This window comes from Hibiscus syriacus, unplaced genomic scaffold, assembly GCF_006381635.1.
Source record: "Hibiscus syriacus cultivar Baekdansim isolate YM2019G1 unplaced genomic scaffold, ASM638163v2 tig00113725_pilon, whole genome shotgun sequence".
NCBI classification, from domain to species: Eukaryota; Viridiplantae; Streptophyta; class Magnoliopsida; order Malvales; family Malvaceae; genus Hibiscus; species Hibiscus syriacus.
The window spans coordinates 19830534-19956552 of NW_024063471.1; the positions used below are offsets into that span (position 1 = coordinate 19830534).

The 126019-nt window shown below is 34.9% G+C and overlaps 4 protein-coding genes across 5 annotated transcripts; 3 read left to right on the plus strand and 1 right to left on the minus strand.

The window, feature by feature from the left end:
- Positions 1-8740: 8740 nt before the first annotated feature.
- LOC120187736 lies at positions 8741-10565 on the plus strand. The gene is made up of 3 exons (XM_039191377.1): positions 8741-8874; positions 8956-9109; positions 10239-10565. Exons 1-3 carry the CDS (start codon positions 8741-8743, stop codon positions 10563-10565), a joined length of 615 nt encoding a protein of 204 aa, XP_039047308.1.
- A 48415-nt stretch (positions 10566-58980) lies between these two features.
- Positions 58981-69767, plus strand: LOC120187756 (golgin candidate 6-like). The gene is given in 21 exon segments (XM_039191386.1): positions 58981-58996; positions 59085-59108; positions 59555-59607; positions 59685-59812; positions 59919-59971; positions 60209-60355; positions 60453-60526; positions 60618-60687; positions 60900-60953; positions 66104-66199; positions 66412-66462; positions 66544-66630; positions 66754-66867; positions 66953-67024; positions 67098-67283; positions 67401-67504; positions 67680-67728; positions 67883-67948; positions 68052-68539; positions 68541-68808; positions 69037-69767. Coding segments are annotated over 20 exon segments (2727 nt in total). The 5' UTR covers positions 58981-58996; the 3' UTR covers positions 69580-69767.
- A 3286-nt stretch (positions 69768-73053) lies between these two features.
- Positions 73054-76490, plus strand: LOC120187738 (tRNA pseudouridine synthase B-like). The gene is made up of 9 exons (XM_039191378.1): positions 73054-73468; positions 73982-74037; positions 74131-74213; positions 74388-74466; positions 74676-74786; positions 75148-75257; positions 75349-75432; positions 75597-75634; positions 76197-76490. The coding sequence occupies exons 1-9, from the start codon at positions 73054-73056 to the stop codon at positions 76265-76267; spliced, it is 1047 nt and encodes a 348-aa protein (XP_039047309.1). The 3' UTR covers positions 76268-76490.
- Positions 76491-76967: 477 nt separating this feature from the next.
- LOC120187336 lies at positions 76968-95777 on the minus strand. 2 transcript variants are annotated; one of them, XM_039191078.1, is made up of 16 exons: positions 95550-95777; positions 94563-94621; positions 94327-94438; positions 94037-94192; positions 93104-93208; positions 92805-92888; positions 92600-92715; positions 92394-92495; positions 92198-92314; positions 92001-92057; positions 91840-91906; positions 91704-91757; positions 91540-91614; positions 91423-91458; positions 91144-91318; positions 76968-76977 (listed from the first exon to the last, which is right to left on the minus strand). In XM_039191078.1, the coding sequence occupies exons 2-15, from the start codon at positions 94589-94591 to the stop codon at positions 91205-91207; spliced, it is 1224 nt and encodes a 407-aa protein (XP_039047009.1). In that variant the 5' UTR covers positions 94592-94621; positions 95550-95777; the 3' UTR covers positions 76968-76977; positions 91144-91204. The 2 variants fall into 2 exon arrangements, with proteins under 2 accessions (XP_039047009.1, XP_039047008.1); XM_039191077.1 differs by having other exon boundaries at positions 94563-94664.
- Between the last annotated feature and the right edge of the window lie 30242 nt (positions 95778-126019).

A 126019-nucleotide genomic window follows, 5' to 3' on the forward strand; every position in this document is an offset into this window, starting at 1 on the left:
AGTATTGATACTAAGCCCAAAGTATCGATACTCCTTGGATAGTATCGATACCACATGAATGGGTATCGATAGTCCCAACTCAAAAAAAAACCCTTTGTTTTAAGCTATATAGAGAACAATATCAGTATTGTTCATCTAGTATAGGTACTCAAGCCCAGAAAAACCCTATTTTCCATAAAAATACAACCTCAACCCAACCATTTATCCCTCTAAGGTTACTAAACATTATGTAAAGCTTATTGGAGTTGTATGGGATTATAATGTGTTATTTAACATGCTTTTTTTACCATAAAAACATCTAAGACTAATCACACGAAATTTGCATAACATGCTCATTGAACTCATACAAGCAAACGACACATAAAATGTCCTATAAATGGTATGAGAGATTCATAGGTGTGTTACCTTACTCCTAAACTACAATTTAAGATCTTGAGCTCATCTAAGAACAAGATTCTCCTTGCCCTTGCCCTTGGAGCTTTTTTCCACTTTTTAAACTAATAAAAAATAATAGATGAGCTACCCACTTATTTAGGAATTTGATAAAAACTTAAATAAACTTCATAGGGCCTAAATCTTCCCCAGTATAAACCGATTTCACAAGGGTTTTCTAAAACCTCCCTAAACCCCCATTATGGTTTTCCTTGGTCAAAACTTGAAGAATAACACTTGGATGGAAGCTTATAGGATGAAGATTTCAATTCTTACCTTAGGTTTTCTAAATGATTGATGATAATCACAAAGCTCTCACCTTTTTTCAAGTTACGAAGAGGAAGAAGAAATAGAGTTTGAGTAAAGAGAGGAAGAAGACAAAGTTTAGTGAAAAGAGATATAAGGGAGCCTCTATCGATGACCTAATTCCCTTTAAAGAGAAATTAACCTTTGAAACATTTTAGGGGTTATTTGCACTCCTAGTCCTCCTCATTTTTGGATCAAAACAAAAATACCCTTTTTAAGCCTTAGTAGGCTCAAGCCCAAACCAAAACAAGTCTAGCTTAGCCCAAAGGCTCTAATTGCTCTCTTAGGTTTTATCAAGCTCACCTTGGATTTTCTTGAAACTACTAATCTGAAAGCCAGGGTGTTACAACTCTCCTCTTCTAAAATAAATTTTACCCTTAAAATTTACCTTAGTAGAAGAGAAGAAGATACTTAAGTTATATAGCCTCATCGGTTTCCCAAGTTGCATCTTTAACGCATGATTTCTCTATAGCACTTTCACTAAAGGGATTTTCTTGTATATTAATTCCTTAACTTCATGAGCCAAAATTCTTAAGGGTTCTTCTATGTAAGACAAGTCTTGTCTTACCTCAATTTGTTTTAACATAATAAATTGAAAGGGGTCAGAACGGTACCTCCTAAGCATTGATACATGAAACAAATTGTGGATGCGCTCTATCTCACGTGGTAAGGCTAGTCGGTAAGCCATGGGGCCAACCTTCTCAAGTAATTTATAAGGTCCAATAAACAACGGGGTCAACTTCCTATTATGTCCAAAACAAAGCTCCTTCCTCATACGAGACACCTTCAGGAAAAAATTCTCATAAAGCAAACTCGGTTTCCTTGCGCTTCATGTCTACATAAGAACTTTTCCTATCAGAGGCTTTCTTGAGTCTACTCTGAATCAACTTGACATTTTCCTCTACCTCTTGGATTAAGTCTAAATTGACTATCTTTTTCTCACTAAGCTCAATCTAACATAAGGGGGTCATACACTTTCGACCATATAAAGCTTCGTAGGGACCCATTTGGATACTAGACTAATATATGATATTTTAGACAAACTCTACTAACGAAAGATGATCTTCCAAACCACCCTATAGGTCTAGCACACAACACCTAAGCATGCCCTCTAAAATTTGTATTACACACTCAGACTAACCGTTGGTTTGTTGGTTAAAAACGGTGTTAAAATGTAGTCGGGTGCCTAAGGCTTCATGAAGCACCTTCTAGAATCTCGAAGTGAAGCAAGGCTTCTATCTAAATTGACTGAAACTAGCACCCCATGCAATCTAACTATTTCTAAAACATAAAATTGAACTAATGTTTCCTAGGTGAAGTTCATTTTAATTGAAAGGAAGTGGGCCGCCTTAGTTAATATATCTACTACCATCCACATAACATCATGCTTCCAACGCGTTAACAAAAAACCTGTCACAAAATCCACAATCACCCTTTCTTATTTTAACTATAGAATTGAATAGGTTGGAGCAGATTTGAGGGAACTTGATGTTCCGTTTTCACTTATTGGCAAGCCAAACACTTAGAGATGAACTCAGACACCTCTCTTTTCTTACATGGCCACCAATATAATTGTTAAAGCTCTTGGTACATCTTGTTACTTCTAGGATGAACGAAAACAAACTATAATGTGCCTCGTACAAAATCTTACTACACAACTATTCCTCTGAAGGGACACACAACCCTTGAAGTATAACACGTTCTCATCCATTAGTTCAAAACAAGGTAGTAACATTGGTAGGCTTACTCTATCCAAACCTTCAACTTGTCATCCTCACTCTACACCCTCTTTACTATGCCTACTAATTCAGGTTCAACTCTCAAATTCACTAGTAAAGCCCCATCTTTAGCTAAGCTCAAATGTGCTAGCAAGGACCGTAACTCAATCATCGATTTCTGACTTAGAGTATCAACGACCACATTCACTTTTCTGGGATGATAATCAATAACACAATCGTAGTCCTTCAAAAGCTCTACCCATATATGCTATCTCAAATTCAACTCATTTTGTGTGAGCAAGTACTTGAGAATATTGTGGTCGGTTGTAACACCCTAATCCAGTTAGACTCGAAGATCATACGGTTAAAGTGTTACACGAATCATTGAATGGTTAACTAAAAATTTTCCTTTCAAAACATATGCAAAACATCAATGAAACATCCACTATATTATGAAATGAAACAACATAAATCAAGGTTTACAAAATACAAAAAGCTCCTAGTACGTACAAAATAAAACCAATGAGTTTTAATTCAAAATAGGGTTATGCTTTGGATTAATACAAGGTCCATATAAATACATTTCCTCTAATAGACTCAAGACATACTCTGGAAAATGGCTGATCTGGAATGTATCTACGTGATAGGCTCCTCGTCAATCCTCTATCGACCTGTGCACGAAAATAAATTCTGAAAGTTGGGCTCACAGTCTTAGTGCCACGATAATTACTATGCAACACTACATTCATTCATTACATGAAAATGCTAGTGCATAAAGTCATGGGTATACAAAATTATAACAATAAACATGAGACATGTCTAGTGGTGTGGTCAGAGAAATTTTCTACATATCGGGACAACACACTAGTACACCTTGAATACTCGAGTGTTTCGAGGTAAGAAATAGAATTTCAAAAGCGTTAGAAGCTTAAATCACTATCCTACATATAGGCTCTCGATCATTAAGCATGGTCTAAAATTTTACTTGCATCAGACATTGGGGCCTGACCAACTCACTCCGTTAAGTCTTTGAGGTGTATACGCCTAGCTAACCATTAAAGTGCCCAGTATACTTGTAGAACTATATCCAGGCATTGCACTGTAAAAGAATCATCATATTACTAAAGAGACTCGAGTGTCTTGACTATTTTTCAAGCATCATACAAGGTTAGTATTATGTCATCCTAACGTGTTTGATTTCTAGTTATAATTATAGTTACTTGATTGTTCTCTCTTCTATTTGTATACACAAGGCTTTTATAGCCTTCTAATTCCCTTACCCAAACACTTGAATCAATTGGGTTATTTGCCCAATGATAACTCTGTAAAAAGTTTGTATTTATGGCTTTATCACTTAAGTTATTGATTATCTAAAAGCCCATATAGGATCATACATATGCATTTAGGAGCATATAGTTTCATGTGGTGGATATATTTTGTCGTGGCATTTTATTTTGGAAAACGAAGTTGCGTTATGGGAAAAATGTGTTGTTTAATTATGTGCAAGATATAGGAGCAATGATGTGCAAGAAGAATTGTCTCGACAAATTGGAAATGATGAGTAGAATATGAATATCGTGGTAACTTGAACGGTATTTCTGGGCAGAAAAGACAAAAGAAGATATTTTTATTAAAGCCAACTGTACTTGTCAATACGTGTTATCTGCTACAGCCATCTAGGAAGGGACAACTGCCACCTTAGTACCACCCCACACGTGAAGGGAATGAACCTTAGGGTACCATGGGAATTTTGACACAAATCCCTAGGTTTATTCCCCACTATAAATAGGATATGAGGTCACCATATTTAAAGGGACTTGATTTTGAAACATTTGAGCTGAAACTTTAGAGAGAAAATGTGACTGGAAGAAAAAGTTTCCCCTTTTTCTTTCCCTTCATCTTTTCCATGCTTTTCCTCCATTAAAAAGCTCAAGGGAGTGGCAAGCTAGGCGTTCGACAGGAGCTAGCAAGCTAATGTAGTTTGTGGTGGCCGATGGGAGCTCCGATAGTGCAATCAAAGGTTTTTCCTCCATCTCTTTGTTGTTTTTTCTCTCTTATCACATTCAGGTTATAAGGACTGAATATATTTTATGATTTATTTCATGGATTATTCGAATCCCACCATGAACTAGCTTTATTTGGTGGGAGTTCACTATAGATGTTTAATTTTTTTCTTTAATAGATGGTTTTTTTTTGTGTTTTTATTTGTTTTGTTTATGGTGCTTAATGACTTAAGGTTGTAGGAGCTATGAGTGTAGCCATTCTTTAGGAAAATACTTAGTGTTTGAGAGAAACTAAGTAGCTCATCTTTAGTGTTCGAGAGAAACTAAGGAGGATAAACATAAACAAAGGATTCTAGTTAGTAACTAGACCTAATCCATCTTTAGACATAAGGCTAGGATTTCAATCGACCAAAAGGAGTAGTGCTCGGTCGAGAGGTTAGATCTTAGTGCTGACGCTGAGTGGTATTACCGTGACATATTCTGTTGATCTGAACCAATAGGATCTCTGCACCTACTAACGCCGAGAGGTATTGCCATGGCATTTTCAACCTGTCGAGTCCCTTGACTTGAAATAGCATAGGGCATTTTCGTAAACTCTGTTAGGAAAGTAAGACATAGATGCAAGAGCATCCTGAGAGGATAGACTTAAGTTTCCTAAGTTACTCCTATTATTCATTCCCGTAGTAGTTTGTTGTCTGAGGATTGTCAAGTTATTCTATTCAAATTCAGTGTTTAAATTTTGTTTTACCTTTACATTCTCATTTGATTACTTTACACACAATCTATTTTTCCACGACATCTCCATTTACTTACACATCACACTATCATTCTATCCCCACCAACATACATTTCATTTTTCCTCAACACTCTCATTAGTATATACCATCACACTAACTATATTTGGATTAAGTAGTTAATTGCTTTGATTAAACTTATAAATTTCCCCTTGTCCATATGGATACGACACTCACTCATCACTGTATTACTTGTTCGGTTGTGTATACTTGCACATACTTCACATCCATATTTAATACTCACAAAACATGAACAAATTTTTGGTGCCATTGCCGGGGATTGGCGACTAGAAGTTAATTAGTTTTGTCAAAGCATTTTTATTTAACTTCTTCATTTTTTATATAGTTTTACTTGTTATTTTCATTGTCTTTTTTAGTATTTTGTTGGTGTATGACCAGAAGAAATTTTGATGAGCCATTAGAACTAATTGAACCTAAGATAGAGAGGCTTTTAGTCAAAGGAGACATTCTCAACGTGCTCAAGCAAACATGTATCAAATTGGTAATCAATGTATTCATCAAGAGGAAGATCAGAATGTTAAGGCAATTCCGAATGTTGGGAATGCAGCTAGGGCCCGTCCTGTTTGAGATCATTTAAATCCTATATTGGATGACTTAAATCATGAAATTATGGCACCCAAGATTCAGGCAGCTAATTTTGAGCTCAAACAAGTCATGTTTAATATGATGAATTTGATAGGGCAGTTTGGGGGCATGCCACATGAAGATGCCAGACATCATATTCGTAACTTCTTGGAGGTGTGCGATTCTTTTCGACAACAAGGAGTGCAAGATGATGTACTAAATTTAAAGTTATTTCCATATTCTCTTCGTGATCAAGTAAGGGCTTGGTTGAGTGGTGTTCCAACTGGCTCGATGGAGTCTTGGTGTGATCTGTGCAAAAGTTTTTTTCTACGATATAATTTGCAGAACATGAACACCCAACTAAGGAATAGCATTGTTTTTTTCATCAAACTGATGACGAATCAATGTATGAATACCAGGATTGGTATAAAGGACTTCTTTGTAAATGTTTTAATCATGGTTTTCAAGATTGGACTCAAGTAGTAATGTTCTATAATGGAGTCAATGCACCCACGAGGATGATGTTGGATGCCTCGGCAAATGGATCGTTGCTTGATAAATCACATGTAGAGTCATTTGACATCCTTGATAGGATTTCCAATAATGATTATATATTCTCATCTACAAGGCTTGGAGTCGGGCGAAAAGTACCAGGGACATTCGAGTTGGATACTAAGGATTTCGTGTCAGCCCAATTGTTTGCCATCACTAATATGCTAAAGAATCTACAACAATCATGTGAGATGAAAGAAGTGCAAGTCAACTTTGCATGTCTACTATGCCATGGCAATCACCAAGAGAGAGAGTGTCCTACCAATCAGGCATCCATCGACTATATAGGAAACTATAATCAAGGCAATATCAACCCCTATTCTAACACCTACAATCCTGGATGGTGTCAGCATCCAAACTTCTCATGAGGAAATCAAGGAACCAGAATGTAAGTCAACCCCCTAGGTAGTAGAAATTTAGCGACTCCCAAGGTTTTCAAATTAATATGCGATGTCATAATTCTAACAAGGAAGTACCATCTTCATCTAACACAAGTTCTTTGGAGGCCACGATTTAAGCTTTTAAACCAATCACGAAGACTATGCTACATCCATAAAAAACCAATGAGCCTTATTACAAAGTCAATGAGCTTTACTTCAAAGCCACAACTCATCTTTGAGGGCTTTAGAGGGTCAAGTTGGTCAAATTACCACGGCATTACAAGAATGTCAACCGTGTCGTCTTCTAAGTGACAATGAAGTCACTAAAGCTCATGGTAAGAAGCAATTTAGTGCAATCACTCTATGGAGGGGCAGCCAAATCAATGTACAAGACAAGTTTGAGGGAATAAAGAAGGATGATTCAACCCCCGTAACCGTGCAAACTGAGCATGAAATACCAGAAGAGACACAATGGAAGGATGATAAGGATGAGGGTTCACCCAGTGAAACTATTGAGGGAGCAAACAAAAATGCCAAGATAAAAGTTATTCCCACCCAGTCATCAAAAGAGGTCAGACCCCCACCACCCTTCCCAAAAAGACTGAAAAAACATAAGGATGACATTCAATTCAAGAAATTTTTCGACATTCTAGACTAACTGTACATTAATGTTCCTTTTCGTGAAGCTGTAAAGAAAATGCCCATATATGCCAAATTTATCAAAGAAATTATTACCAAGAAAAGAAAAATTGAGAAGTACGTGACCATTGCCATGAAAAAAACCTATTTCTCTGCCTTGAGCAAGTTGTCGTCAAAGCAACAAGATCCAGGCAGCTTTATTATTCCATGCTCAATAGGAGAAAACTATGTTGGGAAGGCACTATGTCACTTGGGCTCAAGTTTGAATTTAATGCCAAAGTTGATCTTCTTAAAGCTTGGAATGGGAAATGCAAGACCCCCCTTCGTTATTTTACAACTAGTCAGCCGCTCCCATATTCATGCTGAGAGACGAGTCGAGGATGTCATTCTGAGGGTGGATAAAATTGTGTTCCCAGTAGACTTCCTTGTACTTGATTATGAGGCAAATTCCACGGTGCCCATAATATTGAGAGACTCACAATTTCTTCTGCTATCATTGAATCTACTTCCAAAATGCTCTGACATTCTTCAGACTCATCCATATACTTAAGAGTACGGAAGACATTCATGGTCACACATTTCATTCAGTTGGGCATGACTTCCATATACTTGACCATGAATGTCTCCCGTACTCTTAAGTATATGGATGAGTCTGAAGAATGTCAGAGCATTTTGGAAGAAGATTTAATGATAGCGGAAGAAGCTGATCAATTTTTCCATAATAATTTCATTCAGTTGGAAAATCACGGGAGGCTTATTGAAGAGGAAAACGTCGAGGAGCCCGAGGACTTTTCTTGGGAGGTGCAGTAGGCTAGCTTCCTCAAAGCTAGCCTAGGTAAACACTTTAAACCTCTTGATTTTGATGAGTTTATTCGTAAGCCCTCATTACAGCATACACCTACCCTAGATCTAAAGAATTTTCCACAACATCTTAAATATGCTTACTTGGGTAGTGGTAAAACTTTACCTGTTATTATCTCTTTTGCCCTTACTCCTAACCAATAACGTAGCTTGCTAAGTGTTTTATCACAGCATAAAAATGCGTTAGGATGGACTATGATAGACCTGAAGAGGATAAGTCCAATTATTTGCATGCACAAGATTCTATTGGAAGAATGTCATGGCAAATCCATAGAGCCATAAAGAAGACTAAACCCCATCATAAAGAAGGTTATAATGAAAGAAATCCACAAACGACTTGATGTTAGAGTGATTCACCCCATATCTAATAGTTCATGGATAAGTCATGTCCAATGTGTGCCCAAGAAAGGAGGCATGACTGTGGTGACCAATGAAGAAAATGAGTTATTACCAACACGCACAATCACTGGATGGAGGATATGTATGGATTACACAAGTTAAACAAGGCTACCAAGAAGTACCATTTCCCTTTGCCCTTCATTGATCAAATGCTGGATCGATTAACAGACAAGGCATTTTACTACTTCTTGGACGGATATTCTAGGTACAATCAAACTGCCATTGCACAATAGGACCAAGAGAATACTACGTTCACGTGTCCCTATGGCACTTACACTTTTTGAAGGATGTCTTTTGGACTCTATAATTCCCTGGAAACTTTTCAATGTTGTATGCAAGCTATCTTCTCTGACATAGTTGAGGTTTTTCTAGAAATCTTTATGGAAGACTTCTCCATTTTTGGAGATAACTTTGAAAAATGCCTAGGCAATCTGGCAAAGGTACTCAAGTGATGTGAGGAGGCTGACCTCGTGTTAAATTGGGAAAAGTGTCACTTCATGTTTATCGAAGGCATTTTGCTTGCCCATAAGATCTCTCATAAGGGCATTGAAGTAGACAAAGACAAAATCGAGGTGACTGAGAAACTACCCCCACCAACATCTGTCAAGGGCATTAGGAGTTCCTTGGACATGTTGGGTTCTATAAAATATTCATCAAGGACTTCTCTATGATATCTAAACCCTTATGCACCATACTTCAACAAAATCAACCCTTCTTATTTAATAAAAATTGCCATGACACATTAACTGAGGTGAAATAAAGCCTTACCTCTACACCCATTGTGGTATCCCCTGATTGGATGTCATCACTTGAGCTAATGTGTGATGCGAGGGATTATGCCATGGGAGTTGTGTTGGGGTAACGAAGAGGTAAAATTTTCTAAGTTATGTATTATGTTAGTCGTACCTTAAATGAAGCACAATTGAATTATAATACCACTGAGAATAAATTACTTTTCGTTGTATTTGCATTTGACAAGTTTAGTTCATACTTGATAGGCACCAAAGTTATTATTCACACTGATCACTCATCCATAAAATACTTAGTGAACAAGAAAGACGCCAAGCCTAGACTCATTAGATGGATATTACTATTGCAAAAATTTGACTTAGAGGTGACAGATAGAAAAGATACTGAGAACCATGTTACAGACCATCTATCTAGGCTAGAGAACATTTCAAAATGTTATGACCGTTTAGATATTCAATAAGAATTCCCTAATAAGAAAATTTTATATGCCATAGCAATTCTGAGGTATGTTGACATAGTCAATTTTTTTGTTAGTGGTATTTTGCCTTACGAATTGAACAACCAAGGCAGGAGGAAGTTTCAGCACAATGTCAAGTTCTATTTCTGGGACGAACCATATTTATTCAAAAAATGATCAGACCAAATGATTCAATGTTGTTTCCCTTAGGAGGAGCAAAGGGACATTCTACACCATTGTCACACAACCCCCTATGGAGTCTATTTTGGAGTTACGAGGACCGCTGCCAAGGTTCTTCAATCCAGATTTTATTGGCCTTCACTGTTCAAATATGCTCATGAGTTTTGCAAAACGTGTGATAGATGCCAACACACTGTAAACATTTTCAGATGACAATAAATTCCATTGCAAAAGATTCTAGAGATCGAGCTTTTGATGTGTGGCGCATTGATTTCATGGGACCATTCTTATATTCTTTTGGAGACTTATATATCTTGCTTGTGGTGGACTACGTGTCCAAGTGGGTTGAGGCGATTGCAACACCAAGGAATGACTCTAAAATTGTGCTCAAGTTCCTTCATAATCACATCTTTATGCGATTTGGAGCACCTAGAGCCATCATTAGTGACGAAGGCACTCATTTTGATAACAAGTTAATTGCCAAGGCATTGCAGCGATATGGAGTGTGACACAAAATTTCCACGGCATATCACCCACAAACCACTGGACGAGCTGAAGTATCTAACTATGAGATTAAGCAAATTCTGGAGAAGGTGGTGAATCAGAGGAGGAAAAATTGGTCCCCAAAGTTTGATGAAGCACTTTGGTCTTATCGAACTACATTCAAAACACCTTTGAGAATGTCACCTTTCAATGCAACTTACCTATAGAGTTAGAGCATAAGTCATATTGGGCTATCAAGAAGCTAAATTTTGATGCGTAACTAGTTAGGGAGGAAAGATTACTCGACCTGAATGAAATAGAAGAGTTTAGACCATAAGCATATAAAAATGCCAAGCTTTACAAGGAAAAGACCAAGAAGTGGCATGATCGAATGCTTTTGCTAAGGCAATTTCATGTAGGTCAGCATGTGTTCCTCTACAACTTGAGGCTGAATCTTTTTCCCGAAAAACTTAAGTCATGATGGTTCGGACCCTTTGAAGTACACCATATATACCCTTATGGTGTCTTTTATATAAGGAACATAGATGTTGTGACCATTTTCAAAGGTAATGGCCAGCGTCTGAAAGTATACTAAAGAGACTCGCCCTTGCGTGACAAATCGACACTCTTCTTGCAAGATGTCTGAGTCTGCCCGTACAATATTTTGAAATTTCCAAGACATTTTAAATTTACTCTTGCGCATAAATAATATGTGCAATTTATTTTATTTTATTATTTGTTTAGTTATTTTTCAGTTATATGAATAGTTTTTAATTTTTTTAGGGACCCATACTAATGGCATGTGAGAATAGCACGGTTAAGGACAGAGGAGTAGGCAGCAACAAGACAAACAGAGGAGGGAACTCTTTACTTTTTACTTTTTTAAATTTCTTTCTTTTTGGCTTTTACTTTTGCATTTAATATTTTTTTCCTTTTCTTTAAATCACCCCCTATCCACCCGTTAAATATTCGTTTTCCTCTTTTTATTTTTATCTTTTTGTTCTCTCACTTCAACTTAATCTTCTTTTCTTCTTCATCCATGCTTCAAACAGCATGCCATAACTTCAAGCTTCAAGCTTTTTCATATTTTCTTTCTTTTCTAAACCAAATGATGGTGCGCTCACTTCCTTCAAGCATGAATCATTCGTCTCCACCGCGTTTCATCGATGAAACGATGTAAGAACAGTTTTAAGAGCTCAAGAACCATCGAGTTTTCTTTGAGCTAGGCTTTTTTATCCAACGATGAAGATGTCGACCTTAGAGGAGATGTAGATATTGTCAGCCAAGATAAGTGGCATATATTTGCTCGACATCTGGGAATGTGAATGCCTATCTTATGAAGGAATTTTATGCCACTCTAACCGACCCTAATCAACATGTCATGGTAGTTCATAGTATTTCTATTCGTTTTACCCCTTCAGCTATTAATCATTACTTTCAATTGTAGGAAATTGTTGATAGCCACACCACGTTCGCAAAGGAGGTAAACAACAATACTTACCATGTCATTTTGGAGGACTTTTGTTTTTCAACCACTTTATGAAGCATAAGCTCTTCCCCACTGCCCATCACACCACTGTCTCACTACAGAGGATTGTTCTACTGCACTCAATATTTGTTGGGCGCTTCATTGATGTGGGAAAGATCATAGTGGAGCAAGTTCATACTTGTTTGAAGTGACCCGTAAGTTCCTTGGTATTTCTAAACCTCATCATGACACTCTGTCGTAAAACAAAGGTGGTTGAGTACCAGTTTAATGAAATATTAGTTGGGTTGTTATGTATTACAAATGCCAAGTTGCCTATGATGCTAGGGTTTAAAGAGAAAAAGGGAAATAAAAAAGAGGAAATCACCTCCTGAGCTGATGCAAACCAAGATGCCATGGAAAAATTAGAATCTCTCGCAGAGGTAGCCAAGAGGACCCAGGATCAAGTGGCGAGTCTGACCAGCAACCCGATGACCTTCTTTGCCTATATAAAGTGAAGGGACGAGATTGCCTTCATGGAGATCCTTCCATATGTAGATATTGACTTCCCGATCTTCTCTAATACACTCATGCGAACATCTGAGGAAGCCATGATATCAACAGATGCTCCCCAGCTAGCTAATAAAGAGGAGTCGAAAGATGTTGATCCAATCCACAAAGTGCTCAGAGCTAAGCGACAACAGACTGAGCCCCAGCTACCAATCACGACAGCACCACCGCAGCACATGAAGCCACATGATACAACACAACCAAAAATACTGCAGTAATTCCCTCTGTAAAAAAGTCAACACCGTTTGAAGAAGATGTCTGAACGTGAGGTTCCTCTATTCACCCTGATCCCTGAAGGCCTTAAGACCCATACTATACTGCCAACAGACTCTGAACACTCTATCCCTACACCATTATGCAAGCCCCCGCATCGCACAGCTGTTGCACCACCACCACCATAAATAGTCAAGGTACCTTACATTGTATTGAATTACATAACATGTAGTTTGTCTTAACTTAGTGTTTAACAAGCATTGAGGAAAATGATTCTCTCATGTTTTAGGGAGGTAGGGTTCTTATTAGATCATTAAATGACAATATTAGTATAATTAATATGCCATGATATTAAGTCAGGGTACCCTAAGGTTCATTCCCTATACCTGATCTCTGCTGCAGCCACCTAGGAGTGGACCACTGCCATATTTGTAACACCCTACACGTGAAGTGAATGAACCTTAGGGTACTATGGGAATTTTAACACAGATCCCTAGGTTTATTCCCTGCTATAAATAGGATATGAGGTCACCATATTTAAGGGGACTTGATTTTAAAATATTTAAGCTGAAACTTTAGATAGAATAGGTAGCTGGAAGAGAAAAGGTTCCCTTTTTCCCCTTCATCTTTTTATGGTGTTCCTCCATTAACAAGCTCAAGGGAGTGGCAAGTTAGGCATTCAAGAGGAGCTAGCAAGCTAAGGTGGTTCATGGTGGTCGAGCAGAGGTCTGACAATACACATCGAAGGCTTTTCCTCTATTCCTTTATTATTCTTTCTCACATATCACATTCGGGTTGTAAGGAACGAATGGATTTTATGATTTATTTCATGGATTAGTCAAACCCTACCATGAACTAACTTTATTTGGTGGGATTTCACTATTAACGGATGGTTTTTTTTTTGTGTTTTTATTTGTTTTGTTTATGGTGCTTAATGACTTAAGGTTGTATGAGCTATGAGAGTAGTCATTCCTTAGGAAAATAGTTAGTGTTCGAGAGAAACTAAGTAGCTCATTTTTAGTGTTCGAGAGAAACTAAGGAGGATCAACACAAATAAAGGATTCTAGATGGTAACTAGACCTAATCCACCCTTAGACATAAGGCTAGGATTTCAATCGACTAAAAGGAGTGGTGCTCGATTGAGAGGTTAGAAGTTAGTATTGACACTGAGTTGTATTGTCGTGCATATTATGTTAATCTGAACCAATAGGATCCTTACACCTGCTAACGCCTAGAGGTATTTCCATGGCATTCTCAACCTGTCGAGTCCCTTGACTTGAGATAGTATAGGGAATTTTCGTAAACTTTGTCGGTCTAGTAAGACCATCCTGAGAAGATAGACTTAAGTTTCCTAAGTGACTCCTATCATTCATTCCTATAGTTGCTTGTTGTGTTAGGATTTTCAAGTCATTCTATTCAAATCCAGTGTTTATATTTTTTTTGTCTTTACATTCTCATTTGATTACTCTATACACAATCTATTTTGCCATTACATCTCCATTTGCTTCCACATTACACTATCATTCTATCCACACCAATATACATTTCATTTTGCCTCAACACTCTCATTAGTAGATACCATCACACTAACTATACTTAGATTAAGTAGTTAATTATTTTGATTGAACTTATAAATTTCCTCCAATCCTTGTGGATACGACAGTCACTCATCACTGTATTACTTGTTCGATTGTGTATACTTGCACATACTTTGTGTCCATATTTAGTACTCATAACACACTAACACCCAACTCATGATGATGGTACAAATAATGTTCCTCACAGTATCGTTACTGATCCTTAAGTATCGATACCCCCTGGGTATTGATACTGAAAATAACTTCAATGGTTTAGGAAAACACTTGGTATCGATACTCTTGTTTGGAGTATCGATAATTCCATGGGAGGGTATTAATACTACCCCGAGTAACGATACCAAAAATGGCTTCGATGTTAAGAAAAAATAGCTCGGTATCGATACCCCTACTGAGAGTATCGATACCCCTACTGAGAGTATCGATAATCTACCCTTAGTACCGATACTCTTGAACGATTATCAATATTAACCTTCCCAAAAGTCCTTTGATTTATGCTTGCGGAAGAATGGTATCGATATTGTTCTTCCAGTACTGATACTCATGCCCATAAATGCCCTATTTTAGGCACAAAAATGTGGTCTAACTCTACTCGTTCCTCCTACCAAGGCTAATAAACATTAGTTAAGTCTTATTTGAGGTTTTAGGGGTTAAAATGTTTTATATTTAATGTTAAAAGACATTAAACATGTGATTCACCATGAACTACTCAAGCATGATTCATAAACTTAACTAACTATTTATGCACATCTAATGATCTATATGTAGTATGGATAAGTTATAAATATGTTTCCTTGATGCTAGGCTACTGAAAAACATCCTCAAATCACCCAAGGACTAATTTCCCTTTATACATTACCTTGGAGCTTTCAACTTGCTCTTTCACTAATCATGACAAAGAGAACGAGTTGTTAACTCAACTTTGAACTTAGGATAATACTAGAAACAATTTCTACAGCTTAATCATCTAAAAAACGGACTGTAAATCTTAAAGTTCCATAAACCCATTTTTGACTAACACCACCAAAACTTGCAAAGAAGGGCTTGATTTGAAGCTTGGGTGGGAGTAGATTAAGGTTCTTACCTTGAAAGTTTCAAAAGGGTGCTTGAATTTCTTAAAGTTTAAAACTTGCTTTGTGGTTGGAGGAAGAAGGAAGATGAAGAGATGGAGAGAATGACATAAAGGTGGAATGAAAAAGAGAAGAAAGCTTCAGACTTAATACCATCCCAATAAATGTGATTTCATCTTTGATTTGAAAAATGGGTTATTTACTCAATTAGTCACTACTCTTTTGGTCTATGTTTAAAAATACCTATTTACATCACCTTTTTTGGACTCATACCAAGTCCAAAGCATAAACCAATTGGGCCAAGCCTCCTACAAGCTAAGGAAATCTCAGTCTAAGGACCGATAGAAAGCCCAAAACTCCTAGCCTAGAATTTAGGCTCTACCTGGGCTCTACTTGCAACTTGGCCAAAAGTCCACCATAACTAGATAAGCTCAAACGTGCTAACAATGCCCTCAACTTTATCATTGATTTCCTGTTCAAAGCATCAATGACAACGTTAGCTTTCCCTGGGTGGTAATCTATCACACAATCATAGTCCTTTAATAACTCAACCATCTATGTTGCCTCATATTTAATTCTTTATTTGTAAGTAAATACTTAAGGCTTTTATGATCGATAAAGATGTGACACTTCTCGCCAAAAAGGTAGTGTCTCCAAATTTTAAGCGTGAAGACTACTACTGTAAGCTCCAAGTCGTGAGTGGGGTAATTTTGCTCGCGAGGCTTGAGCTGACATGATGTATACGCTACCACTTTACACTCTTGCATTAGAACACACCCAAGTATATTCAATGAAGCATCGCTAAACACGGTGAAGTCTTCTCCTGACTCGATTTGGGTTAGAACCAAGGCTTGGGTCAAGATGGTTTTCAACTGTTTGAAGTTTTGTTGTCGCTTCACGTCCTATATAAATGGAACCCGTTTTTGAAATAGCTTAGTCATCAAAGCAATTATCATCAAGAAACCTTTTACAAATGAAAGATAGTACCTAGTAAGGCCTAAAAAGCTTCACACATCTATCATATTCTTCAGTGGTTCCCACTCTAATAGGACCTGAATCTTTTAGGGATCAACTTAAATGCCATATACTACGACCAGGTGATCCAAAAATGAAACCTCAGACAACCAGAACTCACCCATTTCAAACTTGGTGAATAATTGATGATCTTAGAGGGTTTGGAGGACTATTCGAAGGTGTTTGTCATGTAATTCCTCCGATCGTGACTATACATGCAACATCCCAAAAATCTGACTAGTGACTATAACATAAGTTTTGAAATTTGGTGATCAATTTCAGAAAATTAAAAAAGTTCTGGGACTTAATTGGCGTATTTTGGTGATGGGTTTAATAGCAAAGTTTGGAATAGAAAGGGTATAATGGTCATTTGATGGGAAATAAATTTAAAATTCATAAGTGTGGTATTATATATACACGTGGGAAGTAGGGAGGAAAAGAGAAAGAAAAATCTTGAGATTTTTGGGGTTTAACTATCTTCTTCTTCTTCTCTTCTCGTGACTCCATGGGTAAGGTAAGTAGGTCTCAAGTTGATTATTCCTTTCATTTTAAAGTTTATTTTGATTCTTGGAATGATAAGAAAGCTTAAGGAAGCCAAAAGAGAAGTAGGAACTAAAAGATTTGCAAGTTATGGAAGATTGAATATAATAAGTTTTTAAGTGAATTATTGAGAAAGAGTTAGAAAGTGAAGATTGAGGTTAAATTTGACTTGTCATGAGCTGAAATAAGAAATCTAAAGTGTTGCAAAGATATTTAGAACATATTGAATAAGTGGTATGATTTTTTGTTATTAGTGTTCAATTGGAATATTAGATGTTAAAGTGTATTGAAGTGTTGTAAGTTAGTTTTAATAAGTATACTATAGTTTAAAGGTTTAAAAAGAGGTTAAAGAGGAAGATTTAAGTAAGTTTAGTTAATTTTCGGGTTAGAATATGAAAGTTCTGGGCAAGGGGTACCGATATTGTTCATCTTGCAACTCATCTCTTCACCGGGGCCGCCGCCCACTCTAGCAAAAACTATACGCATTACCATAAGCCAAAAGTTGATAAAATATTCAAGAGGTATCAATACCAAAGGAGTAGTATCGATACTGGAGGTATATATACCATTAAAAAAGTTTCAGTACCATTTTGAAGAGGAATTCCATAATTGAAATTAGGTATCGATACTGAAGTATAGTATAGATACTGAAGTATAGTATCGATACCATAAGGTATGGAAATTGTGAATTAAGTACTTTGAATAGCATATGTTATATACGATTGATTAATAATGATTCGAATTAAGACATTCATATCGATTATACGTATCGTGTAGATATCGAATGAAATCAAGTACCGGGTGAGTCAACGAGATAAGATCGATCAAGAAAGAGATAAGTGTATGGCTTGGACTAGTGAGGCTAAGGTGAGTGCATCTTATTATGGTATAGGATTATATGGAAATTAGACTTGCGATGAGTCTATTTCCCATATTATAGTTCATGAAGTCATGAATACAAGCATGTGTTTGACATGATTTTTATGTGTGCAAAAGTATATGTGTTGATATGTTCTTATATGTGCTACATGATCTATATAAATACATGATTATGTAATAATCTATGTTAACGGTATAAGTGGTTTATATGATTAAATGAAAAATTGAGATAAGATAAATAGTATTGATATATGTAATAATATGAGAATATGATATAAGTTATGTGATTACATGATCATAAGATATAATCCATGTGACAAGATATATGTGATTACATGGAAATATAATATAAGTTGTGTGAAAGTGATCTATGTGACTCTATGTCTATGTGATACAAGTTATGTGGAATATATAAATGGTAAAGTCCATGTTATGTGATATGAGAGCTGAGGGTATAATTGGGATGCCAAGAGTCGAGGGTTCTACGCGATCCTTCGAGACATATATGTGATCTTTCGGGATAATTCTATGAGGTCCTTCGGGACATATATGTGGTCCTTCGAGAAAATTTTATATAGCACTTAATGCAAATTATACGAGCTATGGTGACAATATTTGTGCACAACCTCAACGTACCTACATACCTTAAGTTCTCAGAAGTGTACCATGGGCAACTAAAAGAGATAATATAAATAAACTTTATGTAATGTTATGTGAATTGCTTAATGAAATGTATTATGATTGTTGTATTATATGATAATTTGTTGAGGTTAATGACAAGATTATATGTTTAAATATGTTATGGTTTTGTAAGATGTTATTGTAGGAATTGTTCATGCATTGTTAAGTTGTTAAATTTTCTATTATATGTTTATATACCTCACTAATTCAACAACTTAGCGTGTGAATGTTTCACACGTAGGTTCCGAGAAGATAAAGGAGCAAATATAGGCAAGACAGGTCAGCTTCTCCTTTCCAAAGATGAGATTAGAAAAGAATTTGAATCATATGTATTTTGTTATAATGAATGTAGTTGGCATGTAATAAGAGATTTGAGTCGATTATGCTCTGATTAGTTTTGTAAAACAATATGATTATATTGAATGCAAACTATTCAGTTTATTTGAATATAAATTTGATTTTTTTATTATTTTATAAAAACAAATGATTTGAAAAGATAATGTGATACCTCAGACTCGTATTAGGGTCAAATACAGGTTGGAGTGTTACATTTAATGGTATCAGAGCTAAGGTTTAGCCGATTCTAGGCTTAAACGAAGTCAAATAAGTTTTAAAATGTGTATTGCCAACACAAAATGAAACATTTTTGATCTGATGATGTAAGGAGTGTGTTGTCTTGTTAATAGAGTAGGATTGTTATGTTATATTAGAAGTATGATCATAAGAGTTTTCGAAGTGAAACGAGGGGTAATTCTATAGACTTGATGGTGGTAGCAATTCACCTGTTATGGCTAGACAGGATGAAGAGCGGACACCTCAGGGAGTGCCTTTATAAAATAAGGATTTTTTCAGGAGATTGAAAACACATCCGAATAGTGTTAGAGGATCTCCATTGTTCTGAAGTGGAGTAGTTTCTTTGCTACGTGGGCAAGCTAGAGTATAGTGGATAAATGTCATCATGAGAATTTTAAAAGATCAAGTGGTTCGATTATTGTTTTTAGAAGAGTTCAATAATGAGTACATTAGTGATCAGTTTATAAGAGAAATGAAGTTATTATTTTTAGTTGAACCAGGGGAATTGCAATGTGTATGAGTAAGAGCATGGGTTTGATAAGTTGAGTAAATTACCGATGAGTTAATTCCAACTGAAAATGATGTATATGATTGGTTTGGTGAGGGTTTGCGCCCTAGATTGAAAGAATTGGTGCTGACAAACAAGGTTATGTGATTACAAGTGTATAGAGTTAAAAGATTTGAAGAAATATCAGGTCGAGCTAATTAAGTATGGAGTGGATTTGTGTATAGTTATGTATCCATGCCATGTAGATGTGATGTAGTCAATGAGATAAGGATTCGTATATCTGAAGGAAGCTAAGGAGGTAGTAGAAAAGTTAAGATGATGAAAATGATATGTGTATTGTAATTCGAATAAGGATTTTATAAGAATAAAGTTTTGTGCAAGTAGTGTTGACTATCAAAGTTATGAAGATATGATGAAGATTGGTAATCAGAGATAAGTATAAGTGATATGAAAAGAGTATAGGAGCATGAAAGAAAAAGATATGACCTATGTTACAAGGAGATCTTGATTTTTGGAAGAATAAATAGATAAAGAAATTAAAAGATGAAGTTTAAAGGATCAAGTATGACAAGGGTTATATTGAGGCGTAGATTATAAGTTTGATATATAAGTAAGAAAAGTACGTAAGGTTATATGAAAAGATTGTTTGATTTCGTAAGGTTTATTTCTTAATCATATCTGATGAAGGTTTAAGGTTATGTTTCTTGGTCCAGTAGACGTAGTTAGAGAGATAAGGATTTATTTATATGTATTAAGGAAGTTTAAGATACAGTAGAATGATTATACTCTCTTTGATCAAGTTGTTAAGGACAAACATGTTACTTTTGAGATGATACTAGAATAAAGGTTTGGTGTATGTTATAAAGTAATTAAAGAATGAGTAAATATTAAAGTAGAGGAGACAACATGAGAACATTAAAAGATATGTGTCGACAGTATTCTCATTTATTTGTGCAGGGAAAATTCGAGGGTGAATTTTCTTAAGGGGGACAATTGTAACATCCCAAAAACTGAACTAGTGACTAAATCGTAAGTTTTGAAATTGGTAATCAATTTTAGAAAATTGAAAAAGTTCAAGGACTTAATTGGAGTATTTTGGTGATGGATTTAATAGTAAAGTTTGGAAATGGAAAGGGTATAATGCTCATTTGCTGGGAAATGAATTTAAAATTCATAAGTGTAGTATTATATATACATTTGGGAAGTATGGAGGAAAAGAGAAAGAAAAATCTAGAGATGTTTGGGGTTCAACTATCTTCTTCTTCTTCTCTTCTCATGACTTCATGAGTAAGGTAAGTTGGTCTCAAGTTGATTATTCCTTTCATTTTAAAGTTGATTTTGATTCTTGGAATGATAAGAAATCTTAAGGAAGCTAAACGAGAAGTAGGAACTAAAAGATTTGCAAGTTATTGGAGATTGAATATAAGAAGTTTTTAAGTGAATTATTGAGAAAGAGTTAGTAAGTGAAGATTGAGGTTAAATTTGACTTGTCATGCTGAAATAAAAAATCTAAAGTGTTGGAAAGAGATTTAGAACATGTTGAATAAGTGATATGATTTTTGGTTATAAGTGTTCAATGGGAATATTGGATGTTAAAGTGTATTAAAGTGTTGTAAGTTAGTTTTAATAAGTATAATACAGTATAAAGGTTTAAAAAGAGGTTAAAGAGGAAGATTCAAGTAAGTTTAGTTAATTTTCGGGTTAGAATAAGAAAGTTCTGGGCAAGGGATATCGGTATTGTTCATCTAGTATCGATACTTCAAAGAGAAATATGGATGATTTTGGGTAGGGGTATCGATACTGAATGAAAAGTATCGATACCATAAGCCAAAAGTTGATAAAATATTCAAGAGGTATCGATACCGAAGGAGTAGTATCGATACTGGAGGTATGGATACCATTAAGCAAGCATCAATACCATTCTGAAGAGGAATTCCAGAATCAAAATTGGGTATCGATGCTTAAGTATAGTATCGATACCATAAAGTAGAAGTATCGGTATTGTACCTTAGGTACCGATACTACTCATATGGAAATTATGAATTAAGTAATTTGAATATCTTATGTTCTATGCGATTGATTAATAGTGATTCGAATTAAGACATTCATATCGATTATATGTATCGTGTAGATATCGAATGAAAGTAAGTACCAGGTGAGTCAACAAGATAAGATCGATCAAGAAAGAGATAAGTGTATGGCTTGGACTAGTAAGGCTAAGGTGAGTGCAACTTACTATGGTATAGGATTATATGGAAATTGTAATGCGATGAGTCTATTTCCCATATTATAGTGCACGAAGTCATAAATGCAAGCAGGTGCTTGAAATGATTTTTATGTATGTATGTATAAGTATATGTGTTGATATGTTCTTATGTGTGCTACATTATCTATGTAAATACATGATTATGTGATAATCTATTTTAGTTGTATAAGTGGTATATATGATTAAATAAAAATTTGAGATAAGCTAAATATCATTGATCTATGTAATAATATGAGAATATGATATAAGTTATGTGATTACATGATCATAAGATATAAGCCATATGATAAGATATACGCGATTACATGAAAATATGATATAAGTTATGTGAAAGTGATCTATGTGACTATATGTCTATGTGATACAATTTATGTGGAATATATAAATGGTAAAGCCCATGTTATGTGATATGAGAGATGAGGGTATAATTGGCATGCCAAGAGTCGAGGGTTCTACGCGGTCCTTCGAGATATATATGTGATCCTTCGGGACAAATCTACGAGGTCCTTCGGGACATATATGTGGTCCTTTGGGATAATTTTATATGGCACTCAATGCAATTATACGAGTTGTGGTGACAGCATTTGTGCACAACCTTAATGCACTCACATATCTTAAGTTCTTAGAAGTGTACCATGGGTAACTAAAAGAGATAATATAAATAAACTTTATGTAATGTATTATGATTGTTGTATTATATGATGTTTTGTAAAGGTTAATGACAAGATTATATGTTTAAATGGATTAAAGATAATGATGTTGATGATGATAATAGGGTATATGTATTGGTATGCATTTTGTTATATAAAATATGCTATGGTTTTGTAAGATGTTATTGTAGGAAATGTTCATACATTGTTAAGTAGTTAAAGTTTATATTAAATGTTTATATGCCTCACTAAGTCAACGACTTAGCGTGTGAATATTTCACACGTAGGTTTTGAAAAGATAAAAGAGCAAAGATGGGAAAGATAGGTCAGCTTCTCATTTCCAAAGATCATATCAGAAAAGAATTTGAATCATATGTATTTTGTTATAATGAATGTAGTTGCCATGTAATAAGAGATTTGAGTCAATTATGCTCTGATTGGTTTTGTAAAACAATATGATTATATTTAATGCAAACTATTCAGTTTATTTGAATATGAATTTGAATTTTTAATTATTTTGTAAAAATAAACGATTTGAAAAGACAATGTGACACTTCAGACTCGTATTCGGGTCGGATATGGGTTGTGGGTCGTATTCGGCGCACCCCATGGTGCAACGGAAACAAAACTTGACGGTCTCACCATCGATCCATGTACGATAAAACTGAAAACATGAGGAAAGGGATACAATTACTTACATTGGGTTCCTTGAAAAATAGTAAGATTGCAGAAATGGTAATAGTGATCACGAACGATTTGAATCAGAAGCCTCCAGAAAAATGTCTCGGCCTCTACATGGTTCACCTGATTGAGAGCAAATATTTTTTTTTACTTTTTCTCAAAAATATTTTGACAAAATCGGCTAAAAGATCGAGAAGAATGGTTCCTAGACCCTTACTTAAATTTATATATACGAGTTACCCTAACCTTTATGGTTTTAAAATTATGAATTAATTAAAATCTTATTTTAATTATTCCAAAATTTAATCTTCTTTAATTATTCCGAATTAAAAAATCATTAAAAGAGTTATAATTAGAATTACATTCTTTTAATGTCCATTTATTTTATTCGGGATAATTAAATTATATGTATATCAAATATACATATATTAACTATAATTGCATTGTACAATTTAATATTTGCTCATTTCAACCTTAGGGTATGACCCTGTAGGTTCTTGTAACATTAGTAGTAATTATTAGAACCATTCTAATTATTACAAACAATGAGTGACATCTAACAATATATCATTGTTACCTAAGTTACAAGAAATCATGATTCAACATATTATCTTCGTGACTGACTCTTTTATGTATTACATCATTTTGTCATTTATATCTAGAATAGGCACAAGTCTTAGAATAGTCACACTTGTATAACCCATCTATTATTTCTTGATAACTAGAGTAGACTATAATTAACGAATAATTTGTGATCTCTCATATCAACTTATTAGAGCATGGTCATGCATTTCTAGTCTCACTCAATTAAGTGGCTTATGATATATTTCCTATTATGTGGGAAGGACAAATCATATCTTAATCATTCACATCCCACTATATATATCAAGATATGTTCAATATCAGTCATTATAGTGTAACCAGTTACGGAGCTTGTTTAACTGTATCAAAACATACAAAAATATATGTTAAAATAGTAATGATCTCAAGTTTAAGGATCATAGTACAGTCATCACCATGAGCAATGTTGTAACCATCACATAATAGTCCAAGACATATGTTTATAGTGGGTCAATCCAATATGTCGTTCTCTAACAACATATTCATGCATCGATTCTAACATCTCTATGTCAATGACAATTCATTGTCATCAATCAATAACATGTTAGTCTTAAACATATTATTATCGTTCATACCCATAATAATATTTGACTAAAGATATTTAATAATAATCATATTATCATATGGACTTTACTATCTTTCAGTTTATATTAGATACATATATATAACTGAAAATAATAGTGGCAATGCCTTAATTTAATAAAATCAGTAAATAAAATGTTTCCATACAATCATCTTATGATTTGTCTTTGGGCATACTCTAACAATCTCCCACTAGCACTAAAACCAATCACTCACATTGTAACATCCCAAACTAAGGGCCAACGACTAAAATGGAAGTTTTGAAAATTTAAAGTCTAATTTTGAAAGATTGGAAAGTTTAGGGACTTAATTAGGAATATTTTTAGGATTTGTTAGTAAATAATTAATGGAGCAATGGGTAAAATGGTCATTTTACAAGAAAGATTTTTATTTCCCCTTATAAGAGAAGTAACCACGTGGAAAAGGAATGAAAAAGGAAAGAAAACTCTGGAGTTATCTTTTTCCTCCCGTGGGTGCTTGGCTATAGGTGAGTTGGTCTTAAGCTGGTTAATTCTTTTGTTTTAAAGTTGGTTTTGATTTATGGAGTGATAAGAAAGCTTAAGAAAAACTTAAAGTAGCTTAAAACTCAAGAATGAACGAGATATAAGAGATTTGGTAAAATGAGTTTTTGAGAAAATTGTTGAAATAGAAGGAGTAAATAGATTTTGAAGTGAAATTTGACTTGTCATCAATCAAAACAAGAAATTCAAAGTGTTAGAAACGAATTTAGATCATGTTGATAAATTTTTAAGATTCTTGGTTTCCAAATTTAAGATACAATATTGGATATTAAGATGAGTTAAAGTGGAATTAGTTGGTTAAAATAAGTGTAGTTAAGTTTAAAGGGCTACAAGGAGGTTATATAAGAGAAATTAAGTAAGTTTGGGTGAATTTTTAGGTAAGAAAAGTGATTTCTGGGCTATGGGTATCGGTACTGCTTCATAAGGTACCGATACCTCAAGAGTTAAACTAAGGAAAGCATTCATGAGGAATCGATACCTGAAGAACAGTATCAATACCAAGGGGTACTGATACCTTAAGGACGGTATCGATACCATATTTGAAACAAGAATTACATAATACAATAATGGTATCGATACCTAAGCATGGTACTGATACCTTACCTAGGGAAGTATCCATACCCTATAGGGGGTAACGATACTACTTTAAGAAGAAAAGGAAATTTAGTCTTTCTTCTAGTCAAAGAAATTAAGGATTTAATTATGATACTTGGAATGTTGATATGTATATTAATTGTATGATTATATAGATATCAATTGAGAGCAAGTCCAAACCAGTCGACAAATATTAGGCATCGAGGAAAAGATAAGAGAATGGTATTGACTAGTGAGGCCAGGTGAGTGCATACTAGTTAGTATATGATTTTAGAGGAAATGAGACTTGTGACGAGTCTATTTCCTACATTAGAATGCATAAATTCAAAAGTATAAGCATGTGTTTATATGAGTATATGTAATATGTGATATATGTTATTGTATATGTTATATGATTTATATGTATTCATGTTATGTGATAATAAACCATGTGAATATGTGTGAAATGGAGTAAAACATGTAATTATATGAATATCAAATATAAGTTATGTGATATGCTATATGTGATAAGTAATATGAAATGACTTGAAAAGTTAATATAATCTATGTGAAAGTGGTCTATATGTCTATATGTGATATGTGATTTATGTGACAATGAGTTATACGAAAATAAATGCAGTGATTACATTATCACAAGAGATAAGTCATAAGATGTGATGATATGATAAGAAGTTGTGAGCCTATGTGATATGAACAAGTGACTATGTGATAAGTATAAAGATAATGCCCATGTTATATGTCATGAGAGCTAGAGGTATAGTTGGCATGTCAAGAGTCGAGGGCTCTATGTGGTTCTTTGGGACATAGTGGTTCTTCGGGATATTTTTACACGGTTCTTCAGGACAAATTCATATGCCCCTAGTGGGACCTTATACGGGCTGTGGTGATAGCATATGTGCACAACCTCTATGTACTCACACATCTATAGTTCTCACATGTGTACAAGGACTAACAAAGATATAACAATAAACATATTACATGTGATGTATATGCTTTTATGATATGAATTGTATTATATGATTTATATGATGATGTGTGTATTGTTTGGTTAAATGAGTCATGTGTTGATTAAAAGGGTTAGGTACAAGAGGATATGATTAAAATATAAATGATAATAATATTGATAGTGGAATAAGGTTAGTGATGGAAATAATGTGTGATGTGTATATGTGTACATTACACTATATATAATGTTATATTGTTTTCTGTGACATCATGAGATGATATGTTTATACATTTTTAAGTAGTTAGAGTTTCTTTTATAAGTTTAATGCCTTACTAAGTCTTCGACTTAGCGTATGAACGTTTCACACGTATGTTTCGAGAAGATTAAGGAGCAACGATGAGTAAGACAGGTTAGCTCTCCTTTACAAAGTTCATATCAGAAAAGTATTTTAAATTTTATGTATTTCTTTATTTGAAAGTAGTTGGCATGTAATTAATATTTTGAATTATATACGCTCTAATTAGTTTTGAAGATATTTTATTTATAATAATAAGAATTATGGAATTTTATTGAATAAAAGTGGAATTTTTCATGTTGGTATACAAGTATAAGTTTTGAAAAGTCAACGTGACACCTCATACTCTGATCCGGGTCGGATACGGGTTGAGGTGTTACATTTAATGGTGTTAGAGATAAGGTTTAGCGTATTCTAGGCTTAAATTTTAGTTAAATAAGTTTTGAAATATGTATATGCCAACACAAAGTGAAAAAAATTCTGATCTGATAGTGTAAGGAGTATGCTGTCTTGCTAATAGAATAAGGTTAGTATGATATAGTAGAAATTTGATTATAAGAATTGTCAAAGTGCATCGATAGGTGAAAAAACTGAAGGTAGTAGCAATTCACCTGCCCTGGCCAAGCATGATGAAGAGCGGACACCTCATGAAGTGTTTTGGAAAAACAAAGGTTGTTTTCAGAAGTTGAAAATATGTTAGAATATTGTTATAGGGTCTCCACTATTCCAAAGTGGAGAAATTAAATGAAGTAGTTTAGTTGCTATGCGGTCGAGCTAAAGTATAATGAATAGATATTATCATGAGAATAATAGAAGATTCAATGATATGGATATTATTTCGGAAGAGTTAAGAATAAGTATATAGGCGATCAGGTTATAAGACAAAGAAAGTTAGAACGTTTGAGTTTGAAATAGGGGAATGGTACGGTGTATGAGTAAGAGGATGGGTTTGAAAAGTTGAGTCAGATTCAGCTAAGAAAAATTTCAAAGTAAAAAGGATATATATGATCGACCTGATAAGGGTTTATACCCTAGATTAAAAGTTAATATTGACTAACATGGTTATGTATTGGTAAGTGTATTAGAGTTAAAGGATTTGACGATGATGTTAAGTTAAGTTAACCAATTATGGCTTGGATTTGGATATAGTTACGTATTATGATCATGTAGATATGATGTAGTCGAAGATATAAGGATTTATCTATTTGAAGGGAGCTTTAAGGAAATAGAACAAGTGTTTTAATGGATTAAGTGATTATTTGGATTTGGTATATGATGAATTAAGTGAAGGAAATACAAGTATAAAAGACAATAAATAATGAGGTTCTATATAAGTAAAGTTAACTATCAAAATTATGAAGATGCGATAAAAATCGATAATAAGTTATGAGTATAAGTGATAGGAAATGAGTATTGAAAAAAGAAGAAAATATATGATTTATGTTTTAAGAGGATTTTGAAAAAAGAAGGAGATAAGGATTTGTATGAGATAAGGAAATGAAAAGGATGGAGAATAAAGGATCAAATATGATAAAGGTTATGTTGAAGTATATATTATAAGGTTGACTAGAAGTCAGAAAAGTATGTTGGGTGATATGAAAGATTGTTTGATTATGCAAAGTATATGTCTTAATCATTTGTGATGAAGAATTGAGGTTATGTTTGTTGGTCAAGTAGACGTAGTGAGAGAGATAAGAATGATTTATATGTATTACGGAAGTTTAGAGGCAGTTAATTGATGAGGGAATAAAAGTTTGGTTATTATTGCAAGGAAATTAGAGTTTGATGAGGAAATTGATTGATTTATGATTTTGACTAATAAGAACTGATGTTATTATCTACATTATAAGTAACATGATACAGATGTATAAGGGGAAAAGGTAGTTGAAGAATTGAAGTAAGGAAAGTCAAGTTATTAAAGATAACATGAAAGATTAAATTGAGGGGCAACATGAGAATATGAATAGGATGTGTAGATAGTATCTTTATCTATTAGTAAAATAAAAATTCGATGATGAATTTTCTTAAAGGATGAGAGATTTGTAACATTCCAAAATAAGGGATAATGACTAAAATATAAGTTTTAAAAATTTGAAGTCTGATTTCGAAAAATTTAAAAGTTTAAGTACTTAATTAGGAATATTTTTAGGATTGCTTAGTAAATAATTGATGGAGTAAGGGGTATAATGGTCATTTTGCAATCCCCTTATAAGAGAAGTAACCACGTGGAAAAGGAAGGAAAAAGGAAAGAAAACTCTGGAGTTATCTTCTTCCTCTCGTGGGTGCTTGGCTAAAGGTGAGTTGGTCTTAAGCTGGTTAATTCTTTTGTTTTAAAGTTGGATTTGATTTATGGAGTGATAAAAAAGCTTAAGCAACACTTAAGGTAACTTAAAACTCAAGAATGAACAAGATATAAGAGATTTGGTAAAATGAGTTTTTGAGTGAATTATTGAAATAGAATGATTAAATGGATTTTAAAGTGAAATTTGACTTGTCATCAGTCAAATTAATAAATTCAAAGTGTTAGAAACGAATTTAGAACATGTTGATAAATTGGTAAGATTCTTGGTTTCCAAATTTAAGATACAATATTGGATATTAAGATGAGTTAAAGAGGTATAAGTTGGTTAAAATAAGTGTAGTTAAGTTTAAAGGGCTAAAAGGAGGTTATATAAGAGGAATTAAGTAAGTTTGGGTGAATTTTCAGGTAATAAAAGTGATTTCTGGGCTATGGGTATCGATACTACTTCATAAGTTACTGATACCGCAAGAGTAAAAATAAGGAAGGCATTCATGAGGTATCGATACATGAAGAACAGTATCGATACCAAGGGGTACCGATACCTTAAGGAAGGTATCGATACAATTTTTGAAATGAGAATTACATAATGCAATATGGGTATCGATACCTAAGCATGGTACCGATACCTCAACTAGGGAAGTATCGATACCCTACAGGGGGGTACCGATACTTTAAGAAGAAAATGAAATTTAGTCTTTCTTCTAGTCAAAGAAATTAAGGATTTAATTATGATACTTGGAATGTTGATATGTATATTAACTGTATGATTATGTAGATATCAATCGAGAGCAAGTTTGAACCAGTCGACAAGTATTAGGCATCAAGGAAATGATAAGAGAATGGTATTGACTAGTTAGGCCAGATGAGTGTATATTAGTTAGTATATGATGTTTAGAGGAAATAAGACTTGTGAAGAGTCTATTTCCTACATTAGAATGCATGAATTCAAAAGTATAAGCATGTGTTTATATGAGTATATGTAATATATGATATTATGTTAATGTATATGTTATATGATTTATATGTATTCATGTTACGTGATAATAAATCATGTGACTATGTGTGAAATGGAGTAAAACATGTAATTATATGAATATCAAAGATAAGTTATGTGATATGATATATGTGATAAGTAATATGAAATGACTTAGAAAGTTAATATAAGCTATGTGAAAGTGATCTATGTGTTTATACGTGATATGTGATTTATGTTACAATGAGTTATATGAAAATAAATGCAGTGATTGCATGACCACAAGAGATAAGTCATAAGATGTCAATGATATGATAAGAAGTTGTGAGCCTATGTGATATGAACAAGTGACTATGTGATAAGTATAAAGATAATGCTCATGTTATGTGTCATGAGAGCTAGAGGTACAGTTGACATGCCAAGAGTCAAGGGTTCTATGTGGTCCTTCGGGACATAGTGGTCCTTCAGGATATTTCTACGCGGTCCTTCGGGACAAATTCATATGCCCCTAGTGGGACCTTATACGAGCTGTGGTGACAGCATATGTGAACAACCTCTATGTACTCACATATCTATAGTTCTCACATGTGTATATGGGCTAACAAAGAGATAACAATAAACATATTACATGTGATGTGTATGCTTTTGTGATATGAATTATATTATATGATTTATATGATGATGTGTGTATTGTTTGGTTAATTGAGACATATGTTGATTAAAAGGGTTAGGTACAAGAGGATATGATTAAAAGATATAAATGATAATAATATTGATAGTGGAATAAGGTTAGTGATGGAAATAATGTGTGATGTGTATATGTGTACATTACATTATATATAATGTTATATTGTTTTGTGTGACATCATGAGATGATATGTTTATACATGTTTAAGTAGTTAGAGTTTCCTTTATAAGTTTAATGCCTCACTAAGTCTTCGACTTAGCATGTGAATGTTTCACTTGTAGGTTTCGAGAAGATTAAGGAGCAACGAGGAGTAAGACAGGTCAGCTCTCCAGTACGAAGTTCAGATCAGAAAAGTATTTTGAATTTTATGTATTTCTTTATTTGAAATTAGTTGGCATGTAATTAATGTTTTGAATTATATACGCATTGATCAGTTTTGAAGATATTTTATTTATAATAATAGGAATTATGGAATTTTATTGAATAAAAGTGGAAAATTTTCATGTTGGTATACAATAATAAGTTTTGAAAAGTCAATGTGACACCTTTGACTCGGATCCGGGTCGGATACGGGTTGGGGGTGTTACACACATATCTAATATTGAGTGATTCAGTGTGACTATCATGCTTCTATTTTACCAAAGGCTTCGTCAGGGGATTAGCAATGTTTTCATTCGTGCGTACTCTGCTTATCTGCACACCTCCTCGATCTATGATCTCTCAAATAAGTTAGAAGCACCTAAGAATATGTTTGGATCGTTGATGAGAAATGGGTTCCTTTTCTTGTGCAAAGGCTCCATTTTTTTTAGAACATAGTTCTATAGCATCCAATATGTTAAGAACAACCCCTAGTTCATATATGAACTTTTTAACCCAAACAACCTCTTTTGTTACTTCACCGGTTGCAATGTATTCAATCTCTATCGTAGAACAGCTATTGTGTCTTGCTTTGAACTCTTCCATCTCACATCACCTCCATTAAGACAAAATACAAAAATTGACTACGATCGTGAGTGATCTTTGTTAGTTTGGAAGCTAGCATCAGTATAACCTTTTACACTAAGTTCTTATTCGTCTTTATAGACAAGAAATGTATCCTTATTTCTTTTTAATTACTTAAGGATATTTTTAATTACAACTCAGTGATCTTCATCAGGATTTACCTGAAACTGACTCATCATGCTTAACGTATACAATATGTCTGGTCGAGTACATATCATGGCATACATGATAGAACCAATAGTCACAACATATGGAATCTTATTCATTCGTTCTCTTTCTTGTGGAGTTGAAGGACACATTTTCTTTGAAAGATAAATACCATGTCTTATAGGAAAAAAATCATTTCTTGGATTCTTCCATACAAAACCTTTTTAGCAGTTTGTCTATATATGTACTTTGACTGAGACCTATTAGTCATCTTGGTCTATATCTACAGATATTAACTCCTAAGATATACAGTACCTCACCCAAATCTTTCATAGAAAAACAACTACCTAACCAAGTCTTAACAGACTGTAAAGTAGGTATATCATTTTCTATGATGAGTATGTCGTCTACATACAAGATTAGGAAAGAAATAACGCTCCCACTAGTCTTTTTGTAAACACAAGGCTTATCTTCATTTCTGACAAAATCAAACTCTTTGATTACATCATTAAAATAAAGATTCCAACATCAAGAAGCTTACTTTAGTCCATAAATAGAGCTCCGTAGAATACAAACCTTTCCAGCATTCTCTAGAGCGACAAAGCCTTCTGGTTTTTTCATATACACATCATTTTTTAGTTTTCTATTAAGGAAAATGATTTTGACATCCATTTTCCATATTTAATAAACATGAAATGCAGTTATTGCAAGCAAAATCCGAATGGATTTAAACATAGCAATTGAGGAGAAGGTTTTGTCATAGTCTATACCATGAACTTTTTGAAAACCTTTAGCGACTAATCACCCCTTGTTTGCTTTTATGTTACCATCCATGTCGGTTTTCTTCTTGAAACCCCATTTGCACCTACAGTTTTGACCCCTTAAACTGGTTCAACCAAAGTCCATATGGTTTTCAAACATGGAATTCATCTCAAATTTTATGGCTTCAAGCCATTTCATAGAGTCTGGGCTCGACATTACCTCTTGATAAGTTCTAGGCTCATCTTGATCCATAAGAAAAACATCTCCATGTGTGGTAATGAGAAATCCATATCTCTCAGATACATGGCATTCTCTTGTGGATCTCCGCAGTGGTTGTGTTTCTAAATCTATTGATTGTTCCTCAACTACTTGTGGAACCTTTTCAACCTCTATTTCATTGATATTTTGTTCTTGAACTTCTTCAAGTTCAACGTTTCTTCCCTTCCCTTTCTTCGAGAGAAATTCTCTTTCGAGAAAAACTCCCGTTCGAGTAAAAAACATTTTGTTCTTGTTAGAGTTTAAGAAATAATATCCTTTTGTTTCTTTAGGATATCCAACAAATATATACTAATGAGATTTAGGTTAGATCTTTGTAGACATCTTATGTTTGATATAAGCTTCACAACCCTAAATATTTATAAAAGACATACTAGGTCGCTTCCCATTACATATCTCATATGGTGTCTTTTGAACCGATTTAGATCGAACACGATTTAGTGTGAAAGCAATTGTTTTAAGTTCATGTCCCCAGAAAGAAGTCAGAAGATCACTATGACTCATCATCGATCGAACCATGTCTAACAGTGTTTGATTTCTTCTTTCATGAACCCTATTCCACTATGGAGTACCATATAGTGTAAGCTGTGACACAATCCCACATTCTTTTAGGAGTTCATCAAATTTTATGCTTAAGTATTCTCCACCTCGATCTGATCGAAGTGCCTAAATACTTTTGCCTAATTGATTTTGTACTTCATTTTTTAATTCCTTAACCTTTTCAAGTGTTTCATATTTATGGCGCATAAGATAAATATATACATACCGACTGAAGTCATCAATGAATGTAATGAAGGATTGGTGTTAGGATTTTCGGAAGCTCGAATCGATAATCGGAACGGTTTGCAAAGAGGGGTCGGAACGGTTTTGTGTTTAGGAAGTAAGGAGATTGAAAGATAGAGAATTACAGTGTGATTTATAGTGGTTTGACTTTCTCAACCAAAGTATACGTCTACTACCTTAGCTCCTCACCAAGGATTTTCTAACAAATTCACTAATTTGTTCTTTCTTTTGAGGATAAAGAGTAACCTTACAAACTCCCTAGTTTTTTTCGGGCTAAACTAGAACCTTTCCCTAGCTTTTACACGGGCTAAGCTAGAAACTTTCCCCTTTACAAAAGGATAAAAGATGTAAACAATAAAACCTCTCTAAGGTAGATGTTTACAAGAATTAAGCTCACAAGAACAAAATATTTACAAGAGATAGATGAAATAAGAATGAAAAACTCTTCTCTTGTGTTTGATTGCTTGGATAGTTGTTCTCTTGCATCTTCAAGTGTCCTTAGGTTGAATTTATAGCTTGGAATGTGTTTGAAGTCGTATAAAGCCGTTAGGGATGTTTTAGAGCCGTTTGGGGATGAGAAACAATTAATAAAACAGCTTGGAGCATGGGGGAATCGGTACCCCCTCATGGGGAATCGATTCCCTAAGTGCAATCTGTTTTTGACCGTTAGACAAGGGGAATCGGTACCCCCTTGGGGGGGAATCGGTTCCCTCCGAGAATATTGGAATTTCTCGGAGCCAAACCATTCAGGGGGAATCGGTACCCCCTTCGGGGGAATCGATTCCCTATGAGCAATCTGGAATTTTTGGCTTTGAAATGGTTCGAAATATTTTGTAAAATTGTTTTGAAAGTATTTTAAGATTAAAACTTAATTTTACACTTAAGTAAGGATTAAAAATGACATTTGAAAGATTTGAAGTAATATTCTGATATTCGAATAATTATATCGAATATACTTATAAAATATTTTTGGAAAATCTTAAAATTCATTTAACATAATTTGTTATATCAAAATGTTTTCAACTATCTCCCCCTTTTTAATATAACAAAACATTTTAGTAATTTTAAGATTTTATTTTGAAATCAAGTTTCAAGTTTGAAATTACTCCCCCTTACTCTATCAATACTCCTCTTTAAAAACGCTCTTAACATTTCTCCCCCTTTTTGTTAAATCAAAAAGACTTTTAAAAGATATTAAACAAGGTTTTGAAATCATTCAGCCAACTGATTATATATAGATAAATAGCTTAAGCTGCTAAGATCACAATCAAGAGAAACGTTAGCCATTAGTTTCATAATCAATATTCATAAACAATGTGACATGGCAAAATTGGTCATATATCTAATTGATGTAAATGATGCAATAATGAATAAATTTAACCAAACCAAATATATAGAAATATAAGTTCAAACATCCATAATTCATCAAATTAGTTTAAATATCCAACAACAAAAGTAAAAACAATCCAAAAACATTCAAAATGTTGAAACAATAAGCTTTAAGTTCAAAGTACTAAAGCATAACTCAGAATCAAGCATCCGTAGGAGGATCGGGAGGAGGAAAATGAGCTCGCATAGCGGCCATCTTATGTGAGAGTACATCAATGTGATCATTCATAGAAGCGTTGTTTGTGCGCATCTCCTAGAGAATTTCCAATTGTTGAGCTCCCATTGTGGATAAATGAGATTCTATGGAAGTGAAACGAGAATCCATGGAAGCATATCGGAAATCGAATGTCTCCATAAAGGATCGAAAGTATGGAGGCATTTGATTCTCTGGTTGTGCTTGTTCCTCTGCTCGTGCTTGTTCCTCATGTTGTTCTGGTTCATCGTCGGAGTCGTCAACTTTATTCGGTTGCTCACCCGTACGAACCCAAAGACCAGTTTCTTCATTGATCTTCCATCCCGATTTAGTTAAAGAGAATAGATTGATTTGGTTTTTGAGGGGAAAGGAAGCATCAAGAACTACTCTAAGCCCATCCTTCTTAAACAGATTACTAAGAATACAACCGTAAACTAAAGAAGAACACAATTTCTTATTGGGAACAAGATTTACGGTTTCGACAAGTTCAGCAAAAATAATCTGTGGAATGTTAATTTTGTGATTATTTTGGGCACAATGAAGCAAAAATAGATCTAAGGCTCGAAGAGTAGAGTAACAGCCTCCAGATGGTCAAAACCACCAAGAGATCATGAGGTGAAGAAAACGGTCATGAAGGTCTAGAACACTTGTACTATCCCTTTGCTTATACTAAGATCCTACCGTAAGTTTTTCATTGTCTAACCCTTCATTATCTAATCCTAATGCTTTGGCAATGGATTCCGAGTTAAGATGAAATAATTGTCCTAGAAGATAGGATTGGATCCCTATGGTTAAGGTTTGCTCTCGGTTTTTAATGCAAACAGCATTAGAGTAGAAGATACGAACAAGTTGATGGTAGACAATGGGTTCAAGCTCAAAGAGTTTGTCAAATTTCCACTCATGAAGAGTAGGAAGATGATGAAAATTGGTGTCTAGCATGGTTTGAAGAGATGGGATACGTTCTTCCCGGATTTTGTAGGACTCAAAGTATTGATAAAACCTATAGAAGAGATTTTGTTTACGACCGGGTTCATTGAAACAAGAATTGAGAATGGTCATGTTTGGATCATCGGGATTAGAAATAGGAATTTGTGGGATAGGTGGAGGATTTGGAGGTGAGTTTGGAGGTTGCTAGAACGACTATAGGAGGCCCTAGAACATTTATGAGATATGGTTTAAGATAATCGGAATGGAAAGATAACCTACATTTTTAAAAACATATGTATGCAAAATAATCAATCCCAAAACTCAATTGAGGCCTCAATATTTTAAGGTTCTCTAAACCAATCCTAATGGGCAAAGTTTTTTAAAAACTTTTTGAAAAATAAAGTTTTGAAAATCAATATATGTATAGTTTTCATAACAACAACGTAATTCAATCAAAACACAATAATTTGAAAAAATAATTTTTTTTATTTCAAAAATTTTGGAAAATTTTGGAAAATTCTTCTGTTTTTTATGAAATTAGTTGTAAAATCTAGTTTCTAATCACTAAACAATCAATGCCCGTTCTAAAGTTAAACTTAGAACTAATTAAAAACTAGTTCTAAAATCAAAATTTGATGAAATAGAAGTTTTAGAAAAAATACCTTGAAGAATTTCGGATTTGAGTGAGATTAGATGAAGTTTGCACGATTTTGATGATTCCAACAGGTTTAGGAGATGATATTTGAAGAGAATTCTGATTAAAAATGTTGTTTTGAGGCAAAGTGAAGATTTGAGTGATGGAAAGAGTGATAGGCGAAAAAGGAAGAAGAAGAGAGGGTTTGAGCAAATAGGGGTTATGCCCGTGTTATATCCAGAACCTCCAGGGGGTATCGATTCCCCTACAGGGGGGAATCGGTTCCCCTTCAAAGGGGGAATCGGTTCCCCTTCAAGGGGGTATCTATTCACTCTGCACTAAAATGCTAAAATCTGATTTTTAAATACTCAAATGCTAAATTAATTTTTTCTAGTGGTATTGGCAACTCATATATTGAAAATTAATCATGTTCAATCAATCAAATTTATCATTAAAAATTATTTGAACATAATGTTAATTTTTACCAAAAATCATAAACTCCCCCTAACTAAAAGCAATGAATGTAATAAAAAAATTACTATTATATGCATTTTTCATTTATTCTTAAAAGTGCTAAAATTATTTTAAACACTAAGTGAAGATAGGTTGGTCAAACCTAATTCTGTCCTAAGTGTCCAAAATCTTTCCTTGTCTAAAGGCTTTGTAAAGATATCTGCTAATTGATGCAAAGTATCAACAAATTCTAGAACTACATCTTCCTTAGTGACATGGTCTCTAATAAAGTGATGTCTTATTTCAATGTGCTTAGTTCTAGAGTGTTGGATGGGATTTTTAGTGAGACGAATAGCACTAGTATTGTCACACTTGATAGGAATAGTACTTACTTCAATTCCATAATCAAAAAGTTGTTGTTTCATCCATAAAACTTGTGCACAACAACTACCGGCTGAAATGTATTCCGCTTCAGTGGTAGACAATGCAACACAATTTTGTTTCTTTGAAAACCAAGAAATCAACATATTTCCAAGGAATTGGAAGTACCGGAGGTGCTTTTCCTATCTAATTTGCATCCTCCATAATCCGCATCAGAAAAGGCATGCAAGCTAAAGCTAGAGTCTCTAGGATACCAAAGTCCTAAACTAGGAGTGTCCTTAAGGTATCTAAAGATTCTCTTAATAGCTAGTAAATGTGATTCCTTAGGGCATGATTGAAATCTAGCACATAATTAAACACTAAACATAATGTCCGATCTACTTGCAGTTAGATAAAGTAAAGATCCAATCATTGACCTATATAATTTAACATCTACACATTTACCTCCTTCATCTAAGTCAAGCTTTGTTGAAGAGCTCATTGGAGTGTCATGAGGCTTGCCATTTTCCAGTCCAAATTTCTTGAGCATATATTTGACGTACTTAGCTTGATTGATGAAGATGCCATCTTTTCTTTACTTGATTTGGAGTCCCAAGAAAAATGAGAGCTCCCCCATCATGTTCATTTCGAATTCGCTTTGCATTAGCTTAGAAAATTCTTGGCAAAGAACATCATTAGTAGAACCAAATATTATATCATCAACATAAATTTGAACTACTAATAAATCTTTACCTTTATGCTTTAAAAACAATGTAGTGTCAACCTTCCCTTTTGAAAAACCTTTTTCAATTAAAAAAGTTTGACAATCTTTCATACCAAGTTCTAGGAGCTTGTTTTAAACCATAAAGTGCTTTTGTCAATTTAAGAACATGATCCGGAAATTTTAAATCTTCAAAACCTGGAGGTTGTTCCACATACACTTCTTCTTTTATAAAACCATTTAAAATGCACTTTTAACATCCATTTGATATAATTTAAATTCATGAAAACATGAAAATCCTAATAACATTCTAATTACTTCCATCCTAGCTATGGGAGCGTATGTTTCATCATAGTATATGCCCTCTTCTTGAGTATACCCTTAAGCAACAAGTCTAGCCTTGTTTCTCACTATATTACCACTCTCATCAAGCTTATTCCTAAATACCAATCTAGTACCTACAGTAGATTTATTACTAGGCCTTTCAACTAATGTCCATACTTTACTTCTCTCAAATTGATTTAACTCTTCTTGCATAGTCATAATCCAATGTTCATCATTTAATGCTTCTTTAATATTCTTAGGCTCTATGCATGAGATAAATGCAACATAATTACAAATATTTCTAAGAGAAGATCGAGTTATTACCCCTTTGGATGGATCACCTATAATCTCACCATCCTTGAAATAGTTGTATTCCCTTGGATAAGATACTTCCCTTTCTTCAATGGTTGGATTCTCGAGAGGATCATGAGTTTCCTCATCTTTAGTTTCTTCCTTTGATGATGATTCTCCAACGTCATGTCTAACGTCATTTGCTTGTACAATACCTACATAATCATTAACACAAGAATCCTTCCTCGGAAGGAGATTATCATCGAAAACAACATGTATAGACTCTTCTACAACTAAAGTTCTATTATTAAATACTCGATAAGCTTTAGAATTTAAGGAATAACCCAGAAAAAATCCTTCATCACTTTTAGCATAAAATTTGCCACGGTTTTCTTTACCGTTATTTAAAACAAAACATTTACATCCAAAAGGATGAAAATAGCTAATGTTAGGCTTTTTATTTTTAAAAATTTCATATGGAGTTTTCTTTAAAATTGGCCTAATCATTACTCGATTTACAACATAACAAGCGGTATTTGTGGCTTCCGCCCAAAAATATTTTGGCATATTATTTTCACAAAGCATGGTTCTAGCCATTTCTTTTAAAGTTCGATTTTTCCTCTCAACAACTCCATTTTGTTAAGGGGTTCTATGTGCTGAAAAAGTATGGCTAATACCATTAGAATTACAAAACTCATTAAATCCAAGATTTTCAAATTCAGTGCCATGATCACTTCTAACACTAGTGATAGAGTAACCTTTTTCGTTTTGGATTACTTTTGAAAATGTGATGAAATTTTCTAATGCTTCATCTTTAGCACTTAAGAATAGAACCCAAGTATATCTAGAATAGTCATCTACCAAGACAAATGCATATTGTTTTCCACCCAGGCTAGTAGTTCTAGTTGGCCCAAAAAGATCTATATGGATCAATTGTAATACTATACTAGTTGACACATCATTAATGGATTTAAAAGAAACTCGCTTTTGTTTTCCTTTAGCACAAGCATCACAGATTTTATCATTATCAAATTTTAGTTTAGGCAGCCCTCGAACCAATTCTTCTTGAACTAACCGTTGCAAAACACTCATGCTAGCATGTCCTAGTCTCCTATGCCATAACCAACTATCATGCTCATCTTTTGCAACTAGGCATAAATTAGTCACATTAATAGAATCTAAATGCACCATGTAAATGTTTCTTATTCTATGACCAGCAAGCATAATCCGATTAGATGCAATGTCAATAACTTTACAACCATTAGTTTCAAACATGACATTGAATCCTTTATCACAAAATTGACTAATACTCAAAAGATTATGCTTTAATCAATTCACATATAAAACATTTTTAATTTGTATGGAAGAGGTATTACCTATAGTGAGACCTTCAATGTGACCTTTTGAATTATCACTAAAAGTCACCTCTCCTCCATTTTTGGTGTTAAGCTCTATGAATCGTCTCTTATCTTCGGTCATGTGTCTTGAGCATCCAATATCAAGGTACCATGAATTTGAATTTTTTTCTCGTGCCTTGTAGAAATGCTCCTTTCCCTACAAACATAGATTAATTTTTTATTTTTGGTACCCAAATTCTTTTGGGTCCATATTCAATAGTTTCCAAAATCCTAGTCCCCTTAGGTATCCATTTGTGTAGGATATATTTATCTTTAGTAGTAATGAGTTCTTTAGGAACCCACATACTTCTAACAATTTTTCCATTAGAGGTTCTTTGGGGACCTCTATTATTGTAGTTTTTAAAATCTTTTCTAACAAAGTTGGATTTTGAATTTTCTTCTTTTTCAAAACGTTTTGTTCCAACTTTATCAAAAGAAGTTTTAAGATCATCAATCTTCTTTTGATGATCATCATGAACTTTTGAAAGTAAGTTATGCAAATCAGTATTTTTCTTTTCAAAATCATTAATTTTGATTTGCAATTCTTTGATCTTACTTTCAAGCTCATTGTTAGTCTTGGATATAAGACTATTTTCGTTTTTCAATTTTGAAATATCATTTTTGTATTTTGAAAATAGAGTCTTATAATCCGAAGCTAACCTATTATAATCCTCTAATAACTCATCATAAGATAATTCATCCAAATCCAATGAGTTAGAGGTTACCTTAGAATCTTCCCCGATAGCCATCAAGCTCAAGTTTGCCACTTCTTGTTCCTCTTCATCGGAACCTTCTTCATCGCTCCATATAGCTACATGAGCCTTGTGCTTCTTTTTGGATTGACCCTTTTTCTTCAATTATGGGCAATCATATTTGACATGCCCCACTTTTTTGCATTCATAGAAAATGATCGGGTCTTTCTCCTTTGATTAAGTTTTGAAGCCTTCATGACATTTGAATTTTCTTCCTCGGTTGGGCATCATCAACTTTTTGAATCGTTTGGCAAATAATGCCATTTCCTCGTCATCATCATCGTCATTCGAATCACTCTCATCTTTTGTGGATTTGAGAGCAACTCCAATGTTTTTCTTCTTCTCCTTTAGTGTCTTGTCAATCTTATCGAGGTCCACTTCATCTTCAAGCATCATTTCATGAGTGAGAAGGGAACCAATTAGTTCTTCAAGAGTTAAGGACGTTAGGTCCTTAGACTTGATGATTGTCGTCTTCTTTGATTGCCACGATTTTGGAAGGGAGTAGACTAACTTCCTCACAAGCTTTTCATTTGAAATGATCTCTCCATATGATTTGAGACCATTGACAATCGTTGAAAATCTATCCGTCATAGCTTTGATATCTTCATTTGGTTTCATCCTGAAATTTTCATAGCTATGCGTTAGTATACTAATTTTAGATTTCTTTACCTCATCGGTACCTTCATGAGTGACTTAAAGTTTCTCCCATATTTCTTTGGAGGTTGTACAAGATGAAACTCTTCAGTATTCATCTGGTCCAAGAGCACAAAATATGATATGGATGGCTTTGGAGTTGAGCAAGAACATTCTTGTCTCTCCTTCACTCCACAATCTTGGATGAGTGAGAGGCTTGATGTATCCTTCTTCTACGGCATTCCATACTCCCATGCCACTTGCTTGAATAAAGTACATCATCCTATTTTTCCAATAGGCATAGTTAGCTCCATTGAAGAAAAGAGGCTTGTTGACGGGCATCAAATCGAGACTAGAGTCGAAGTTTGATGTAGAGGCCATTGATGACTTTGATTATCGATGTAACTCTTCCCGAATTGACTCAAGAGGCGATTAAACCTTCAAATGAGTTAGGCTCTGATGCCAATTTTTAGGATTTTTGAAAGCTCAAATCGATAATCGGAACGGTTTGCAAAGAGGGGTAGGAATGGTTTTGTGTTTAGAGAGTAAGGAGATTGAAAGATAGAGAATTGCACAGCGATTTATAGTGGTTCGACTTTCTCAACCAAAGTCTACGTCCACTACCTTAGCTCCTCACCAAGGATTTTCCAACAAATTCACTAATTTGTTCTTTCTTTTGGGATAAAAAGTAACCTTACAAACTCCCTAGTTTTTCTGGGCTAAGCTATAACCTTTCCCTAGCTTTTATACGGGCTAAGCTAGAACCTTTCCCCTTTACAAAAGGATAAAAGATGTAAACAATAAAACCTCTCTAAGGTAGGTGTTTACAAGAATTAAGCTCACAAAAACAAAATATTTACAAGAGAAAGATGAAATAAGAATGAAAAACTCTTCTCTTGTGTTTGATTGCTTGGATAGTTGTTCTCTTGCATCTTCAAGTGTCCTCAGGTTGAATTTATAGCTTGGAATGTGTTTGAAGTCGTATATAGTCGTTGGGGATGTTTTGGAGCCGTTTGGGGATGAGAAACAATTAATAAAACAGCTTGGAGCGTGGGGGGAATCGGTACCCCTCATGGGGAATCGATTCCCTAAGTGCAATCTATTTTTGAACGTTAGACAGGGAGAATCGGTAACCCTTGGGGGGGAATCGGTTCCCTCCGAGCATACTGGAATTTCTCGGAGCCAAACCATTCAGGGGGAATCGGTACCCCTTGGGGGGGAATCGGTTCCCTCTGAACAATCTGGAATTTTTGGCTTTGAAATGGTTCGAAATATTTTGTAAAATCGTTTTGAAATTATTTTAAGATTAAAACTTAATTTTACACTTGAGTAAGGATTAAAAATAACATTTGAAATATTTGAAGTAATATTTTGATATTTGAATAATTATATCGAATATACTTAGAAAATATTTTTGGAAAATCTTAAAATTCATTTAACTTAATTTGTTATATCGAAATATCAAAATGTTTTCAACAATTGGAATCCACCTCTAGCTTGCGTATTCATTAGCCCACATACATCACTATGTATTAATCCCAATAAATCACTTTCTCGTTCACCTTTACTATTAAAGGGATCCTTAGTCATTTTCGGAACGGTCCTTAAGCTTTTTAAGGCTATGGCGGGGAGCAAACCAACTTAATTTTGGAAAAAAATTGGTTTTTTAAACAAATAAATAAATAAATAAATTTTGGAGTCAACATCGACCTTTGGGTTAGGTAGGTAGAATACCTAAAAATAAATTTTAAAATAATTTTAAGAAAAATAATTTTAAAAGATAAAAAGTGATATGTGTTTAACCAAAAACTCGTTTTGAAAAGGGTTTAGAAGTCGATTACGCGTGGGGAAGGATTAGCACCCCCACAGTGCCCGAAATCGATACCTAAACGATTATACGTCATTTAAATGTTGAAATTGGTAAACTTGAATATACATTTAAATTATGATCCTACTTAAAGAAATTTCGAAAAGGGAATTATTTCGTATGGACGACTCTAAAAAACACACTCCTTGTCAGTTAAGGCGTGTTTTTATGGATTTTCATACAAAGGGTTGTTACCCTATTTTTCCTGAAAAACATATATTTAGTACACTAAAAAATATTTGTACGCCAAAAGGAATATCATTTAGTATGGGCAATCCTCGAAAACACACTCCTAGTCAGTTAAGGTGTGTATTCATGAGTTCCCCTCACAAAGTAATATTACCTCAAAGATGCTTATGATCGGATTTAATGAAATATACTTAACGCTAAGTATGCTAAAATAAAAAATAAAATTTTAATTAAAACTAATTAATCGTGAATAAAACTTTAACAAAATAACTAGCTAAAAGCTTAATCATTAATATAAGTAATCTAGGGAGTAGAATATAACAAAAACAACAAATCAAGGATCAAAATTAAAATAGAAACATTTAAATAAGGGACTAAATTAAAACTAATAGAATAATTCAGGGACCTAATTTTAATACAAAGAAATAATTCAGCATGGTGGCCAAATTAGTATAAATCAAAATCAATCATAAATAAATTAGAAATATAACAGGGACCAGAATGTAAATAAGCGCCAAAAGTAGAAGGGCCAAAGGAATAATTATTACAAATTGTTTACCCTAAAATACTCCTACATACAAAATCATGAATATTACATAATCAAGCCGCAAAAAATGAAATATCAAAAGCATCATGCAAGTGACTAAAGTGCAAAATTGCACTAAACCTAGTAGGTCCTAAAAGAAATTTTACCCTAAAGCTATGGTGACTAAAATGCAAAAATGATGTTATATAACCAAACTTACATGTAATGAAAATATATAAGAAAAACCCTTACACGTATTTGTACCTACATATACATATTATAAGACAGTGGACGCGCATCCTAAGGGGAACTTATATGTTCGCATATTTATAAAACATAAGGTCTAATGTATTTAACACACATAATATAATATATCATACACATTATACTAAATTATAAATGTAAGTATATAATATATAAACTTATATTTGCAAATGATGTGCCAGAGTGATACGTACATACTCGAAATAAATATAGGACACAGTAACCAACATAGGGTCATAAACAAGCCTAGCACTATAGCTATAAATGAACCAAAAACTAAGCACACAGATTTCAAAAGAATAATAGTAGCAAAATCATGGATCTCGATGAACAAAATCAAACGTACACGGAAGGGCTTAAATAAAAGAAAAACAAGATGCAAGACTTCAGTAAAAATACATGAAAACAATAATGCCTTAAATAAAATACTTGAAACAAAATAATAATAAGAACAAAAAAATCACTTTAACACGTGAATTTTCCATAAAACTACTAATACTGGTGGTGAAAATATAAGGAATTGGAATAGAGAAGTCGGATAGAAAATCAAAGCAAAAGGTATGGCTAAAATGAACGTTCATCAAAACATGCAGGATAGTGGAAAGAAATCTTCCTTTTTTACATAAAAGGCGTGAAATTCAGTAGGCATGGACAAGTTTTTCGATCAATTAAATGTGAATTACAACACAAAAGCTAAAAAACACTTCTTCATTCTAGTGTTTAGAATTTTTCAAATCAAAACAAGTTTCAAAATTTCTTTAAAATGTTCTTCGTGTTCGTCTTCCTCTGGGTAAAAACCCAGTTCTTGGTTGAACCTCACCATGCCAGCCACTATGGAAGTGACGCCGTCTGTCGTTACCAGTGACGAGAAGGAGAGAAAAACTTAAATATTTTCATTCGTTTATAAACCCCAAACACAAATCTGAGTCTAATCTTTTCTAAAACCTTCAAGAGTTTTGTAAATCTGAGATTTTATTTTCGAAAAAACTTTCATCATTTTCCATTCATTCTTCATTTTAAAGATCCCTTTTCCTTGAAACATGGATATTTTGTATCCTCGTTGAAGACCCGTCTCACCGGTCGCCATTTAAATGACGCCGATGAGGATGAGTACGAGGGCTCATTGTTCTCGATTTTCCATTTCTCTCTTTAACCACACAACCATAAATATCGAAAGGAGCATTCATGCACTAGATCCAAGTGTCAACACAAGAAAAAAAGGGAAGCAAAATACTTTCGAAGAACTCAAAAATATGGTTGCATTCGCTGTTTGCAAAAGATTACAGAGATGATTTTTCTTGTTGATATTTTTTCTCTCAAGTTCCTCTTAGAATTGCTAATCCTCTTAGGATTGCTAAAAAACCATCCTCTTTTTTTCCCCTGTTTACATTGATTTCCCCCCGATTTTTTTTGCTTTCGAAAAAATCTTCTCCCTTTTCTCTGGTTGATCCCTGGTGATATATTAGTTTTTGCTTGCAACTAGTGTTCTGGCCGAGGGGCGTGAAATTTGGCTGAGATAAGGTTCGGGTTCAGTGCTGGTGGCATCATCGGCATGGAGTGATTGCAGTTCATTTGCTTATCGTGCAGGCCTGGCAAAAAATCTCCACGGGGTAGGATTGGCAGTTGCAGGGCACTGAATGCCCCAGATTCTTAGGGATATTGTCCTATTTTTTATTTTTCCTTTTTTGTAATATATATACATGTATATATTAAATAATAATAATAATAATAATAACCCAGACAAAACGAGTGTCTATAGTTGTCCCTCTTTACCCATTCTTGTGTTAACAAGAATAGGGAAAAGATAAAAAAAAAACATGTTTTTGTCCGGATTCTTCTCCGTTCTTTGAAATATGATAAGGGATCTGCTCCATTTGTTTCTTCAGGGTAGATCAGATCAAGAAACGTTGATTCATTCCACTGTTCTTCAGGGAAGAATGAATCGAGGTAGACTTGTGCCACTGTTACTCAAGGAAGATCAAATCTTAAAAGAGACGGATCTGTTTCGCTTTTTCTTGAGGTAAAATTAGATTTGGGGATGTTAATTCATTCAACTGTTCTTCAGGGAAGATTGAATCGAGGCAGACTTGTTCCACTGTTACTCAGAGAATATCAAATCTTGAAAGAGAGGGATATGTTTCTCTTCTTCTTGAGGGAAAATCATATATTGGGACGTTGATTCATTCCACCGTTACTCATGGAAGATTGAATCGAGGCAGACTTGTTCCACTGTTACTCAGGGAATATCAAATCTTGAAAGAGAGAGATTTGTTCCGCTTCTTCTTAAGGGAAAATCAAATATGGGGACGTTGATTCATTCCACTATTCTTCAGGGAAGATTGAATCGAGGCAGACTTGTTCCATTGTTCCTCAGGGAAGATCAAATCTGGAAAAAAAGAGGGATATGTTCCGCTTCTTCTTGAGGGAAAATCAGATCTTGGGATGTTGATTCATTCTACTGTTCTTCAGGGAAGATTGAATCGAATAAGACATGTTTCACTGTTCCTCAAGAAGATCAAATCTGGGGGAAAAAGGATCTGATCCGCTTCTTCTTGAGGGAAAATCATATATGGGGACATTGATTCATTCCACTGTTCTTCAAGGAAGATTAAATCGAGCCAGACTTGTTTCATTGTTCCTCAGGGAAGATCAAATCTGGAAAAAAAGAGGAATTTGCTCCACTTCTTCTTAAGGGAAAATAAGATCTGGGGACATTGATTCATTCCACCGTTCTTCAAGGAAGATTGAATCAAGTTTGATTTGCTTCTCTTGTCTTCAAGAATATCAAATCTGAAAATTAAACATTAACCCTTGTTAGTATGTGTTTGAGAATTCGAAAACATCATACCTGAAAATCTTGGGATGATAATCTTTGGAAAGTGATTTGTGAGAACTTGTATCGTAGCCACCAAATATGAGATTATGTCTCGACTTGAGTCTCAGTTGAACCTCTCCCTTTTTGGGACTTTGAATTGGTTAATTTTTCAAAATTTCATTTTTTAGAAGAGATTTAAATGAGAAACTTTGGAAATTGTTTTCTCATTTTTTCAGAAAATCATGCGAAAACATCCTTCCCGAAAGGACTTATGGATGGCCCGGAGGACTTATCATCTTACTCGAAAGGCTTATAGATAACCCGAAGGATTTAAGCATCATGCTTGAAAGACTTACTGATGGCCCGAATCACTTACCAAATTTGGGAATATTTTACTAGGTAAGAAACTTTTCTTACTTTTCAAAAAAAATCAATTTTCATATCTAAATGAGAAATTTTTCTCATTTTTCGAAAAGCATGTGAAAACATCCTGCCCAATGTCTTATGGATGGTCCGAAGGACTTATCATCTTGCTCGAAAGACTTGCGAATGACCCGAAGGATTTAACATCATGCTCGAAAGAATTACTAATGGCCCGAAGAATGGAAACTTTTGCAAATCAAGCTTAGTTTTTCAAAAAATATATCATGTCCAAAAACCTCTAAAATGTAGACTTAGCTTCTTTGAAAACTCATTTAAAAATACCCTGTTAGGAAACCTCTGAAAATCATACTTAGTTTCTAAAAAAACGCATTAGTTGGGTAACCTACCCCACTTCGAAAACGATGATTGTCATGTGCATTGGGTTCCTCAATTCTTGAGTTTCTGCCACTCTTAATACAATTCCCTCCATTCGAGGCTTGAATTCTATTTTTTTTCTCTTCTTTTCTTGAAGAACCTGTAAGAAACATGTATACATGTATAACAAGATTAATGCACTTAAATATCTCTAAATGTAATGCATGAATTTCTTGTATGTAGAAATGTTGATCAATCTTCTTCTCGCATCAAAGTGGAGACCTCATTCTTCCTTTACTTAGTCATTTTTTCATAGAACCTGTAGCACCTCGTCAGCTCAGGTTTGCAATCTTCTGGTGGGGATCTAGTCTGTCGAGATAAAACGCTTTCTCATTACTAGTTTAAGATCTGTCCAGGAAATGATGTTTGGTATTTGAAAACCTTGTATCGCCTTTCATGTTTTCTTCCACCAAGTAAGAGCATAACCTTGGAATTCTGAGGTGATCAATGGTACTTGTTCTCCCATGGGACAATTGTAGTGAGAGAACATGAGGTCAATTTTGCTCTCCCAATCTATGTACTCGTCCTGATCTAAATCTCCTTTGAATTGTGCAATTGTGAAGTTCGATTCGGTAAAAAGTTATTGTATGTGAAATCCCAGTTGTTCAGGTCTAGGTTGCATGACATTGTTGTGTGTGTTGTCTTCACTTGTTTAAACTGATTATCAGCGTTTTGATTTGCTTGATTTTGTTTAATTCCATTAAGTATGGTCGTTTGTTGAGCAATGGTGTTCATGAAGCCTCGTAATGCCTTGGTTACTTTTACATCTTCTACTATCCTAAAAGTCACAACACTCAAAGAAAAATTTAAATTGAAAAAAAAAGAAAAAAGAAAAACAAGAAACCTCACAAGTCACTCCAAAGAAGTAACACAATGAGAGGCAAGAAAGTCGATCTTGTACTATTTAAAAATCACTTCTCCAAAAAGCTTTTCAATGTTTGTATCAGGATTCAATCGCTAACAAAGGGAAAAAGTTACTTAAAGGCTCTAACAGACCAAACAAATGTATGACTCCAAGAGAACGAGAATGGAAGGAAAAAAGAAGTATGAAAACTCTTTTAATCCTACTAACATAAAGAGAAGAATGTGTTAGATGATGTAGAGGAAAAAAAAGGAAAAGGTAAGACAAAAGAACCTAAGGCAATAAGAATCAAAGAAGAGTTGGAAAAACTAAACCCGAAAAACCTAAAATGCTAGATCAACTTGAGCAACATTTTTGAGGGGTTTTCCAATCTCAAAAAATTCTGAATTTTTTTTGTATGAATGTTCCTCAATGAATCGAGCTTTAATGAACAATGTTATGCTCATGTACGCTTGTTTATTTTTGAATGTGTTCATGTTCAATTCATGTTCGTTTAATTTTTTAATAATCGTGTTCGTTTTCGTTTATTTATTTTTTAAAGATGTTCGTGTTATTTATTTGTTTGTTATTCGCAAACAAGTTGTTTTATATGTTCACAAACATGTTCGTTTAGCGTTCACGAACATGTTCGTTTAGAATTTGTTTATATGTTCAGTTTTTAATTTTACCCTTTCATTTGTAAGCTATCAAAAAATGGTAAAATTATGCCACTAGTGTTTAAATTCTTTAAAATTCACAGTTTAAATTTCAACTTTTACCATGTCTTCAATTTAGTCCATACATTCACCAATATTTAAAATGGAAAAGAAAATAAAAGGAGAACCAGGTAAACGAGTTTGTTCATGAACATAAATAAATGCGTCGATAAACGAGCTTATTTGTGAACATAAACAAATCGAATATACCTTTATTTGTGTTTGTTCGTTTATTAACTGAACATAAAAAGTTTTGTTGAGTCATTTATTTAGCTTAACAAACCAACATAAATGAATGTTATACAAACATTTCATCGAACGATCTATTCATTTAACCCCTATTTGAAATTGATAATTAATTATTAATATACGTTAATGATATGTATCTAATAGTTTGAAATGAATAAAAACAAAAAAAAATAGTTTACGAGGCCTTTCTGTTGAGATTGGTAGGATAAATTGATTTTGAATTTGAATTTTTTTATAAAAATCAAACGAATAATGAATTTAAATACTTACTAATTATTAAAATAATTAGTTTAAAATGATTTTTTAATATTTATTATTATTTATTGATATTTTGATTAAGTATAAAAGAGTTATTTTAAAATTTGTATCTCATTTTTTCAATAGTTTGAGGTGTGATTACAAAAATAATATATGTTAAAAAAAATTGGTAAGAAATGAGATCTAAGTAAAGACTTAGAAATAAGCCAACAAAAGGGGAAAGAGAGTTCATAAATATTATATAAATTAAAGGTTCCAATACATCTTTAAGAATAGTAGAAGCAACAAAACCCCAGTTACAGTAAGCAAACAGAGAACCCAAACTACTACCATGATAACACATATTCTCAAGAAGACAAGGATTTAAACATTACTAACGATAATCAACTTTAGCTAAATTATCAACTTCAATTTTGAACACACACGACATAAAAGCGAGTAATGAAATCATTGGACTTAATGTGATCTGATATACCTTTAATCAAACTCAAAAATCATAGAATAGAAAATAAAGGAATCTTAATCCGGTCTACTGCCGATTGAGTGTCACATTCTATGATGAACCTAAAGTTTTCAAACCAGAATGAATATTCGAAGAGGAATACAACATAGTCGATGGCCTTGAGCTCGGCCAAGATGGCAGGACCAAGACCGTGGCTAGAGGAGGAGATACAAAACACTTTACATGTTTTGTTTTGAAGAAGACCTCACTTATCACCAGCATATTTGTTGAGTGACGAACATTGTTGATATTAAATTTGAGAAAAATACTCGGGAGAAGAGACCAAGAAAAATGCTTTGAAAGTTTAATAACACTATGAGAACATCGATCTGCCAAAGAAGATCAGTAAAAAGGTCTGTCTCTAAAATTGAAGCATTAGGAAATTTAGCTTTCAACCAGACAACAACACTATATTTAACCAAATTTTCCATCTGAGAATAATCGACATAACGACCTTTAAATAAGATTTCATTTCTAAGTAACCGCCTTGTCCAAATAATGAAAAATGGAATAAGGAATCAAATAGAGTTGGGTGAGCAACGCTTATGAGAGTTCTGTCAAGAGAGCATTTATATAATTGTAAAATGACGTTATATTAATAATTATTAATAATTTTTTGTTTAATTTAAGATGATTACAAGTAGTAGTGTTTATTTTGAAAATTTCTAATCATTTAATAATAAAAGTTTAAATACTCTGCAATTGTTTGTGTTCGTTACAATATGATATTAAAATCTATAAATTACGGCGTTTAAAAAGTAATTTTTAATTCAAAGTATTGAAAAGTGTTTTTTAATTAATTACTGATATTCGATCAATTAACAGATTAATTCAAATTGGGTACTGCAGAAGCAAAGATGACCCTCCCAACCCAATTATCTCCATTCACAAATATCAGAGTTCAAACCCCTAATCTTACTTAAGAGACTTAGTACCTCGTACTATGACAACTGTCGTTTCGGATGTCAAAATAATTCCTTATTTTCAATCAATAAATTAAGGAAATACGTAGCAAAGAAAAGTAAGGGTCGATTCCACAGGGACTTAGAAAATTATAAATTTCTGTCTGAATTATTTATGCCAGGCGTGAAACAGTAAAAATGGGGGGATTTTAGTAAAAAGATAATAAAGTGATTAAATAAAAGTAATTAAAGTAAAAATAATAAGATGAAGATTGTGAATAAATACGGTAAAAATAGCCTCAAGCTTCGCTTTGATTCAATTTCCTTTAGATCATCTAATAAGATTTTCTCTTCGGGATTCACGTCGGTTACTTTGTCTACAAGGGCTATCCTTGTGACTCTATCTTGTATACCGAATACCCAATGCAATCTTTGATTCCGGCTTCGGTAGTTGATTCTAACAACATCTATTGTCGTAGATCAAATACCGTTTAAGTTCGTGGCGACCGACTCGGATTGTTATTTCTATAACCGTCAATTCCGATCTCAATTCCCTCTTGGCGAAGCTATCTCGCCAAGTGTGTTCCCAGGAAGTCGAATTGCTTTCTATAAGCTGAATCTTCCTCCCACACGTTTAATCGCAACAACCTCTTGACCAAAGTCAATCTTTGATTTTGAAAACTGTTTTGATTTTGAAAAATAAGCGCAGAGATTGAGAGAGATATTCCGAAGATATTAGGGGACCGTTTCAATTCTCCCGTTGGAATTGAATCATCGCGACAGCTCTCGGCTTATGAAAAGTTTAGCTAAGCATGACAAAAGTCATACTTAGCATAAAAATAAAACTTGAAAATAAAGAAAAATAAAAAGAACTTGAAAAGGAAAAGAGAAAACTTTTATAAAAACTAGAGAGAAAAGAAGAATGTATTCTGAATGATGAGTTTAGGCTTACCCCAAGTGGGTATTTATAGCCTCTCAAAGCCTAAAGGATAAACAAAGAAAATAATAAAATAATACAAAAGATAATTGTTTTTAAATTTAAATTCAAACTTAAACTAGTCTCCTAATGCAACTCTGCTCGTCAATCTTCCAGAAGGCGTGCAGACGAAGTCTCCTAGAAACCGCCACTGACTGGACCTTCTAGAAACTGCCATGTCAGACCGCGTCGTGCCCAGAGTCGTGCCCATGTCTCCAGCCGTGACCAAATAATAAAAAAATGCAGAATTCGCCCGTTTTATCACCAATTCTGGAAAGTAAGGACCTGCACGAAAATAGACATAACACAACCAAATCAGCAGCAATAACTTCACAAAATCGAAGAAATAACGAACAGATATTAACGATTCTGAACACTCATCAAATTCCCCCTCACTTATCTCATGCTTGTCCTCAAGTATGATTAACCAAATCAGTCAAAAACTTCATTAAACGTTCTTTGTCAAGTTTCATATTCAAGGAAGCAAGGTAGAGACCACAATAACTATTGAAGTCAAGAAATCAATCAACTGAACATCACCAATTGAAACAAGTCAAGTGCAATTGTAATATCCATTCATTCATAAATCTCAATGCTCATAACTCAATACCTTACCGGGATTCACTCAAATCACTCAATGTGTTTGGGGTAAAGAAACGCTCAATGTCAGAATCGACACGATATTACCATAAGCCTGCAAGTAAATCAAATCTCCACTACTAATAAGAACAAGATGCATAAATCAAAGGGTCTTTTATTGGTTGTAACGTGGCTTAGGTAAAGGTGGGGAAAATGCTAAATATATGGCTAAAATTCAAGGCAAGGAACTAACAAATAATAATCTCAACTCCATCAAAACATTAAGCACAACAAGATAAAAAGACGACATATCAAACAACAATTTTCTCATCGAAATGCATTTTTTCTTTTTCACACTTTTGTTGTTTTGTTTTCCATTTTTTCTTTCATGTCTTTTTTTTTCGAACAGTTTTTTTTTCGAACTGCTATTTTTTTCAACATTTTTTTGTGATGGAGAATACAATGGTAAAATTATTCACTTGCCCTGAAAAAGGTAGAAAAGAGGGATAAAATAAAAAGGCTCGGGTTTATGAATATGGTGGAAACAAAGAAATGGAAATAGGCTCAAAAGTGGTTAACTAAGGGAAAATATGCATGGGTAGGCTATTTAGTGGGGAAATGGAATGGTTAATCCTAAGGTGCCCAAATCATTTTTAAGCATCATGTTCATGTGTAATCTCGACAGTATTTAACATGCAGGTTCTAGAATGCCAATGTCAAATTCGACACACTCAATCAAACAAAATGAGAGCGAAAATGATATGCTCATAAAGGCTCAAATCTCACCAAATTGTTTCATGCATTGAGCTAATCACATTTCAACCAACAAAGTCATGGAATATCACAAAAATACCAACTTATCACAATTCATGCTATTCGCTATCAAGAATATCCTAACCTAAACAATTATGTGTTCCCAAGCAAGCATAGCATTCCAAAAAATTTCAACAAGACAAAGATAATTAATGAAATTTCCTATCAATTCAACCAACACATACTAGATTCAAAGCATAAAGATAAGCGAAATGAAATTCAATCCTACACTCTACTCCCCCTCACTTAAAGCGTTTTGCCTCAAAACGAAAAAAAAAATAAAGTGCAAGAGAAGGAACAGAGTACTCCCCGGATTTACTGTCGACCGGTCTCCTTAGAAGTGTGCTAACGTGCACTGTTACATGCTCCTAGGGGTAGAATTTGGCATTGTTCGGACGATAATCTCTCAATTCTTCGTTGTTTAAGTTTGAAATTCCTGCAAAATTAAATAAAATATGCTTAATCGGAAAAAAATAAAAGAAAAAATAAAAATAAAAATATAACGGAATTGAAAACAATGGGTTGCCTCCCATGAAGCACTTTATTTAACGTCATTAGCTTGAAGACCTGGTTCAGACTACAGGTTTCGTGACAAACACTTCCGCTTCATTCGCTTTCTCCAACTAAGAAATTCCTTATGAGAAATTTGAAAATTCTCACAAAGATTTCTTCGGATATTTCCCAATTTTAAAAACTTGTCCAGAAGAATGGCCGTCAAAACATCTTTTTTACCAAAAAATGATTTCTTCAAACGGCTCCTTGATGATTTCGACTTAATTTTTGGTGCATGCAAAAAGGAAGGTAAATCTTTAGTTTTTAAAGGAGTTGAGATCAAATTTGAATCAACAACTGAAATAGTTTTCAACTCCCTTATGTCGTCTTTTTTATCATATGATTCCTTGCATAAATCGTCAACAAAGTTAGATTCATCATGAACAAGTTCAAAAATGCCAACAAAATTAATACTATGAACGTTATCCGGATATCTCATTGCTTTATAGACATCAAATTTTAAGATCTCACAATCGAACTCCATAGTAAGAATACCGCTTCGAACATCAATCTTTGCATTTGCCGTGCTCAGAAAATGACGACCGAGGAGGATTTCAGAACCAATGTTGCTATAATCATTTTCCATATCAATCATATAAAAATCAGCAGGGAAAATTAAGTTTTCTACCACCACTAGAACATTTTCTATGAGTCCTTCAGGATAAATTATTGATTTGTCGGCTAGCTGAAGTGTAACTCTCGTCTCCTTCAAAGGCTTGGTGGAAATTAAATTATAGACGGAGAGAGGCATTACATTGATAGAGGCACCTAGATCGCACATAGCTTGCTTGATTTTAACCTCACCAATTTTACAAGGTATTGAAAACATACCTTGGTCTTTATACTTCGGTGGAAGCGGTCGTTGGAAAACTGCTGAGACGTTCGCACCTAAATCCACTTTCTCGACCCCGGTAAGCTTCCTTTTAGTCGTACAGAGATCCTTCAGAAACCGACAATACCTTGGAACTTTTCGGATAACTTCGAGGAGAGGTATGTTAACTTCTACCTTCCGAAGTACGTCTAATATTTCCTTTTCCTCAACTTTTTTATCCTTTTTAACTAACCTTGATGGAAAAGGCGGTGGCATATCGTAGGGAGATGGCTTCGGATCGTCCGTTTGTTCTTCATCGTTCTCTTTCTGGGATTCTACGTCAACTGCTTCTTCTTCACTTTGGGAGTTCGAATCTTCTTCTTTCTTCCGGGATCTTGCGCTTACCTCCTTAGGGTCTGGTTGTTCAACAATTGTACCGCTTCGGAGGGTGATGGCGCTAACTTTCTCTATTGGATTCAGTTCAGTTTGTGCTGGTAGCCTCCTTTGTGACTCTAATATCCCCACGGTTTGAGCCAGTTGGCTCAATTGCTTGTCCATCTCTTGGAAGTGGGCTTCAGTTCGGGTCTGGAATTTCTCCTGGGATAGTGCTAACCTTTCGACAATCGATTCTAGTGATGTCTTCTGCGGTTGTTGTTGTGGTGAAGGTCTCGCTTGATAGCCTTGATTCGGTCTCGGGTTCTGCGCATAACTGAAGTTCGGGTGATCCCTCCATGCTGGGTTGTATGTATTACCGTAAGGATTATAAGCTTTTTGGGGAGGTCCCGGGAAGTTTCCGACTACGTTGACTTGAGCTGTTGCATCGTCTTAAATCAGTGGACAACCGTCTGTTGGATGATCAGGTAGTGCACATATTCCACATAATCGGTTTTGTCCTGTCTTTCCTGTAACAAGAGAGTTTACGACTTCAGTTAACTTATCTATTTTACTTTCCAAGGAAGATGAACTTATCTCATGAACCCTTCGAGAAGGTTCATTATTTGCGCGGAACTGTTGGGAATTTGCAGCCATCGTCGATATTAAGTTTCTAGCCTCAGTAGGAGTCATATTCACCAAGGCTCCACCGCTAGCAGCATCGATCATCTTCATTTCCAGGGGAGATAATCCTTCATAGAAATATTGAATGAGTGTTTGTTCGGTTAGCCCATGTTGTGGGCAACTAGAACACAACTTCTTAAACCGCTCCCAGTAGTCGTAGAGCGACTCTCCATCAAGTTGCTTGATTCCAAGTATTCTCCTTCGTAGTTCACTTACTTTTGCCGCATGGGAAAAACCTGTCAAGAAAAAGACGAGTCATATTAGCCCATGTAGTAACAGAATTAGGAGGAAGATAAAATAACCACTCCTTAGCCGAGTCGGCTAAGGAAAAAGGGAAAGCTCTAAGTTTTATTTGGTCCTCGGTTACTCCCTGTGGTGTCATGCTAGAGCAGACCATGTGAAATTCTTTGAGATGCTTGTGTGGATCCTCGTTTGGCAATCCGCGGAATGTAGGGAGGAGATGAATAAGGTCAGTTTTCAACTGGTATGGAGTTTCACCTTGGGGAAAATTAATGCACATAGGTCCTTGTTCAGTGGGTGCCGCGGCTAACTCCCGAATAGTAGGTTCGGCCATCGGATTTGTATTACCTGAATTTGATCTTTCTTCTGGATCTAATTGTTGTCTCCTTCTTTCCCGAAGTGTCTGTGCGTGGAGTCTCCTAGCTTCAGCTTCGATCTCCGGGTTGTACTCCACTAATGTGCCCGGATTAGTCCTGGTCATAAATCAAAAACAAACAAAAATTAGTAACTTTGGCGAATTCCCCGACAACGGCGCCAATTTGACAACTGTCGTTTCGGATGTCAAAATAATTACTTATTCTCAATCAATAAATTAAGGAAATACGTAGCAAAGAGAAGTAAGGGTCGATTCCACAGGGACTTAGAAAATTATAAATTTCTGTCTGAATTATTTATGCCAGGCGTGAAACAGTAAAAATAGGGAGATTTTAGTAAAAAGATAATAAAGTGATTAAATAAAAGTAATTAAAGTAAAAATAAGAAGATGAAGATTGTGAATAAATACGGTAAAAGTGGCCTCAAGCTTCGCTTTGATTCAATTTCCTTTAGATCATCTAATAAGATTTTCTCTTCGGGATTCACGTCGGTTACTTTGTCTACAAGGGCTATCCTTGTGACTCTATCTTGTATACCGAATACCCAAGGCAATCTTTGATTCCGGCTTCGGTAGTTGATTCTAACAACATCTATTGTCGTAGATCAAATACCGTTTAAGTTCGTGGCGACCGACTCGAATTGTTGTTTCTATAACCGTCAATTCCGATCTCAATTCCCTCTTGGCGAAGCTATCTCGCCAAGTGTGTTCCCAGGAAGTCGAATTGCTTTCTATAAGCCGAATCTTCCTCCCACACATTTAATCGCAACAACCTCTTGACCAAAGTCAATCTTTGATTTTGAAAACTGTTTTGATTTTGAAAAATAAACGCAGAGATTGAGAGAGATATTCCGAAGATATTAGGGGACCGTTTTAATTCTCCCGTTGGAATTGAATCATCGCGACAGCTCTCAGCTTATGAAAAGTTTAGCTAAGCATGACAAAAGTCATACTTAGCATAAAAATAAAACTTGAAAATAAAGAAAAATAAAAAGAACTTGAAAAGGAAAAGAGAAAACTTTTATAAAAACTAGAGAGAAAAGAAGAATGTATTCTGAATGATGAGTTCAGGCTTACCCCAAGTGGGTATTTATAGCCTCTCAAAGCCTAAAGGATAAACAAAGAAAATAATAAAATAATACAAAAGATAATTGTTTTTAAATTTAAATTCAAACTTAAACTAGTCTCCTAATGCAACTCTGCTCGTCAATCTTCCAGAAGGCGTGCAGACAAAGTCTCCTAGAAACTGCCGCTGACTGGACCTTCTAGAAATTGCCATGTCAGACCGCGTCATGCCCAGAGTCGTGCCCATGTCTCCAGCTTTGACCAAATAATAAAAAAAATGCAGAATTCGCCCGTTTTATCACCAATTCTGGAAAGTAAGGACCTGCACGAAAATAAACATAACACAACCAAATCAGCAGCAATAACTTCACAAAATCGAAGAAATAACGAACATATATTAACGATTCTGAATACTCATCATACTACTAGATCAGCTGATTATTGGTAAAATGTTTCCTTTTTATTATTATATTTAAACGTCAAAAGTCATTGAAGCCGATAAAGTTACTACCCTAGCTATGGGCCTCGGTTGGCCCAAATCATTGCTAACACACACCGTTTATCCATTTACTTAATTTTATTTATTAATTTGCTTTTTGGCTCACAAATTTTTTCATTCGATAATCGTCCTACTTGCTGAGTCAGAAGACGACGACAAATCCACGTAAAACGCAGATCCAAATTCAAGCTTGTGTGCCCCATATCTTCTCTTTCCACATCACTCGATCCTCTTCAGGTTTCTCCATTATTGCCCTAATTTTTCTTCTCCTACCCTAATCGTTAGCTTATATTAGGTCAATCGATGATTTTAACCTTTCAATAATTTTGAAATTCTTTTTTTTCTTTTATTCAGGATTTTTTGTGCTCCTTAATTGGGCTTAGATGGATTTGGCGTCTCGTTACAAGGTGAAATTTATGTTTGATTCTTATAATTATTACTCTCTTTTTGATCATTGATTGGGGCTAATATTACTGTATCAAATCTTCTATATATTTAAATCGGAGTTTTAATTTAGTTTTTGCTAAAGATTTATGTTAGAATTAAGGTGGACTAAATCAACAAATTTTATATGTATATATGTTCTTCCGAATCCTACAATTTCTTGTTGTATGTAAATTTAATTAGCCGATTGATTCTTATTGAAAGCACGGTTTGGACTCTAGGGAAAAAAGTAAATCACAGTTTTTGGTTCGTCTTGTTCAGTTCAGTGTGTCGGTTAAGTTCATGGATACATGCTTACTGGATGTTGCCTAAATGGATTTTGTTGGTGCATTATGAATGCAATGATTTTTTATTTATCTATTTTTAAATTCTTTGTGATTGTGAGTATTGAACTATTAGTTTTGTGCAGGGGGTTGTTGGGTTTGTTTTTGGCAATGAGAACTCTGGCTCGAGCGAGGATAGGTAATAGAAGAGAATATCAGTAATTGCTATTTATTTTCCTATATTTGATTGATTTACCATTTTTCTTATGTCAACAGTTATGTTGAACGCTTGCTCGACCGGATAAGTAATGGTGTCCTTGCTGAGGACAGGAGGAATGCTATTGCAGAGCTTCAGTCTATTGTGGCTGAAAGTGGTGCTGGACAGCTAGCTTTAGGAGCTATGGGTGTGTGTTCCTACCTTGTTAAAGCTAGTACGGAAGTTACATTCTCCTTTCGTTCTTGATTTGTGTTTCTATATGCTTAATAAGGCTAGCGCATACAAATTTTCAGGTTTTCCTGTACTCATGGGTGTCTTGAAGGAAGAACGAGATGATGTTGAAATGGTTTGAGATCTCTTTTGCTTGCAATGTTTATTCTATTTATTGTTTTTCATACAATATCTCTCGGTAGTGCATGTACGATACTTCTGAGAGAACTTCAGTCCAGCAGTCTGCAGTCCAATGGGCCTTTTTTTCTTGTTGTCCAGATATTGTTGTTTTCCTTTATCACTCCATGTGAAGCCGTTGACTGAATTTCCTGAAAATTGATAACAATGATTGACATCCATTCCCTTAATGCAGGTTCGTGGTGCCCTTGAAACTCTTGTTAGTGCTCTGACACCAATTGATCATGTAAAAGGGCCTACAAATGAGGTTCAGCCAGCTTTAATGAATACTGATTTGCTTTCCCGAGAATCGGAGAGCGTTTCTCTTCTGCTAAGTTTGCTGGTGAGAGTACTTTTTATGGATCTGGAACTTATTTTACCTCTTAATATGGATCCATCATGTGATATCATCATTATCTTGTATGTTGGTGATTTTGTAGGCAGAGGAGGATTTCTATGTGCGATATTACACTCTTCAAATTTTAACAGCCCTTCTCACTAATTCTCCAAATAGGTATGAGTTTTTCAGAAATCCCTTGTATTCTACCTAGATGTTTATTTATTTTTTATTTTTGCTTGAAAGCCTCTTCTGAGTTCCTATTCAGGTTACAGGAAGCCATTCTGTCTATTCCTCGTGGTATAACTCGACTCATGGATATGTTGATGGACCGTGAGGTAAGCAGTTATTAGCCAAATGTTCTTCATGCAAAGTTTGGTAATTTCCATATCCTGCTTTGTTCTACACCTGCTCTTTGAATATGCATCTTCATGAGCCTTCTGGTTATTTCACCTAAAGTTCCTGTTAGTCTCAAAGTTATTTTGGGTAGGGTAATTATATCATGTGATTCCTTTCCTTTTTATCATGTTGATCATTGTCGGTCTTCCAGGTTATACGAAATGAAGCCTTACTGCTTCTTACCATCTTGGCTCGTGAAGCTGAGGTGAGACTTTGGTTTTGTTTATTGATTCCTCCTCTCTCCTGCCCTTTAATTTCCTTTTCCTTTTCATTTTTCACATGACCTTTGCTTATGTTTATTTGTTTGTCATTCTTACTAAGAAAGCTTTATGTAAAGAAAGAAAAAAAAAACTTGTTCAGAATAAATTGTGTTTATTTCTGCTGAATATGGCCGACTTAAATAGAGTTTACAATGTAACAACTTTACATAAAAAGATGCATAAAATTAGCAACATAATAAAAATGATTCTATCTAATTAAAAATGATCCTATCTAATAACTAATAGAATAAAAAACTGATTCTATCTAATTAAAAATGATCCTATCTAATAACTAATAGAATAAAAACTGATTCTATCTAATTAAAACGGATCCTATCTAATATTTAATTTAGATATTCTCGACACCCCCCCTCAAGCTGGAGAATAGATATCGATCATTCCCAGCTTGGACAGAAATCCTTCGAACATCGTAGTAAACAGTCCCTTGGTGAGAACATCGGCGAGCTGCTCTGATGATGGAACAAACGGTATGCAGATATCGCCATTTTCCAGCCTCTCCTTGATGAAATGTCGATCTATTTCGACATGTTTGGTCCTGTCATGCTGTACAGGATTCTGAGCAATACTGATTGCCGATTTGTTGTCGCAATACAACTTCATCGGTTTATCTCTTTCAACCTTCAGCTCCTCTAAGATCCTCCTAAGCCATAACAACTCACATACTCCTTGCGCCATGGCTCTGAACTCGGCCTCCGCACTGCTTCTAGAGACAACTGGTTGCTTCTTGCTCCTCCAAGTAACTAAGTTGCCCCAGACAAAGGAGCAATAACCGGTAGTAGATCTTCTGTCTGTAGAACTTCCGCCCCAATCAGCATCAGTGAAGATCTCCACTCTTCGACTTCCATTCTTCGAAAACATGATTCCTTTACCAGGACTCCCTTTCAAGTAATGAAGAATCCGGTAAACAGCTTTGGAGTGTTTTCTGAGGGACAATGCATAAACTGACTAACCAAGCTCACAGCAAATGCAATATCTGGTCTCGTATGAGCCAAATAAATCAGTTTCCCCACCAGTTTCTGATACCGATTCTTGTCCACAGGCTCAGCACCATCTTCTTTTTCGAGTTTTTTGATTCGGATCAATAGGAGTCGCCGCTGGTTTACATCCGAGTAATCCGGTCTCTTTCAAGATATCGAGGACATATTTCCTTTGCGAGATAATTATACCTTTTGAGGATCTAGCCACCTCCATTCCAAGGAAATACTTGAGTTGTCCTAGATCCTTGACTTCAAACTGGTTGGATAAGAAGTTCTTCAACGACTCCAACTCTACTGTGTCATCTCCTGTCATAACAATGTCATCTACATACACAATTAAAATAGCAATTTTACCATTATTGTGTTTGTAGAACATAGTATGATCAGACTGGGCCTGAGTGTAACCATGTTGTTTCACAGCTCTCGTGAATCTCTCGAACCAGGCTCTCGGAGATTGTTTCAATCCATAAATGGATTTCTTTAGCTTGCAGACCCTGCCATCCTTCTTCAATTCATCAAAGCCTGGAGGAACTTCCATAAACACCTCTTCCTCTAGCTCACCGTTTAGGAACGCATTCTTCACATCAAACTGTCTGAGAGTCCAATCCAGATTGGCGGCTAGTGAGAGTAGGACACGTACGGTGTTTAGTTTGGCCACAGGTGCGAAGGTCTCCTCGTAGTCAAGGCCGTATGTCTGAGTGAAGCCTCGTGCTACGAGTCTTGCCTTGTATCTCTCGACCGAGCCATCTGCATGGTATTTGATGGTGAACACCCACTTGCTGCCTACAGATTGTTTCCCCTCAGGTAAAGGAGTTAGATCCCACGTGTCATTCTTCTTCAGGGCCTTTAACTCCTCAAAACTGCCTCTCTCCATCTCGGAACTTCTAGAGCTTCATGTATCGACTTAGGTAGTGCATCATCCATAATCCTGGTGGAAAAAGCTTTGAAATCTGGAGAGAGTTTATTATAAGATAAGAAATTGGATATTGGATGTTTTGTGGTACATGATCTAACACCTTTGCGCAAGGCTATGGGTTCAAAGAATTCTGTAGAAGGCTCTAAATTTGGAGAAGAAATAGGAGAAAGAGAAGTCGTACCTTGGACCATAGTCGAGTCCGATGGTTGACATACCTTGGGGACCGGTGGAACATTACTTGGTCGAGTCATCCGTCTAGAATAAACACGAAGTTCAGTAGGTGGTTCCAAGTTGGTTTCTACCTGAGTCTCACGAGGTTGTGAATTTATAGGTTGTGAAATCCTAGGATTAGTTACGGAAATATGAATTGGTTCCACTGAGCTATTTACAACCAATTTTGGCAAGGATGTTTGTTCCCAAAAACTCATTTCAGAGTCATTCTCCCCCGGAAGAGAGTTTTTGTCAAAAAAAGGTTGTTTTTCAAAAAACGTGACATCCATACTCACATAATACTTCCCAGATTTAGGATCAAAGCATTTATACCCTTTTTGTGTTGGTGAAAAACCTAGAAATATGCATTTATGTGCTCGGGGATCGAGTTTTCCTCTATTTTGGCCGTGTATATGAACAAAAGCAATGCAACCAAAAATTTTAGGTGTTAAATCAGTGAAAGATCTATTTTCAGGAAACATATTCTTTAGAGCTTGCAAAGGAGTAATATAATTAAGAACTCTTGTAGGCATTCGATTTATCAAATAAGACGCTGTTAAGAGTGCTTCATTCAAAAAACGATTAGGAACATTCATAGCAAACAGTAAAGCCCTAGTCACCTCTAATAAATGCCTATTTTTTCTTTCAGCAACTCCATTTTGTTGGGGAGTATCAACGCAAGAACTGTGATGAATAATTCCTTTTTGTTTCAAAAAATCACCTAAGATTGCATTAAAATATTCTCGACCATTATTGGTTCTAAGAACTTGAATATTTGCTTGAAACTGAGTATTGATCAGTGAGTGAAAATTTTTGAAAACACTTGCTGCCTCGGATTTTTGTTTTAGTAAATAAATCCACGTGACTCTAGTGTGATCATCAATGAATGTGATGAACCATCTAGATCCTGAGGCTGTTTTTACTCGTGAAGGGCCCCAAATATCACTATGCACAAGAGAAAAAGGTTTTGATGGCATATACTTTAAAGATGGATAAACAGATCTATGATGTTTTGCCAATTCACAAGCTTCACACTGAAAAGAAAAACCGTCCCTTTTTTTGAAAAGATTTGGAAACAAATATTTCAAATAATTAAAACTAGGATGGCCTAACCTATAATGCCACAACATTATTTCATTCTCACAAGACAAGGTAGTAAAGCATCTCGGTTTCTGAACTTGTTTATTTGAAGGATTGTCCGTGACCAAGTGATAAAGTCCATCAACCTCCTTAGCATTGCCAATCATCTTCCCCGAACAAGGGTCCTGAAATTCAAATCCAACAAATGTTATTGTAGCAATGCATTTGCAATCATGAATAATACGATTAACAGAGATCAGATTGCAAGAGAGCTTTGGGACATGTAGGACATTTAGTAATGTGAGAGATGGAGAAATAATGATAGAGCCTTTTCCAGCTATAGAGGTTAGGGAGCCATCAGCAATTTTTACCTTCAGATTACCAGATAAAGGAAAATAAGATGAGAATATGGAGGAATTACCGGTCATGTGATCTGTTGCCCCTGAATCTATGATCCAAGGGTTTGATTTAGAACCGGCTATGAAAGCTGTAGGATATGTACCTTTCTGGGCTAATGATGAAGAGGCAATATAAGATGATGGGTTAGGAGTGTTGGATATGGAATGAGAACTCATTAGTTGATATAATTGCTCTAGCTGTTCTTTGCTGAAGGCAGACAGTTCTGAGGCAGGTTTCGGCTCTTCAGAAGCATCTTCAGATGAGGCATGGAATCCCTTTGCATTACGAGAATTTCGATTGGCTGAAAAATTCTCGGCTGGCTTCCCGTGTAGCTTCCAACACTTGGCTTTAGTGTGTCCCGGCTTGTTGCAGTGCTCGCAGATTGGCCGATCTCTGTCGTTCCGACGATCGTTGCGACGTGGTGGCTGACCCGAGAACAAGGCAGAAGACTCGGTGGGATTTGGTGAGTGGCCTCCAAGCATGACTGTCCGCCGGCTCTCCTCTCGTCTGACTTCGGAGAAGACTTCTCTTGTGCTTGGTAGTGGTTCACGACCAAGGATGCGCCCTCTGACTTCATCCAATTCCTTGTTAAGGCCGACAAGGAATTCGAAGACGCGTTCTTTTTCCACCATCTTCTGGAATAGAGCCCTGTCCTTAGCACAACTCCATTCATAGTCGCTGAACATGTCAACCTCTTGCCACAAGGTCTTGAGTTCAGTGTAGTATTGAGTGACAGTTTTTTCTCCTTGTTTTAGCCTCCATAATCGAGTTTTTAGTTCAAACCATTGTCCTGCGTTCCCGAGATCAGAATAGGTCTCGTTCACAGCATTCCAAATGTCATGAGCAGTAGGTAGGAAGAGATAAGTTCTCCCTACACTCGGATCCATGGAATTTATGAGCCAAGACATAATCATCGAGTTTTCTGCCTCCCATCTTTCAGATTCTTCATCTTCTTCGGCAGGTTTCGTAGTGATACCTGAGAGATAGCCGAATTTTCCACGGCCACGAATAAACAGTTTCACAGATTGTGACCACTGTAAGAAATTATTTCCATTCAACTTGTGAGAAGTGATGGATATGTTTTGGAAGGATTCAGTGTTTAGGGTGATTGAAGGTGAGCGAGTAGAACTCATAGAGTCGATACCAGAGGTATCATCGTAGAATTTGGCCATTTTGGCTCTGATACCATAAAGAAAGAAAAAAAAACTTGTTCAGAATAAATTGTGTTTATTTCTGCTGAATATGGCCGACTTAAATAGAGTTTACAATGTAACAACTTTACATAAAAAGATGCATAAAATTAGCAACATAATAAAAATGATTCTATCTAATTAAAAATGATCCTATCTAATAACTAATAGAATAAAAAACTGATTCTATCTAATTAAAAATGATCCTATCTAATAACTAATAGAATAAAAACTGATTCTATCTAATTAAAACGGATCCTATCTAATATTTAATTTAGATATTCTCGACATTATGATTTCAGGAGATTCAAAAGATTGTAGTCTTTGAAGGTGCATTTGAAAAGATCTTTAGTATTATGAACGAGGAAGGAGGTTCTGAAGGAGGTGTTGTTGTTCAGGTGGTTCATTGGATTTTTAATTCTGGACCTCAGTGAACTTGTTCTTACTCGTCTTCTGTTAGAGCATTCTCTATTTTTATTATTATCATCATTAGTATTTTTATTATTATGTCTGCAACTTCTTTTATCTGCAGTCAATTCTTTATTGCAATGCCACTATCAGAGAATCCTATAAATGAATTAATGACGTACTGATATATTGTCCTATACAGGATTGTCTTGAGTTGCTGAACAACCTTCTTCGCAGTAATGCCTCAAATCAGGTATAGTCCACGTTCTATTTTCATTGTTATTGCTCTCTGATTATGATGTTTTCTCTGTTACTAATTTTAAGTGTGTTTCAGGTGCTTCTAAGAGAGACTATGGGTTTTGATCCCTTAATATCAATATTGAAACTAAGAGGGAACTCCTACAGTTTTACTCAACAGAAGGTTAGATACTCAAGTATAATAGCTCTATTTTCCTTCTGTTTTTCTTCCATTGTCAATTCCTGTAGATTCACCACAACTTTTTGGTGATTTGCTGTTTTCGTGAAACAAACAACATGCCAGTAGACAATTAATTTACTCGGTGCGTTGGAGACTATTAATTTGTTGATGATGGGAGGTTCAGAATCAGATCCTCAAAAAGATTCAAACAAGATCACCAATAAAACAGTCCTAGCTCAGGTTCATTACAAATCGTTTCTACTTGATTGACTGTCTGCAGAGCCATCTGCTTTTGTAATATGTTATATTGTTTCCTTGATTGTAGAAAAAGTTATTGGACCATCTGCTAATGCTGGGTGTTGAAAGCCAATGGGCTCCAGTTGCTCTGTGCTGTTCAGTGAGATCTCATTCTAGATTTGTTCTATTTCTTTATTTCGACATACCCTTCTCTAATGAGTATATTTTGCCAGGCACTAAGGTGCATTGGTGACTTGGTTGCTGGGCATTCCAAGAATCTGGATGCCCTTTCCAGCAAATTTCTTGGTGAGGAGCGACAAGTAGAACCTGCCTTGAATTCTCTTCTCCGAATCATTTTGCGAACATCTAGCATGCAAGAGTTTATTGCGGCTGACTTTGTTTTTAAGAACTCCTGTGAGGTTTATATCACGGCTTTCTTGATGTTTTTCTTATGTTAATAATTATGCCCATGTAATTTACATGAAGGTGGTGTGAGTTGCTGTTTCTTGATTGTGAGCTTTGGATCTTATTTCTAGAAAAACAAGGATGGGCAAGCAATGCTAGCATCGACATTGATTCCACATCCAATTTCAATGTCTGATGCTTCCCTTGAGGAGGATGTGAACATGTCTTTTGGAAGGTTTGTTCACTCATAATGCTTTCTTTTTCTCTATTATTAGGCTATTCAGACTAGGAAAATGTGTTGAACTGACCTCTATGGTGTTAGTTAAACCTTAAAGTTTTATTTTGCCGTTTGCTTGTTCTGTACAAACTTCATTTGATGAAATTATTTGACTACGGTGTATATGTGGCAGCATGCTGTTACGTGGTCTTGAAATGAGCGAAAGTGATGGTGATCTTGAGGTAATCTAACGTTCGCACTTCTTCATTGTGATCGTCAACATAGAAGAACAATATCATGAACCTAAATTTGTTGAACCCTCTTATGATATGTATTAAGATTTTATAAATATTTATCTCCACCTGCAAATTGTCCAGCTAATATTGTGAAGTACAGTCTTGTTGCAGGGCTGCTAGTGTTCTTACTCATATTCTCAAGGACAATGCTCAGTGCAAAGAAAAGGTATCCTATCACATTTTTTCTCCCCTTTTCCCTTGCATCTAGAGCAAAATGGAAACTGTATGTCTCTGTTTTTGTGTATTCTAATTTCAATGAAGACTTGCAGGTTTTACAGGTTGAGCTCGAAGCATCAATGCCATCCTTAGGAGCTCCAGAGTTACTATTGCACCGAATTGTTAGGTATTTGGCAGTTGCCACTTCAATGAAAAATAAAGATGGGAAGCCAGGTTACTCGTATATCCAACCAATTATCTTGAAACTGCTAATCACTTGGCTAGCAGATTGCCCAAGTGCAGTGCAATGCTTCCTAGATTCACGCCCCCACTTAACGTATCTGCTTGAGTTGGTGTCAACTACATCATCAACTGTGTGTGTTAGGGGGTTGGCTGCGGTTCTCTTGGGAGAATGCGTTATTTATAATAAATCTAGTGAAAATGGAAAGGACAGTTTTACCATAGCTGATGCCATAAGCCAGAAAATTGGGCTTACATCGTACTTCCTGAAGTTTGATGAGATGCAGAGAAGCTTCATTTTCTCTTCAGTGAAGCCAACTCAATCTCATAAACCATTAACAAGATCCACTGCTGCTAGTATGACAGATTGAAGATGTTGATGAGAATGATTTGACATATCACAAGAGTGAGGATCATCCGATCCTCACATCAATATGTGATGCTCAGTTTGTTAATTTTGTGAAAGGTTTGGAAGTGAATATTAGAGAGAACATTGTAGATGTTTACAGTCGCCCTAAGAGTGATGTGGCTGTTGTGCCTGCCGAACTGGAACAAAAGGGTGGAGAAATTGACAAGGAGTATATCAAGCGGCTAAAAGCATTTGTGGAGATACAGTGCTCGGAGATCCAGGTAACTGTAAACTAAAATCCTTTTTTGCTCCGACTCTTTTTTCATGAAGTATCCATACCAAATGGAATAGTTATATATTCCAATATTGTAAAATTACTATATGTTTGCGGATTTGTTAATGGATCAAATACCTACTGATAATGATATATCAAAAGGAATATGTTCGTCAATTTGCTTCCTTCGGTTTTACCTGTCTGATCTTCTGTTTCCTTTTCTTTTCATTTCTAGAAACTTCTTGGCCAGAATGCCACTTTGGCTGAGGATTTGGCAAGAACAGGTCATTCTCAACCTGAGCTAACGGCAGGCAGCAGCTCGGATAGAGTCCAGGTGGAAACACTTCGGAGAGATCTTCAGGAGGCATCCCAACGGGTGGAGATGCTGAAGGCAGAGAAAGCCAAGTTTGAATCAGAGGCATTAATGTACCAGAATTTGGCAGGGAAGCTGGAGTCTGATCTCAAGAGTCTATCAGATGCTTACAATAGTCTTGAACAGAACAATATCCAACTAGAAAAAGAGGTTAAAACTTTGAAGAGCGGTGGGACGTCAACATCTCCAGATATCGAGGCAATAATAGCCGAAGCTAGGGAAGAAGCTCAGAAGGAAAGCGAAGCAGAGTTGAATGATTTACTAGTGTGCCTCGGACAAGAGCAGAGCAAGGTGGAAAAGTTGAGTGCAAGGTTATCTGAATTAGGTGAGAATGTCGACAAACTACTCGAGGGTATCGGAGACGATATGGGGCTTCCAGAAGGTGAAGACGATGAAGAAGACTGATGGAGCTTGTGTTGGTACTACCACATATAATGTCTTCGACCTCTCTTGAGATAGGCTGGTTGTATGATGTTGTCAGCTCTCAATTTGTACATTTCGTAGGAAACCTGTGCAGTTTATTATTTACACCATGGATTGATTAATCTTTGTTCATTTGGATTTAAATTATTATTCCTGTAGACCTTTCCATTATTATGCCATAAAGCTGGATTTATTACAAAAATCAACACAACAGGTTCCTCCATGTCTAAATTTATTTTTCAGGATGTTTTCTCATTGTTATTAATGTATGGGTAAATTATTTTCGTACATCGATTTTGATCTTCGACTTTAAAAAATTTTATTTTTATGGTTAAAAGTTTCAATATTTTTTTCATATCATCAACCCATTAAGTCGTTAACAATATCATGTGATGACAAAATATGATCCATCACCATTTGAATTGTGTAATCTTTTGAAATTTTGATATCAAATTTTATTGGTAAAATGGTACCTAATGTCCTCGTATTTTTTACACAAAAAAATATGGCCCTCCACTTTTTTTTTTACACCCAACGTGGCCCTCTAAGTCAGAAAAAAAAAATTTAATGTGGTCTTTTGATTAATGTTTTCCATCGTTGACCAACGTCATTGTTACTTGTGCTGACGTGGCACGTTAAGCAAGCAAATATCATATTTTCTCTCTCAATCTAGCCCTCCAACTCAAGAAAATAACTCAATTTGGCCCTCCTATTTTTCTCTTCTATTTTGGCCATTAAACTTTAAAAGTTTTCAATTTAATCACTCAACCTTTGAATTACTCATGTTTTAATCCTCATGATTTATTTTATTAATATTAATATATGATGTGGCATTTTTTATTTTCAACCAAAGATTTCTTATTTTTTTTCATTACCAGATTTAGTAAACCCAAATTGAACTTATAAAAAAATTTGAAAAAACTGGAGATAAGCTACTTGACCGGGTAATGAAAGAAAAAAAGGGAAATCTTTGGTTGAAAAGGAAGAAAAATGAAATGAGGGGATAAAGGAGGAGAGTGGAGATTTGAAAATATATAAAACATAGGGAATATTTTTAAATTAATTATAATTTTGGGAATTATTTTTGTTTCAATATAATTTTTAATTTAATTAATATTATTTTAATCATATATTAATAAAAAGAATAATAAATGCCACATCATACAAAAATATTAATAAAATAATTCATGATGATTAAAACATGAGTAATTCAAAAGTTGAGTGATTAAATTGAAAACTTTTAAAGTTTAGTGACCAAAATAGAAGAGAAAAAATAGGAGGGTCAGATTGAGTTATTTTCTTGAGTTGAAGGACCAGATTGAGAGAAAAAAATAGGATTTTGGCCTGCTACGTCAGCACAAAGTAACAGAGTCGTTGGTTAACAACAGAAATCGTTGGTCAAAAGATCACATTGAGTTTTTTTTTAACTTTGAGGACTACATTGGGTGCAAAAAAGTGGAGGGCCACCTTATTTTGTTTTTTTAAGTACAAGGGAATTAGTTACCCTTTTGCCAATTTTATTATATCTTTGTTAATGTGTTATTCAATTCATATGACTTTTAAATTTTTTAACGAAAAGGGAGGAGTTTAAAACATATGAATGATTGCGTGATCATTTTATAATTTCTAATAATTGAGAGACTGAATAAAATAACACCTTGTATTAGGAGATTGCTTTATAACTTTAATAAAATAAGGATTAATTCCAAAATAAGTGCCCAAACTATACCAAAATTAAAGTATAAATGTTACCATTTTAGATGACTAATGTTACAAACGTTACCACTTTAGGTGCCTCAACTATAACGGCCGTTATAAAATCCCGTTAAGTGACACGTGTCACAATATTAAAATTTTGAAATTTTTATTTTTCTTAAAAAATAAAAACATTATTAAAAAAATTCAAACAGCCAACCCCGCGTGCCCCCTTCTCCCTTCTTTGCTCCCTCATTCCAAGGCCAAACGGCTAAAGGTTAAACGACTGACCAAATGGCCGACTGCCATAGTCGGTGAAACAACCGATTATCACGATTTAATTTGAAAGATTAAATATTTGAGATTTTAGTGATTAAAAAGTTAAAATTTATGGATTTGAGAATTTTCGGTTTTGAGATGATACCATGAGTTGTGACCGATCATTAGGTGGTTGGAGACGTATGGGTGGTCGGTCCTCGGTGAATAGGTAACCGGAGATGACGGGTGGTTGGAGTAAATGAGACTAGAATAAAAAGTTTTAAGAATTTAAAGTTTTTTGATATTTTAGAAAAAATTGAGGGTTTTTAAAAATAAATTATTTTTAAAAAATAAATTTCTAAAATTATCAAATTTTGATATGTGACACTTAACGGTTTTTTTAACAGTCAATAGAATCAAGACACCTAAAGTGATAATATTTATGATGTTAAATATCAGAATGTGTAAAAAAATAGTTTAGGTAATTATTCAAGATTTTTAGTATAATTTAAATACTTATTTTAATATTAAACTATAAAATAACACCATATATTAAAAATTATTTTATAATTTTTAACAGTCGATATACTTAACAAAATAATACCGTTCAATTGAGAAACATTTGTATGCTTTACCAACATGTAATTAGGATATTTCATTTCCATTTTTAAATTATTGTGCTTGTCCAAAGCTTCGATTTTAAACCAAAAGTCCTATGAAATTATTGATTTCAACACTTGGACACGGCCTGCTAAAATTGTAAAGCTTCAATCTTCAAACCTTGAAACTTCAGTGTAGGCAAAATTTCCCCACCTGAAGCCACGATGTCACTTCTTTTGCTACGTCCAAAGATTCCATCTTTTCTTACTGCAGCCCAGTCTATTCGTCTCTTATCACCAAAATCCTCTAATTTCAACAACAGAATGATCTTTTCAAAGCAGCCATTTTCTTCTCTACAACATCTACACCTTATCCTCTTCAATATGAAATGATAATCAACACCCCAACTCAGTCCCAACCCTCCCCAACTCGCCGCCGAATCAGTAAACCAGACTCTCCCAACTCACCCGAGGAAGAGAACCCAGAGAAAAAATTGGGTTTTGATTCATGGGTAGACAAAAAACTTACATCAGAAGAAGAAATGGACAAGTCTAAGAGGAAATATTATAGAAAGAAGGAAAGAATGTACGATTCAGATTCTGAAGATGAGGATAAGGGGAAATATGAAGATGGGTTTGTTGAATTAAAGCCTAAAGTCGTGGAATTTGATAGGCTACATGAGAGGGAAGAAGAGCTCTACTTTTATGATACATTTGCGTATCCTTGGGAAAAAGATAAGCATTATAAAATGGTTTATCAATTAGAAAAGAACCTGATATTTTTTTTGAAAGGATTTATTTACAGAGACTTCATTATAGACGCAGATGATTAATGTTTAATTATATATATATATATATATATATTTTAATACATGCATTACATTTTATTTTTATTTTTAATTTTATGACACAAAAACTGCTGTCACCCTTAATAGTCTGCTACCCTACCTCCCTTACCCTATTACATATAGGGAATAAGATTTTGTATAAGATTTTGTTATTATTGTTGTTGTTTCTTGAACCTGGAGAATCAAATGAGAAAACCAAAATCAAGGGAAAAACTAAAAAGCAGGATGATGACAACAAAGTGGAGGATAAGGGGCTGGTGTTTTTTGAGGAAGACGGAAATTCAGGTGAGGATGTGAAGGAGAAGGTTACTGAGAAGAAGGTGGAGGAGTTTTTCAAGTGTTTGAAAAAGGTCCCTAACAAGGAAACCGAGCTCAGTGCTGGGGAGCCTTACCTTGTTAGTAGGAGTACTGAGCTGCCCCCAAGATGGGATGGTCCACATGGGACTGTGGTTTTGGTGAATAAGCCCAAAGGTTAGCTAAGTAGTTTGCATAGTGTTCTTTGTTTAAATTGTGATGGATTCAATGCTTTTGAATGCTATATTTTGATAAGCATCACGTTCTGATTCACTTAATTCCGCCCCTTATCTATTAAAGATTGGAGGCCTTTTACTTGTGAATGTGCTGCAGTTCTTTAGTGTTCTTTTTGTTGTTGCTGCATTCGGTGATATGTGAGCTTTTAGTAATATGTAGCTTACCGTTAGATGTTAACCAATGCTAGTTTAGGATAACTAGGACAATGTGTGAGGTAGTTTTGTACTGCTTGCCTTCTGCTTTAGCAAAGGGACTCTTCTGTTTTCCTGTTTCAAATTCAGAGAGGGTGCGAATCATATGTTTGGCCATCCTATAAAATTTTAGGCCTATATATCTAATTCTCTGATTTGCTGAAATGAAAATATCGAAAATCCTCAGATGATAAATGTAACATTTTTCTGAATTATGACAGTGACTTGTATCGAATGATAACACTATTATATTGCAAAACAGGGTGGACCTCATTTACTGTTTTTGGCAAGCTGCGTCGCTTAGTCAAAGTGAAAAAGGTACTGTTTTACTTTTTCCATTTAACATCTCGTTTGTTGGATACTCCTTTTTTATTTCTGCTATAGTTTAACTTTTTGGATCATACTTAACAGGTAGGGCATGCTGGAACGCTTGATCCTATGGCAACTGGTCTATTGATTGTATGTGTTGGTAAAGCCACTAAGTTGGTAGAGAGGTTTGTTTGATCTGATCTCATGTCTGAATTCTACAGACTAGCTCTTCTGTTTTCAATGTCCAAAGCCAGGCTCCATTCCCCTCCTTTACTGGCCTGTTGGCTTGAAACTGAAGATTTTTTTCCATACATGTACCAGATGAATTTATCTGAGGAGTTTGAATATTTCAATTGCAGATACCAAGGAATGGAGAAGGGATATAGTGGAGTGTTTCTCTTAGGGGAGGCTACTTCAACTTGGGATGCTGATTCACCTGTATGTTTATTCAGTAGTCAGTCTCACTCTGACAGAAATAGGATCTGCTGTTTCTCTGTCCAATTTATATATTCACTTCAATATACTGTTATGTGCTGTTTACTTAATGTTTTTCTAGTGACAATTCTACAAGATCTCGGCATGTATTAATTTATTTCTTGGACATTATGCCTGCTATATAATTAAGTTTCAGTTTGATCTTCATGTAGGTCATTCAACGTGAGCCTTGGGAGCATATCAAAGATGAGGACATAAAGAAAACTGCTGCATCCTTCTGTGGGGAGATATGGCAAGTGCCTCCCATGTTCTCTGCAATCAAGGTAAGGTTTACAGAAAAATGCTTTAGGGGATTTAAAAATATTTTGATGAAACCTAATATATAGAAGTTACTGTTCATCAGGGGGTTTATAGGACGCTGACATTCATCCTTCCCCCTTATACACAGTGGTGGTTCCCATCTCGAAATCTGAATTTCCTTCAATTAGTTATCTATTTTATTGATTGTGCCCATCTCATACAAAAGTTTTATGTTACTAATATATGTGTGCTCACCCTCAAAAATATTTTTGGATCTGCCATTGTTTATACTTGGTGTACAGTGTACCTTACTGGTTTCTTCTCAGCTTCTTGTGAAACTTCGGAATTTGTTGAATAATAAACACATGTTGATATTATGAATAGGTTGGAGGTGAAAAGATGTATGAAAAAGAAAGAAGAGGAGAGAGTGTTGAACTATCACCAAGACGAATTTCAATTTTCCATTTTGAGATTGAGCGTAGCTTAGAAGATAGGTACTTGTCCTTTTTCCCCTCAAAATCTGGTTCAGTCATCTCAGTACTGCATAATTCAAGCTTCATTTTAATGTTTCTGATGTCTTTGCAGACAAAACTTGATTTTCCGGGTCACATGTTCAAAAGGAACATATATCCGGTCATTATGTGCAGATTTTGGGAAGGCTTTGGGTAGGTAATCATTTTTTTAATAATTTGAGGCCTAGCTCTGATTTTCATTGGCTGATGAATGATGGTCAATAGATCTGGATTTCAGAAAAATTAGAAATTTGTCTAAGCTCTCAGCTTTTTCATTTTAGCATTTGAGTTGATATTCTCTTAATTGCTTTGCTGTTTCAGTTGTGCTCATTTGACGGCTCTGAGAAGAGATTCAATTGGTAAGATCTCATCATCATGTTAATAGACTGGTCAAATAGGTCTTGATTTGTTAGCATGAACCTCTCATTTTTGTTTCACTTGAAAGTTATTTCTATTTAAGTAGGGGAAGAACTAATTGATTCCCAATATAAAAGACTAGTAAAGTTAGAGAGATCAACTGCTATATAAATTTATCGTTCTTTTCTTTGTTTTTGGTTTATCTGCAAGGCTGTAAGGTGCCCTTGCACTGGTTGCTAGGATCTAGTATGCATGAAATGGTGGGCAAAAAGGGAGCATTTCACCTACAATGCCTTTTACCACAATCCTGTAATTGTCGAATCACAACAAAGAATATATTCGGACGGTGATTGGATTAACCAAAATGCGATCATTTTAGCTGGTATGCTCCTAGTCGAAAGATGGTTTTATCTCGAAGCTAGGTGTGAATTGTGATCCAAAACCAATAAACAAGACACGGAGTGCATTTGTTTTGTCAGAGTAGAAGAAAATCAACGGTGTTTTCAGTGGATTTTTGTTTCAAGAGGCAATAATTTGTTAAGAAACCGCTTTTGGTCCTTGCAGGAGAGTATGCAGTGGACGAGGCATGGGAATTCAAGGAACTAGAGGAAGCAATCACTAAAGGGAATTTCTAACTTCCTTCTGCATCTCCATACTTTCAAGAGTCATAACATTGATGTTGGTCAGAGAGCATCCATCTTTGAGCATTTGACAGAGAATTCTTTCTCCCCCATATTGTCGTGTAACAATTAAAATTGCCTTTAAAAGTTTATATTCGATACCTTTATTTGTTTTTGGCTAGTTTTACAAGGTAATTTTCCAAGTTGGTTTAGATTTTTCAGTTCCTTTGAAGAGGCGACTATCTCGCATGAATGCTTAATGATCTAAAGCATTTACGAGTTAGGGCTGGCTGCCATTTTCCTTTTTGATAACCTAAAATTTGATGTATTTATTCTGATAATACGTGAGCTGGTTCATGATAATATGGTTAGTAACACTCAATGCACGGTCCTGATGTCCGGTTGGATAGTAGATGTCATATTTGAGTATCTGAACAGTGTCGAGACTGAAATTTAGTTTAAAGCGATTTATATAAGGCATGCTTCCTCCTCCCCCCCCCCCCCAACGCAAAATGGGCACAAAAAGTGTAACGATAACCAAAAAAGTGTAGAAAATTCTGTCATGGCCATTGTGCATATATAGTTTGGCTTTTTCAACATGACCATCAATTTAGCATTTTCATATCATTTCTTTTTCTCATACATATCTTGCGCGACATATTTGTACTCCATATTATATTCACTGAATCATTTACTCCATTCAATCTTACTCTGTTCAAGGAAGGCTCATCATACAACATTTACCTTCTTACCAAACAGTCAATAATCACTATTCATTGTTTTAATTCAAATGTTTATATTATATGTATTCTCTTATCATTATTTTGCTTCCCAAAGCAACATGATCACATAACATTATATTATATTCTATCATTGAACATTGTTGTTCTTCCTCCAGAATTCAAATGTGTATCACAAAATCAAACTTGTGCCCCAGGAATCTCTATTCGGTAATCAACTCAAACAATATATGGGCCCAATACGCACATCCTTCATATGATTCAATTACATTGCATGAATGGTTAAACGCGACATGTAATTTGACCCGACCCTTAACACTCGAACCGATTTATTCGATTTGAAATTCGATATAGACCCGAATATGATGATCCAAAATTGATTCGAAACCCAGAATAAATTGAATTGAATCAAAACCGATCTTAATTTTAGTTGAACCAAAATCAACCCGAATTGAAACCAGCCCAGACCCGACTTTAACCTGATAATTGAATCTAAGTGAATGAATAATTTATTACTGTTACTATTATTTTCTATTTTTAATAAATTGATAAATAATAGTTGAATGGTTCAATATAACATTTTCCTATTTAAAAGATCATCTCTGTATCTGATCTAATAACTTTTAAATTATTTAAAAAATTATTTAATACAAAAGATTATAAAATAAAATTACTCATATCTAAAATTCTAGATTATGTGATTAACTTTAATTCGCATCACTTAGATGATGGAAGGCTTAATAGATAAAGGGAATGAATATAATTAGGTTTACGTATAGACTGTTTTATTTTGATCTTATTTTACAAAAATAACTTATTTAATAAATAAATTATTTGGTTTAAAAAAATAATAAATAATTTATTTTCATAATATATAAATATTTATTTTGTTTATAATTTAAAATTAAAATATTATCAGAAGTGTAATACCATTTATAAAATTATTTATATCAATATTCATACGAATTTAATTATTATAATATATTTATAAATAGACATCAAACATCTAATTAAAAAATTTAATTGAGAATAAAATTTATAATATATAAAATTTAATTCTTCACCAAATAGTTTGCACCATAAGTCTTATAGGTTCGGGTTAAATTGTCATCAATAAATGATAATGTAATTTGAAACATAAAGTATTTCAAAGTTGAACTTAAATGATAAGATTGAAAATAGAAATATACATTTTTTCTTATAAGAATATATCAATAATTTTATATATACTTGATTGGACTTATGTTTAACTCAACCTGAATTGACACAAAAATTTAAAGATTGACCCAAACCAAAAATATCAATCCGATATTGACCCGACTCAAAAATCAATCGATCCGATATTGACCTGACCTGAAAATCAACCGATATGATTTTGACCTGACCCGAAAATAAACCGATATGATTTTGACCTGACCCGAAAACCAATAGATCCGATATTGACTCGACCCATAAACCAACCGATCATGTAACACCTATTTCCCGTATATGTCCTCGTACATGAGTTATAAATGTCACATGTCTTTTAAAACGTTTATGTACTAAAAAACCAGTAAAATTTGGTTTCCTTAAATAAAACGGTTTAATAAATAAATATACTTATACTATAATTTATGTCAAAACCCATATTAAAACAATACAAACTCTTTTTATATGTATACATGTTACTAGAAATTTAAAACAACAGTAGTATGTCATTACTGATACCGGTAAATAATCTTTGATGATTGATTTCAAGCTCAACTCCTTACTCTACTCGCTCCTTTTACCTACGAGTGAAAATCATAACATACTAAGTATACACTTAGTGAGGCATAAGAAGAGTAAGTAAAACAATTTAAATCATAAGTAAGCCATAAAAGATCAAAATATGAATCAAATCGTATAAAATATATATAAACGCATAAAACTAACTTGATAAGCCAAATTTCCGTCACATAACCTGCGAAACATTATTTCATATGCATAGCATACTTATTCAAAAATATCCATTCAGAACCCAATGTATGATAGATGAGAATGCAAGGTACATAAATTGCACATAAGTGTTAAACGAAAGTATAGGTGCAGTAGTAACAACAACACTATACTAATATATCGAAATGGTAATTCACAACTCATTATGAACACCATCAATGAACACATAGTGCCGAAAGTAAGCAAAGGTACTAATACTAAAATGAACCAAATGCATTAAACAAAATCGATCGATAACCACCTTATTCAAGGTATTAACAAGTGCTCATTATGAATACCATCATTGCACACATAGTGCCACAGTACACAAAGTACTACTCCAAGTACACAAAGTACTGGTATAAAAATGCAATAATGCATTAAATAAAATCGATCTATAATCATCATACTCAAAGTATGTCGAAATGCACCTATGACTCTTAATGTACATACAATAGGCTATTATATCCCAAAACACATATTAAACATTTATTCTGAAACACCAATACATGTTAAATAGAGTAAAATACATCCAATTGTTTTAAGGCAGTTCATACCCTAAAACCCTTCAATAAAATCATTTTCATAAACTTTATGAAAATAATTCAAAATACGTTAAAAACATTGTAACACCCCCGACCCGTACCCGACCCGGATACGAATTTGAGGTGTCACATTGACTTTTTAACACTTGAAAACTATGAAAATCTGACTAAAAGTTGACTTTTTTACTTTTATTTGACTAAGAAAAATGAAAAATTGAAAACACATATTTAAAATACATATCGGAGCATCTATGATTTACACATTTTTAGTACATGCCAACAATTTACATAAAATCAAATCACATACTATTCAATTTACTTTGATTTGATATCCTTCAGAGATATATTGTCCTGCCCTTGCTTACTCTGCTAACATCTCTAAACCTACGTGTGAAAACAACCACATGCTAAGTCTTTGACTTAGTGAGGCATTTATGAGTATAATAAAACATTTAAAAATACTTGCTTATACATTTCATTGAAAAATACATAATACGAAAATCAATTTACTTTTCATATCACTAACATATATACTTTTAGACACCGTACAATTTATAATTAATTTTCATTTCATATGACTACATATACACTTATACACTTTTCAATCCATACAATTTGTTTAATTTATATCCATTTATTTAATTAGCCCAACGTATATTACTGAGAACTCAAGGTATCTAAGTACATTGAGGTTGTGCACTAAATGCAGTCACCATTGCTCATATAATTTGCACAGAAGTGCCACGTAGAATTTGTACCGAAGTGCCACATAGATATGTCCTGAAGGACAGCATAGAATTAGTCCCGAAAATGCAGTTTCTCATTTTTCCTCTTATTCCATAATTGACAACCACATAAATTTTCATCTTTTCTCATAAGATCTTTTATTCAATCCAATAACAAAAGCTTTAAAATTTAATTATACAAACCAAACACTATCTAACTAAAAAGGCAATTACGTATTGGAATTCTGAAATAAAAATGTCTCTCGGCTTTATCGAATTACTACCATATTAACCTTTCATGTTTGTAGTTGATCAACACGTCTTCATTCTTCAAGGAATTCAATCCATTTCCTTTCTTTTTACTTCTTCAATTCAATACATACTCTTGACTTTTGATATCCGAATAGATGTAGTGTCATTCCCATGTAAATAGTGATGTTCAATCATCGAAGTAACCTCAATCATTGCCAACTTGAGATCATGAGTCAGTTTATTTCTTCCATCGTTCTCTAATTACTTAATAGTGCAAATAAAACTTTTCTTCTTGTGTTACACATCTTATAATTATAATACACATTACTATGATTCACATAGTCTTTTCCAAATTCTAATTACTGACCTTGAATCTTATGTTCATATTCTCTTTAACATCTCAAATTTTCTTGGCACTTAACAGTCCAAATAAGTGATATGTCTATCCTCCAACTTGGTCAGAGAGAATATAATAATTGACTATATCCTTATCCTCTTAGCTGAGTCTATATGGCCAAGGAATACAACCTTAGAAAATTTCCACATTTATGCTTAGTCAACTTAGCATACCATTTTTATCCCGATCCTTTAAACTCAAACACACACCTTAACATAACTTTTAAAATCTGAATAACTTGATCGGACCAACCATCTCACTGCAAATGGAAAATAGTGCCAAAATTAGATCGAGTTCCGAGGGCCTTGTTCAAAGAATTCTAAACCTTGAAGTAAACTTTAGATATCATCAGATGTAATTGAGACATATTTATCATACAATCAAACAATCTCTCTTATAAACAACTTAGCTTAATTATCCATAGAATAGTCAACTCATACTGTAATAATTTGTGCTGACTTAATCAATCTATCTACAATCACCCAATTTACGCTCTTTTTACTAAGTCTCTGAATCAAACCTGATACAAAATTCATAATAACCCTTTCTCATTTCTACTGATAACTAAAAATTATTTACTTCCACTTGAAATTTATTTATTACCTGATTTCAATTTACTGTAGTACTAATCTTATAAGCTATACCTTTTTATAACCCTTGTCATACTTAATCCTTTAATCCATTCACTTTAATTCCTTATATCTTTATTCCCTTCCAGAGTGAAAATACTTTCTTATTTCTTTACTATCTTAATATATTCTATACTCCTTCATTTTCCCTTGATTTCCTGCTCTATCCTTAACATGTACTTATATTTTCTTCCTTTATTCTAATAAAATAAACTTGAACTTTACCTTTGCATTCATTGTGCTATCTTTTTCTTCCAACAAACAATCGACGTACCATATCAATTTCCATAATTTTCTTATAGTCCTTAAAAAGTTCTATCATTTTTCTTTGTTTTACTTTTACTCATAACTCAGAAAATATTCCTTCTTAATTCAAAACTTCCTTGTATCTTAGGTGATCTCTTTTTCTTCGTACGTTACTATCATTCTCATAATGATATAAAAAGCATCTTCATACTACTTATAATCATTACTAATTGCCAAATTATTGCACCTTCCTAACTTTGGTAATCTACACTCCTTTATAAAGAATCTTATTCTTTATTATTCCTTATACTTAGAATTTCTCCACTTGATCCATCAGAACTAAATTCAAATACGTATCTAACCATTTAAAATACTTCTTCCACTTCAACTTGTACAATTTCTGATGAATTTTCTAATCCAGTTTACAAAATTTACACTTAGACCGAACTTGCTATTCTAATTCTTGACTTCTTATAAACTAAAAGAATTTCTAACTCCTTATTCATTTTTCAAAATAAATTTCTCTTACTTCAAACGAAACCCTCTTTTTTTATTTTCTGTACTACTTTAGAATCATTTTCAAATATCCTCTGCTACACTGCACTTATTTCTCCGACTTGCTTTTCCAAACTATCAATTTTCAACTGATCTTATTATTACATACTTTGCATTTCCTTGTTTCTTACTAATCTAAATAACTATTGTCTCATTTACTAATAACTTGCTTAGTGGGGAGGGGTCACCAAAAATTTCTCTATGAATCTTTTGAATAATCAGAGAATTTCAAAAGATTTCGAACTCAAAATAACTTTTCAAACTTTTACTCAATCACAACTCATACATATATTATACTTCTACCATTCCACCATTATCTTCTTTCGGAGAATTTTAAACCTTTAATCAAGATTTTTCCTTCATGTTATTCCTTTATCTTAATTAATCAAATTGTATTAGAAATTATTGATAGCAACTTATATCTATTTATCATTACCTTTGTGACCTTAAAACATTTAACCATCACCCTATATAAATATCATTTTTTCCAATTGAGTAAACTATAGTCTCGTTTCAATATACTCCTTACTTGTTGGCAGAACATTCCTTTTTCAACTTAAAGAAAAATTCGTACAACAATAACCTTTTTAACTGATCCAAAATATTTTCAATTCTTGAAAGAGAATACTTATTCTTCTTTGTTACTTCCAAAAATCTCAATAGGGAACATATTTACTTTTTTTATCACATATAATCCATCATACACGTGTTTGACCTCTTAGCAGTAAGACTACTCCATCTAAGATTTTCATTTCAGAATAGTGGAGACTATCTAAACATTTTCTCATCATTTAGCCAAAAATCCATAGAAACATGACCTTCCTCAGCTTCTCCCTTAAACTCGGGTGCTCCTAAACTTTTTAACTCTTTAATAACTTTCCTTCTCATAACTGGGGAAGTAGACGATTGGAAATGTTTCATAATCGCATCCAACTTTCAAAAAATATTCCATGAGGCATATATTATTCACTTTGTCTAATTACTACTTCTCTCATTAACTCTTTCTCCCGCTTCACTTCGGGATATATCTTAGTCTTACATCTATTAATATTTAATCACTTAACTATACTAGAAAGGATAACATACTCATTACACTATCATATCAGATATTCTTGTTATTTCGTTGGCATGTACAAACCAAACATTTTTAACACTTGACCGATCGGTCTTTTTCGAAAACTTGACTCAACCTAACCTCTGATACCAGTAAATGTAACACCCCCGACCCGTACACAACCCAGATACGAATTTTAGGTGTCACATTAACTTTTTAACACTTGAAAACTATGAAAATCTGACTAAAATTTATCTTTTTACTTTTATTTGACTAAGAAAAACGAAAACTTAAAAACACATATTTAAAATACATATCAGAGCATCTATGATTTACACATTTTTAGTACATGCCAACAATTTACATAAAATCAAATCACATACTATTCAATTTACTCTGATATGATATCCTTCAGAGATATGTTGTCCTACCCTTGCTTACTCTACTAACATCTCTAAACCTATGTGTGAAAACAATCACACGCTAAGTCTTTGACTTAGTGAGGCATTTATGAGTATAATAAAAACATTTAAAAATAATTTCTTATACATTTCATTGAAAAATACATAATATGAAAATCAATTTACTTTTCATATCACTGACATATATACTTTTAGACACTGTACAATTTATAATTAATTTTCATTTCATATGACTACATATACACTTGTACACTTTTCAATCCATATCAATTTGTTTAATTTATATCCATTTATTTAATTAGCCCAATGTATATTACTGAGAACTCAAGGTATCTTAGTACATTGAGGTTGTGCACTAAATGCAATCACCACTGCTCATATAATTTGCACAGAAGTGCCACGTAGAATTTGCACTGAAGTGCCACATAGATATGTCCCAAAGGACCACGTAGAATTTGTCCCGAATGACCACATAGAATTTGTCCCGAAGAACCGCATAGAACCCTCGACTCTTGGCATTCCAACTATACCTCTAATTCTCATAAAATATACTTTGGGCTTTAGCTTCATAATTAGATTTCATTACTTTATTCAAAATTTGTTTTATCCATGTAGAGCATTTTCACATAGAACACATTTACATATATCATATTCATGTATTTCATATACTCATTGCATTTCACATAGCCTTTCTCAACTTATAATTTATTCACATATATCAAATACTCATAGCATTTCATATGCCATTATTTAATTTATCATTTCTTTCGTAGAACATGTTCACATAATTCATATATTTATAGCATTTCACATAGAATATATATATATATATATATATATATATACTCATAGCAATAAAATTTAATCATTTCTTTTAAATTATAATTTAGCTAAAACCATAAATAATACTAATTATTTTGGTCAAAAGCATTTGAGGTTGGCTCCTCGCAAGCAGTCCTCCAATCGTATATAGAATAAGTAAGTAGCACTCACCTTTACCTCACTTAAGTCCTTAAGCAAAGTTTCTTTTCACTTTCACTAAATCACTTACTTCATCGAACCGCCCAGAACTTACACTTGATCGAAATCTACATATGAACATAACCAAAATGAATATCGGGTCTCACATAGCTATTACCAAATTAGCATTTTCATATACTAAAGGAAACACCTAACTCTCATTTTAAGCTGAACAATATTGGTATTATATACCCAGTACCGATATTTCCCTTATATGGTATTGATACCCACTTTAGCATCGATACCCTTTTTGCATTCTGGAAATTCATTTTCAATTATAGTATCGATACCCTTCTCTTGGTATCGATACAATATCGATACTAAACCTTCAATACTGATGCTATTCATCCGATTCATATGGTATCGATACTAAACCTTCAAGTACCGATATTCTTGCCCATAATTCACCCATTCCACTTCGAATTTTACCCAAAACTCCCTTAAATCTCATACTTTTAACCCAAATCAAACCCTTAAACTCACTTACACTTATTCCAACTAACTTATATCTATTAAAACCCCTTTAACATCTAAAATTCTCCATAGAACACTTGAGACTAAAAGTCATACTAATTCTTTAAACATGTTCTCAATCATTTCTAACACTTCTAACATCTTATTTAAACCCTTGACAAGTCAAATATACCTTTAAGAATCTAAATACAATCAATTTCAATCAATTCTCTTAAAAAACCATGTTACTAAGTTACCAATAACTCATTAATTCCATGGTTTTTAGTTATCTTTAAGTTTCCTTAAGCTTTTATATCACCCAAGGACTAAAAACCCACTCAAAAATGAAAGAAAAACCAGCTTGAAAAGTAACTCACCTTAGCATGGAGGTCCACGGGGAAGAGAAGAGTATAGTTTCCAGACTTTTCCTTTCTCCTTTCTCCTTTCTCCTTTCTCCTTTCTCCTTTCTCCTTTCTCCTTTCTCCTTTCTCCTAATATCCCATATGCTATATAGCCCTTAAAATGAATTTTTAATTCATTTCTTATCAAAAGATCATTTTACCATTCAATCCTTCAATATTTGATAATAAGTCCTACACAATATTTTCCAAAATTAGTCCTTGAACTTTTCAATTTATCAAAATATAACCACTAACTTTTAAATCCTTACACTTTATTCACTTACTCGATGTTTGGGGTATTAAAAACATGCTTAGTAGAAACACTTGAGGTTGACTCATCGCAAGTCGTTATCATATCATATAAGTACATAGTAAATACACTCACTTTAACAAAACTATTTATACAAGTCAAAATATAAGCCTCATTAAGCTTTAAGATTTATCTTATGCTTTAAATTCGCTTCTATTAAGAAGTTCATCACAATTTCATATTCTGGTAGTTTGCACTAACTTTAAAGAAATATTATTCTGTATTAATCTACCGACTCAAAAAATTATTTCGTTTATACCAATGGAAACTAGACTCGAATATGAATCGAACCATATAAGGAACTTCTTCTAGTTCAATTTTTACAATTTATTGTGAATTTTCAAAGTTGACTTATAGAATATGTTTTGAGCAGAATATGCTCCATGTTTTTTGATCTATTCTAGATTAAAAATTCATATCTTTTTTGTATACTCCTCGAAATTAGTAACTGTTTGGTTTACACAAAACTAGACTGATATAAAAATCCAACGGTATAAGATTCATCCTCTAATCACTACCATATTATTTATGGTGATTTTCTAAACTTACTGTTAAGAACATAATTTCTAGGCAAATTTCACCATTTTGTATTTTCAGCTTATTCACTAATTCTATTAGCTCACCAAATGAACAAATATACATGACCACAAAACATATAACAATTAGGAGTTACTTCTTACCATAGTAACTCTGTCACTGGCTCATCGCAAGCCAATGTTTGTTCGATAACATAAGTACAAATTAAATTTGCACTCACCTGATGTCCTTAGCTTGTAAACATTCCTTAGAAATTCACATTCCATCCTTAAGCATTTCCTTAGCTTTAATGTTTTTTAATCTTGATTTCAAGAAGACAATCTAAATGAGCATTATTACAAACATTTACAAATTCAAATTACATGTTAGAATCTTACTAACATAGACACACATCCTAAAAATTCTTTCGATTACTAATTTCATGGCACAACATAATTGTTGACCATAACACTTCAAATTGACCATTCAAGTCCCATTTTATCCAAATTTCACATAACATTTGCACCTAAGTTCACAACTTTTCCATATTTGTGATTTAAGCCTCAACTTTTACCAACTTCTCAAAATAATCAAATTTCACATTCTAACATCAATTTCAACGCTCAAACGTTAATTTCCATCATAGTACATCAACTATTGAACCATTACACATAGATCCCATAATTTTCCATAATTTTTGAATAGGACCCCCAACTTTCATAAAATTATAAAATGGTCCCCAAAATTTTATAAGGCTTGTAGAATATTTCCTACATAATTTCCAGCCCCTACATAATTTTTCTCGTCCTCAAAAGCCAAGTTCGAATAGTACAAGTCTAAGGTTCCATGATTTCACTTGGTTTTGATTCGATTAGAGCATGAAATCAACCTCTATTCAACCTTATAAAATCTCTACAATCAAAACCCTAATAAAATTTCATCAAAACATAACTTCCCTTAATTTTTAGGGTTAGGCTAAAACTACCAAATGCATTTCTAGGAGGTTTGATCATGATTTAATCATCAAACAAGCTAGGAAATGGTTCTACAACCTCAAAAACCTCAAAATCCATCATAAATTCCATAAATCCTAATATGAACATAAACCCTAAAATTTGGTATATTTGAACTCAAGCAAGATTAGCGTGCAATAATGTTACCAAATGATAGAGCTCATTGAATAAAACAATTTTATATTTCATGTCTTAATCCAAAAACCTAATAAATTGGCTTAAAATGAAAAATAAAAATTATCTTACCCAGAGTATGAAGGCCACGAAATGGAGGAGAAAGATGACAAAGTTTTCATGAAATTTTAGTTAATTTCATGTTAATTTATCATGTATTTAAGCTTAAATAAATATAAAATTCATTTAATGAGAAATGACAATTTTATCACTAATGAAACTTGATAATTACTTTCATACCAAGCCACATAACCCTTATCATTTTTTTAAAGTCAAATATAAACATTTACTCTTTACAACTTTGCCTATACAACTTTTCCAAAATTTCAATCTTGCCATTTTCATCAAACAATTCAAATTGAACATGAAAATTATTTATCAAATCCAATACTCCATATGATTTTGCATCATTTTAAAATATGAATATAATATTTCTAAGCTTAATTTATCATCCTTCAAATTATCTCAAAATTTCTATTCGATCCAATTTATTGAATTTTTTTAGACTTTAACACTTTCTAGTTTTTAACCCCAATTCCGAATCAAGAATTTGATTTCAATAAAACCTCACTCTCAAGAGTAAACTATTCATTTATAGAATAAAAAGTTTTTGTGGGAAAATTATCACTTAAGTCCCTAAACTTTTTTTAATTTTATACTTTGACCACTAAACTTTCAAAATTTATATTTTGGTCACTAACCAAAATTTCGGGATATTACAGATCCGATATTGACCCGACCCGTAAACCAACCGATATGATTTTGACCCGACCTAACCCGACTTACCATTAACCCGAATATAAACTAAACCCGAAATAACCTGACCGAGTCAAGTGTCGAACCAAAATAACTCGACCCAAAATGATAAAATCCGATCCCTATCCGAATGACCCGTTTTCAACCTCTACATTTACTAACGGGTGTAATTGCTGAAATTGTGAATTCAAGTCTAAACAATACTGAATTATTAATTTAAATTCAGTGACAACTTCCGTGCAATCGTAGAAAAGTAAGAAAACAAATAACTTGTTAACTGTTATCTCCAATCGTAGAAATGAACATAATTTTTTGGCATTAGTCGAATCGTATTGGATGCTCGGCTGGGAACTTTTCGACACATTATCTAAGCCTACTTTTGGGAACTAACCGCAACTTTCGCTCGTTGTGGGAGCCGGTAATCGAGAAAGTGGATAGCAGGCTAGCAGGTTGGAAGTCTCGTGCTTTCTCCTTCGAAGGTAGGATAGCCCTGATCAGGTCAGTTCTGTCAAACCTCCCGGTATATTTCTTGTCAGTATTCAAGATGCCAGTTTCTATCTATAACAAGTTGAACAAAATCTTCGTAAGGTTTCTTTGAGGTGGTTCGTCCAATAAGAAAGAATTCATTGGATCAGCTGGAGTTATGTTTGCAAACCGATTGATATCAGAGGTTTGGGGCTAGTGGACTTAAAACGGAAAAATTTTGGTCTCCTCGGCAAATAGAACCTTGGCCCCTCCGATATTCTTCTTCCTTTTAATCAGATGAATGGGGTCTCATGGATGTGGCGTGGAATTTTAAATACTCTCTGGTGTCGGTGAGGATTTGAACCTGAACTTTTTCAATTGCAAGTCGGTGACGGCAGAGCAATCAGGTTTTGGCACGATAGATGGATCAGTAATCGTCCTCTAAATGAGAGTTTTCCGAGAATATTTGCTTTGGCAGCGAACAAAGAGGGGATGGTAGCAGAGTTTGGCGTTAAGACTCCATTGGGATGGAATTGGTCTATCTCGCTTAGGAGGAACGTTTTTGGTTGGGAAGAATCTCAATGGGAGGTGCTACTTCGCCTTCTTAACGGTTTCGTAAGTTCGACTTCGAATTCTGATTGGATCAAGTGGCTCGGTTCCAGTGATGGTTTATATACTGTTAAATCAGCGGCCCCTCTTCAGTATCCGAGTGGTCCTTCAGAGTTTAAATGGAAGAAGATAGTCTGGTTAGGGATTGCTCCTTTTAAAGAGGAGTCGTTGGTTTGGCGTGTGCTACAGGGCAGAGTACTAGTTAGGACTGAACTTAGTAAGAGACGGGTAGTTTTACCAGACTTGATGTGTCCATTCTACTTGCTGGTTCCGGAAACTATCCAGCACGTATTCTTTTTTTCCGGCTAATCATGGAAAGTTTGGGGAGCCTTCTTGGTTATGTGGGGTGTTTCTTTAGCTTTCCCTGCGGATCCAATCAGTTGTATGATGTTATGGTGCGAATCTCTCGCTTTGAATCTGCATTGGAATATTGTGTGAAGCACTCTACCTTTTGCGATCATTTGGTCACTTTGGCTACATAGGAATGACTTGGTGTTTAATGGTAAGTAATTAGATGTGCCACAGTTAGCGTTCCTGGTTAAATTCCGTGTAGGTTGCTGGTTGAAGGAAAATTTCTAGACTCCTCTATCACGTTGGAAGCGTTGGCAGCTGATATTACACTTGCGGATGATACTCTCTTGAAGAAGAAGGTGGTTAAGTCTGGCGTGTCTTGGATTCCGCCTCCTAGGGTTCAGTAAAACTTAATGTAAATGGTGCCATGTGGGTGGATGGACTCAAGGAAGGTATTGGCGAGATCCTTCGTGATCATGATGGCAACACGCTAATGTCCTTCTCGGTTCCTATTGGGTGTGGATCTTTGGTGCAAGCGGAAATTTTGGCAATTGATTTTGCAATAACACTGTTCATGGACTCAAGGTGGTTTAAGGCTTATGAGTTAATAATTGAGAGTGATTGTGCTGTTGTGGTTAGTTGGATCTCCAACCCTCCCTCTATCCCGTCCGAATGGGCGTCTCTCCTCCATCCTATCGTTGAGTCGGTATCTCAAGGAAGTTTTCTGGTTAAGTTTATCTCCAGAAGGTGCAATTCGACATCTGGTTAAGTTTATCTCCTGAAGGTGCAATTTGACAGCTGATCAGAGAGCTAAGCAGGCTTGTGATTTAGCTTCTGCTTTGGTGGAAGTGTAATTGACAGGGTTCACGGTGGTTCTGGCTTAAACTCAAAAAGGGGAGGCTACTAGTTGCTGGTTCAGATGAATGGGTAGTCAGGAGTGGAATACGCCTCCTGGAATGAGGATGAGGACCACTGTATATGGCAGTTGTAGCATCATATACGTTTTGTGTCTTGTTTTTGGCAGGCTGTTGGTTTTTTTGGTGCTTGGCATGTGTTTGATCTTGTTTCCTAAGAAGGGTTAGGCTTCAGTTTTTGTTCACTGTTTTGGGACACTCTTTTTCCTCCTCTTAGGTTTAGGAAGGTTTTTTAACGAAACCCTTGACAATGTGTGTACCTCTTCTAGCAATAAAATTCCTACTTTTTTTATTTTAAAAAATGTCAACTTTTGTACAAGTGGAGAAAACAAGAAAACCAAGAATTTTCACATTTATCCGGACGGGATTTAGTTTAGTTCATTCAGTTACTTGTAATGTATAAATGATGCCCAAGTAACATTACATATGTTGAAAGGATCGAAGACACCTTCTACATATAGAAGTGACGTTGTACAAGTCTAATGCTAGTGTGAAATACTTACTATCTTCTAATTAGCTGTTTCATTGTAAGGATTAATTCCCAGTGCTCCATAATATGCTTTCTCTGCATTTGTCAGCCGATCTTGGAACATTGTCCATTCTTTCCTACACCTTTCCCTCACCTGCCACACCAATATTTCCAACTTTTACCACAACTCTCGTCCAACACATGCATACATACATGTTTAAATACGCAATGGGTGTAAATATATATATTTATTCATACCCCTTCCCATGGAGCCCTTCCACCCTCTGCTTTCCCCTGTGAGAAAAGAAGAAAAGAGAAGTGAATTATATACTGTGCATAATGAATAGTAACAACGATTAAAGCGCTAATGTTTACCTGGTTTCCGAGCGAAGGAACACTTTTATGTACAATCCACTGAGCATCTACAACCCCGATTTTCTCATGAGGAGGCTGCTCACGGTCAAAGTTACAAATCAGTGTTAGGTTGTCTGTATATGGGAGAAAGCCAACTAATGTAGGAGGAATAAGTCGTCTCTGACCTCAACACATTTCCGAAGAGAGAAATCAAGGCCCCATCCATGAACCAAGTCGTTCTGCGTTTCAAAGGAGAAATTTATCATAAACTGGGAATAGTTGAGGATTGACAACATTCAAAAGAATCAGCTTGCTGCTTACCTGAATCATATGCCAAACACATCGCCATGCATCACGAGAGAACACTGTAGCCATGATCTCGACAAATCTAAGCATCAAATATGCAAGAACACTTGGGTAATATTCAAGGATTAGCAATATGATTAAAGATTTTAACAAATGGGATTAATTATGTTTCATACGCTGCACAAGGGGGCAGATGCGGATCAGTACACCAGCCAGGTCTCTCCTCGGTATCCCTATAGGAGCAAAAATAAATACCACAGATCAAACTACCTTTCTACCAAAGAAAACATTCCAACCTATGCAAAATTACCGATTAGGTATACAGAAACCATAATCAAGCTGTTAGGATCAGGTTAGGCTAAAATGCTCTTACTTGTGAACTTCGCCGCCATCTCTCTTTCTTGTCATTGCCCATGTCAGTCCTGCACTACTTGCATCTAAACCAGGCTGGGAAATTTCTAAACCATATTTTCGGACAAGTTTTATATATCTGAGAACAAAAGGAGTTTACTTTTAGCTTAACTGAACATATTTTCACTTGAAGCAGGAAAGTGAACATATGGACTTACTCTTCCGCATCGAAGTTCTCCACCCCAAGATCCTCATCCCACATGAAAATGTACTCATAGGGCGCAACAATATCGGGGTGCAAAAAGCGCTTTGCATACCACCTGTATAAAATAGTAAGGAGTTCGAGTACAAACACAACTGGAGCTTAGCAAAATCCCATACAACCTACAAGAGTCAAGTAAGAGAAAAGGAACCAGTTGCTAACCATTTAGTCTGCTTTGGAACACTCACGTGAATAGCTCGTTTTGACCAATCAAACTCATCCCATTCAGTTGTAAGACCATCGTAATGAAACAATATAATTGTGAAATTCTCTGAAAACTGCAAAACAGAAGTTTTAGATATGAGAGTAAGACATACTAGGGAACGTATATAGTGTGTATGTACAAGCGCAGTGGGAGAGGTCTGACCTTTTTCACAGCTGCATCAATATTGTCTTTCTGATTATAACCAACGGTAAAAGTTACAAGATACTTTGGTATGATGGTTAAGTCCTGCAAATGCGACCCATCAACCCGGATTATATCCGAGAAAAATGATCATTACCCTATTCAACTTCATTAGAATACAAGAGTAAAAAATAACACAAATCCAACTTTTTAAAATTCCTCCTTACGTTTAGATGGCAACCAGTTCACAATCTGACATGAATCAAACTATGACAATGAAACATAAAAATGAGTCGATATGAAGTGTTGAAGATGAATACCTCACTTGGCTGACCCCATAATCGACGAAGGTAGAGGTCGGACTCAGATGTAACTATACCAGGGGGAAGTCTTTCAGCACCCCGTGGATTTGAAGGAATCCAGATCTGCCATAATTAAGGATTAACGGTTAGTGCTACCGCTAAAACGTGCATGTGTTGATGCTAATTGATTTTCTTTGAAAATCGGTACATAACCATAGAAGACCATCACATATTAGCCCGATAAGGAAAGTCTAATCGAAGCAGATTTTGAATCCTATCACCAATCACATAACGTATAAAGAACAGTGCGACACCATCAGAGGTTGATGCATATACATAGTAATATATAAGACAATGAGTAAAGGAGGTTCACAAAGTTTCTCCAGCCTATATTAACAAGATTAGAAAAGAATTTGCATCCATCTACGGGTAAAATCTTTAATTTTTGTTTCTTTAGTCATAAAACGGTTCTAACCAACACTCAAAATTTCATTGATATGACAAAACAATCAATTGAGAACCAAGAAGTTGTACATGTAATTGATTGCATTGAAAAGTTCTAGTCAAAACTCTTGCGATGATACTAACACCACCATAACAAATAAGTTCATAAGATACCCCTTGCTTGAGGGGCTCCATCCTAAAGAAAAGATAGTTTCATCAATTGATAAAACTGACGTCTGGATGTTGAGTTCCCCATTACAAAAAATGCAAAAAATTAATTCGTTATATGCTGATAAAACTAATCCTAAATTCGTCTAACTTCAAACTTAATTCAATGTAAATATCGCTCTGATAGCTTATGAAGTGAACTTTTTGTGTTCAAAAATCTTCAACTATTTTAGTAGAAATCATGGTTAAAATTTTCATAATTTCAAGGCAAAGGACAACCTACAATCTAAGTTTCTGAATAGTAATGCGGCATAAAAAATCGAAATAAAGGGGATTTACCTTTTTCTCGGTGTAGTTGTAAGATGACATTGATGCAACCTTATTAGCCTTGAGAGTGTTCAAAGCATTAAATAGTGTTTGTGTTGAAAGGCCAGAATACTTGTCCTCAATATATGTAAGATCGATGGAAGGGAATAGGGTCGATGGGAGATTCATCTACCAAAATTCAAATATATCGAAATCAACTCGTTATGAAATGGTAAATAACACAGGAAAGGGGAGAAGGAAACAAAAGAAAACCAAACATTTAACAGCGGGACGTATGGGAAGGTGCGAGTGCCATTGTATACCTTTGTCAATGAAACTGTTGGAAAGGATACACCTAAAAAAAGGCCGAAAATAACTCCAGCAAAAGCCATAATAATAAGCCTCATTGTCTCATTTGGTATCCTTAAATTAACACTGCAGCCCAATAGAGGTGAACGTAACTCATATTAATTCCACTTTTGGTGTTACTTAAACAATTTATACTAGTAAAAATGCAAATGAACGGTTTGCCGCAAAACAATAGTACAAAAGGTGATACCTCCGTAAGGGAATTCCCATTATGCTCATGATCTTCTTATTCTACTTTTACAAAGATAACTGCACCATATGCAGTCATCAAGTTTGAAGTTCAAATTATAACCTGCAGAGCATGATATAACAATGCTGAAAAAAGGTTTACTAAAAATTAGTATTAATTACATAGCACAAAAACAGACCAAGTAGTTCAAATGGTTCTCTAGTCAGTGATAGATTAATCTCAGCTAATCACATTTTACATATAGAAATTGGTTATTCTTGAAGAACTAACTCAACCTGTTACTTGAATTTAGCAGTAGAGTTTAGCTGCAAAATCCCAAGCTCTATGTCAGTACTGGAAATGAAGATCAACCAAAAAAGAAATGTTTTTCTAAAACGTACATATATATATTTAACTTGGCATAGAAAAATGATTTCAACTTTAGATTTCCTTTAAAGGAAAGGTGTTTGTACCAATTAAGTTATGCTTCAGTTGCAACATATAAACAGGAGATCTGAGATGCAGCTTATTAAGTTGAAAAGGAACAACTTTTTTAATGAACCAGAGCGAATGGATAAAGCACAAATTTTCGAGATTGATCTCCCAGCATACGAATTAAGCTAAACAAGCTTGAAAATTTCCCTTTTAGCCACACCCACAAATTAAAACTGCAGAAGAGGAGGAAGAAGCTGAAACCAAGCAAAATCATATTGTTCTTAAGAACGCAAATTCAGCTGAAAAAGTATCAAGTTTTTCGTTAACATGAAATCCAAGCTAAAAAAAGTTCTTACATCCCCTTTGCCATGAAAAAAAGAAAAAAGTTCCTGTTTTGGAATAGCTTAAACCCATTTCAATTGAACAATTTTACACAAGCTTTGATCACAGCTATTCATAAAACAAAAAAGTCGAGAACTTGGAGAAACCAAAACGAGAACCATTGAATTAAGCATTCAAAAACACATTCCTTTCCCAGAGAAACAATAATAATTAATGAGAAAAAGGACATACTTGGAACCAAACCGAGGATTTTTCAATCTGGGAGTTCCTTGAAAGAGTGGGATGGTGAAAATTCTGAATCTTGAGAGAGAAACAAATTTAGCAACCACAAACAATAAGCAGCCTGAAGACTGGTCCCAAGGTTAGGCAGCTTCCCTTTATTCCAATCTTTAAAACGTACTAATAACTGTTGAAGACTTCGTTGTTGAAATCCTGTCAATTTCTGTTACCCTCTATTCACAATAAATTCTGGTAAGTTGCCAACATTATTGATGATGTTAAAAGAATTATACTCTTCACCGTTTTTCTTTTCTTAGGCGTAATTCTTTTGGACTATTTACATAGTTGCCTTATTAGTCTCAGTCAAGGGTTTTTTTCACTTCATTTTGCTTTTCGTTCTCAAAAGTGGGACCCCTTGTTGATATACTCAACCAGCTTTATGTTTACCATTTCGAACCCAATGAGTAAAATATCGAACAGCGTTTGAAGGCTTTTATGGTGTTTGATCATGACCGGAGATAACTGTTTTGGTCCACTGCTTTTGATTTTGAACTTCACTAGTAGAATATTTGAATTACCATTTTTTTTTTCTTTTTCTCATTTTAAGATGTCCTATTGACTTCTCATGGCATTATCTAAATTTTAGTTCATGTTTTATTTTAGGATTTAAGACTATTATATAAACATAAACATAAACATAAACATAAACATAAACATAAACATAAACATAAACATAAATATAAATATTGTTGTAGTCCTTCTCTATTTTGAAAGGGTTATTTCAAAAAGATTATTATTCTACAAGATAAATAGTATGTGATAAAAGAATTAAACGTTCATGACATATATCAAATATGTAATAAAAAAGTTATTCCACTTTTAGATTGTTATACCACATATAATATTATACACACAAAATTATTTATGCATTCTAACTTAAAAGAGAGGGACTCTCATCTCTCTCGATTTTCATTCACTTGGACCTCAATCGATCAATGATTTTACGTTCAAATTATATAGAATATGTAACACTCAATATCAGATTAAGATGATCTGAACCTACTAGTTATCAAAGTGACCTAAAATAGATTAAATTTAAAATCATGTATCTCTAGTTTTTTATTTATTCATTCATACATCAACCAAAGTATTATAAAATAAAACACACAGTAAATTGGGCAAACGACTTAAAACATGGTTTAACATTAAGCCAAACAAGTAAATACAATTGTAATGGCAGTTTTGTCATTTTATAATGAGAAAATAACCTCAGTGACCAAAAATCTCATATAATATACGATTTTAACCAACTTTTTCCGGATTTGCCAAAATGACCAACAAAATCGCAATGCGATCGCTAATTCGCAACGCGATCTCCATTATCGCAAATTCGCGTTTCATTTTCGCAATGCGATAGTTGAAAATCGCGTTGCGATGGTCTACAGTATCGTTGCGATTTTCCCAATTCGCAATGCGAATAAGTAAATCGCAACGCGAATTGGGAAAATCGCAATGCGAATAAGTAAATCGCAACGCGAATTGGGAAAATCGCAATGTGATACTGACTATCGCAATGCGATAATAAAAAATCGCAACGAGATACTTACTTTCGCAACGCGATACTGACTTTCGCAACGCGATAATACATAATCGCAATGCGATTTTCAAAGCGCCATTAGTATCCTGGCCAAGTATTTTATTTTTAAATTCCAAACATGAATATTAATATATTGGAACACTGAACTGTCCACAGTATATCCCGTAATCGCAACTCATAACCTAAAACCTAAAATCACAACTCAGTCCCATCTCCATCTCTCACTCTCTCACCCATCTCCGACGAAATCCGTCCCCATCTCCGACGAAATTCGTCTATCTAAATCTCTCAGAGCCACCCTCACAATCAGAAATGGAAAATCAACCAAATCAACCAACGAGGGTTAGTTTTTTTAATTATTTTCTTTTTGAAATTTTTGCATTATTATTAGGTTTTTCATATTGAAATTGATGATAAGTTTACTGGTAATTTCAATAATAGATTAACCATTTCACTTAGATTGCTTATTAAATCAACCAAGAATCGCAACGCGAAATGCAAATCGCAACGCGATTTTAGTTTCGTGTTGCGATTCTCTCGTTGCGATAGTCATTTTCGTGTTGCGATTTTCATTTTCAGAAACTATTCTTCTTCTGCAAATTGAAACTTGAATAAATTGCATTACTTCAACCAAAAAACAAAGACAAATACGAAATTCACAGTGTTGCATATTTAAGTTTGAAGAATAAACTACTACTATTTATGTTTATTATTGTTTTTGGTATATCTTCACAGTGTAGTTTTTGGTATATCGAATTTAGTATGTTTATTGTTTTTGTAGAACTTTTATTCGGCTCAATTGACCTTGAGAAATAAAGTCAGCCTGGCCAAAACAATTGCGTCGAAGCTTTCACCTGCACAAAGAAAAATGTTTGAGGATACATGCTTCGGGCCATGGCTGAAAGTACAACATCCCGGTGGAGATGCGATGTTGACACACCTGTTTCTTCAAACCATGACTAGCGATCTACCAGAGACTATACAACGTCGTGATGAAGAGATATGGTTTGATTTTCCACCGGCGTATACGTGTTTTGGGCGGGAGGAGTTTTGCTTAATCACCGGTCTATGCTTCGGACACGATGATGTAGGTCGGTACACTAGACACATTACCCGCCCATCATGGCTATCCCGGGTTTTTCCTGAGCTGGAGAGGCCGAGTCTACACGTAGAAGACCTGACAAGATTTTTGAATAATAAAGATGGTTTTACTCGGATGGATGACGTCGACGTTGTCCGAGTATGCCTTCTAATTCTTTTGCATGCCGGCTTTTTAGGCAGAGAGGCCAGACAACCTATTCCAAATGATCTAATCAAATTGGTAGAAGACCTAAATGCGTGGAACCTGTTTCCGTGGGGCTTGTATTTATGGAAAGCTACATGGAATAAGTTATCGTCTGCCTTGGATGATCGAAAAAGTTTGCATGGCGATGGTTCCAAATACACTTTGACAGGCTTTATTTGGGCCTTTAAGGTAAGAATTTTGATATGATGTTTCCAAAATTATAAGTAATTATTTAACAATTACTAATGTTTGTTATTATATTGTTTATAGATTTGGATATTTGAGGCCTTTCCCGCCATGAAGACATATGCAATAAAAACTTCAAATGATATTCCCAGGGATATTTCCTGGAAGAGGAAACGGACCTTGCAATGGGAAGATTTACTACGGTATACGACAATAAATAATGTAAGTTAACATAAATACTACCATATGTTTATAAACAAGTTATTACTAGTACATGTTTAACTTTGTTTGAGCTTTTATATTGTTAGGAGGCCAACACTCCTCTACAGAGGCTGACACCCACGGAAGCTGAGCTTGCCACTGATTGGTGGCAAGCTAGTAAGCGTTTTTTTGATGGAACGGTTGATGAGCAGCCTCCACTTCGGGAGCCATCACCTCGCCCAGAGCTATCACCTCACCCAGAGCCATCATCTGATCGACCCGGCTATACACCTCCACAACGACAGCCATCACCTATTCTGTCACATCATCGAGCCTCTTCTCCACCATCACCACAAGATAGGCGACCGGCAAAGATGCCACGACGTTTATCTCCCTGTTCTCCACCTCCACCTCAACGGGATGAGTTAGGGGAGTTACGTGATGAGGTCAATGCCTTGCGTGAGGAGGTCGGTACTTTACGCAAAGACGATGGTGCATGGCGTGTTGAGGTGTCTACATTACGCGGTGAGGTAGCCGCTCTACGTGAGATGGTAGCATCGTTGTAGAATGAGGTTCATACTCTACGCAACGAGGTAAGTTTAAGATTTTTCATACTCGTAATTCATTCGGTTGCTGCCAATACTGCTAAAATGTTTTTGTTAGTATTTGTTTTTGGTTTTGTTTTTATCTTTTGGTTGAAGTAATGCAATCCATTCAAGTTTCAATTTGCAGAAGAAGAATAGTTTACTTTCGCAACACGAAAATGACTATCGCAACGCGGAAATGGCTATCGCAATGCGAAATGAAAATCGCAACGACAAAATCGCAATGCGAAATGAAATCGCAACGACAAAATCGCAACGCGAAATGAAAATCGCAATGCGATTTGTGTTTCGCGTTGCGATTTTGTCGTTGCGATTTCATTTCGCGTTGCGATTTTGTCGTTGCGATTTTCATTTCGCATTGCGATAGCCATTTCCGCGTTGCGATAGTCATTTCGCGTTGCGATTTTAAGTTTCGTGTTGCGAAAGTAAACTATTCTTCTTCTGGAATGTTTATATATGTTGTCCTTTTAAATGTTTATATAAGTGCTTACTTCTGGAATGTTATCTGAGCATTTTGTGAACTATGATAGAATAATGATTTGGGTGAATACAATGCTAGTTTGAAACATATTTGTCTTTGTTTAATATCATGTCTGTTTATTTACTGATTTATGTATTAATTTTTTTTAGCGGCCCGATAAGGTGGATGCTTTACGTCGGGTTTTCCTTGCACGACGGAGTTCACGCATCAGACGGCGTGGACGTGCTATTACGTCTCCGTTCACCCCAATGGTGCGAAGACTCCGCAAGAAGAAGCCCGACTCACCGGTCATCCCTCAAGAGTCCCCTCCAATCATTCAAGAGGCCCCTATTCTCCCTCAAGATTCCCCCCACCGTTCAAGAGGCCACTGTCATCGTTGAAGAGGTCCCTCCCACCATTCCAGAGCCCGATTCACATGGGGTAATATATCGAAGTATTGAGAAACCCCCACCGGTTCCGGACATGATGGATGAGAGTTGGCTCTCATATGAGTTACCGGCTAGTACCCTTCTGGTGTCTGAAGTGGAGAGGAGACAACTACCGGAAACAATTGTGGATAATACCCTTTGGGCTAAGACCGCAGTTGATTTTTATCTACATGAGCGGAGCCAAGGGTGTTACACTGACATCAGCAAACTCAACGATGAAATGTTTTTGTTGCTTGATCGGTCTTGGTGGGGTGTGCTAATAGGGGTTGAAGACAATGGCTATTTGGATGGGGAGGTAAGTCTTATATTTGTCTTATATATGATTTTGATTAATTTGTTTAAAAATTAATGTAATTCACTAATATATGTATTTTTTTGTAAAACAGCATATCGATGCGTGGGTGTCACGTCTACTAATAATAAGGAAGCTTAGGAAAAATAAAAAAAATTCGCTATATACAATAATGCCGACAGCTTTTCACGCAGTTCACTTGAAGAATCAACGAGATGAATCATTTTTGTTGGGCAATGGAAAAGCTAAACTTTATCCTGCATGGTGGGAGGTCGATAAGGTTAGTGTTTATTTTTTAAATTTTTTAAAGGTGTTCATAAATAAGTGCGCAAATAAATGAATTATTACTTATGATCGCAGGTGTTTATCCCTGTTTTGGAACGTCATCACTGGCTTCTCGTCCAACTTCAGCTCCCATCCCTGAAGATAATAGTGTATGACAGCATGATCAATTACATATCACTGTCTGATTTGAGAGATATTTTCAAGGGATAGAGCTCTCATTTGGCTAAATTCTTGGATGGGATTAAGTATTGGAGTCATTCTGGACACAAGAAGCCAAAGAAGTTCAATGTCACAGTTGTCAGAGACGAGACCGCGCCACAGCAATCGCCGGGAGCCAGAGGGGATTGTGGTCCTCTCGTATGCCTTTGCTTGGCGCGTTTGACGACGGGAAGCACAGAGTTTTTACCTCCCACCGATAGAGATAGAGCTGCAGTAGGCTTGTGGTTTCGGCATTATATGGCTAGAGCAATATATTCGAGACGCTGCCTACCTTGATCAGCGTTATGAAAGTGTCCATTGTTAATTGGTAAGTCAAATGCAAGTTTTGTTAACATATATACTCCTTTTGGTTTGAAAATGTTTGGTTAAGTACCTAGAATTCAATAATTTGTTGTTTGTAGGTTTTAGATGTGTAGGAAGTCTTGTTTGAGCAAATGTTTAGTTTCTGCAGGTTAATCCTTAAGTGAGCTGCGTGAAATGGATGTACGGGGTCACAAAGTTGTTGATTCATTGATTCAATAATTGATGAAGAAATAAGAATTATTATTATTTTTTGATTGTTTAATTGATTTGTAAAAGATGATTTGTAAATATTGATTTGTTTAATTGATATGTACATAATTTGTGTTGAAATGTAATAGTTGATTTGTTGATTTTCAATCTGCTTTATGTTGAAGGCAAAACAGACTATCGCAACGCGAAATGGCTATCGCAACGAGAAAATCGCAATGCGAAATGAAAATCGCAATGCGAAATGAAAATCGCAATGCGAAATGAAAATCGCAACGAGAAAATCGCAATGCAATTTTCATTTCGCATTGCGATTTTCTCGTTACGATAACCATTTTCGCGTTGCGATAGCCATTTTCGCGTTGCGATAGTCAAATGAATGTCTAATAAGTGATGACAACTGAACAGATCATAGCAATGTTCAAACTCAAGTTACTAATACATGCCTAACTGAAAATGTTAAAAGTGCACACATAAAATACACATAATGCAAGTTTTGTTAACATATATACTCCTTTTGGTTTGAAAATGTTTGGTTAAGTACCTAGAATTCAATAATAATTGTTAAAAGTTTATGCATGTTAATCCTCGTTGCCTTTTTCATTTCGCATTGCGATTCTATCGTTGTGATTTGCATTTCGCATTGCGATGGTCAAATGATTGCCTTTCGCAACGCGATTCTGACTTTCGCAACGAGATAATACAGAATCGCAATGCGAGTTTCAAAGTTCGCAACATGTTTTAGTTTCGCAAGCCAAATTTTTAGTGTATATATATACGCAGCAGCAACAACTCATAACCTAAATCCCTAAATCGCAACTCATTCCATCTCCATCTATCACTCTCTCCGACGACATTCATTCCAATATCCGACGACATTCGTTCCAATATCCAACGACATCCTTCCCCATCCGGCAACAGGTCTTAGTTTCGCATCTCGTTTGTTTAGTTACAACCATGAAATCATCTAATGTTGATCATGTTTGGATAGATTTGTGTTTTGGAGGGTCATGGGAGAATGTTCATGGTGTTTTACAATATATGCCTTTACCCATGAATCTTCAACTAAAACTGTCATTAAAGAAGTTAACTTATGAAACCCTAATGTTACGTGTTTCAAAGAAATTGAATTTAGAGCCCCTAAGTGGATTTAGGCTATCTTATCAGAGAAATGGTAAAGTTTATTTGTTAACCGACAATGAAGATGTTGAACGATTCATTGCTTACATTAATGTTTCAAGTGATGATGTTACATTGTATGTTGTTGAACCTAGAAGTAGTATTGTTGGGTCAGTAGCGGGTAGTAATCAACTAAGTGGGTCAAAAAACCCACAGCCTTTCTCTAATCCAAATCCAAATCAACTTTCAGCACCAAATTCCGGTTTTCGTATTGACCAATTAGACGATGATGAGCCAAGAGAAAAAAATTGTGAGTACTAGTCAGTATTCAAAATTTGATCTTGGTCAATACCCGGACTTTGATATTGGTCAATACACGGATTTTGATGATGTTTCAGAAGAAGAAACAGACCCTGCGTGTAATGATTTTGATATTGGTCAATACCCGAATTTTGATGATGAAACACCCGTTGCCGAGGAAGATGTTGTTGATGATAATGAGGAGGAAGTTACGACTGTGAATGAACATGTTGAACATCCATTCTGTAATTCATATAATCCTGAAGAAGAAAAATAAGAAGAAAAAGTCCCCGAAGAAAAGAAAATGCCACGGGAGTATAACTGGAATATGCCAGAATTACTTCAGTTACCGGAAGAAGAGTTGGCAAAGAAAGCAGTTGATTGTTACACAAAAGTTATTCGTATCAAGAAAGATGATTGTTTTGATACAAAGGAAGACTTGAAGATAGCTTTGTATACGAAATGTGTGGAAGATGGCTATCAACTAAAAGTTAACAAATCAAGCAAAGATCGTTTCAAAACAAGGTGTACGATTGACAAAAACTGTACGTGGCGTATGATTGCAAAGAGGATAAAAGATTGCACAATGTTTCAAGTTAGGACTTTTATTGATAAACATACATGTTCAAGAACCCAAGTTTTTCCTCACCATAGACAGGCAAACAAAAAGGTGTTGGGTGGTTTTCTGGCTGAGTTAATGTTTTTGAATGGCAGGGTATATCGGGGACATGAAATTATGACTGACATGAATGCTCGGTTCAAGATTAGTATATCATATTCTCAAGCTTAGAGAGCCAAATGTTATGCCTTGGAATTGTTGAGGGGGTCGCCAGAAGCATCGTTTGCCCAACTGCCGGCTTATTGTCACAATTTAAAGCTGAAAAATCCTGGGTCGGTAACTCATATCAAAACAGATAGAGATGGACGCTTTGAGTTGCTGTTTATCGCCATTGGTGCTGCGGTTAGTAAATCAATATAATTCTGTTGACTCATTTCTGTTAGTTACATGCATTTCACATTTAAATGATTATATTTCTTGTGTATATTATTTTGTAGATTCGTTCGTTTATTACTTGCATGCGCCCAGTTATTATAGTTGACGGAGCACATTTGAAAGGTCGATACCTTGGAGTAAACTTATTAGCAGTAGCCATGGATGCTAACAATGGGATATTGCCAATAGCTTACGGGGTTGGCAAATCTGAAACCTCTGATTCATGGACATGGTTTATGGGGCATCTTAGGGATTGCATAGGTCCTATTAGCAATCTGACAATCATATCCGATAGGGCAAACTCAATTGACAACGCTGTTAGAAGGTGTTTCCCAGATGCTTTTCATGGACTTTGTGGTGTTCATTTGTATAGAAATCTAAAATCAAGGTCTGCTGGTATAAAAAAGCACAAATGGACATACTGGAAGGTTGTAAAGGCTTATCGGGAAGTGGATTTCAATAAGCATATAAACTGTTTAAGACGTGTTTTGCCTCAGTGTGCTCAAACACTAGAAGATGTCGGGTTTGAAAGATGGTCAAGAGTACATCAACTTGGAGCAAGATATGGTTTTATGACGTCTAATAGTCAGAATCAATTAACGCTCTAAGTCGTCATTCCCGGAAATTACCCATTACTATGTTAATGGAGTTTTTTCGAGCCTCTATTCAACAGTGGTACTACAAGAAAAGAAACCATGCAGGTATTATTTCTTTGAATTCGTAACTTATCATATATTTTACTAAGTATTATTTATTTAAATTTACAGGAACATTGGAACATCGTGTTACACCATGGACTAAAAAAAAGATAACGAAACGTGTTGTGAAGTCAACGTCATGGAGAGTTGAACCATGTTCAAACACTTTGTTTGAAGTACTGGATAATAACTTAAATGGGCTTGTCGATCTAAATGCAAGGACGTGTAGTTGTATGAAATGGCAAACATCTGGTTATCCATGTGGCCATGTTATAAAAGTTGCTCTTCATCTAAACCAAGATTATTCAAGCACATACGCTATGGATTGCTACACTACAGAAGTATATCGACAGACTTATGCCGAGATTGTCTACCCTATTTCACATCCTTCTGAGTGGGACATACCAGATGACTTACAAATAGTTTTGCCACCAGCCATGGACAGAAGGCTACCTGGCCGACCAAAAAGTCACGATCGTATACCGTCTAAGGGTGAAGAGAAGAAGAGATCGACATGTAGTCGGTGCAAGGAAAGTGGTCATACAAGGTTGACATGTGGATCACCAGTGCCATCACAATCATCTTTTCCTCTACCAAAATATGGATCATCATCAAAATCCAAAGCTCATATGGTGTCAAGAAAAAGGCAATCAAAATCGCAATCATCTTTAAAATCCCAATCACAACTGGCTTCACCTTTTGGGACTGTTAACTTAGGTGATTTTTAAATGCAAACGTTGTATTATGTAGATTTTATGTGTGAACTTTTAACATTTTCAGTTAGGCATGTATTAGTAACTTGAGTTTGAAAATTGCTATGATCTGTTCCAGTTGTTATCACTTAATAGGCAATCATCTTAATGTCCATCGCAACGCGGAAATTACTATCGCAATGCGAAATGAAAATCACAACGAGAGAATCGCAATGCGAAATGAAAATCGCAACGCTAATTTCGCAATGCGAAATGAAAATAGCAACGAGGGAATCGCAATGCGAAATGAAAATCGCAACGCGAATTTAATTTCGCGTTGCGATTTTCATTTTCGCGTTGCGATTCTCTCGTTGCGATTTTCATTTCGCATTGCGATAGTACTTTTTGCCTTCAACATAATGCAGATTGAAATCAACAAAATCAACCATTACATTTCAATTAATTAAACAAGCACAAATAAGAATTATGTTAACATCAATTAAACAAATCAATTTTTACAAATCACCTTTTACAAATCAATTAAACAATCAAAAAATAAGCAATAATTATTAGAGAAAATAACACTTCTACTATTGAATCAACTTTTGCAGCCATACATCATTTTCACGCAGCTCACTTATGAGATTAACCTGCATAAACCAAACATTTGCTCAAACAACACTTTCTACACATCTAAAACCTACAAACAGCAAATTATTGAATTCTAGGTACTTAACCAAACATTTTCAAACCACAAGCCTATAAACATACCAATTGTTTATGGACATTTTTATAACGCGGGTGCAGGTAGGCAGCGTCTCGTATATATTGATCTAGCCATATAATGTCGAAACCACAAGCCTACTGCAGCTCTATCTATATCGGTGGGAGGTAGATACTTTATACTTCCTGTGATCAAACGGTCCAACGCCAAGCATACGAGAGGACCACAATCCCCTCTGGGTCCTTTCGTTTGTTGTGGTGCAGTCTCGTCTCTGCTAACTGTAATATTGAGCTTCTTTGGCTTCTTGTTTCCAGAACGAGTCCAATAATTTATCGCATCCAAGTATTTAGCCAAATAAGAGCTCCATCCCTTAATAATATCTCTTAAATCAGCCAATGATATGTAATTTATCATGCTGTCATATACTATTGCCTTAAGGGATGGGATCTGAAGCTCGACGAGAAGCCAATGGTTACGTTCCAAAACAGGGATAAACACCTGCAATCATAAGTAATAATTCATTCATTTGCGCACTTATTTATGAATACCTTTAAACTCAATCTAAAATAAACACTAACCTTATCGACCTCCCACCATGCAGGATAAAGTTTAGCTTGTCCATTGCCCAACGCAAATGATTCATCTCGTTGATTCTTCAAGTGAACGGCGTTAAAAGACGTCGGCATAATTGTATACCGTGTATTTCTTTTATTTTCCTTAAGTTTCCTAATTATTAGAAGACGTGACACCCACGCATCGATATGCTGTTTTACAAAAAAAGACATATATTAGTAACTTATATAAATTTACAAAAAAAATAATCAAATGAAAATATAGGAAAAATATAAGACTTACCCCTCCATCGAAATAGCCATTGTCTTCGACCCCTAATAATACGCCCCACCAAGACCGATCAAGCAACAAATAGATATCATCATTGAGCTTGCATATGTCAGTGAAACACCCCTGGCTTCGCTCATGTAGATAAAAATCAACTGCGGTCTTAGCCCAAAGGGTGTTATCCAGAATTGTGTCCGGTAGTTGTTTCCTCTCCTCTTCAGATACCGGTATGGTACTGGCCGGTAACTCATACGAGAGCCAACTTGAATCCATCATGTCCGGCACGTCAGAGGGTTTCTCAAGAATCCTACATATGACGCCATGTGAATCGGGCTCTTGAATGGTGGGAGGGACCTCTTCAACGATGACAGTGGCCTCTTGAACGGTGGGAGGGGACTCTCGAGGAATGATAGGGGCCTCTTCAACGATAGGAGTGGACTCTTGAGGGATGATAGGCGAGTCGGGCTTCTTCTTGCGGTGTCTTCGCACTATTGGGGTATACGGAGACTTAATAGCACGTGCACGCCGTCTGATGCGTGAACTCTGTCGTGCAAGAAAAACCCGACGTAAAGCATCCACCTTATCGGTCCGCTAAATAAAAATACAAATATCAGTAAATAAACAGACATGATATTTAAACAGTGAAAACAAAGATAAATATATTTCAAACTTTCAACCAAAAGACAAAACAAAGACAAATACTAACTTCACAGTGTTAAAGTAAAAAGTTTAGCAGTTTTGGCAGCAACCGAATAAATTTACTAAGTAATCTAAGTGAAATGGTTAATTTAAGTGAAATTACGAGTAAATTTATCATCAAGTTAAATATGGAAAATCTTAAACTTACCTCGTTGCGTAGAGTATGAACCTCATTCTGCAACGATACTACCATCTCACGTAGAGCGGCAACCTCACCACGTAAAGTAGACACCTCCACACGCCATGCACCATCGTTATCGCGTAGAGTACCGATCTCCTCACGCAAGGCATTGACCTCATCACGTAACTCCCTTGACTCATCCCGTGGAGGTGGAGAACAGGGAGATAGAAGTCGTGGCATCTTTGTCGGTCGCCTATCATGAGGTGATGGTGGAGAAGAGACTCGATGATGTGACGGGATAGGTGATGGATCTCGTTGTAGAGGTGTATAGTCGGGTCGATCAGGTGATGGCTCTAGGTGAGGTGATGGCTCTCGAAGTGGAGGAATTGGAGGCTGCTCATCATTCGTGCCATCAAAAAAACGCTGACTAGGTTGCCACCAATCAGTGGCAAGCTCAGCCTCCGTGGGTGTCAGTCTCATTAATGGAGTGTTGGCCTCCTAAAAATATAAAAACTAAAACAAAGTTAAACGTCTACTATTAATAACTTGTTTATATATGATAGTATTTGTGTTAACTTACATTATTTATTGTCGCATATGGTATTAAGTCTTCCCAATCCAACATACGTTTCCTCTTCCAGGAAATAGCCCTAGGAATATCATCTGAGGATTTTAATGCATATGTCCGCATGCTGGGGAAAGCCTCGAATATCCAAATCTACAAACAATATAATAACAAACATTAGTAATTGTTAAATAATTAATTATAATTTTGAAAACATTATATAGAAATTCTTACCTTAAAGGCCCAAACAAAGCCTGACAAAGTGTATTTCGACCCATCGCCCCGCAAACTTTTGCGGTCATCAAAGGCAGACGACAACTTAGTCCAGGTAGCTTTCCATATATACGAACCCCACGGAAACAGATTCCATGCATTTAGGTCCTCTACCAATAATATTAGCTCCTGAGGAATAGGTTGTCTGGCCTCTCTGCCTAAAAAGCCGGCATACAAAAGTAGTAGAAGGCATACTCGGACAACATCGACGTCATTCATCCGAGTAAAACCATATTTCTTATTAAACAATTTCTTCATGTCGTCGACGTGTAAGTTCGGCTTCTCTATTGACTCATCAGGAAAAACCCTGGATAACCATGATGGGCGGGTGATATGACGAGTGTACCGGCCTACATCATCGTGTCCGAATCGTAGACCAGTGATTAAGCAGAACTCCTTCCGCCCAAAACAAGTATACGCCGGTGGAAAATGAAACCATATCTCTTCCTCACCACGTTGTATACTGTCGGGTAGATCGCTAGTCATGGTCTGAAGCCACAAATGGGTCAAACTAGCATCTCCACCCGGATGCTGTACTCTCAGCCATGGCCCGAAGCAGGTTTCTTCAAAAAATTTTCTTTGTGCAGTTGAAAGCTTCGAAGCAATTGTAGTGGCTAGGCTAACTTTATTCCTTAATGTCAATGAAGCCGAAAAAAATTTCTACAAAAAAACAATAAACATACCAAGTTAGATATACCAAAAATTACACTGTCAAGATATACCAAAAACAAAACAATAAACATAAATAGTAGTTTATTCTTGAAACTAAAATTTGCAACACTGTTTTTGTCTTTTGGTTGAAATGAAAATCGCAACGAGATAATGAGAATCGCAACGCGGAAATGACTATCGCAACGAGAGAATCGCAACGAGAAATGACTATCGCGACCAGACAATCGCAACGCGAAATGAAAATCGCAACCGCGAAATAAAAATCGCAACGCGAAATGAAAATCGCAACGCGAAATGAAAATCGCAACCGCGAAATAAAAATCGCAACGCGAAATGAAAATCGCAACGCGAAATGAAAATCGCAATGCGATTTTGGTTTCGCGTTGCGATTATCTCGTTGCGATAGTTATTTCCGCGTTGCGATTTTCATTCTCGAAACTATTCTCCTTCTGCATTACTTCAACCAAAAGACAAAGCAAAGACAAATACTAACTTCACAGGCTAAACAGTTTAGCAGTATTGGCAGCAATCGAATGAATTTAATAAGAAATCTAAGTGAAATGGTTAATCTATTATTGAAATTACCAGTAAACTTATCATCAATCTCAATATGAAAAACCTAAAATAATGCAAAAATTTCAAAATAAAAATAAAAAAAACTAACCCTCGGAGGTTGATTTTCCATTTCTGAATGATTGTGAGGGATTTTTGACTGTGAATGGTTGTGAGGGATTTCGCCGGCGATGGAGACGGAAATCTTCGGAGATGGGGACGGATTTTGCCGTAGAGAGTGAGAGATGGAGATGGGACTGAGTGTTGTGTTTTTGGGTTTGAGGTTATGAGTTGCGATTACTGTGGACGGTTCATTTTCCGATTTATTAAGAAAAAATTCGTGTTTGGAATTTGAAAAAAAAAATACGCGTTAATACGAATGGCGCTATGTAAATCGCGTTGCGAAAGTCAGAATCGCGTTGCGAAAGTCAGTATCTCGTTGCGATTTTGTATTATCGCATTGCGATAGTAAGTATCGCATTGCGATTTTCCCAATTCGCGTTGCGATTTACTTATTCGCATTGCGATTTTCCCAATTCGCGTTGCGATTTACTTATTCGCATTGCGAATTGGGAAAATCGCAACGATACTGTAGTTACGCATTGCGAATTGGGAAAATTAACCGAAGGAAGGTATTAGAAATAGCACCGTGTAAAATTTCATTTAAAAAATAACTTATTGTACATACATTGGTTTTAGGGAGTAAATTATAAAGTTCTTAATTAATTCCAGTAATGAATTGACAACATTAGATTTCCAGTCCATATATGAATTTGTAGTTACTGTAAATCTATTGGTGAAATTTCAAGTTCATTCGAATTGAAATCAATATTTAATTGGAATTTCGAAACCTAGGGGATAATTTGCAATGTAATCAATTATATAGGTGACCTAAGTTCATGAAAACTTCGAGGGCTTAAAAGAACAATTTAAAAAAAAAAGCTTTTACGATTTTCAATTTGAGGGATCGATATTTTTTATTTCATTAAGCTCTAAAAAATTTAGATAGAGAATAAAACATTGATCCTTTTGCCCCATAGATCAATTCTTTTCAAACTATACCGATCCTTTTTATAATAAATAATAATATTTACTGAAGATACTAATTTTTTACCCATTTTTTTATTGTTGTTATTATTATTATTATTTTATTTATTATTATTATTAAAATTATTATTATTACAAACATGCCAAAATCGGGGCCCAATTACAAATCTGGAAGCCCAACTAGATGGCCTAATTGAAACCCTAAACCAATTTGGGGTTTCAGCTAGGGTTTTCTAAACCCTAGCTCCCAGCCGTCGCCTTGGACCAAAGGAACTACGCCGCCTCTGTTATCTCCAAGCCGACGTTCCAGCTTCTGCCACGTCCCATCGAAGCCTCCAGAAGCGCCTCGTCATCGCCCCACGTCGAACTCTATGGTGAGTCACCACCATAGCTATGGTGACTCACCGAAACCCATCTTCATGATCGGTCCGAGCAAGGCTCCGTGGTGGCTATAAAAAGCCACTATACTTGCGAAGGAAAAAGAGGAGACAACCACGGAAAGCAAGAACAGACAGAGAGCTACGACAGCGAGTAAGAACGGAGAAAGCCACAACAGAAGACATAGACAACAACCACGACAGCAACCCAAGAGAAAAATAGAAAGTAAGAGAAAGAGAGAGACTTACCGAGGAGATTATTGTCATCGAGGCCTCCCTACGCTGTTAGAAAACCAAAATACCGGAGGTAACAAGCTTAGATCTAGGTCGGGTTAAAGATTTTTAGGCTAAACGGGCCTTGGTTTTGGCTTTAGGGTATTTAGGGCCTCGTTTTGGTATATTTTAGAATTTTTCGACCACCGTTAATGGTGGCCGACAACGGTGGTCGGAGCCCGGCAGTGGTGGCTGACCGGGAGTGTGTTCTCTCATTTTAGAGAGAAGCCAGAGAGAACTCTGGTTCTCTCATTTTTTAGAGAGAAGAGGAAATGAAGAAATGAGAACAATGGCCCGTAGGGCCAGCCGGTTTTGGGTTTAAATACCCTCTCCCAAACGACGCCATTTTGGGGGAGGGTGTTTCTGTAATTTTGCTGATGGGTAAACCTTTTCCTCCACCATCCGAGTTTTGTAATTATTCATTTTAGTCACTGAAACTAACTTCTGAACGTTTTAATTCAGTCTTCGAATTTTATTTTATTATGTTTTAGTCCTTACCTGTATTTTATATGTATATTAGGGTAAATACCCATTTTAGTCCCTCATAGTTTAATTAATATTTATCTTAATCACCTATTAATTAATTAGTTTAAATTACACTATTAGTAATTATATTTTTATAATAATTCAAAATATGCCCTTTAATTTTGATATTTTACTTTTTAGTCACCAATATTTTGTTTCTTTTCATTTTTGACCCTGATTTTTTTTATATTTTGCAAATTAATATTATTGTTTTTTTAATTTATTTTAATCATTATTTATTTATTATTTTGTTATTACTTTTATATTATTATCACATAAATATATATATTTTTAAATAATAATTTTTTTATTTTCAATATCAAAGAAAATGGCAGTCTTAATACAACTGGATGTCCTATTCTGGTATTTTAAATAATTAAATATTATAAAAATTATAATTTAGTTTTATTTAAATTATTTTTAGGAAAAATTATTACATACTACATATTTATTTATTTATTAATATTGAAGGAAAGAGTTGTCTTAAAGCAACTAGAAACGCTTTTCTAATATTTTTAAATAAATAAATATCTTACTATATTAAAATAATTTTTTATTATTTATTTATTTTTTAATATCAAAAGAAAGAGCTGTCTTAAAGCACCTAGAAACTCTTTTCTTATATTTCTAAATAAATAATTATGTTATTATATATATATATATTTTCTTTCAATTATATTAATAAATTTGAAATAACAGGATTATAAATTAAATATATCTTTGAATTTTTAATTTCTAATAATAGAGATAATTTATAATTAATAAGTACCAATTTTGGGCGTTGTAGGGGTGCTAATCCTTCCCTAAATGTAACCGACCACGAATCCCTTTTTATTTCTAAAAAAAATGAATTTTTGGTTAAACGCAGATCAATTTATCTTTTAATTGATGTTTTCTTAAAAACTCTTTTAAAAGATAATTTTTAGGTATTCGACCTACCTGACCCAAAAGGCCGATGGCGACTCCCAAAACATTTTAAAACCAATTTATTCACATCACTTTTCCAACCAAGTAAAATTCGTGCCCGGACGAAAATTGGTTACGACAGCTTGGCGGCTCCGCTGGGGAGCTGGTCAAACTTTAAAATCAACTATAAATTCTCTATTAATTAAAAATTAAAAATTCATATATTTAATTTTTAATTCTTTCTTTTCAAAATTTTTATATATACTTATTATTTTCATAATATTTATATGTATATTATTTTATTAATGTTTCATTTTATTTTTCAAGTATTTTATTTCATTATTTATCTGTCAGAGGTTTGAACATTTATCCTCACACACAACACTTGCATTGCATAACATAAGCTTTCTAATCAAGCTTGTCCCTTTTAAGTGGGAGTGAAAGCGACGTCTTCGTGAGAATTTATTCTCCGTGTCAGACTTAGCGAGTAACTTTCGGGGTTCATATGCTCTATGTCTTCGTGAGAATTTATTCTCCGTGTCAGGTATAGAGAAATGTGTCCCCTCGAATTGAACTCGATCCGCTTAAGTCTGTAATGGACTAGGATTGAGGGTTGACAACCTAATGGGGCATCAACAAGGATAGTTCGAGTACCTTTACTCCTAGAACTGAAAACCTGCATATAATAAACTCTAGAAACTCTCCCGATCTGAAACCATGCCGAAATTTTGTCAGTAGGTATACACAAAGGAGAAATAAGCTCTAGCTTTTAATTTATTTTATTTCATTTTCTTTTTCCTGAATAAATGCATGCGAACTAGAAATCATGCGGTTAGGTTAATTTTTTTCAAACAAAGCATGGAACTAGAAAGCATGAGGTTAAGATTTATACCTTGATAGATAGATTTTTTTTTCATTAGTTGGTACTAACTATTCTATTTTTTCTTATTTTTTCATGCATGTTACATTGCTCTAATCTGTTCATATTGATTTCTTTTGTTTGCATTGCATGATCATGGCATAACCAAAAGGTGTTTACTTGAAAGACTGTTCATCATATTGGAAAGAAATCGTAAATGGACAAAAAGTTTTATGATCAAACAAAATATGATGCGGCCAAGAAAAGACATCCTAAGGGAACTCTGAAGATAGAGGAGAACTATGCACCCAAAGATCGTATGCCCATTGAAGAGCAAAATGAGATACGAGAAATAAGAGAGCAGATGTCCAAGATGATGGATAGAATATCTGTTTTGGCAAAAAGAGAAGAGATTCCTGCACAGAAAGAGAGAAAGCTTAATGAAGATAATCCTGCAATTTCAGATATGCAAGGGACTTTTGATCCTAACCAATTTGAGAAGTTGCAGGCAATCATTATATGTATTCACAAGTTGTCTGGAGTTATTCAGGAAATGGTGACAACTGTAAAAGCTCCCAGAGATGAGAAGAAATCATATAATCTGAAATCAACGAAGTTTAGTCTGCTCCCAACATCTAAAACTCAGGTTCAATCCAAGGCAAAAGACGGCTCTCATTTTTATGCTATCCCTGTATCATATAAAGAGTTGTATGAAAAACTACTTGAAGCACGAGAAGTGACCCCGTACTACATAAAACCGTTCCAACCTCCATATCTGAATTGGTATGACATCAACGTTTATTGTGAATATCATGCCGGAGCTCTAGGACATACTATTGAGAATTGTCTTTCCTTCAAACGTCGAGTCCAAAGTCTTTTGAATCATGGAACCTTACAATTTATGGTAACTGATCGACCTAGTTTGGTAACCGAAGGTCCTGCTAGATTAATACCAAAAGTTTTCAAAGGAAAGAGTATCAGTAGGGGCGCCCATAGAGAAGAAGATTTGCTGAGTTTTGAAGCTCAAATACGTCATTTAAATTTTAAAAACGATAAATTGAGCACCAAAATGGAAACCATACATGAAGATTTCCAGAAGGTCAGTCAAGCCTTTCAAAATGCTGGCATAGGAAACACACCAGAAGAGTGGATAACAGGGTCACCAAACTGAAAAAGAATTGCAATATAAATGAAGGACGAGCCAAGAATTTTTCTCATGATTTACGAGTTGCAGAAGAAAAACTCAATACAACTGTCATGGAATCAAGATAATATCACGTCGACAATTAAAGGTTGAATAGTGCTATGACCAACATGGAAGCATCATATCAGATTCATCAGCTTGAGATCGATACTGAATTAAAAGCCACTATGGCCAAGAACAAAACATTGAAGAAATGTTTAGATGATTATGGAGATCTTGTACGAGAACTTCTTGAACATAAAGAATCTCTCACAAAAAAAATGAACAACATTGTTTACAAACCCGAGAGTTAACACAAAAGATGAAAGAAAAAGACAATGTCACGAAGAAAATTACCGCTCAAGCAAACAATGTAGCTCATAAGCTGGTGGACATAGCTGGCTTCACGAGAGAATTAAAATAGATGGATAACTCCACACCTGAGTATAAGTGGAAGTTAGTTTGGCTTTTAAAGGAAATAGAGAATTTAGGAGTGAAAGCTGTCCCTTACATGTAAAAGTTTTGTTTGATGTACCGAAACTTTTGTGTTCAATGAAATCTGTTCTAAGATGATCACTCTTGAGTAACATATTTTCATACATGCATTTACATTTTGTATCTGTGCATTTCCATTTTGTATTCTTACTTTTTACATCTTTGCATTACACAGTTTGCATTCTTATTTTTGCATTTATGCATTTTCGCATTTACATTACATTTTTTTTAGTATTGTTATATACATTAATTATAAAAACATGTTAATAATCTATGAAAGGTTTTGTAACAGTAAAACCAAGATCATTCATTCATATTACTTTACCATCATCATGAAAATAATGGAGCAATCTTATGAGGGACTACAAGATCAATGGCCAGAACAATTGACAGGGTTACCTCAGGATATAAGGAAAGAAACATCAGATTCAGTACCAGATGGATCAAATCAAATTATTCAGTGTAAGGCATCTGATAAAGAAGAGATAATTGATAAAGAGCAACCATGCTATCAGATTGAAGAGTCAAAAATGATAAAACCCTCTGGGGTATCCCAATTGAACCCAGAGAATAGCCTTGTTCATTATTCACAATATGAGGAAAGATTTAAGAGGATGGATGAAGCAATCAGAAATATGAATTGTGTTGATACTTCCCACAAATAACTAGAAGCAAGAGAACTCAGCTTGGTTCCACACTTGGTTATTCCTCATGATTTCAAAATGCCAAATTTTGAAAAATATGATGGCACCAGTTGTCCCTTAATCCATTTAAGAATGTTTTGCAAAAAAATGGAAGGATATTTAAGTTCTGATGATCTGTTAATTCACTCTTTCCATGATAGCCTTGTTGGCCCAGCAGTAGTCTGGTATAATCAGTTGACACAATAATAGATCAAGAGATGGGTTGATTTAGTTGATGCATTTTTGGAACAATATCGGTATGTTAAAGGCTTAACTCTAACACGTATGGATCTTCGAAGAGTAAAGAAGAAAACCAATGAAAGATTTCAAGAATATGCCTTAAGATGGAGAGGAGTGGCAGCATAAGTTCAACCTCCCATGTTAGAAGAAGAGATATCACGTATATTTCATGATTCCCTTCCAGCGCCTTTCTTCGAGTTAATGCAGGTAAACCCGACGAAGGAATTTGAGAATCTTGTGACAAGTGGAAAATTAATTGAGAATGTAATCAATGAAGAAAATTCAAAAGTATCCAGGAGCCCGACGGATCAAAAAGCAAAAGCTGATCATGTGAATGAGTGTCGCATCCAGAGTCCTCACAATTACAAAAGAAAAAGAGCGAGTAACTGTTCGGATCGACCAAAGAAAGTCATGCGATCAAGAAAAACTTTGGAAGTGTTCCAAACTTTCATTTCAGACTTGTATCCTCATTTGGTTAAAGGTCAATACATCACACCAAGACCAACTAAAGTGACATCAAACCCTTCTGCTCATAGCTATGATCAAGATAGTGTTTGTAATTTCCACTTAGGGGTAAAGGGGCATTCTACAGGAAATTATAGGCCACTGTTAAAAGAAATTGAGATGCTTGTTGACAAAGGGGTTTTAACACAAGAAATGATCAAGAAATGGGGGGCAAATGAGGAAAAGAACCCTGATCTTATTACATACCCAACATTATACGAATAATGAGGCATGATGCATAAACAAGTGGAAGTGTTATCTACCACTGTAGTACTTTCTATTTTCAGCATCTTGTTTGAACTTGTTTTTTTGTTCCTTTCTCAGCTTTTGTGCAATAAATAAATGTGTGTTGCTTTTATGGTTATGAGCAAGGAATCAAGTTTTAACCTTGAGATTATTGAGTATCAAGTAGATTAAATATTCTTTTAATTTTTCAAGAGTTATAGATCTTTGGCAAGTGGTAAAATTATATCTTCCATATCCCATCCAACGCCAATTACTTGACCCGTACCAAAACCAAATTCTGACACTATAATTATCTGAGACTCTGAAGAAATGTCTCTACCTATTTTTGAGACACTCACTCTGGATGTTTATCTTCTCGGGTAGAATTGATTGATGACACTACATTCCACCATATACATGACTTCATAAGTCACACATTTTTCCTTCCAAATACAAAACCATACAAAAACAAACCCCTCAAAAGAACCAAACTTTCAATTATCTGGGAATCTTCCTGCAAGAAGAGACGAGATGAGGCATCATGGACCAACTTATCGAAGATAATTTCGAGTGATTGGGACATACTAAAGAAGAAGGAAAAAGTGATTGATTGAAATAAATATATCATGCATTAATTACATTTTTTCATGTAAGTAAAGTTAATCTTGAATATTCATCCCCCTGGAGATACCTCTTTTTACAAGGACTTCTATGTATGAGATGACTAAACTTCACGCACATATCAAGCACGTCAACTCAGTGTCATATCACCCAAAGATGAATGGGGCATTTGCAGGAGCAAATAAGAACCTTAAGAGGATCATTACAAATACCACTGAAGCTTACAAGGATTGGCACGAGAAGCTACTTTTTGCCTTATATGCATATTGAATTACTGTGCGATCATCTATTGGGGCAACACATTATTGTTTAGTCTATGGGATGGAAGTAGTATTACCAATTGAAGTTGAGATTCTATTATTTTGTATCCTAAAGGAGGAAAAATTGGAGAAGACTGAATGTATCCAATTTCGATTTGATCAATTAAACCTTATTGATAAGAACCAATTGAAAACTATTTGCCATGGGCAGAGTTATCAGAAATGGATGATGAAAGGTCATGAATAGAAAGTACATCCGAGAGAGTTCTAAGAGTGTGATCTAGGATTACCTTTACATAAAAAATTTTGTGGGAAATGAATGCCTAATTAGGAAGGGACCTATGTTGTAAAAAAGGGCCTTTTCTCGAGAAGCGTTGATCTTGGCAAAAATGGATGGGAAAGTTCGGAGAAACCAAATAAACTCGGATTCTATCAAGAGATATTATGCTCGAGAGAAAAAGGACAAAAGAAAAAGGAGACACTCAAAGAAAGTGAAGTCTTATGTTCATCCAGCAAAGAAAGAAGAAGGAAAAAAGAAAATAAAAAAGATAAAAAAGGAAAAATGAGAAAAAAGAAAAAAGAAAAAAGAAAAGAAAAATGAAAAATGAAAAATGGAGAAATTGAATCAAGATAGGTGACTCATGGAGCTTCAAGTTGCAAGATAGATCAAATACAATTAGTCCAAAGATTCATATTCAATAAGAAGAGCAAGAAATGATGAAGATATGAGAAAATGGAAATGAACCCAAAATTTGGCAATCTAGAGGGATCCAGATGATGGAAAAATCCCCAGTAAGGCAGATCCAAGTCAAGCAAAGCAAGATTGAAGGCATTAAAAGAGAATATCTTTAGAATTCATTCCGTCTCTCAAGATTGATTTTTATTTGCAAAAATTGGTTTTTTTAAAATCTTTAATGCATGATATGAAAACTGATAAAGGGGGTTCAAGATGTAAATTTTTAAATAACATCTTGAAACCAAAGGAGGATTCGAGTTGAAAACCTAAAAAGGCGGCTCGAATATTGAATGGTGCAATAAACGACATAAGAGATGATCTTAAGCTCTTAAATGAAGCATCGGACATCCCAAAAGACTTCCTGAGATTCTGGAATCAAGAAGTATCTCTACAAGATGAGCATAAAAACCATTTCTTCAAGTTAGTGGAAGCCCGAAGCGACATACTGAACCAACTTGAAAGAACCTACTTTACCAAAATTAACCTACACCTCAAATAAGTCAATAATTTTGACACTTGCCATAGGACTATGATTTTTGAATGATTTAAAAGTGTAGTTGATTTATTTGATATTCATTAAATTCATTGTTTATGATTTGATTATATTGTGAACCTGAGAAGGGCATTACTTTGCAAATTTCTTTCATTCTTCAATAAAGAAATGAGAAAAAACATTTTCAAACAGGACAGTCTCAAATGAGGAAGGTCCTTGAAGCAATCGTTGCTTATTCTACCTCTGTTATAGAAGAAGAATGAACGAGGCCAGAATAATGAAGCACTTCACATTTTTGAAGGCAAGTGGTCTGAGAGTCCAGAAAGTCTGGAGAATTGAACTTGTGACACTCTCCTATGACATCATTAGCAATTCATCAGGAAAGATTATCGTTTATTTCATGCTGAGGGCGATAAGCATCACCAGACATATTATTTTCCCCAACCATCAATTCATGTTCTCTAGAAGATTACATCATAGAGCCATGAACAAGTCACTACCTGCACTCTGGTTATACCGTGATGCTGGCTCAAGTCTTGATACATAATTGCTACTTCTTCTATGCCGATCATTTTCTTTATCAAGATGATATCCATTATGTCCTTCAGAAGATTGTTGAATTTGAATTTGAGGACTTATGGCATAGAATAAAACATTGGAACAGAATCTACCCTTATATGCTTTTTATATAGGGTAACATTGGTTACAGGATTCCAAAAGTTGAAGATGACCAATTTTACTGTCAACTAAACCGTTCCATGATTCGAAAAGAGTGGGATATATTGGAGCAACAGAAGAGACAGTTGTCGTAGCAGTCATTGCAAGAAAATGCACCAACAAAAATCTTCTAGTTCATCCTGATGATGTTTATTTCTTCCAGTAAGGTTGTTACACTGGATGACATCGACAACAAGGTCGAATCCACCAAATCTACTCATCAATTGCTACAACTGATCACTACTCAGTTCTTGCGCATCTGTTTTCAAAAGTATTGCAAGACAATAGAAGGCAACCTCTGCATCACTGATCTCAGAGAAAAGAGACATGACATAGAAACCTAGAAGTATTTCCACCTCATCGGGTTCAAGTGGAACAACTTTATTCATTACAACCAATACCAGATTCCATTTTCGGTATTCATCAAGAACATACTTTTGGACACTCGTAGGTGACTCATCGTCATAAGCTTCAAGAGCCTTAGGGATCCTTTCTGTCAATTTGGCACTTCCTGTACATGTTTGTAAATAGTTCAACTTTGTTCTTGAAGCTCAGGAAGGCTACCAGTTTTTGTCAATGGAAAAACATCATGTATGGCGCGTGGAGAAAGTAGAATAAGAGGAAATTTGTTCTCAATTGGCAGATTATGAATATAGCCCCTTTTCTGTGCAGCAGCATGAAAATACTTCGAATCTACAAATTCTGGCTCTACATCAGTACTGTGACATTTCGGTCCAAGTACCAAATGGAGCAAGTGCTACTTTCTCATAGTAGAAATAAGGAGGTCCAATAGCATCTTCTGGAAGTGTTCTTTGAGTTATCTGATCGGTTTGGGGTCATTGCATAATGGCTTCTTATCTTTTACTGGAAGAAGTGCGTCAACAGCCTTAGCCATTTGAGCAGCACATATAAAATCTGTCAATTCTGCAATTGATAAATCCGGACCACATCTCTCCATGATTATTGAAGCCTCAGCCTCTAAGAATCCCATTTTCATCAAGTACCAACAGTTTACTCTCCTCATTAGAATCAGAATTCAGGATTTCCTCGATATTAGAAGAACTATCAATATCTGTGAAATCATCCTGAAAGATTGCTTCATAATCAGATGAGCAGTTATCAGAATCAACATGTTGCATGGGTGCGGATTTTTCAAGAGCATGTACCATTGTATATGTAGTCTTGCCATTGCATCAGATTACTGTTCGCATAAATTGGTTTCTCTCCCACAAAAAAGTATATTTCAGAGATAGTCTTCACTAAAAGCTGATAAGTCACTGTGTCAGCCTGGAATGGATTACCAAGCGATTTATACAGCTCTGTCTGACTAGACTCCTTCAGAAAAGACACATATCTCAGACGTTTCTGTCAGAATGATTGAGCACTTCTTAAATTTGTGACAACATGAAGAGAATTCTTGTTACTTGATAACACTATTGTTTAGTGACACCAGAATAAGAGTATTCAAGATAAACATATTTGGGGCACGAATAAAGCCACAAGTACCCACCACAGTGCATTATCAAAATTGGACCTCGTGAGGATCATGATATTCAAGTCAAACAGACGTTGAGAGTAAGTCTTACAGTTTAGAAGGTTGGGGGTATTTTGAAGGCCCAATTCAGACAGATCCATGTAGGACATCTTGAAATCCCATTTCAACCAGAAATAGAATATTGGGGCATTCTGAAGGCCCATGTCAGTATGAATATTTGGGCATTCTTGGAGGCTCAGCTCAGCAAGAAATAATGTTGAGCACACTTTTAACATCTGTATCAACAAATGTTGAGGCATGATGAAAAGCCCTTTTCAATCAGAATCAGGAATGTTGATGTATCCTGAATATTTATATCAGCAAAATGATGGGGCATGCTGAAAGCCCCTTTCAATCAGAATCAGGAATATTGATGTATTTTGAACGTTCATATCAGCAAATACTGGGGCATGCTAAAGGCCCATATCATCACGTGTCAAGATCATTGCCTTGAACAAATATTTCCAATAAGACAGAAAGATATGAAAAATGAAAATGGTGAAATAGTGATAGTCGAGCTTACTATACATAATTGCTTCGTTCATCAGGCATTTACGTTATGATCATGTTGTTGAACAAATATCTACTCAGCAAGTATGGTTTCAAATACCCAATCTTCTTAGCCATATGTCACATGATAGCGCGATCTTTGTTAAGCTACATCACGGTTGCATGAATAAAGATGGTCCCCATGCAGACTACTCGATCCAGGGTTCAATTCCTCAAGATCTTAGCTTTGAATTTTGCATTCTCTGTATCACTGATAATTGAAAATATTTATTTGAGGTTCCTGGCAGTTAGTTTCAACCATACTGTTGGGGTTATGAAGTTGTTTTTCACATCATTTTTTCTTACTTGATGACATTGAAAAGGGAGGCTCGACTCACTTATATTACTGTTATTCCCGTTATTACTGGGGTTATCATTGCCAGCCAGGATGAACTAATTTTTCATCTATTTTGGGTTTATCATGTGCGTTTCATCCCCAGCGGCAAGAATTCTACTGATAACGTTCTGTACATGGCTCATATAGTTGATGTGTTTCTACTTCCTACAACGCTCATTACAGAAGAAAACGTGATCAGTATCACACTTTGCCTTTTCCCGAGATAATATCAAGATCAGTTGGTATCTCTTATTCAATTCAACACTAGCACATCTTGTGAATTTAACCAACTTTTTGGTTATGGAACACGTCAGCATTCCATTTGTATTCCTACTGAGTTTTGTTTTTAAGAGGTATTGTGACATCATACAAAAGATTTGAACACTGTGCAAAGAGCTTCACTGACCAGAAATCTGTGCAGAAGTCACAAGAAATGATGAATATTTGTCAAATATTTTACAAACATCTGAGCAGAAACCACATGAGATGATGAATGTGTTGTCAAATGTTTTACAAACCAGTTATTCTAGTACTGGACCAATGTTGCAATCATATGGTATTTCCATTTATGGATCCAATATGAAGTTTGTCTTCTTCAACCCCAAGGTCAGAAGTGAGACATGATGAATATTTCTTTCCATTGAAGGGAAGCAGAAATTTTAACAACAAGAAACTAGTGGAGCCAATTAATGTTGAACGACATGATGTTGTTAAACATCTCGACATGATATGGTCCAAGTTGCCTTATTCGAGATATGATTAGATGTGAAGACATGAAAGGAATTAGGATAAATCATCCTTGTGATGTGTTTCAAGAGTCAAATCAGAACAGACTCTATTCTCCTAATTAATCTCTGCAGAGTTTGACATATCTACATCTATACTCTTCAAAGATGATAGATTCACTTTTCAAAGATGAAAGCTTTTAATTTATGCACAAGTCCAAGCAGAGAAAGTTGGTTTTATCCAAGACAAAATGGGGCATCAAGGTTATAATTTTGATTACAGCAAGAGTTCCATAAATGAAACATTTCTTCCGAGACTTAAATGAAGCAAAGAAGGCACAAAGATTGCTCTTCCAAATCAGAAATGCAGTTTGAAATGACATTTTGACCAAGTGAAGGAAGACCGAGTTCACCAATTTGAAATCAAATAAAAATGAACTTAATATTCATGCATCATATTTAGGCATTTGCAAAAATAGGTGCATTTCCATTCATTTTATCCATGTTAAATGTTAACAGGAATTTCAAAGATTTTAGCAAAGATTCAAATCCATCACAATGGATCAACATTTCCAGAAAGAGTTCATAATGAGAAGAACTCATCTGAAGAAGGAAGAAGAAGTTCATAATGAGAATAGCTTGTTCAACCTTTTGCTCAAATCCATCACTTGATGGATCAACTTTTCCAGAGAAAGTTCATAATGAGAAGAACTCATCTGAAGAAGGAAGAAGAAGTTCATAATGAGAAGAGCTTGTTCAACCTTTTGCTCAAATCCATCACTTGATGGATCAGCTTTTCCAGAGAAAGTTCATAATGAGAAGAACTCATCTGAAGAAGGAAGAAGAAATTCATAATGAGAAGAATTTGTTCAACCTTTTGTTTGAATTCATCATTTGATGGATCAACATTTCCAGAGAAAGTTCATAATGAGAAGAACTCTTCTGAAGAAGGAAGAAGAAGTTCATAATGAGAAGAGCTTGTTCGACCTTTTGAATGACTCTATCACAGAAGGATATATATCTTCATCAGCATTTCCAGAAGGAGTTCATAATGAGAAGAACTCATCCGAAGAAGAAGAAGTTCAAAATGAGAAGAGCTTGTTCAACCTTTGCTAGATTACATCACAGAAGAAGATAAATTGTCATCCCCAATGGAAAAGTTCATAATTAGAAGAACTAATCCCAAAGAATAAATTATTCAACATTGCCATCATAATCAAGTGAAGTCAAATGGATAAAAAAATTTATTATCTTTTCGTCTTTGCTATATTCTTGTTAACACATGAATGAGCAAAGAGGGGCAGCTGAAGATACTAATTTTTTACCCATTTTTTTATTGTTTTTATTATTATTATTATTATTTTATTTATTATTATTATTATTATTAAAATTATTATTATTACAAATAGGCAAAAATTGGGGACCAATTACAAATCTGGAAGCCTAACCAGATGGCCTAACTGAAACCCTAAACCAATTTAGGGTTTCAGCTAGGGTTTTCTAAACCCTAGCTCCCAGCCGCCACCTTGGACCAAAGGAACTATGGCCGCCTCTGTTATCTCCAAGCCGACGTTCCATCTTCTGCCACGTCCCATCGAAGCCTCCAGAAGCGCCTCGTCATCTCCCCACGTCGAACTCTATGGTGAGTCACCACCATAGCTATGGTGACTCACCGAAACCCATCTTCATGACCGGTCCGCGCAAGGCTCCGTGGTGGCTATAAAAAGCCACTATACATGCGAAGGAAAAAGAGGAGACAACCACGGAAAGCAAGAACAGACAGAGAGCTACGACAGCGAGTAAGAACGGAGAAAGCCACAACAGAAGACACAGACAATAACCACGACAGCAACCCAAGAGAAAAACAGAAAGTAAGAGAAAGAGAGAGACTTACCGAGGAGATTATTGTCATCGAGGCCTCCCTACGCTGTTAAAAAACCAAAATATCGAAGCTAACAAGCTTAGATATAGGCCGGGTTAAAGATTTTTAGGCTAAACGGGCCTCGGTTTTGGTTTTAGGGTATTTAGGGCCTCGTTTTGGTATATTTTAGAATTTTTCGGCCACCGTTAATGGTGGCTGGCAGCGGTGGTCGGAGCCCGGAAGCGGTGGCTGACCGGGACTGTGTTCTCTCATTTTAGAGAGAAGCCAGAGAGAACTCTGGTTCTCTTATTTTTTAGAGAGAAGAGGAAATGAAGAAATGAGAACAATGGCCCGTAGGGCCAGCCGGTTTTGGGTTTAAATACCCTCTCTTAAACGATGCCGTTTTGGGGAGGGTGTTTCTGTAATTTCGCTGATGGGTAAACCTTTTCCTCCACCATCCGAGTTTTGTAATTATTCATTTCAGTCACTGAAACTAACTTCTGAACGTTTTAATTCAGTCTTCGAATTTTATTTTATTATGTTTTAGTCCTTACTTGTATTTTATATGTATATTAGGGTAAATACCCATTTTAGTCCCTCATAGTTTAATTAATATTTATCTTAATCACCTATTAATTAATTAGTTTAAATTACACTATTAGTAATTATATTTTTATAATAATTCAAAATATGCCCTTTAATTTTGATATTTTACTTTTTAGTCACCAATATTTTGTTTCTTTTCATTTTTGACCCTGATTTTTTTTATATTTTGCAAATTAATATTATTGCTTTTTTAATTTATTTTAATCATTATTTATTTATTATTTTGTTATTACTTTTATATTATTATTTTCATATTAGTCACATAAATATATATATTTTTAAATAATAATATTTATTTATTTTCAATATCAAAGAAAAGTGCAGTCTTAATACAACTGGATGTCCTATTCTGGTATTTTAAATAATTAAATATTATAAAAATTATAAT

Bases quoted from the DNA above. Each gene is read 5' to 3' on its own strand.
- LOC120187736 (XM_039191377.1), top strand. From the start codon at position 8,741: ATGGAGGATATGTATGGATTACACAAGTTAAACAAGGCTACCAAGAAG. The intron at 8,875-8,955 runs GTACAATCAAAC...CACTTTTTGAAG, and splicing joins TTCTTGGACGGATATTCTAG to GATGTCTTTTGGACTCTATA. The intron at 9,110-10,238 runs GTACTCAAGTGA...AACGTGTGATAG, and splicing joins GCCTAGGCAATCTGGCAAAG to ATGCCAACACACTGTAAACA.
- LOC120187738 (XM_039191378.1), top strand. From the start codon at position 73,054: ATGACACAAAAACTGCTGTCACCCTTAATAGTCTGCTACCCTACCTCC. The intron at 74,467-74,675 runs GTATGTTTATTC...ATCTTCATGTAG, and splicing joins CTTGGGATGCTGATTCACCT to GTCATTCAACGTGAGCCTTG. The intron at 75,433-75,596 runs GTAATCATTTTT...TTGCTGTTTCAG, and splicing joins TTTGGGAAGGCTTTGGGTAG to TTGTGCTCATTTGACGGCTC.
- LOC120187336 (XM_039191078.1), bottom strand. From the start codon at position 94,591: ATGAGCATAATGGGAATTCCCTTACGGAG. The intron at 92,058-92,197 runs GTAAGAGCATTT...TTGCTCCTATAG, and splicing joins GATGGCGGCGAAGTTCACAA to GGATACCGAGGAGAGACCTG. The intron at 91,459-91,539 runs GTAAACATTAGC...CTTTTCTCACAG, and splicing joins TTCCTTCGCTCGGAAACCAG to GGGAAAGCAGAGGGTGGAAG.